Raw genomic sequence first — 144,179 nt, forward strand, 5'->3', positions numbered from 1 at the left:
TTTATGGTCTTGATCATACATTTATTATGTATGATACCTCTGACTCACAACTATTAAATTTTCCCTGTGTTCTTTTACTCTATTCAGGCAGTATTAAATATTACTTTCAATTAGTAATGGTCAACGTTGTGGATATATCTGCTGAAGGTCCAGAAGAAATTAATTCTGAGGATGTTCGTGTTACGCCATCTACAGTATTAGGTGGAGAGAGTTCTAGTACTAGACGGAAAAGAAAACTAACCTCTAATGTTTGGAAAGTATTTAAGCAACTTCCAATTGGAGAAGATGGGATAAAGAGAGCTGTATGTAAATTATGTAACAAACCCTACCTATCAGATAGCAAGAAATGAGATAGAAAATTTAAAGCATCATATGCTTGCATGTCCAAAATTGAAAACTAAAGACATAGATCAATTATTCCTTGCAAAATCAGAGGAAACTATGTCTTTACAAGTTTCTAAGTTTGATCAACAAAAGCATCAAGAATTGGTAACAACGATGATTCTTAAGCATGAATTGCCTTTCCAATTTGTTAATTATGATGGATTTTGTTCATTGACTACCTATATATGTGATGAATCCAAACACATTAGCAGAAACACAACTAAGACATATGTTTTAAAGATGTATAAAAAAGAGAAACACAAACTCAAAGATTGGTTGCAATCTATTCCATGAAGGATATGTTTAACATTTAATTTGTGGACATCTATAACTAGTGATGGGTATATATGTCTCACTGCACACTTTGTTGATGAAAATTCAACATTGCAAAAGAAAATTCTATTTTTTTCTGCAGTGCCAACTCCACACACTGGAATAGCTATATTTGAGAAAATTCATACATTGTTGATTGAATGGGGTATAGAGAAAAAAATATTTTTGATTACACTGGACAATGCTTCTGCAAAATGATGTATCTGTTGAGTTGTTGAAGAGACAACTTACATTGAAGGATGTATTATTATGTGATCGTGAATTCTTCCATATTCGTTGTTGTGCTTGTATCCTGAATTTGATAGTTCAAGAAGGACTAAAAGAGATGGATGATTATGTTAAAAAAGTCTCAGAGAGCATAAAATATGTGAATGGGTCACAAGGTAGAAAACAAAAGTTTTTTGAGTATGTTAAGCAAGTTTCCTTGAATAATAGTAAAGGATTGAGACAAGATGTCCCTACAAGATGGAATTCAACTTATTTAATGCTTGAAGGTGCTATTATATATCGCCGTGCATTTCTTCATTTACAGTTGAGTGATTCAAATTACAAGCATTGTCCGTCCATAGAAGAATGGGACAAAGTTGAAAAGATTTGTGACTTCTTGAAGTTGTTTTATTGTGTGACATGCTTATTTTCTGGATCTACATATTCCACATCAAATTTATATTTTGAATAAGTGTTTATAATCCACTTAAGCATAGTCAAGGGTATGCGAAGCTCGAATAGTTTTATTAAATGCATGGAAACATAGATGAATCTCAAATTTGAGAAGTATTGAAAATATCACAGTCTGATCTTAGCTATGGCTACTATTTTGGATCCACAATACAACCTAAAGTTTGTGGAGTTCTTATATAATAAAGCAGGAGCCTCTTCTGAGGCGATACAAGTTCATGAGAAGATATTTGCTCTTTTTGATATTTATATGCAGAACAATCCTAAAGCTTCAAATGTCGAATCTTCAATTCCTATGGACAATGGTTTAGAACGTGGTTCAAATGATATTTCACTTTTTATGGTAATTACTTCTAATACATATATTTTCATTACTATATTTGTCAATATTTTTTTTTTTAATAAAATTTCTTTTTTTGTGTAGGAGTTTACTTTATTTGAGAACTCTAGGAGTGTGAATAAAGCACAAAAGTCATAATTAGAATTATATCTAGAAGAGCCTCAAATTGATTGGAATTCTAAATTGAATATTCTTGATTATTGGAGAACAAATAAATTTTGATATCCTGATCTTGCTCTCATGGCGTGTGATGTATTGAGTATTCCTATCTCCACAGTTGCTTCAGAATCTACTTTTAGCATTGGTGGTAGAGTACTTGATCAATATAGAAGCTCTTTGAAACCTGATACAGTAGGAGCATTAATTTGCACTCAAGATTGGTTGTTTTATGCTAATGGTAATCCATAATCTTATGTTTTTCTCCTTATATAAAGTATCGAATAATTTGTGGAGTTTGATTAGTGAGTTCTATGTTACTAACTATTTTATGATATGTTACTAACTATTTTATGATATAACAGAAAATTTAGTATTATTGAAGGAGCTGACAGAGGATATTATTGATTTGAACCCAACTGTGACCGCGAGTGAAGTTGTAGAATATGTTGAATGCTCAAATTAAAATACCAATATTTTGTAAGGTACTTGTAAAAATCTTGATACTTATGTTTTTTTTGTTTCATATGTTGTATCTTAATAATTTAACTTACTCTTTAAATTTTTGTGTGTAGGGTCATGATCTTTGAAGGATTGAAACAATTGATGATTTGATCTTAATGTTGATTGTTGACAGAATGTATCTGATGATTAATGTTTAATTGTTATTGTGATGTAGAAGTTTAATTATTTATGTTTATCTTGATGATTGTAAGACAACTTGGTGGATATGTTTGTAGTATGGTTGTAACTTGTAAGACAATTATGTTGATGTTGTCTTTATGTTTATGACTTTATGTTGAAGTTTTATGTTAATGTTGGTAGTACAATTTCATATTGAGATTTGCAGGAAAAAGTATAATATGTATTTTTTTTTGTGTTTCTAATTGTGTTATTCGGGTTAGACAGGTTATTCGGGTTACTCGGGTCGGTTATCGTGTCTATGTTATCGGGTTGACCCGTTTAACCAAATAGGATGGGAAAAAAGTTGCTCGAGGGTAAACTTGCATCTGATTAGCTAGTTAATGAGGTAATAGGTCATCAAAGAAATTATCAGTAGCTGGTCTACTGTAAGCCCCCAACTTGTAAGTGTGCAAAGAAGAGTCGTGCAGCATGGGTGGCTGCAGGCTGTGCACTTAGGTGTTGTATGGACCAACACCTGCGGAAGAGACCCATCATCAGCTGTGGAAGAGTGGAACCTTTGTGATGCGTATTGAGGAGCAACACTGTGGATAATGATGAGTGATCCCTTATGCAGAAAGTGGCATGACCCTTGTGTTGGGTCCAGCCTTATCCATCTATTAATGATGTGGGGAAGTGGAATAGCCACCTACTGCTTCCCATTAACTCAGAAGAAGTTAAAGGGTCAGTCCTATCTCTCCATTAATGATGTGGGAAAGTGAAATAGCCACCCACTGCTTCCCATTAATGCAGAAGAAGTTGAAGGGACAAAACTCCTTCGGTTTCTAGAATGAGACTAGAAGGCTCACATCTAGAAGGCTCTATGTTATCTATAAAAGGGGGTGCAGTGGCTGAGTGTTTTGAGCAGAGTGTCAGTGTGCAACGTGCAGAGAGAGAAGAAGTAAGAGAGAGAGAGGAGAGAAGAAGAGGAGGGAAGAAGGTTCGTCACAACGTATTAATCCTCAGAGAGAGGTGTTGGTTGTGGTGTGGGTTTTGACCCGGGTTCTACACCCGAGAGGTAATCTTGTATCCCTCTCTTCCTGTGATTCTCTTGTTGTTGTTCTCTTTAGCTTTTGGCAAGCTATTGAACGTTGTACTCTCTACTCTTATTATAGTGGATTATTCTCCCTGTTCCCCATGGATGTAAGTCATGTTGATCGAATCACGTAAACCCTTGTGTTGTGATTTGATTGTGTCTTTGTTAGATCTTGTATTGCTTCCACAAATATTTTTTGTTATATTCATTTCTTTACAAGTGGTATCAGAGCTGGTTTATAGAAAATCATGTCTTCTAAGTCCGTTAGCTCCAAGTTTGAGGTGGAGATGTTTGATGGCAAAAGAAACTTCTTCTTATGGCAAAGAAGGATGAAGGCTCTACTTGCACAACAAGGGTTGCACAAGGCCCTTATCGGGGAGGCGAATAAGCCAGAAACCATGACCGATGATGAATGAGATGATCTTGACTTGAGAGTCGCTGGTGTGATTGAGTTGTGTCTATCAAATAAAGTCATGTGTAGCGTGATGGAAGAGAGGACAACAACATGATTATGGTTGTGGCTAGAGAGTCTCTATATGACCAAGAAATTGTCCAACAAGTTACACCTCAAGAAACAGTTTTATAGTCTTCGTATGACGAAAGATACTCTCATTCTTGACCATCTCAGTGTGTTTAATAAGATTATTGCTAGTCTGTTTAGTTTGGATGTTAAACTTGAAGATAAGGATAAAGTTTTGTTGTTACTAACCTCATTGTCCTCATCCTATGAGCATTTTGTGACGACCATAATTTATGAAAAAGAAATATTAGATATGTAAGAGGTCACATGTACGCTCATTTCAAATAAAATTAGGAGAAAACCATCACCGAATAAGGATTATGGTGAATGATTGATGGTGAGTTCATCCAAAGGCAGGGGTCGATCAAACGACAGGAAAAATGACCGCAGATATAGGAGCAAGTCTAGGTCAAATAAGGATATCACTTGCTATAATTATGGAAAGAAATGACACTTTCAGAACCAGTGCAAAGAGCCAAAGAAAAATTAGAAAAAAGAGAAAGAGACAAAATCATCAGAAACCAAAGAAGATACCACAACCACAGTTGAAGGTGAGCTTGTGATTTTGTTTACTACTAATGATCCATGTATTTTTGTATACTAGGATACAGATTGGGTCATAGACACAGGAGCCTCGTACCATGCCACACCACAGAAAGAGTATTTCAATACATACAAGACCGGTAATTTTGGTATTGTCCGAATGAGAAATACAGGAATATCAGAAATTGTAAGGATTAGAGATATTCATCTCCAGACCAATCTTGGGTACATGTTGGTGCATAAGGATGTCAGACATGTTTCAGACTTAAGGTTGAATTTGCTTTTAGTAGAAAAGCTTGATAAAGAGGGCTGAAGCAGTGTTTTCAGCCAAGAACAACGGAAACTCAACAGCGGGTCATTGGTTCAGGCCAGAAAAAAGAGGTAGTGTACTCTTTATAAGATGCAAGGCAAGGTATGCAAGGGACAATTGAATATAGTTGATGACTATTCTATTGATTTGTGGCATAGTCGATTAGGCCACATGAATGAGAAGAGCTTGCAGATTCTTGCTAAGGGGGAGCAACTTTCAGAGTTAAAAGGTACACATCTAAACATGTGTGTTCATTACTTAGCTGGTAAGCAACATGGAATATCTTTTGTTAGAAATGTCTTTCATAGAAAATCTTTCATTCTGGATCAAGTTTATATTGATGTTTGTGGTCCTCTGAGAACAAAAATTGTTAATGGTTTTACTGATGTAAAAACTTTCAGTAGTGCACTTTTTTTGTTACTTTTATAGATGACTTCTCCATAAAGGTTAGGGCATACCCTCTGAAAACCAAGGATCAGGTTCTTGATGTATTCAAGCAATTCCATGCTATGGTTGAGAGAAAAATAGGAAAACAACTGAAATACATCAGGTCAGATAATGATGGCGAGTACACAGGTCCATTCCTCAATGATACAGAAAAGAGGGTTGTGTTGTCGTCAATGTTGAAGGGAGGTGCTTGGTGGAGATGGTTGTCAAGGTGAGAGAGGAGCTGCTGGAGAGAACTAACGAGAGGCTAAAGAGGAAGTTAGGCATGAGAGGGAATGTTCGGACTGAAACGAAGGTCAGTAATACTGAGATGAACTAAAATTGAAGCTCGAACACTAGCTCAACTGTCTGGACTTAGCTCAATTTCAGCTAAATGAGCTGAGATGGGCTTCTAGATACTTGAAAATGATTTTGAACTGAAATTGAAGCACTTTAACTTCTGGTGAGTTCAAGCTAGACTCAGAGAAATACGATTGACTGAGAATGACTGAATAAGAGATAATTGGCTTGGATTTGAGTGAAAAATAAGCTCATTTATGAAGAAATGATCCCATTTTGACATGAATAGTCAAAAATAAAAATGGTTTGTTCATTGTGAGTTCAGATGAGCTTGAAATGACTGATATTCTAACTGTACTGAGCTTGAGAACGAGCTTGGTTGACTCTAACTGACACGAGTTTAGGATGACCTAGGGGTAAAATAGTATTTTTTTTGATGAAAGTGGTTAAAATGGTAGTTTCCTAAAGCAGACTCAGGGTTGGACTTCTATACTGACCTACCAGAGTTGACATTCACACGAGGAGTGTGTCTGAAAATGGATGAGAAAAATTTGAGGTGTTTACACCAACCCGTCAACCTGACCTGATTGCCACCCCTAAGAAGAATATCTAAAATTATAGAGTTATCTAAAATTATAGAGTTTTTAAGAAAACGCATCAAATTAATCATACAATACGACCATTTTCCGTTATAACTATATTGCTTGTAGTCTAGTTAGATTTTGTTTTATGAACTATGATAGGATTTGGAAGAATAAACCACCGCCATCTCGTATCCGACTTGTAGAGCTGATGATTTCTTGTGCCTCTGGCAATCCCTTTTATGGCAATCTTTCCCATTCAAAATATGAAATACATGTACAAACTCCATAGGATCATTCACTGAGACAAGTGATTCTTTGATAGGATCTTAAAGGGATATTTTAATCCATTTATGATGCTATAGGTATCCGTGATAGTGGAATTATGCCAATCAGACCAACTAGGGATAATGTTGTTAGCTTCTTTGGCTCAGTTGCACTTTATTGTTTGCCATTAGGCTATGATGCTGCATAGGGATGATCACGTAAGGATTATTTTGTGCTTGACCAAGTATTGTTGCTTCATTCATGGCCATGTGGAGCACCTGGCTCCCTTATTCCGTAATTTGAGATCCAAGTCAGCACTGGTAAAAATCACTCCCTCAACTTCGGTTATGCTTTTCATTCAAAATGAAATAAAAGTTTGTCCCTTAAGGTTTCACTTCTGGAAAATGATAGTATTGTATTATAAAAATAAAAGTTTGTCACTTAAGGTTTCACTTTCTTCCTTGTGGCCCTCGACTTCGTGATAAGGATCTGCTTGCCATTCAAAAATGAAATAAAAGTTTGTCCCTTAAGGTTTCACTTTTATAAAATGATCATATTGTATAAAAAATAATGAAAAAACCCTATAATTTTTTAAAATATGCCAGATGTCTAAAACCATAAATGTTTGGTATTAAAATGAATATTTTTAACATTCACATGAACGAATTTCCTCGAATATGCAAATTTTTTCTCAAATATGTGTTCAAGTATTGCATCCAAAATTTTGAACTAAAAAATTAAGAATTTTCAGAAAAAATTATAAAAAAAAATATCGAAACTTTTCAACAACATCTGATTCGCTAGAAAATGATGAACCATGTTAAAATACAGCTTCGACAATGTTCGAAACATCGGATAAATTAAAAAAATTGTTGAGCATTTAGGAAAACACATTCATTTTTCCGTTCCACTTTTAAGTGCGTCTACCTTTTTTTATAATGGCTTGGTAAGTAGGCTTGCTTTCACCTGTTGAATATATTTTTTAACCCAAACCAGAAATCATGTAATAGGTAGAGAGGATGGAGGTGGATTCATCGGGAGACGAGGGAGGAATTGCCTCGAAGTCGAAGGTGGATATTCTGAAAGCCGAGGGAGGTATCGCCTTGAAGGTGGACTCGTTGGGAGGCGAGGGAGTATCTGCCTCAAGGGTATAAGGTGAAGGTCAACAACCACCATGGGCTCCCATGATAGAAGATTTAGATGCTCCTCAGAGCTCGACTGGGGTCCCTGACTCCCCTCAGAGAAGCGCCTCTGGTACAAGCCAATCTAGCATCCCAAGCCCACATTCCAGAGGTAGTGGAAGGGTCGATGCATTCATCATGGGCACAAGTAGTTGGAGGTTCTTTAATGCATGAGAAAAAGCCTTTCAAAAGAATCTGTCCCAAGGTGCGCATTCCTTCTAAGAGGTATGAACAATTGTTGGCATCAATGGAGTTGCATTAACTACAGTTAGTGATGAGGAGAGGTGCTTCTTAAACTGTACTTCATGTTCTTTGAAGGTCCTATCACATCAATGACATATGGTAACCAAGGGTCACAAAAAAGCAATGAAATTCATCTTGAGTCTCTCCCCTCTTTTGGTTGAGTTCCAACCAGGGACTTGCAGAATTTGAATCAGGCTGGGCTGGATCAACTTCCAGGGTTCACATTCATTGCAACATGATCCCCATAGCTACTTATCAAGGGTCTAGTAAAGGAAAACATAATAGGGATGGGGCAGGCCAAGGAGTCCTGTTGTCGCCGGCGCTATGGAGTTTTTTGTGCCTTGCAGAAAAGCTGCACGCAGAAGCAGGGAGCATCAAAGAAAGTGGACGATCAAATGGAGGAATCTATACAGTCAAGGACCCTGTGGTGGATGGAACAAAAGGAATTCCCATAGCTGCGTATGGTATATAATTTTGATGTATCATCCAAAAGTCATATTATTTGTGTGAAACCTGACCACAGTTTCAGTAGATATTGATATATCCTGGGAGCAGATGATGTTGGTTATTGTAGAGCAAGGCAACGAGGTCATTGTGACATTACATGCACAATGACCCATGGAGATGTTGGCAGCTTTGGGATATTATCAAGAAGCATCCACAAGAGAGGTTCCATGGGTCCTCTTGTGGGACTAGGAGTTCGGAGGAGCGTCGAGGATCCTTGGAGGCGCACCAGGACAGTGATGGCAAGGAAAAACCCTAATCAATCTAAATTTGAAAAGCCCCAATATAAAAAATTCGATTAAAGCCCTAATTCAAACCATGATAAAAGAAAAATCAAAGAAAAATAACCCTAAACAAATACAACAAAAGCCCTAACCAAATCTGACTATAAAAATTTCTAACTAAAAGAATTGGTTCAAAGCCCTAACCAAATAAAAAAAACCCTAATCAAAACAAATCAAAGAGAGACAAAAAGAGAGAGAGAATCGGGGGTAGACCCCCCTCCCCCAATGTTTTTTTCGTAATATGAGTTCCCCCCGTTCCCATTCTCAGCGTAATGGGGGAGGTTGGAACGATAAATCACCGTTCCATGGATGCAGCAGCAGATGCGCGTTGCGCGTGTCCGCCACGTCCAGTGTTTGATGAGCGCTGCATCCACCCCGATGCACCATCAAACACATCCTTAGATATAAATATGTAATCGGACGGACTCTGGTTTGGTTTAGAAGTTTATGCACCAGACATGAATCCGACTCATGATCCAAACTGGATCCGTTATTTTTACATGCAAACTATTTTGAAAATCATAAAATTTTCAGGCTTGGCTATGCTACCCGGACAATAACAAGGTTTTATCCTGCCTAAACCTGGTCCAGCAGGATCTATTCAGTCCATTGGGTCCGGTCTGAATCAGGTCCAATAGGATCCCGGTTTGGGCTTGATGAAATCGATTCAGATAGATAATCGGCTCAGACACATCAGATTCTGGTTAACTAATTTCCAAACCCGACTTAGGCTGGACCTGAATTCTGTTTTAGTTTTGCTGATTTTAAATAAAAAAAAAAGAATCGAGGACTTGCCGGGTCTGGTTTATGCCATCGGTATTAGAGCCCATGCTTATTCTGCCTAGACCATCTCGGGTCCTATTATGGCTGCAAACAGATCTGATCCAGTCACATATCAATCTGAATCTGGCGAGTTACTTTCGGGTTTGAATTGTCAGAATAAGATCCGCGTCCGATTAGTATTTTAGGTCACATCTAGTTTGAAATTGGATCAGACTCCGATCCAGTTGTTTTTTTTTCTTGACATGTAAATAGCCTTTTTGTAATTATTTTTATCAAATCCATTATTACCGCATATATTTTGTATATGAATTCAATCCTACCATACCGGAACTAATCTGGATTCGAATCTACTGTTTGTATATTGGTTTTAGATTCACATATTGCCATATCCAATCCATTCGAACTTGGAACCAACAGGAAGGGGTGGACATTGGGCTGGGTACCCGGCCCATTATGAGGTGGGCTCGGTCTGCAGTTTGCAGCCTAGGCTGGAATAGACTCAGGGGAGGCCGACCCGATAATGTAATCGGACCCGTTTGTGACCCTACCCATTTACAAGGTAAATAGGCCCCACAGGCCCAGCCCTATTAACTGGGTTGGGCCTAAATGGCTCAACCTTAACCCGATTATAACCAGGTTGGGCTGAGCTCATGTTAGGATATGGGTTAGGCCTGTCAACATTTTGTTGGGCCCTAATTGGGTCAGTCGGGCTGGCCCGATGTCCAATAGTCCACAGGTTCTGTCGCAGGTCTAACCCTTTTCTGCCTACATGAGTGTCAATTGGTTGGGTTGACTCGACCTGTACCAAATCCTATAGGGTCAGGGTTTGGTGATAAAGGAGGTTTTATTAGAATCCAGGTTCGACTTAAAGGGTCTGATGAATATATAGAGCTGGGTAAGTTTTACGAAATTTTATACCAGACCCAGGCCTGACCCGAGTTTCAATTAAGACCTTCAAAATTTCAATGTAAAAAAGTAAAAAGATATTATTTTAACGGGTATGGTTCATGTAATCCTGATAGGATCCGGGTATGATTTTTTCTTACGTAGGTCCGGACCGATTAGACCCGGTACTAGCACTTTAAATAAGATCCGGGTTTGATTTTACATGGGTCCGAACTAGATCCGCCCCGTTGATAATGGCACTGAAATAGTTTAAACTCTCTCTCTCTCTCTGAACCAGAAGAGGGGGAAGAGGAAAGGATGGAGGGGACGGAGTTCATCTACGAAACCCTAGGGACGCTCTTTCCCTCCTCAGCCTTCTCGGGGGGCGACGGCGACTCCGCCGACGTCTCCTTCTCGTACACCGTCCTGAGGAACGAGATTCCCATGAGAGGAGGCGTCGCCGGCGACGGAGACGATGGCCCCTCGGCGGCCGATGACGATGGCGCCGTCGACTACTTGCCCCTTCAATTGAACTCCCCTGAGACCCCTCCGAGGCTAATTATTCCCATAGATGACGAAGAGGATGAAGGGGGAGGAGGACCAGAAGGAAGAGCGGGGACAGACGAAGAGAAACGGGAGCAGTTAGGGTCGGGTCTGGATTCCGTCGTCGGAACCTCTCGTCGCTTCAAAAGCCCCATGCTCCATCTTCATAAAGGTGCTTGGCGGTGATCTTCTCAATTTTTTTTCCTGTCGGAATTTCGCGTTGTCTTCGTGTGAATGTTTTTGGTTTTAGTTGTTAGTTGCCGAATTGGTGGATGAGGAGTTTGGTAGTTTACATTGCTTTGTGAAATTTCCACATTTCTAATTGATTTGTATGACTTTTGCATTGTATGTTGATGGATTATTTGATGGTATTGATCTTTTTTTCTGATACAACCTATGTATTTTGTTATTCGGATTGACTGGCTGTGAAGAAAGTTGTTCCTTGATGGATTATTTGTTAAATTAAGCAGTTCTGTCATCAATGTTTTTTTTTGTTTGCCTCTTTCTTTTCGGTTTCTGTACATTTTATATGATGGATTGTGAAGAATACAGTTTTTGAGCTCTGAATAATGCTGTAAAAGATGAGGCATGTTGGTGATGTAGAAGTCTCATTATGATGCGGCGGCATGGCCTTGTTCAAACAAAATAAGTTGGAGGTGGGAATTCAGTGATGTCGCAAGGATACTAGACACACCATTCTTGCGTACTTTTACATTGAAAATAATATATAAGCGGTCATGTCATGAGAGTAAAAGTGCAGTATCCCAATGACATAGGAATTCATGTCATAAAGGAGAAGTAACTGATTTTTGGTTCGGATATCGGCTGGTGTTCTATGATTACACATATATAGTGATCATATGCAGTCGAAGAACATGCTTAGGAGGTTGTATCATGAGCTGGGTTCTAGCAACCTAGTAGCTGGATTTTAGGGTCATCACTCAGAGGAAGATGGTGTGTGTGTGTGTGTGTGTGTGTGTGTGTGTGTGTGTGTGTGTGTGTGTGTGTGTGTGTGTGTGTTGGAGACAAGAATAGAGGAGTACTTCTTAAAACAGGTACCAGTATCACAACAAGCCAAATCTTAAACTATATACCTTACTAGATAGCTCCTACAGGGAATGTGGGTAGTCCTATGTGTTGGCCAGTTCAAGTTTGCTTGATGATTAATTGTCTTTTTCCCTTTCCTTTTTTCGATCATAAGTCAAGGGAAAGTGGTTTTTTGTCTGAAAAGAGGCAGATACTAAAAAATTACTGAACTCTGATGATGAGTAGTAACTGGGCAGCAAGAAAAAAGTTAATTATATGTATAGGAAGACATTGATAGAGAATACCAATTCCGTATACATTGTAGCTTACATTAATCCATCATAAGGTCGTCCTGGGCAAGATATTGTTGCATGAGGTTTTAAATCATGAAGCAAATGAACATGAATGTGACTCCTTTTGTGGATTGTGCATCTTCTATTCCAGCTATTAAGATTATTTGAAAAACCGAATGGTAGGAGGAACTTTGTAGCTTTTGTTGTTTTCTTTATGCCGTGGGTGATCACTTGTGGACAACCTAAACCACCACACACTATTTTCTCCGGCTGTTCTTCTTTTACTTCTCTAAAACAGCTTACTGTGTCATTAAAGAGTAATGGCAGATTTCATAGCCAGAAAGCGATCGGTATGTCATGAGCAAGGTTATCAGGCTAGGAAGCGGAAGTAGGAAACAAAATGAGAAGTGGAAGCGAGAAGCGGGGTATTTTAAAATTCATAAGAAGCGGGCAGCGATGAATCATTTTTAAAAGTGAAATATGAATAAAAAATGAAGTGATATGGGATCAAATGAAGAGTGAATACTAATAGAATGAGAAGGGAATAAAAACTAAAATAAAAATGACTCCTTAAATTTCATGCTTTTGTAGTGTAAGAATTAATTTTTTCTCAAAATCTAAGAATGATGGTTACCAATTTAGAGAATGTACATAGGAAGTGAGTGAGAAGTGTGAAAGAAAACACATGAAAAACATGAAAAGAAGCGTGAGAGAAGCACATAGGAAGCATGTAGGGAAGCAGGGAAGAAACATGTGGGAAGTATAGAAGAAGCGTGTCAAAATCGAGATTCCCGCCAAGTTTTCGGAAGTGAGTATCATGCTTCCAAAGCAAGTTTCTAGGAAGCACCCTTCCCGCCTATCTATGAAGCTTTTGGTAATCCTGGTCATGAGTCAGTGGATATTTGCTATAACAAACTGAATTGAGCTGCATTTGTGGCATTGACGTTGGGGAATGAAATTTATATTGCATGTTCTGCCATTTGGCCATAGAAAAAAGCGGAACTGTCTATATGAAGGTTAATCTTGCTCTATTGATTGTTTGTCATGTTATCATTGTTTAGCCCTGAAGCGGAAACTTTTCTTGATGTGTGAATTGAATCCTAAGTTGGATCCATCCTAAATTACATGCATTTCTCTTATTTATTGAATTTGTGGCTATTTATAGACTCATTGTTTCTTGTAATTGTAGAGATAGTAGATTTCTGTGACTTTGTTGCTCCAACACAAGAAGAACAAGTATCTCGTGCGGCTGCATTCCATCGTGTTTTTGAAGTTATCAAATATATATGGCCACATTGCGAGGTATCTTGCTATCAAGTAATTCCAATAGTGGGTTGTTTATGGATCCTGAATTGATTAAATGGTATCTTAATTTTACTATGTTTCTGAGTATTAGCTCTTATATAGGTTGAAGTGTTTGGGTCGTTTAAGACTGGCCTTTATTTGCCTACCAGTGATATTGATGTAAGTGTGCTGCCCATTCCCAATCTTGCTTGTGATTCTTTATATGTGGGATATGATATTATGTTTCTTTCTTTATAACACCCACATTTGCCTTTTATTTGTTTTTGGAAATTTCTATTTATAAAAGTAGACTGTAGTTATGTATATTTCTTTTTCAGTGAATGATGCTGAATGGGCAGCCTGCCTTGAGAAATGGCTCTCTTGTGTGGATCACCTTATAAAAAGTGTAAACATGCTTTTCTTTTGTTGGAATGTGGCCCACATTGAATGTGTTTGAAAACGTAGTATTGTAGGGGAAGGGGATGAATGGGTGAGAGACTAGTTGTCTTCTATGGTAAAGGCTGGAGGGAGTTGGTCCTGAAACTTGTACTCTTTTAATCTTGGACTTGGACCTTCTTTACTAAACATGAATTTAATTATATTTCACTTCTCGCCATCTAGGCTTGCATATCTAAATTTATCTAATTGAAGAGAGGGAGAAGAGGAACATGGTAGGTACTTGGACTGCTTAAATGTTCTTGCTATTTCATGATCGATGGCCACATGGCCCATGTAATTAGAATAAGGCAGAGTTTTGGTTCTTTTATGATCTCATGTTTATGAGTCAGTGAATACAAATCAGGCAGGACAGCCTTTGCTCTCTGCTTCTTCATAATCAAGATTATGTATCATGATCATTATCAAACATTTTTTAATGTAGTTTTCAATAGCTTCTTCTGTTTAAGGATGAATGGAGGAAGTCTTTTTGAATTTTCTGATTTGGGTAATGTAGATGTACCTGAAAGTTCATTAAGCAGATGATTTTTGGTGACACGTAAATGTGTATATGAGCAATGCGAACAATCGATTAAGCAAGGCCTTCATAGAAATATCACACCTATGCAAAATCTTGTTGAATTTATGTATGCATTCTGTGTAGAAATCTGATGATGCATTAGTCAGAAGAGAAGCATGTCCTGGATTTGAGTTGTGATCAAGTTCAGATAAATTTCTCTTTGACAGTGACTTGCCTAGAAAGGGAATTCTGATTGACAAGTTTTTCATTGAGGGAAGCAACTAGCAAGACCAGGGTACCACTTTGTGTTGAATTTTCCATGTTGAACTTTCCTCGTATCAACTGTAATTAGTGCATTTTGTTATTTTTATGCTTTAATTTTATCCTTGCCATTTTTTGCTTTTTGTTCTTAGAGGAGCTACTTCAAACCTATTTAATGTTTAATAACTTTGTAGTGTCATCATAAGCCACTTATTTTATTTGTTCTTTTGTTGAATAATACTTGAATAAGGGGATACTTACCATCCTAATGGTTGCTAACAACAATAACAGGTGGTGATTTTGAATTCAAACATTAAAACTCCACAAATCGGATTGCTAGCACTTTCTAGGGCATTATCGCAAAAGAATTTGGCAAAAAACATACAGGTTAGACATTTTTCCTTCAAATGGTTTCATTCTGAATCAGTATGTCTTTTTTTAAAGCAGTCCTTTTTAGGTAATTGGAAAAGCACGTGTGCCCATCATCAAGTTTGTGGAGAAACAAAGTGATGTTGCTTTTGATATAAGGTTAGACAATTTATTTGTTTCTTTTTATTTATTCAAGAAAATCATCATCTTGTCTTTGGTTTTGTTGCTTTTAGTTTAGACTGCTTTCTTATTGCTTCCTTTTCATAAGTCACAAAATTTCTTTATACTTGGATTTGTTGATATGCAATGGTCATATATGGTGATTGGAAGCAACTAATTAAAGAGTGTTTTAACTTTTTTCTATAAGCTAAAAAATAAATATGAACAAAGTAGTAAAATAATCCATTTTTTGTTAGTTTGACATGATACTGTTCTAGATCCATGTACTTTGACCTATATCCCCACCTAGTGTAATTTTAACCGAGAAATAGGGTTGGTTCAAGCTACACAAATAATATATATATATATATATATATATATATATATATGGAAAAAGGGGTCCGTGCTAAACCCATTTGGTGCTAAACCGCATGCTAAATGGGTTGTTCGGGCCTCTCCGGTGCTTTTTATGCGGTTTCGGCCCCATAAATGTGTTGGGCATGGTCGATTTACTAAGAATCCACACCTGGATCATGTGTTTTTGATGAAAAAAATGATGTTTGAAGCCTAAAAAAATTACAAAGATTTTGGACCATTGTTTTTTTGAACTTTATAAAAACCCACCCATGTGTTGGAATCAAATACTTCAAGAGCTGATCCCTATAAAATGAATTACATAGATCACATTTGTACGGTCAAAATTTAAAAATAAAATGAAAAAGCCCGAAAAACCCATTTAGCATGCGGTTTATCACCAAATGGGTTTAACACGGACCCATTAGTCTATATATATATATATATGTGTGTGTGTGTGTGTGTGTGTATATATATATGTATTTTTGTATGCATACACACATATGCTATGTAGTCAAAAGCGCTAGGCAGGGCCTAGTCGGTGGACCCCTAAAAAGACTAGTCGGAGACTAGGCGGACTAGACGGTACCTTAACTAAAAAAAAATGCATATGAACTGCTAAAATTAGCAACAAACATGTATGCAACATAAAACCAATCAACAATAAACAATAGACCAAGAAAAACATGTTGAACATTACAAAACCTGCCCAAATATTAAAAACAATTGAATAAGCAAAGCGAACAACTACAAATGTCAACAAATGCCAAATAATTAAAAAATAATCTAAATTCTTAAAATAAAGTGCTAAAACTAATAGCAAACATGCATCCAACATAAAATTAATCAACAACAAATGCATGAAGCATAAGATATTGCTATCATTAAGTATATTAAACATGTTATATTACAAAACCTGCCCAAATATTATTAAGACTAACAACAAAGATGTATCCAACATAAAATTAATTGATAAATGCCCAAAGTACAAAATACCACCATCGTTAAGCATAATAAATCTGTTATATTACAAGACCTGCTAAAACATTAAGAATAATTGAATAAACAAGCAAACAATTGCCAATATCAACAAAAGCTATGCAATTTAAATATAATTTGAATCCTTAAAATAAAATTAATCAATAAATGCTTAAGTATAAGATATGACTATCATCAAGCATAGTAAACCTGATATATTACAAAATCAGCCCAAATAATAACAATTGAATAAACCAAGGTTGTAAGTATCGTATCGTTACATGTATCGGTTGGGCCCATAGTAACATCGTATCACATCACATTGTAAACGTATCGTAAATTTGTAATAATTTTTTTTAAAAAAAATCCAAAAAATCAAGAAAAATAAAAAATTTTAGCAAAAATTAAAAAAATTTGTATCACATGAAATGATGATGAATTGTACAAAATACAACCATAAAATCACATATGAAACATTTATGTCTCTACGAGTTGCATAAGACATCATCAAACATCAACTAACATAGAATCATAGATAATATTGCTTGCATATCTCACAAGAACAATGCAAAATATTAAATATCTTGCAATTAAGAACATGTCACAAGACTCATATTTTCATATTGTATAAAAAAACAAAGTAACCAAGTTTATGAACAATTAAGTGTTAAATAACCAAGTTTTTTTTAAAACATATTACATAAAACTTCAATAATCATAATCATCTTCTTCATCATCATTATCTTCTTCTTCTTCTTCTTCTTCTTCTTCTCCTCCTTCGATATCCATATCGTCTCCAAGATATGTCGGGTCTTTATCATATACCTCTTCTGCTCCATTGAATGTCCTCTTCATTCAAAAGAGTCCTTTTTTCTTTTTCAACTTATGCATCCAGTTCATCAAATTGTTCTAAACTGATGGGATCAAGTTGCTCTTTGTGCCTCTTTGACGATAACTTTTCGATTTGCCTAAAAGGATGACATAAAAAAAATTAAACTTAGTTGAGTTTTAAATGATATAAAAAACTTTAAATAAACACATTAAAATGACAAATAAACTTTATAATTTTATATACTTCTGCCTCAGTCATAAGTTGTAGCGAGTGTAGGCGAGGTCATTGAGCTTTTTGTGCTCCATCCTATTTCTTCTTTTTGTATGAATTTGCTCAAAGACACTCAAGTTTCTCTCGCATCCACTTGTACTATATGTTTGACTAAGAATGCGAATGACAAAAGCTCTCAAATTTGGAACATCACTTCCAAACCTGGTGTAACGCCCCAAAATTTAACCCAAATTTTTAGGGATTTTTTTTTCCAAGCGGAAACAACTAATAATTCCCGGGTTAAGCATTTCAGAACGATACAGGAAGGTAAAAGCAAACCACACCATTTATTTCCACTTCAATAATAATAAAATCCAACATCAGAGTTTTCACATTTAGTCTCAAAACAAAAATCTCAATCTGAAAGTAAGCAGAACCGCCAGGGAACAAATGGATCAAGTCTCGGTCAGCACCTCATCCCGCATCGCTCATAGAACTACTCTTCTCCTGAAATTAATAGAAATTATAGGAATTAGACTACCACGTCTAAGTAGGAAAACTGTAATTATTCTTGCAAGTAGATCATGTGTCAGGTGTGTGATGTGGGTGTCGTATTTAAATTTTAGTCTAAACATAAACACCTAAGGAATTCGAAGCAACAACAATAACAGACATATGTCTAAATAGAAAGGTAGATTATGTAACAGTTATACTTAAGCACAAAGAAACAGTTTATGCGACTACAACAATTAAGCAGGTAAGGTATTAAGCAATTAAAGCAGAACTTACACTAACATGAATAACATCAACATAACATCCTTAATATGAATTCAATTAACTAATCTATGCACAGTTTAGGATGTCGCTTCATTATAAATACCGAGTATAAAGCATGATGAAAGAGTATGCAAATGTCTCTTTAATGACTCCAACATAGTGATACCTAACTGTTCTAATTAATGTTTATCTTTTCTTATCCCGCGGGTACACACGGGCCAAGGCAACCATCACAGAAGAGAATGTCCGGGGGTATATTATTCAGGGTTGTATTATTTACCCGAACATTCTAACTGTGACTGAAATTCCAAGGGAGCGGCCAGTGACCGAGAGAAACTCCCAAAGGCCAAAACCAAAACAGGATGCATCCCGAACTTCTGCAGAAGAACATGGAACTACCGCCTAGGACACAATTGGTAGTCCGGGTCCCCCGACTCTGAGGACTGGGACCAACGAGTCGCTTTACGCTCGAAACTAACCACATGTCCCCAGAGTTTTGTACCACCTACCCTCTCCAAGGTAAGCCTGAAACTGAGTGGGTTACTCTTTTTATTTAAATTTATTTCCCGAAGTACAGGGCATTTCCCCAACTTCCTTCTACTACCACGACAGTAGAATTCCCATCCTTAGTTTATTTACCCGGGTATAAAACCATCACAATCCTTTGTTATATTTATTGCATAACCCACCCAAAGTGCTCTGGTGCCTCTAAACCAGTCAAGCATGGATGTTAAAATTTATGTGGTTATTAACCCTTTTTAACTTGAGTACCAAGGTAAAGCCTTCCAGTACCTGGTGATTCACATGCCAGCCTTAAACCATAACAACCACACATAAATGAAAATTTATTCTTATTTATCAATCACTACCATGGTTTTCTTAAACTAAAAGAGTGGTTACAACTCTCTTTGACTGGAATCGTCATTAACTTAGCTCGGCCCTTTATAAGGATCCATGGTGATAAAATTTACTAAAATGATAATTTGCACATTCACAAACCCACTATTGATAGTTCCTTAATAGGAACGTGAGATTTCTATGCATACCATTTACAACATGTCAAAGGGAAAATAGGCATCTCCTAAAGATCTCGAACTAATTACAATTGTCGAAACTAACATATGCAGTGTCTACAGCCAATATACCAAAACAAATCCTTTTGATGTGCATCACAATACATGCCGAAAATAATAGAGCATGTAACTTATTCTACCTATTTCAGTTATACAACACAGGAATTCAAAAATAAAAATCCAATATGAATCACTCAGCCATTCTACTATATCCCACAGATTAACTAAGTGAAGTACAGTACGGTGTGTTACACAGAAAATAAAGGAAAGAACCAATAATTTATTTAGCCGCATGAACTAAACACCCCTATTTTTTTCAGTTCAGCCCTCATACCGCATATACATCCAACAATGGTTTCAGCCATTCTACTGCATTTTACAGGATTATTAAGTATTAAACAACATGTTGTAATATGCAGAACCAACAAAAACAAAAGAACAACTACTGGACATATACAAGACTCAAACATGGGCAGCACCTGGGTTTATCATAAGTAATTCAAACTAAAAACATAGGATTTAAACATGCATTTACATTGGTTAATCATATGAGAACAAATGTCCAGATCCTTACGGTATTCAAGCATGGTCATACGTGTACAGACTGTTTGTCAGTCTACCCGAATGCATCATTTCTGTTACTGATAATTTTCCAGAACATAGTACACCAACCCTCATGATCCCCATTCCTCTAACATAGACAGCTCATAGAGGCTGCATATTACAGGTCATATTCTGATGTAAAAAACCTAAAACTTCCTACTTGTTAATCCAGTTACACATAACCAAAAGAACTTGTAACAATTTAATAGGATACAAATGAACATTCAAAATTATCATACCAAGGGCGTGGCTAACCTCTTTATGTATATTTTCTTTTGTGAGAAAAGCAAAACTTAATTTCTCTTACCCAACTACAGACTGAATCATACTAGGGGATTAATTTACAACTTTTCCCTATTATAACCCATTCTGCCCCATTTCGACAGGTTACACGTATGCCGACCATAATTTAGTTCAAAGAATAATCATGTAACAAGGATTTCCAGAATTTTTTTCTTTTTACTTTTTAGCATAATCGAAGTTACATCATACAATAAAAAAACTATTTGCATAACACTGAATACAGGTTCCATAACTTTATACAATATAACGATCTGGGAAGATAAACCCCAGATTCCTAGTTTAGATTTGGGGTTCTATTTTTTTATTTATTTAAATTATTTTTTTTCTCTAAACAACCGAGATCCCCCAAATTAGTTGATTTGGGGATAATCGGACAACCCTTCATACTTGACCCCAAACTCCCAAGAAACAATCAGGGAGATCTACTCATGGACATTGCGTTTGTAGAAATCCCCAACTGTCACCACACCACTCGTGATTTGGGGATGTTCTTTTCCCCCACTCACTCATACCCCGAGCACGCGAGCTACCTACACAGAATAAAAAAAACAGTAACCTACCATTATCCGGCGAGGTTGTTGCGGCATCCACAAGAGGGTCGGTCGGCCTGGACAGCACCACCACCGGCGAGGTTGGCTCCTCACTGCAAGGCCTCGAGCTGCAGCCCGAGATCGGAGGTTGATTCGAAGTTTAGAGAGGTAGAAGAGAGTGAGAGAGAGAAAGAGAGGTTCGGGGTCCCCCTATTGTAGGTGGGTGGTCTCCCGAAAAGGAAGGAGCTCCTCCTCCTCCCGGCGGCTGCGGTGCGCTCCCCCAACTCGCATCTCCTTATGTGTTAGGGTTCGGCTGAACCCTAACACCCGATAACTCAGGGGAGAGGGTTTTCCCCTCTCAAAACTTTTTATCGGGCAACCCATATCGGGTTGCCCCCCCCCCCCCCCCCCCCTTATTAACCCCTCTTAAATTTTAACAGTGGGGGTGGATCGGGTCCGGGTCCGAACCACGACCCGAAATGCTGGACCCAAATTTGATTTGGGTCCGGGTCGCTTAAACAGCAGTGGACCCAAAGGTTGGATCCACTTGGGTCTGAACCGAGTATTTCTTTAAATATTTAATTATATAATATTACTAAAATATTCTAATATCCGAAATTTTCTTTTGGGTCCAATAACGGATCCTAGGCCCAAATCCACATAATTCTTAAGTTTTTTGTGTAAAATTTGTGGTTCTTACACCTGGTCTACCACATGTTTGAAAAAAAAACAAAAAAATGAGAAATCAATAAGACTAACAGATAAGAGGCAAAGGCAAATCAATAAGATAATAACAATATGAAATTAAAATGTAAATAGACAAAATAAATTACCTGAACGCATCGTGGCACGGTTTCACACTGTTGTAGGTCTCCCCATATCATACAATGCATTGTCATAAGTTTTCATTTCCTTATGAATTTGATCTTGAACCCTATAATCAGAGTTTAACCTTTCGATGCAATCCAAAAGTCCCTTGTTGACTTTTCTGTCCATTTTAAACGTAGGGGAGTTTCTAAATGCAGTATTTAAATAATATGCCGCAATATGAAGATATTGATAAAGTTTCCCCATCTACCTATGGTTAATGATGTTCCATATAGGTATGCACACTTTTTTCTTCCCTTTCAAATTATCTCTAATGACCTCTTTTGCCTTATCCATTCTTCATAGAGATAATTCATAGTTGATATGTTTTCACTGTCAACCAATCAAAGCAGCTTCTCCAAAGGTACAATTATTCTCAACAACTTCATACATGAATCCCAAAATTCACTTCTAAACACAATATCTGCAATTTCTTTGGGCTTTCTTTTTTGCGCATGGGGTTATGCATTTCACTCGTATGATGAAAGCATTTTTTTTAGTGCAACTCTATTCTTTACTAGATTTTGCACTGTCAAAAAATTCATAGCAAATCTAGTAACTGTATTGCGAATCAACTCAACACCACCAATGTACTTTCTCATTAGGTTCAAAACCTATGTATGATTGTAAATAAATTCTGTAATTTCTTGGCAACATTCAACTGTTTGCTGTATTTTATCCATGCTGCCGATGTCTTCAAGCATGAGGTCTATGCAATGGGCAACACACGATGTCCAAAAGAATGACTTAAAATATTTTGCCAATTTTTTACTTGTTGCCCTATAAATTGCTACTATTAGTAATAAATTGTACAATATTTTGAGATTTAACCTCTTGTACAACTTGATAAAAAACTTTAAGTAATACATCTGTTGTCTTAGGCGTATCAGACACATCAATTGACTTCAAAAACATAGTTTCTTTGGGGCAATAGACAAAGAAATTTATCAAGGTACTTGACTTTCTGTCTATCCACCCATCTGCTATGATGCTACACCCAGTTTCTCTCAATGACTGCCTCATCTCATCACAATATGCCTTCACTTCTTTCATATTAACATTTAAAACTTTTTCTCTCAAAGCATAATATGAAGGAATTTTGTATCCAGGCCTGATACTGATTATGACATATGCCATGCCTGAAAATGAAAGAAATTTGCCGCATTGAAAGAAATGCAGGCATCACAGAACCATCTCCCAACCGTGACATCTGTCAATTCGACTAAAAGCTGAGGAGTAATACTGTGAATATCGGGCTGCCCCCAGGGACATTCATAGGAGAAAACAAACTCCTAATAGCGCCTCTAACTCTACTTCCTATCGAAAAACTCTCTCATTTTTTTTTGTGCCCGCAACAATACTACTAGTGACACCAACAACACATTTTTTCTTTGCTGCAGAATTTTCTACTTCTGATCCTATGCTATGGGCTCTAGGATCAGTAGCGAGCTCATCTTTGTAATACACATCTTCCAAGGGCTTCACATACCCCATATCTGCCTTATGCATATCTCTTTCTTGTCTTTTTTCTCTCAGATCATCAAGTAATTGCTGATATTGCCATTTCACGACATCCAACAATTTTCTTGACGTGCATGCTTGCACATTATGACGTGTCCTTGCTAAATGATGCTTCAATATATCACCTGAAAAAGAAATTTGACAATAGTTAAACTTGATTTTTAATCGGGTTTCACTTATTACTTGAGCGTCTTATTGCCATGCCGGATCTTCTGATGCCATCTTTCCCCAAAAACACTCTATAATAAGCAAATTTCTTGAGTGAATGGGTGAAAATACACTCTTGAGAAAATCGCAAAAGCCCTCTCCCTTCTGCACAAATCGGCCCTCAAATCAATCTCATGGCTCCTAGGGTGCGTGAGTTCCCTTCTAACAACTTCTAGAATAATTGAGTAGTCGGCCCTCAAAAGGCCTTTAAAACCCAAAATAAAAAAGAAAACTTTGGGGTCTTTTTAAGTGTGTCGATACCATATAGTACGTACGCTATGTATCATATGATACAACACAATACAATGGTGTATCGTGCGATACACCTGATATGGGTACGATACACACTCGTATCACAATACGAGTACGAGTGTGTATTGTATCACAAAACCAAAAAGTAACAATACGTATCGTACGATTCAACATGATATATACAACACTGAAATAAACAAAGCAAACAACTGCCAATATCAACAAAGTTATATAATTTAAACATAATATCAAGTCTTAAAGATATTAAAATAACATCCACGTCGTTGATGCTCCATCAATAAATCTAAAATAAGAGACAACCAATTAACCTTCAAATAAAATATACATATGTATATTCTTTCAATATCACATCCTATGTAGTTAAAGAGGGACAAAGACAATAAGAGGCGGAGCAAGGGATTGAGAAGAAGAGGCGGAGCAAGGGGTAGAGAAGAAGAGGCGGAGGTCAGCGGGCTAGGGTGGTCCATGCTATAGAGAGAGAGAGAGAGAGAGAGAGAGAGAGAGAGAGAGAGATTTATATCCCCAAGCCCTTTTATTGTAATATAAAAAAAATAAATGTAACTGCCCTTGCGCCTAGCCGAGGATAGTTTAAGAGCCGACTCGACACCTAGTCGGAAAAGTCGGTACCTCTTTTTGGGGTAGACTAGAAATCATACTGACTGATGCCTAGTCAGCGCCTAGTCAGCACCTGTTTTCCATTTCTTAATTACTAAAAACCATGTTTTGGTTCAAATTGATTTAATGAAAAACTTGAATATTTTATCGTCAAGTTTAGTGCGATATGAGCGGTTGATTTTTATCTCTATAAAAATCCCATTTGAGCATGAAAAATTACCTCATCTAGTACGTGTTTTCTACTGAGAAAACTGTGACAAATATATCTACTGGTTCAGTAAGCAAAGAACACCTGCAACCATGTTTTCTTTTCAGGGCTAAAATGGGTCCTAATGCACACAATACTCATATATATAAAATATAATATATATATATATTTATAGAGAGAGAGAGAGAGAGAGAGAGAGAGAGAGAGAGAGAGAGAGAGAGAGAGAGAGAGAGAGAGAGAGAGAGAGAGAGAGAGATGGTGTTTCCCAAGTTTTGATCTCCCTCTATTTGCCATGGGGTCAAGAACATCTCTTTCACTCAATCTAACCCTATGGATGAGTTAAGCATCATTTGTTTGTACCTTGGATCATGTTTTGTGAAATAAATTCATTTTTTGAGTTATGATATCTTGGTGCATTGTGAACCATTGATTTTTTATGCCTTAAAAATCCTTCTTACACGTTGCATGATTACAATGATATGATCTAAAACATGTTCCTTTATTAAACAAACTATGCGGATCACATTTGTAGGGCTTTTTGAGTCATCTGATTGGACAATTTAGGGTGGGGGCACTAGACTCACACCAAATCTTGGGTCATACAATCCAACTCTTTCGCTCTTCCCCCTCTATATTTGTATATTTATATATTTATATATAAAAGGTGCATCTGTGTGAACTGGGGTCTGTGTGGATGGGCATGCATGCAAAAAAATGAGCTTTAGTGGCAATTGTAACCACCAAAAATTCATTTTTGTGGTTTTTCTGATCTGACGGCCTGCATCGGTTTGCATGGATGGGGTTTGCAGCACTGATGCAAGATTCTATCTATCCATCTGTGTATGTGTGCTTGTTGGGGGGGGGGGGATGGGGGAGCAAATATTCTTGTACACTTGAGGGCAGTGTTATTTAAAACGCACCTCTGCTCCTCAAGGCGCCAGCCTGAGGCGCGAAGAAGAAGAATGAAAGAAAGAAAGAAAGAAAGAAAGAAGATATATTTAATTAATTTCTTAGTTACTTTTTATATGTTAATCTCATATTTTTTAGTACTTATTTGGGATTTTCTAAGTTTCTTAGTTTTTATATGTTAATCTCATTTTTTTAGTACTTATTTGAGATTTTCTATTGCTTATTGGTTGTTGCTTTATAGGACATTATATTTTTCAATTATGTAATTAGTTTTCCAGTTATGTAATCAGTTTCTTAGTTACTTTTATATGTTAATCTCATATTTTTTAGTACTTATTTGAGATTTTCTATTTCTTATTGGTTGTTACTTCATCAATAAAGCATTTTTTATTTATTTGTATTTTTAGATATTTTTTTATAATTTTTTTAAAGTTTTCAAAAAAATATTTTGAGGCTTATGCCTCGCCTCAGTTTTTGGTGGAGCGCCTCACTACGCTTCAACGCTTTTCACAACACTGCTTGAGGGTATCATGCAAGTGATAAGCTCTACCATTCTCGAGTTCTTTCTTACTACCATTTCTTCGCCATGGAAATGTCAGATATTGGTAATATGGCATAGTGCCCTTCCATGGGGGTTACCAACCCCTCCAGTTTCCAGTATCACTGTTGCTGGGAAATCTTAGTATATAGGCGTTTCTGTATAGTATATACTCAAGTGCACAGAATCAATTCTTCTGTGTGTGTGTGTGTGTGCACGCAGGTTGAATAAGATAGCTGGATTAGGTAGAGTCGTGCCATAGTAATCAAGATATCTTGGTTAGAATCACAATTGGGCGCTATCCCTTATTTTGGATATGAAGGCAAAAGATTTGAAAAGATGAGCTGATATTATGCTTGTTTTCTTGTTGTGAATGGTCACCCTGGCGGGATAGGCTGGCATGTTGTTTAAGGGTTTTATTCTTGTCAGTGGGACGTCCATGGTTAAGATCTAGGTTATGGTAAATGTCTATTGGAGAAGGTGCTCCATAGCACAACAGCTATCTGCAGCTTGATGCATGCATGTTGAGACCTGTCTGGAATTCCTCTGTCCTTGAACTCTTCTAAATTGTTCAGCTTGTTAGGTTAAGGCACACTACAATTCTGTACAGCTAATTTGAAATAACCCTGGTCCTTAGATCAGTCTTTGACTATGTAACCGGGACACGCCAAACCTGTCGGCGTACCCGTGTCGACACACGTCGACATGGGTGTGGGTACTGGATGCAGCACGGGTAAGTGCTGGTCCGGATCGGGTCCAATCCTGACCCAACCCAATTTTTGTTCCCTCCGGCGAAAGGCAGGGAGGAAGAAGAAAAAGGAGGAGGAAGAGGAAGAAAAAGAAAGAGAAGGAAGAAGAGAGAGAGAGAGAGAGAGAGAGAGAGAGAGAGAGAGAGAGAGAGAGAGGTTTCATGCCCACCCACCTTTTTATTAAAAAAGGTGGGTTTGGATCTAGTGTGGACACTAATATATATCCAAACTTGATCTAGACCCAAACACACACACACACACACACAGAGAGAGAGGGGCTGAAAGGGGGCTTTCCTGCCCTCTAAGACAAAACCCACCCCCCTTTTTATTACAAAAGTGGGTCTGGACTATGTGTGGACCCTAATATAGATCCACACTTGATCTAGATCCAAACTCTCTCTCTCTCTCTCTCTCTATATATATATATATATATAGCCGTGTCCCCATACCCACATTTTTTGGAATTGTCGTCGTGCCCTCCATACCGTACCCGCACCCAGGTGACATAGGTCTTTGGCTTTATTTTCTGGGTTGACATTCTTGATGCTGGACTTGGTCAGAAATCTTGGTTGAACTGCTGATTACTAGGATGCGGACATTTAATTTCCCTAGTGATCTAAATTGATCTGTATCTCATGGAGAGAAATATAGAGTTTCTTCTTTTATTGTCTCTCCCTGGTCATTGTCAACATTGTTGACTTAGCTAATTGTAAGGCATATGCATTACTTCTTAAGTTATAACACTTCTTAGGTCAATATTTAGCATTTTGGCCTTGTCTTCTCGCATATTGACGTCATATTTTTAGGTTTTGAATTGTTGCCTTGTCCTTGTTATTGCATCTTCTTAATTAATTTCTGTTTGTCATTTGTGTTGATAAAGAGTGCTACCTCTATGTAGCTTATATCTAGAATTTGTATCAGCTAGAAAAAAAATCCTTCAATTTTTTGAAATCCTAAATCATCTATACATTGTGTACTTTGCGTGCAATGAATTATGTAATGCATCCCATTCGAAGTAGGATATTCCTACAGGAGCCCTAATACCAGTCTTTTGTTTACCAGTTTTGATATATTCAGTGGTCCAGAAGCTGCAAAGTTTATCAAGGTATCATATGTTTTGCTGTAGAATGTCAATATTCTTCGTTTGTGTTGTTTAGTACATAGATTTGCAATACTCATAGATTATTGTGTCTGCCATAGTATGTAAGCATAAAACTTGTTCATGATTGATGTATAAATGCATAATTCACATCCAGTGCAAACAAATATGAACTTATTATATTGTAACTTTCTTTTGGCAAAATAAGGCTCTCTTTGGGAGCTGGTGTGAGCGGTGATGGGAGTAGAGATGAATATGGGTGTTGGGAGTATAGTTGTCAACTACATCATTGTGAGGATGTAGTTGAATGTGGAGATAAGAGGCCATCTCCTCTCCCATCTCCCAAATAGCTGGTGGGGTAGGGGATTCAGTGAATCCCCTTCTCCCCTCCTATCTCTCTCTCAAATCTGGCTTCCAAGCAAACATTGTTTCAACATAACAAAAATTTGCAAATACGTTTTGTAGCACAAAGAATAGGTCAAAAACAATTTTCAGAAAAATGACAAAATATACATTTGTAATTCTTGCAAATGAAAGACTTTTTTTTTTAACTTGAAAGTAACTATATATTTTTCAAAAATGCCTTTCTTTTGAGGGTGTTCTGGTTATTTCAAGTTCTAATTTTCTTGTAATCAAGTTCTAATTTTCATGTAATCAAGTTCTAATTTTCATGTAGAGCTTTGTACTAGTTTAATAGGTGGATAAACTTTCACTTTCACAGCTGAGATCATTTTAATCTAAACACTGTGCGAGTCCTTGCAGAAATTCCTAGAAAGCTTTTAATTGCATCACATAAATGTCTGATGTTTCAAGCTTTTATTTCTTTTTATATTTATTGTTTAACATAGATATTGCTTTTATTCACTATTTTATGGAATTCAGTAGCAAATAATTGCCATTTGCAATTATGAAGCTGAAAGTTAGTTTTGTTTCTTTTGGTTATCTAGGAGCTGGATTCCTTTTAGAAATGGGGTTGAGTGGGGATCACCCTTGTGATCTTCTGACCCTTTGTGCTGTATGGTGGTTATATGAAAGCTTAAACTTCATCTTTGTGTCTATTTGACTATTTCTAGTTCACATTAAATTGATTGAGGGTTCATGAACGAATGTAGTTTTAGTTGGATCAAACTCTTGTTTGTGAATCTGCGTCCCTGCAACTCGAGAAAGAAAAGAGGGAAACAAAAGATGGGAGAACTAATGAGGGCGATACCCAATCTAGGGGCGTCCCTTCTTTTAATATAAAATGTGAATGTTAGAAATTACAACACTGTCCTTAGACAATAATAAAATACAGCACTGAACATGAAAAGACAAAAGTACCCTGATATTATATTACATCTTCTAACAGCTCCCTCCCCCCTCAAACTGCCTCAAACCTATGTCACATGGGTGCGGGTGCGGGGGTGCGGCACTTTAAAAAACCTTGGGTGCGGGGGTGCGGCAGGGCAAAAATGTAAAAAATTATATATATATATATTATATAATTTTGAAGTTTTAACAGTTAACATTTGTCATAATTTAACATTTAACATTGTCATAATATCATTTATCATGCATGAAATATATCAACCTAAATATCAATCAAATAAGTAAAGCAATTACATAAATCAACCTAAATATCAATCAAATAAGTAAAGCAGAAAAGAACTAAATTATATTACCAAAAGTGGTGCCGCAGCAGGACCATGAATAATTAATAAATAACGATGAAGTAATGGATCTTAATAATTTTCTTCTTCATCATCAAATGCATCATTAGAAGGAATACTGAGCTCAGCTAAATCCATGTTTGTGATGTTGAAATCATGCTCTCCCTCGAAGTCACACTCTTCTGGGTTTACATCCCAAAATTTGGATGTTCCTTGTCTGCGTTACAAACCCAATTTGAAAATGTTAAATACAATACAAGTATATTTAAATGAAAAATTAAGAAATAATCAAATAACTAAGAGAGCAAATTAGTACCTGTATTCATCATTGGTTCACGAAGTCAAAGATTTGAATGAACATATACTAAATCCTCTGCACGCTTGCTGGTGAGTTTATTTTTCTTAATGTTGTGGATTTGAGAATATGTGCTCTAATTTCTTTCACAACAAGATGAACTAGCAGGCTGCTATAACAATCTTAATGCAAGACGTTGGAAAATGGGTGTTTCTGATCCAAATGTTGACCACCATGTGATAGGATTTATATTATCCTCCTCTCTCGCGAATAATGTCGGTCCATATAATCTCGAAGATGAAAATTTTTCAAACTCTTGTGTGACTTGATTTATAAGATATGCTTCTGGAAAAAGTCTTATCATACACATATTTCTATGCCTTGATAGCTGTGGGTCGAAATTTGGAGGTTCACGACCAATACCACCTGCCCGCCACTTATTTACATAATATTTTGGATTAAGAGAATGTGCCATGCAATGCAAAGGAGTGTTGCTCTTATCCCATCTTCTGACTAAAATTGAATGAATATGGTTAAAAAATTCTGAATCATCTAATGCAGAATTTTTTTCTTCATGCTTGAAAACTACAACTTGTATTTTTTCAATCATATTATCTCACATTTCATAAACTCTTCGAAGAATGGGCTCATCCTTATCAACTTCTTAAATTTCCCAAATACGTTCCGTAAATTGAAGGAAGTATACCACTCTATCCCAAAACTCATCATCAAGAATGAATTTCTTAATTTCTTGAGCTTTGATATCATCATCAACACGATAAAAATTTCAATTTTCATCAGTCACCATGCTAACCAAAGTATTCTTCACTTTTTTAATCCTCTCCACCATCACAATGATGGATGGAAAACGTGTTTTAGCAACCTTCAACAATTTCAGGTCAGAATGTCTATTAAATATAGCATTAGCACGATGGTGCTTAACAACAAAATTCCTAATGCTTTTGACATTTCTTTCTAAATCTTCAATCCATGAACATAAAGCATATGCTTGTGAATTTTCTTCTTTAGGGTTGCAGATGCTCTTTAGGGTCAGATTTAAGTTGTGTGCTACACAGGGAGTCCAAAAAATATGAGGGTACTCAATCTCCAAACTCAACGTTCCACTTTTACAAATTGGAGCGTTGTCTGTAATGATTTGTACCACTTTCTGATCACTCACTTCTTTTATAATTTCTATAAACAACCCCTTCAAGTACGCTGCATTTTTATATTTCTCAGATACATCAACTGCTTTCAAGAATATTGGGCCACTAAGCGAACAAGTAATGAAATTGATCATTGGATGCCTTTGAATATCTGTCCATCCATCAGAAACAATAGAAACTCCATTTTGCTCTCATGAATATTTTTTAATCTTCAGCAACCTCTCCACATTTGCCCTCTCTTCTGCAAGAAGTGTGGTTCATAATTTTTCTGAGCTTGAAGGCAAATAGCTATTCAAATTACAATTTGCCAAAGATGTTACTAAATCCTTCCAATAAGGATTTCTAGCCGCATTAAATAGGAGTGAGCTAAAATAAAAATACCTCTCTACTTTTCTATCCATATCCTCCCTTCCATATGTATTGAATGCTGCATGTATCGTTTCTCTACCTCCTACATTGATTTTTTTTTTCAGCATCTTCTTGGTGACTTTCAAATGACACACTAATTGCACAAGAATCACTCATTGTCTTTCTCTTCTCATATTCTTCTTGTATTGTCTTCGTATTGTCTCATCAACTTTTGTACATCCTGAAATATCATGTCCTGATATCTTCAACAAATGAGCCTTCGCTCTTGTGTAAGACCCAACAAAATCCTTTTCACAGGGCTTGCATCAAAATCTATTATTTTCACCACCTCCTTTTCAAGTTTTTGCAAGCTTATCTACATGTACCCATAGTGGCCCCACATCATCACTCCCACTACAACTATCAACAAAACTAGCAGCAGAACTCATATGTGGGGATGAGGATGACGCAAGTCCTTTCCCTTTATCCGTCAATTTTATTTTGAAAACACAAAAAAAATTATCTTAAAATCAATTATGCAGACAATCAAGATTTATAATATCGACTCCAATTGTAATGCTCCAAATGTTTAACTCAAAAATTTTTGGAATAATTTTTTTTCTAAACAACAGTGAAAATGTTTTATTAAATCCTCAGTCAATTTATTTGGGCGGATTACAAGTAATAGCATAAACTCAATAACATTAGGCGGATTAAACTCTTGTATTGAAATCTTACAAGTCATAAATTATAAACTTAATGAATTTATTAAAGTCAGAGTTCCTCATGACATTCGCAGAAGATATAGTCTTATGGCATTGTCCACAACGACGATCACAATTGCCCATCTTTGTCTTTTTTCTGAAAATATTAATTCAGAAAGGGGTTAAACTACCCCGTTTGAGTAAGAAGCATACTATCTATATGAGTGTGCTCAATGTCATGTGTACAAGTATATGCACTGCACATTTATATAAGAAATAACAAACATTTAAACAAGGGTTGAATGCACAATTCACTAAATTCAAGCATTTCATGATCTATTACATAAAAGAAAGACATCAATGAACGACACATCATATGAATGAATCACATTTAGGTTATCATATTTTGCATGTAAAGGAAAACATTTCTAGACTATGCATCACATGAGTGAATCACAATCATATTCTAACAATTGCAACACCAAGCATTGTGCAAATACTTGAAGACTTTCAGAAATGTACTAACTTTATGTTTTCTCTTGTTAATTACCCTGTGGGTACACACAAACATTCGACATCATAGCGGACCGAGATCACACGGAGGTTTGTTATGCTTTTCCAATTAATACCCCATATGACTAGCCGTGCGGAGGTCCAAAGGGGACGTTAGAGTACTCCCCAATGGCTAGAACTAGAATTCTAATTGGGTTTCAGATCCATCCAGGATCCGAATCCATTCGTCGTATCCGAATCCAAATACTGGATCTATTTGATCCTGTTTGGATTCAAGATCCATTTGGAATTAGAGTAAGTTTTTCTGTAACGAGCTGACTCAAGAAATTTGCAGAGGGACCAGAGGACAAGGTGGATGACGAAGAGTAATTCATATCAATGGGACAACGAATAAACGAACAAGACGAATGAAAAGAAAGAAAAAGAAAGTTGGAGATCACTTAATCAATCAATAGAACTTCAATAAGGGATGCACCCGTGCTACCAATAGACGTAAACTGTTTTGCCTTTTTTTTAGATTCAGAATCGAGATTGTAGACTGTTATAACCTGCCTATAGGCGTCGCACAGAAAACACTAAACAGTAATAAAAAAGAAACTTTTGTCATCAAAGAGGAATCAAAGAGGAAATAAATCAAAAAATACTTAAAAATTGCAGTAGATTTGTTTGTAATCAAAGAGGAGACTGCAATCAAAGAGGGAAAACACGAATCAAAGGGATTGCAATCAAAGAAACTGCAATCAAAGAGGAGAAAACTGCAGTCATTGATTTCCAAGAAGGATGTTAATGGTGAAAAGGAAAACTGCAGACGTTAATGATGCTGCAGACGCTAATGATGAAGAAGAGAGACAAATGGTGATGATAATGAGTACTATGAAGAAGAAGAATGAACGAGAATCAGAAAAATGAACGAGTAGCAGAAGTTACCAGGAAAGAAGAAGAATAGATGAAGAAATATATCAAAAACTGTTCCTTCAGAGATCTTCAGATCTCGCTGAACACACTTATGGTAGGGTTCCACAACCTCTGCTCTGATACCATATAAGATTCCTTGTGGGGTTCAACCTTCACTGTAGAAAATAAAGAAAAGAGAGAGAGGAGGGAGATACACAATGGCGGGGGCGGCGCACGTTAACCCGACCTCCAAGCCCTAAGCTTTATAAATAAGCAAATATACAATGTCTGAGATTACAAAAATATTACAGGATTGCCATTAATGAAACAACATTGAGCATGTGTTAGAATATTTAACGTGTATGGATTTGGATCCAGATCCAGATCCATACACATACTATATTTTAACACTCCCGACTCTCCTGCCGAAAACAGGGAGGGGCTCGGCCTCTCCCTTGAAATCAAAGGGGAGCAGGGTGGGGGGCTCGACCACTCCCCTGCTGACCCAACAAGAGAGTGAGAGGGAGCATGGGGGGCTCGGCCCCTCCCCTGCTGACCCAACAAGAGAGCGAGAGGGTACTTGTGACGAGGGAGAGGAGGAGGTGGCGTCGGGCTCCCCTGCGCGACGTCGGGAGGAGAGGAGGTGAGCGAGAGAGCGGAGCTGCGTGGGAGAGGAGAGGATTAGGGCAAATTTTTTTTGCCCTAATCCTCTTTCGCAGACCCTTTTGATCGGGCAACAGTATTTTTTTACGTTCGAAAATTTGGATGAAAACAACCTTGGGTGTGTTGACCGCACCCAGGGTCGTGTTGACCGCACCGGGTGTCGCACCCGCACCTGCATCGCGTCGATGCCGGTGCGGCACCTGCTTTGCCCCTGTGACTTAGCCTCAAACTGTGCATGGACCTTGGACAATTTGCCTTTTAAGAACCAATGTCTCAATGAGGACAACAATTTGGTAAAAAGGTCTGCCACTTGATCTTCGCTTCTAAGGAATAATGGATAAATCTCTTGACTTGCAACCCTTTCTCTAACAAAATGTTGATCCATCTTCACATGCTTCATTTTTTTGTGCTATACTAGGTTAGTGACAATGACCACTGCACTTCTGTTTTCACAGAATAAAAGTGATTTTATAATATTTTGATGAAGAGTGACCAACAAATGTCTAGTCCATAATACTTCAGCTGCCGCTATTGCCATTGGCCTTTATTCGGCTTCTGTGCTTGAGCGGACTACAGTCTTTTGCTTTCTGCTAGCCCAAGACAACAAATGTGGCCCCAAAAAAACTACATACCCCGTGATTGATCTCCTAGTGGATGGATCGCTGGCTCAATCTACGTCTGAGTATGCAAGCACAACCAGCACCATGCTGATAGAATTTCTTGGAGAATTCTTTCTATAGACAAGCCCATATCTCACGGTGCCTTTAATATATCGAAGAATTCTTTTAGCGGCTTCCATGTGGCTAACTCTAGGCGTGTGCATAAATCGAGATATTGTTAAAATGTATTCTATATATATATATATATAAATTTTTTGTAATACCCTTTAAGGGTAAACCTGTCATTTCTACATTTTACGCATATTCCCCTTGGAATATGATTATATTTTTTCTTCCTTTATTTTTTATTCTGTGTTTTCTTTCTTTTTTTTTCTTTTTATCTTTTTCCTTTTTCTAGCCTTGGGGGATCCACATAGAGACGTTGGGCCCCTCTAACGTCTATATGGAGCCCCTCCAAGGTCTCCTTTTGAGCATTATAAATAGGGTCTTCCCCTTTGTAACTTTCAAGCTTTTGATCAAAAACTCTTCCATTATTCAATAAAGATTGCTTATTTTTATGCCTTTGTGCATTGGTGATTTAGTATGTGCATTTGAGCACACTTGTTCAAGTGTTCTTCTTGTGCCTTTGTGCACATCACTTTTTGACGAGTTGCCACTTTTTGTGCACGTTGTCTCTTTGAAGACATTTTCACATAGTATTAGAGCTTGGTCTAGAGAAAAAGAGCTCGGGTATTGAGTCATTTTGGCGGTCTCTTTGAAAAACGTGTCAATTTCTCATTCTTTTGGCACAAAAAGCTCTTACAAATTATTTCAAGTAAAGCTCAATACATCAAGTAAGCTCAAACAAGACCCGTTGTGGTAAGATTTCAACTCTTGAAGACTCTTTCTTTCTCGTAAAGGCATATCTATGAGAGAAAAGGATTCTCATTTTTTCTTAGGTTTTAAACTCAATGGGTCCAATTATCATGTTTGGGCCGGCAATATGGAAGCCCATATTAAGGGAAAAGGCCTTTGGAGCTATGTCAAAGGCACTATTCCCGAACCCGAACAAAAAATCACTACTATTGAAAAAGGTTAAATTAAGGTTCTTGATGAGGAAGAAAGAGAAAAGACTTTTGAAGAATATAATAAGAAGCATGAGGAGTGGAAAATAAAGAATTACAAAATCTTTTTATGGATTTTCTCTTCGGTTGAGACTCGAATCAATGCAAATATTTTGAAATTTAAGAAGGCGCCTCAAGTATGGGAATATCTTGAGAGGATGTATACTTCAAGGGATTTGTCATACAAGTATTATCTTCAAAAAAGGACTTTGACCCTTCAACAAGGCGAATTAACTATTAGAGAATATTTCGTCGAATTATCCTCTATTTGGGATAAGCTTACTATGCTTGAACCAAAATGGAGTGGAGAAACCATTGAGCTTCGATACAAGCAATTGGAAGAAGATCGATTTTTTAATTTTTTGAATGGACTTAGACCCGAGTTTGAACAAATAAGGTCTTCTCTTCTATCTTCTTTCACTTCCCCACCACTTGAAGATGTTCTTACTAAGTTAAGTGGAGAAGAAACTCGTATCAGAATGAGCAAGACCAATCCAAGTGTTCTTGCAATACCTTCAAACCAAGAGGAAAAAGAATGAACATATGTTGTTTCTAGACTGGGGAACAACTTAAAAATATACAAACCCCCTCATTAAAAAAATCAAAATCGTGGAGCGAGAAAAAATGGTGGTCAAAATGGAAGGTACTAAGGAAGAGATTATAGCAAAATTATGTCATTTTTGTAAAGAGCCGGGACACATCAAACCGGTGTGTCCAAAATAGAAGAAAATGATGGCTATGTCTACCACATTTCAACCACATATTGGAAGAGGGGCCATCTACTTTCACCAATGAAGTTCTATCTCTAAGTCAAATCGTAGAAGCTCTTCAACCACTTCTCAAGGGATCAACTTTTGGGGCCGCCATGTCAACGTTCTCCCCTCCCTATAAGACTTTTTGGCTTTTAGATTCGGGTGCCTCCTTTCATATGACTCCAATTTTTTTTTCTCTTTCTAAATATTAAAAAAATTACCGCCCTCTTTTGTTTTAACCGCAGTTGACACTTCTCTTGAAATCAAAAGAATTGAAAATTTCGAAAATCAAGGATTTTTTATTCTCAAAATTAGATTTATATAATAACTAAATTTAAATTTACTTTCGGTCTCTCAACTCTCGGACCATGGGTGTGATATAAAATTTTCATTTAACAAATGTTAGATACATGATTGCCCGTTCAGGGAGTTGATTAGGGAAGGCTCTAGGAAGAGAGATCTATAATATGTGGATTTTCTTCAAATACCTAAGAACCCTTTTTGTAATATTGTCCAACATAAATATATAAACGTTTGGCACAAAAGACTTGGGCATCCCAATGTCATCAAGCTTTCTTATTTACATTTTGTTAAAGATCTTTGTAAATGTGATTTCACTTGTAATAATTGTATTCTTGAAAAAATGAGAAGTATGCCTTTTGAACAAAGATCTATATTTACAACCAAATTATTTGAACTTGTTCATTCGGATGTACAGGGACCGACACTCGTTATATCAAAATGAGGGTTTGCTTACTATGTTATTTTTGTTGATGATTATTCTAGATATTTTTGGATATACTTTCTTAAACATAAACATGAGGTTTTTGCTTTATTTAGAGCATATCACATGATGATTAACAATCAATTTAATGGAAACTTAAAGTTTCCTAGAATAGACTCCAGAGGTGAGTATCTTTCAAATGAGTTAAAAAATTATCTTGAAAATTACAGAATTGTTCATCAAAAGTCTTGTCCAAAAACACTTCAACAAAATGGTTTAACTCAAAGAAAACATAGACATATTATAGAAACCACTAGAACCTTACTTATTTATCAAAACTTTCAAAAAGATTTTGGGTCGAGGGGGCCCTTTCATCCGTTTATCTTATAAATCGTCTTTCATCAAAAAATTTAAATAAAATTTTATCTTTTGAAATATTATATATAAAAGAACCCGACTAGAATAGATTGAGAACTTTTGTATGCAAATGTTTTGTTCTTACGGATAAAAATGACAAACTCTCACCAAAAGCCATTCCTTGTGCATTTCTTGGATATTTCGAAACTCAAAAAAGGTTTTTGATGTTATGATATTAAGAATGACAAATTATATGTGTCTAGAAATGTAGCCTTCTTGGAAAACATTAGTGGTTTTGAAAAGTGTGAATCTCATGAAGAGAATATTGACTATTATTTCTTGTTTGAATTATTATCTAGAAATGATGATGTTTCTAGTGATGATGAGTTCACATATAATTATCTTAGTGATAATGAAGTAGAAGAAAATAAGAACTCTTTTCATCAATCTACCGATCATCATATTGAAGAAAGAGTATCTAGTGATCCTATCACTTATATATATAAAGATAAAAGCATTTTTAGAAGTGCAATTGAAAAATATAGTGAACCTAGTAAATCTACCTCTTCGCAAGAGATAAGTCTTCGAAGAACCGAAAGAACTAGAAAAGTTTATTCTAGGTTTATATCCTATGATTCATTTTCACCTAGATATAGAGCTTGTGTTAGTGCCATTCACTTAGACGTGAAACCTAAAAACTTTGAAGAAGTTAAAAAGAGTATTCAATGGAGAAAAGTTATGGATAATGAACTTAGAGCTCTTAGGAAAGTTAAGACACGGGGATTTCAAAATCTTTCAAGAGGAAAGGAAACTATAGGGTGTAGATGGGTTTTCAAAGTCAAGACCAAGAGTGATAAATCTCTTGAAAGATACAAAGCACGCTTAGTTGTCAAAGGGTATGGAATAGACTATGATGAGACATTTGCTCCCGTTGCGCATATGGTTAGAGTTAAATGTCTCATTACTATTGCTTAAATTAACAAATGAAACGTCTATCAAATGGATGTCAAAAATGCTTTTTTGAATGATGATCTTAACAAAGAAGTGTATATAGATTTTCCTCCAAGTATGAAGATTCTTAAAGATAAAGTGCTTCGCCTACAAAAATCTCTTTATGGTTTGAAACAAGCTCCCAAGGCTTGGTATGATCGATTTACTAGCATAATGGTAGAAAATGGTTTTGTCTCATGCTACACCGACACTGCTTTATTTGTCAAGAACTCTGATGCAGGTATTGTAATTTTGTTATTATATGTTGATCAAAGGTGATGATGCAGTAGGAATCAAGAGGATCAAGTCTACTCTAACAAAAAAATTTGAAATGTCGGACTTAGGTTTTTTAACATATTTTTTGGGCATTGAAGTTGCCTATTCTCACAGGGGTTATTTGTTGTCCCAAACTAAGCTTGCTTTGAGGCTATTGACAGGTCATATATTTCAGATGACAAAACTTGTGAAACTACTGAAGTAGTAGGGACAAAGATGAATATTGATGATGGGATTCCTTACAGGCAACTGGTTGGTTCATTGATGTATTATGCATGTTGTAAGCCAATTTCAACATGCACTTATATCAGTTCATATGAGTGATGTTCTTCGGATTATCCGATATGTGAAAAGGTCCATAAATAAAGGAGTATTTATATCCTCATCTTTTGAATTAAATTTAATTGCCTATACTGGCTCTGATTGGGGAGGTGACCCAAATAATCATCGCTCCTCCACTGATTTTTATATTTTTTTAGGGGAATCTTTGGTTTCATGGAGATGTAAGAAACAACAGAAGGTGTCCCTATCTTCTACGGAGGCCGAGTATCCAGCCATGACAACTACAACTATGAAAATTGTTTGGATTCGGTGGTTATTGGAAGATATGGGAGTTCGTGTTCAAGGGCCTACCAAGTTATGCTGTGACAACAAAAGTGCAATATATATTGCAAAGAATCACACTTTTTATGAATGCACAAAGCATATCGAGATGGACTGCTACTATGTTAGAGAGGAATATCTAAAGAATGTTATTGATCTACCTTATGTGATATCAGAATACCAACTGACAGACTTTTTCACTAAGGCGATTTGTTCCCCTAGATTCAATTTTCTTTTTGGCAAACTTTCGGTCATTACACCGTAAGTTTGAGGGGGATATTAAAATGTGTTATATATATATATATAAAATTTTTGTAATACCCTTTAAGGGTAAAACTGTTATTTCTACATTTTACGCATATTTTCCTTGGAATATGATTTTATTTATTTTTTCTTTCTTTTCTTTCTTTTTTTATTTTCTTTTTATCCTTTTCCTTTTTCTATCCTTGAGGGGCCCACATAGAGACGTTGGGTTGTGACCGTTGGAGGGGCTCCAATGTCTATATGGAGCCCCTCCAAGGTCTCCTTTTGAGCATTATAAATAGGGGTCTTCCCCTTTTGTAACTTTCAAGCGTTTGAGCAAAAGCTCTTCCATTATTCAATAAAGATTTCTTATTTTTATGCCTTTGTGCATTGGTGATTTATTATGTGCCTTTGAGCACACTTGTTCAAGTGTTCTTCTTATGCCTTTGTGCACATCACTCTTTGAGGAGTTGACGCTTTTTGTGCACGTTGTCTCTTTGAAGACATTTTCATGGATACTTGGTTTACTGCAAACACTAAGTCAGATCTAGTGAAAGTTAGATACTGAAGGGCTCAAACTAGACTTCTGAACTTTTTTGTATTCTCTAGAAGGAGGTCTCCTTGGTCATCATTTGTTAGCCTCATGTTTACTGCAATGTGTGTTTGTACTGTTCACAGCATATTTACCTTGAGTCAAAACTAGAGAACTGTTTGTTTGATCAACCTCTCCTCCAAAGAAGTATCTCAGAGATCCCAAGTCTTTCATATGAAATTTTCTACTGAGCATGGATTTCAACCTAGAAATTCTCTCAGGATTGCTGTTCGTGATCACTAAATCATCTATCGTGATCACTAAATCATCTACACACAAGTATAATAGTAATGTAAAAACCATCAAAGTGGACAAACAATGAATAATCACACTAACTTCTGATAAAACCCATGGACCAAACTGCTGCACTGAAAGTCTTGAACCATGCACGCGACACTTGTCTTAATCCATAGATAGCTTTCTTCAAACGAAGAATTGTGATTCGAACATCCGCTTCAGGATACCTAGGTGGTTGCTCCATATGAACTTCTTCATGCAAGCTTTCACAAAGAAATGCATTCTTAACATCCATTTGACTAAGATCCCAACCATAGGCAAGAGAAAGAACAATTCTTATTGTACCCATTTTTACAACTGGGCTAAACGTCTCATTAAAGTCCAATCCATGTTATTAAGTATATCCTTTTGCAACTAATCTCCCCTTATACCTCTCAATGCTACCATATGCCCTGTATTTTATTTTATAAACCCATTTGCATCCGATTATATTCTTATTCATAGGTCTAGGCATGACTTCCCAAGTGTCACACATGTAACACAAAAATCTCTTCATTCATAGCATCAACCCACATGGGATTATTTCTTGCTTCATTATAGAACTTAGGTTCTTGACCCGAATCAATAGATGCAACAAAAATCTGAAATTCAGCTGAGAAGGTTTCATAACTTGCCTATAACCGGAGAGTATGTTTGACTCGGTGTGACCTTCTAAGCTGATCTGACTGGGCAATGCCATATGTTGCATCCATGTTTTGTTAGGGAGATTCCATAGGAACAAAAAATGGTCATCACCGATCTTTGGTGCAACTGCTAGGGGCTGCTTGCGTCTATGATAAACCTTTGGATAAAACTCAAAATGACCGTTTGCCTGCTCCTGATCAGCAGCTAAATCTGATTTGCAAGAAGTGCTGTGTTCCTGATTGTTGTCAGCCCACTCACTTTCAGTGTTCTTGGGTTGATATTTCATGGTATTTGCGTCATGTTTGGCAGCTTGACTAGATGGCCAAAAGGACAGCAACATCTTCATGTTTATGGTGCTGCTAGCGTCACTATGGTCATCAAACTCATTCTCATAGAATGTAACATGCCTCGATATGACCAGCTTTCCTGTTGCCGAATTGTAACGACAATATCCTTTGTAAATGTCATCATATCCCACAAATTTACATACTTGAGCCTTGGGTGAGAATTTATCATGCATAAAATCATGAACATGCACAAAACATTTGCTTCCAAAGGTTTTTAGGAGTGCATAATCAGGTTGTTGACCGTATAGCATGAAATAAGGAGAATCCCCATTAAGAGATGTGAGTGGCATATGGTTAATCAAGTGTACGACAATATGAAATGCTTCGGACCACAAACCCATTCGTATTTTGGACTCTTTGTTAAGAGTAAGGGTTGTCTTAGAAATGTGCCTCTGTTTCTTCTCTGCAACTCCATTTTGCTAAGAGGTCATTGGACAAGACAACTCACGTTTAATCCCATGATCGTTTAAGTAACTCGAAAAAGCCACTGAAACATATTTACTACTGCCATCACTATGAAAACACAATATTTTGCGAGAGAATTGGGTTTCAACAAGCACTTTGAATTTATGAACATTTGGTAGCACATAATCTTTAGATTTTAAGAAATAAATCCAGGCGTACCATGCCAAATCATCAACAAAGAGTACATAATATCTGGATTTGAACAAGGACAAGACAGTGGCAGGACCCCAAACATTAGAATGAATTAATTCCAAAGGAAACGAAGTTCTTTTATTAGAAATACCAAAAGGGAGCTCATGATTCTTACAAACTCGACACCGAGAACATGACATGGAAATCTTTGTGACTTATTATTTAATGGAATAAGTCTTCTATTACATAGGATTTCAATAAAACCAGAATTAGAGTGACCCAGTCATTTGTGCCATAACACTACATCATTATTAGAGGAGACCATATCAGAGACCAGAATTTGGGGACAACCAATAGGAGATTCATTGATGACATAAGCCTCCGCATTGTTTCTCTTCAACGAGATTCCGCTTCGTGTGAATATCCTTCATAAAAACGGATAAAGAAGAGAAAAAAATGCAGAAATTAGATTGATTTGCAAATTGAGATACAAAAACTAAGTTACATTTAATAGGAACAAGAAACGTGTTAGAAAGATAAAAAATACCATTGAAAGTGTGAATAGTGGCAGTTCCAATGTCAGTGAACAGATGAGTTTTTCTATCACCTTTGACGATTTTCCCGTTACCACAATATGAAATTAGATCCGTGAGTTTACCTGCATCACCTGTGACATGATGGGCAACACAAGAGTCCAAGAACCAAGGGTTTTGACATGACAACTGTGAAGAGGTAGATACTGTCTAGGCTGGCTGATTAGGATTCAATGGCCAACGAGACCTAACTCACATCATTTGCTACTGATTTTTCTCTGTTGTCCAAGGGGTATTATGAAAACTGCTACCACTTTGCATACCAATTTGAGAAAATGAAGCACTCAACATATCAATATCCTGACTCTGAGCTGACATGGATGGTGACCCAACAACTGAAGGAACATAACCAAGATTAAAACCACCATTGAAAGTTCCTTGTCGAGGTCCTCTAACACCATTCACGTTGCTGCCTGGTGGTGCAAATTGACGAAAATGAGCACGGTATGTGACAGTTGGAGGTCGATACGATGGAGCATACCTCCAGTAACAATTCGAGCATGAGTGGCCTTGTTTCCCACACATCTGGCATGTCACATTTTGTCGATTCCCATTATTGCTTGACGTGTTAGGATTAAGAAGTATATCAACATCCTTGTTGTCATAGGTGCTTTTGCCTCTACCACGTCCACGGGTGGAGTTGAACGCTACCATCACTTCCTGCTGGGGGGAAGGATCCTCTTTTGGTAGATATACCAAATTTAGACTCGAATTCTAATAGCATGGACCTGAGCTGATCAAAATTTCCTCTTTTTTCACGTCCCATGTACATTGCCTTGAACATGTACTCATCTCCTAATCCCTGAAGTGTCTAACTGCATACATCCTCATCTTCCACAGGACTTTCAATGGCTGCTAGTCTATGTCACCTGTGTACGGGGTATAGGTGCGGGTATGAGTACAGAGGGTATGACACAACAATTTCAAAAAATGTGGGTACGGGGACACGGCTATATATATATTAAATATCACATAAATTTAAAATAAACTGAATATAATCTAAATATGTATGCTATATCTAAAATATATATTATAAATTGAATACATAATTGTATGTATGGAAGGTAAAATGGCGTGTCCGGGTGTTGACGTGTGTCGACACGGGTACAGAGGGAAAATGGAGTGTCCGGGTACCATAGCTGGTAGCTAGTCAAAAACGTATTTCACCTTATCAAGGAAGTCACCAACGCTAGTATTTCCTCTCTTCAAGGCACCAAACTCAGACTTGAGGTGGTACATCTTGGGAGTGTATATTTGCTCATTCTGCCTATGCAAAACTTCCCATAACTCACGGACAGTTACCCCAGTTGGGGTATGGAGAAGAACCTGTCTCGAAAGAGTGACCATGATGAAAGCCACTATGATCTGATCGTTCTTGAACTAGATAACATAATTTGGGTTTTTGACATAAATCATGGATTCAAAGATAACTTCTTTGGTTGTCTCCTCCTTTTCTTTTATTTCTTCTGGAGTCACTGACACAAATTCCGGTGGTTCTGATTTGGATCCATTGAGATGTCCCATTAGTTCATGACAGGCAGATGAAGGAATTATCTGCTTTTTCCAGGTTATGAAGTTTGTTTCATCCATCTTTTCAGTAACAAGTTGGCTAAGAAAAGAAGAGGTAAGTGTGTTTGAGGAAGCCATGGATAAGAAAGAACAAATATAAATCCAATGAATTTAAAACAATCACCAGAACAGTATATATCTGCTAATCTTCTGAAAGAACAAATCTGGCTGTAGGCCTGCTAACGTCAGTTTTTTCTAGGGATTGGCAGTACCTTTTGAAGGAAAAAATGTAAATGTTTCTCGGTGATGTTTTAACGAACTAGATGAAAAAAATGGTTCAGAGATACAAAAGAGAGATAAAGATTTGATTATAAAAGGTTCAGATCTGATAGAAAGGAATTTACACAGATCTTGGGTCAAGAAGAAAGAAAGAAAGAAGAAGAAAAAGATTCAGATTTGACCCAAGATGGGTTTCATGCAGACCTGAATAAACAGAAGGAGAGAAGATTCAGATATGACCCAAAATGGGTTTCACGCAGATCTGAATGAAATAGGAGAGAGAAATAAAGAAACCCAACGAAAACAGCAAAGGAGGAGAGAAGAAAGATCTTTAGAGAAGGAGGCGGTGGGAAGAGTCACGATCTAATGAGACTTACTCGAAACCCGCTCTGATACCGTGTGAATCTGCGTCCCTCGGAATGCATGCACTGCAACTCGAGAAAGAAAACAGAGAAAGAAAAGAATATGGGAGAACTGATGATGGCAATACCCTATCTAGGGACATCCCTTCTTTTAATATAAAAGGTCAATGGAAGAAATTACAACACTGCACTTAGACAATAATAAAATACAACACTGAACATGAATAGAGAAAAATACTCTTATATTACATTACGACTTCTAACATTGTTAACCTTAAATAACTTATATCTTTTGTAGTCTTTTTAGGGATAGATTTTTCAACTTTCTTTTTTGTTACTTACTGGATGTGATTTGTGCACTTTTTGCATGCTGAAAAGATGTTTACATTGTCTGTGAGGTCTTTTTCTTTGAGGGTGCTCTCATAATAAATTTTCACTCTTTTTGAGTTTAAGGATTTAATTTGACTTTTGTGTTTGATAATGTTAATTTACACTGTTCTGCTTTCTCTTCATTCTATCTCAATCTTATTTTCCATGCGATAATCATTTCAGGATGCTGTCGCAAAGTTATGTCCATTGAGGCCTTTATCCATGATTTTGAAGTTGTTTTTACAACAAAGGGGACTTAATGAGGTCATATTTTCAGTTCATTTACAGACCTTTTTGGTCATCTTTTCCTTGTAGTTCTGTGGCTTTAGGATGGATTCACTTATTCCCTTCACTATCAGAAACTGTATCTGTGTGTCACCACATTTGTCTTGAAAATGCAGGTCTATTCAGGGGGACTTGGTTCTTATGCACTGCTTGTCATGCTTATAGCATATATTCAGGTATCATTAATTTGCTTTTGTAATTATAAGTGAAACTCAGTGAGTGGAAGGACCTAACACTTTGAAGAGTTCATATGCAGCTGCAAAATTATTGAAATTTTTTACATTTTACAAGATTGGTTGAACTCCATAGTCTTCAGTGCAAGGTATAATAGTATGAGCCAGCCAATTACTTGGAATTTCAAAGAGAACTTGCATTCTCAGGCTATAGGGATAATCTTTGTACTTTTTTAAAGAAAAAGGAGCAATAGATTGAGAGATATAGATGTGCAATATTTATTCTTTCTGGTTTCATACTGTCTTGGTTAATGAGTTAGTGCTTTAGCTGCATGTGCAGCTTTCTGTTCATCTGCTAGTTGCTACTTGGATCAACACCAGGCTAGGTACCTGGCTTACATCAAAGGATTGAGTGAGCCTTTTAGGCCTAAACACTATAAAATCTGGGCCTAAGACAAGTCATCAACTAACTAGGCTGTGCTGAGGTTTTGGTTGGTACCTGATTTGGCCCAATTCACCCAATGATGCTGATGCTGATTATCTCTTTCGGAAAAGAATCAAAACATAGGTTTTTTCTTTTTATTCCTCCTCACCTGAATCACTTCCCACCCCTTTGAGACCTTATTCCCTCAGCTTCAGAATCAAGGCATTTCGTGCAACAGCAAGATTTTCTGGAAAAGAAAACTGTGATTTCACGGCTGATCTCTCTCTCTCTCTCTCTCTCTTTCTCTCTCTCTCTCTCTTGTTAAAATATGGTTGTTTGTATACTATGTCACACAGACTCTTCTAACAGGGCACCGCACCCGCACCCGCACCCAGGCGGGTGCAACACTTGGACACAACTTCCTTTATGTTAGGTGAAGTCAACCACACCGAGGTCCATTTCTATTCAAAAGTAGATTCCGTTAACCCTAATCAAGTCTATTTTTATCTATATTATATATATAAATACATAAATGCACACAAATACACATAGTGTTAACTTAAAACTGTTAATATATATATATATATATATCCTCCCCGCACCAAAGTTTTTTTAAAGTGCCACATCGCCGCATCGGCACCTGTACCCGCACCCGCACCTATGTGACATAGTTTATATATATATATACATATATATATCAGCGGTATTTTAGTCATTTCCTGTTTTGTAATAGGATCAGCCTAGTAGGGGCTGTTTTGTAATTTCTGTTTTTTTATTATTATTATTTTCAGAATATGACTGTTGGGACAGCCCAACTAGTTATTGGGCTGCCCCTCAACAGTCATATTTATGACCGTTGGGGTCCAGTTCTCTCTCTTGTGCTTATAAATAGGGATCTTCCATATTGTGTAAAGTATGCTTTTCTAAGCATTTTGATGGTTCAATACATATTGTATTTTTTACATTGTGATTCTCTTGTGATTTGTGTTTGGTGATTATCTCCATTGTGAGATTGTGGTTGGTTTATATGTATACATTGTGTTGTGCTGCTTGTTGTTGTAGATTGAAAGCCATAGTGTAATGACCTTGTTTTGGCATCAGAGGAGAATGTTTGGTTGCTTAGCATCCTCAGTCTGCCTTATCATTCCCTCAGTAGTCTTTTGCTAAGTGTTTCTTCTCCCACTCTTAAATAACATTTTAATTGGTAATTGGAGATGGATGTGTGCACCTGTGAATCAAGGGGTCTTGGATACCCTAGAAAAATGTGTTCCATGATTTGCTAGGGGATTGTTGTCCAGTTTTGTGTTGCCAAGTAATTAATAAAAGCAAGGCAATGTAAAAAGATGAAGAATTATAAAAAAATGTTGGAACATTGGAGGGTTAGTATCTCATCAATACTGGGTTCTCAGGTTCTCTTATCACTTGAATAAATATTGAGCTTTTTTTTTTATATTTACATGAAGAAACCACCCTCAGGATCAGAGACCTAGCCGCGCTGGCTTTGCGTGCCATACTCTTATGGTCGCTGTCCTGACAGTGTAAAACTCTGTGGGCTTACCCCTTGTCCGCAAGGAGTCACCGTGCTTTGGCTTGCACAAGGGGTGACACCCATGAGATTTGAACCTAGACCACCTGCCTAGTGGCCTAGGTTCCATCCCACTATGCCAAACCCCTTTGGGACGAATAAATATTGGGCTTGTTGTATCATAGTTGACAAACCCAGCGAGTCAACTCCGGAATCGCCTGAGTTGACCATGATAGAACACCAAACGGGTCACCAATTCAAGATCACTGATCCGGATCCCTCTTATGTATTTTTGTCATGAATTTTATGGTTTTAATGCACAATGCTTATGGAAAAGTAGTTGGTATAAAGAATCAAATGTTGTTAAATCATAAAGTTAATTATGTATAGTTGTAGACTTGTATGACTTAGTTATTGATGTCATGTGCTAAATGTCGTGTTTATGCAACTTGATCTTATTTGTGTATCAACACTAAAAAATGTAGAGCCCTAACCTGTCCAAGTTACTGAGTCAGCCTTCTAACTCGCAAAAAGGGCGATCTGAATCCGAGTCACGTATTTTGCAACTATGTGTTGTATGCTGTAGTAAAAAATGTTTTTTTTTTTGGGGGGGGGGGAGGGGTGTTCCTACATGATACCCTCCATGGGCACCTAAGTGAATTGCAGACAACACCTGAAAGCCCAAAGAAAATATTACTTTTGAATGAAAATTTAAATGTCTAAAAATGAAAAATCTGATATTAATTACCATGATTTTATGTTTTGTTATTGTTATGTGTAAAAGGCTCAATATTTTCTTGTTAGCTGCTCCCATTCTCCGCCCATCACCTAGGTACTAAGCCAACACCTTGGTTGCCTAGGTCACTTAGGCTGGGCCAATATAGCATTAAAAGCAAGATGTGTGGGCTGGTCGTCTCATCAAGTTCCTAATGAAATAGGATCTACACATTTATTACATGCCACTGGTGATGGTAATAATGGAACGATTCTGTTCTGTTCGTATGTATGCATAGGCACACTTTCAATGACGTGAATTATGTATTGTGCAAGCTTTCAATGTATGCATTGTATTTCATTTTTTTTTTAAATTTATTTTATCATTGTTAGATGCAATGGCGTGGACAGGGCTCTCATGGTAGTCAGACATTTGTTGAACATAACCTGGGAATTCTTCTGGTAAGTGCTTTTTTAGTTCTTAAGTTCTGGTGGATGTCTTTAAAGATACTCATGATTATCATATTTGAAGAGGAATATTTTTCTGTTTTGTGCTTCTTTTTTTACAGTCTTTTCATGTTTCTCCATGCTGTTCTTATTTCTACTGAATTTCACTATGCCTCATGCTTAGCTCATGCTATCAGAAGTCACCATTTTTCTCAAGTAAGGCCAATCTTTTTTATATATCTTCATTTTCTGAAATGTTGATTGCTGCTTGATGCAAATGAGGAGAGAAGGATAAATAGCAAATTAATAAAAAATGAAACTAAAGAGAAACATGGTTTTCTTAGTATGTGGTTTTAGGATTTCATTCACCTATTTTCTATAACTAAAACCAAGTTGTTGACTGATATTTTTTAGGTGTTTTTCTTTGTTGTGAATTGTTATCCACAAATTATCATCTACATCCTCCCAAATAATCTACATAGCATTGCAACTTGCAAGTTAAAAATAAACCTCATTGTTTGCTATCTATCATCTTTGAACCATCTTTTATAGGTTCTAAATATTCAATCTGTGCAAATACAAAGCTTTTAACTTTTCAATGTCCAAATTACCGGAAGCTTCATAGGTAGGTGGGAAGCGCATTTTCCCTAAACTCGCTTTAGGAGCGCGAAACTCCTTGCATTCGAAACTTGTTAGGAATCTCGATTCTTCCATACTTCTCATATACTTTTCACACATTTCTTTCTTGCTTCTCTACATGATTTCTATACGCTTCTTTTTATGTTTTTCATGTGCTTCCTTTCACGCTTTCTGCTCGTTTCTCATGTACTTTCTTTAAATTGGTAACCATCATTTTTAGATTTTGATAAGAATTTAATTCTTACTCTACAAAATCACAAAATTTAAGAATAATCATTTTTATTTTAGTTTTTATCATAGTTTGAAAATTCGCCCGGTCAACTCGGTTGACTCGGCCCTGATCGTTCAAGTATTGGGTCAAAAACCAATACAACTCGCCCATGTGCAGAACTCAACCGAGTCATGGGCTGACTCGGTCGAGTCAGCTGAGTTTTAGCATGACTCGACTGAGATTGCCCATGACTCAGTCGAGTCACACATATATATACATATACATATATGATATATTATATGAAATATAATATAGATATTATGTATATTACATATAAAAATATAGTTATACATGCGTTAATAATATTATACATTAAAATATTATAAACAATATCATATAATGCAAATTATATATAATATATTAATAACATACTATAAAATATACATGGTATATATATTTATTTATAGATTTATATATTTATATATTATATATAAAATATAAACTTAACATGATTTGGCCGAGTCACGAGTCACTCAAGGACGAGTCGAGTGACGAGTCGCTGGGTTTTAAAACCATGGTTTTATTTCTTTCTCCTTTGATTTGTATTTTGCTTCCCATTTGATCCCATATCACTTCTTTTATTCTTATTTCGCTTTTAAATTGATTCCTCGCTTCCCACTTCTTATAAATTTTAAAATATCTCACTTCTCGCTTTCACTTCTCATTTCGTTTCCCACTTCCACTTCCTAATATGGTAACCTTGGTCCAAATCACAGATAAATGAAATGATTATGCATAGCTTTATAAATGAAGGATTTGGAATTAAATCAAATGGATGAAGTGTTTTTTGGGTTAAGGCATGTGGTCAAATCATCAAAATGATTAATGTTTCGACTGCATGACATTTGTTTAAAGATGTATGAATTAGTTGATCATGACGTCTATGAATGACTTAGTGGCTTTGGTTATAAACCATTGCTAGACTTTGTTTCTCTTTACTTTGATTGGTGGAACAAAGTCGGTTAATGAAACCTCACTCAAGATCACTCCTCCTGAGGTATAGATTATTAGTGGCTAGTGAAGTAGTCTTTTCTATTGGAAATCACAAACTCTGACTTGAGTTGGATGGCCGAGCGGATTGTGACAGGGGTGGTGAGAGAGGCACAGGAGAGTGAGATGCTTTGACGATCAAAGAATGAACATGGGTGTCCGGTAGTAAGCCTCCTGGAGCTCGGTTTTGAATCTAGAGCTTGCCGGCAGCATGTCGTTAAAATATATGCAATTCATATATATATATATATATATGTAATATCCCATCATACCCAATAAAGGGTATTTCTGTAATTCTTCCCAATAGGGGCATTTTAGTCTTTTCTATCTTTATATTCATTTTCTTTTTCTCTTTATTATTTTTATTTTTTCTGTTTTTTTTTATTGTACATGCATTAAATGCATGTTGGATTGGGGGTCCCAACCAAAGAGTCGTTGGACCCCCAACAGTCACAAATGTGACCGTTGGGGAGCCCAACGACTCCTTGTTGGGCCCCTCAATGCCCACTCCTTCTCCCTTTTCCTCCCACTCTCTTGCCTATAAATAAAGGGGTAGACCCCTTTGTAATGTAAGGCTTCTTGAAGCCCATTTCTTGCTTTTATAAGATTTTTATGTTTCCAAGCCATTGTTGGTTTTTGTGTATGTCCATTGTGGACTTGCTCTTTGCATTCTATGTGTGAATGTCCATTATAGGACATTGTGTTTATTTTCGCGTATTTCATTACATGGTATCAGAGCAAGGTTTATGCTCTTGATTATTGCTATAGCTAGTTGATTAGTTGTAGTTTGCATATTGTATTTCTCATTCTTGGTTTGTCATCCTTTCTTGAGTTATAATGGAAGGAGAACAAAAGATCGATCTCTCCTTCAAACTTAATAGTACCAACTACATGATGTGGGCTGCCGCCATGGAGAACAACTTTAATGGTAAAAAGCTTTTGGGATATGTTATGGACACTATTCTGAAACCCCAAATCCAACTCACAAAGATGGACAGTGATAAAGAAAAAGCACTTGAAGGAAATGCTCGCATGAAGGCCATTGAAGATCACCAATCTAAAGTTGAAGATTGGGAAAACAAACATGCAAAGATTCTTGCATGGTTCATGGTGGAGCTCAAAATTTGTGCCAACATTGCAAAATTTTGAATGGCAAAAGAAGCATGGTTCTTTATGAAATGTATGTATACTCAAAAGGACCTTGCTAGACAATTCTTCCTCCAAGAAAAAATTCGTACCATTAAGCAAGGGAAAATGCGTTTAAGAGATTACTTTAGCACCCTTGGACCCCTATGGGATGAGCTATCTCTACTAGAACCAAAATGGGTTTCTAGTGAAGATGTTGAACTACGGAGAGAACAAATGAAAAATAACACTTTTTTCAATTTTTACATGGGCTTAGGCCCGAATATGAACAAGTTAGATCTTCTCTACTTCATAGATTTAAGCCTCTTCCGTTGAAAGATGCCATAGCTGAAATATGACGGGAAGAAACTCGTCTTGGCATGATTAAAGGAGGAGATGAAGTTTTGGTCGTATCTAAACCCGGCAATCATGTGAAAACTTACAAGCCTCCACACTTTGGAAGGCAAAATAACTATAATGGCAACTATAGAAAAGCTATTTGCCATCATTGCCAAGAACCGGGTCACATAAGACCTAATTGCCCTAAGCTAAATGAAGCTCCAAAAGTAAGGTTGCTTCCGCTGAAGAAACTACTCAAAAGAAAGAGGAGCCCATCAAAGGCAAGGATTCCTTCTCCCTTGCTCAACTATCGGAGGCACTTCAAATTCTACTCAAATCACCATCAACTTCGGGTGCCGCCATCGCTTTCTCTTATCTTCCAGGTATGTCCTCTTGGATCCTTGATTCCAGAGCTTTCTTTCATATGACACCTCTTGAGAATGGGCTATCAGACTAATGTAATAACTCAAAAACCTCTTATGTTTCAACCGCTGATGGTACATCTTTACAAGTCAAAAGTTTTGGAACGTTAAGTTTTTCCAAAGATTTCTTTGTGCCAAATATGAGGGTGGTACCTCAACTTAATTTAATCATTCTTTCTGTTTTTCAAATATGTGATCATGGATGTGAAATCTCCTTCTCAACTAAGGGTTGCTCTATACAGGATCTCCGGTCCGGGAAGCAGATTGGGCAAGGCCATAGGAGAGGAGATATCTATTACATGAGCAACTTTAAAATTTCAATTAACTCTTTTTGTAACCATGTCAAAGATAAAAATATGGAAACTTGGCACCAAAGACTTGGACTTCCAAGTTTCTCAAAAATGTACACCTATCCTTTTTGGAAAGAAATTTTGTAATGAGAAACATTTTGTTTGCAAGACTTGCATTTTTGGGAAAATGAAATCTACTCATTTTCTAAATAGAACCTTTGTGTCCAAAAGGCCATTTGAGTTGGTTCATTCGGACGTGTGGGGCCCTTCTTCGATCATATCGAAAGGAGGATACTCCTATTATGTTACATTCATTGATGACTACACTAGATATGTGTGGACTTATTTTCTCAACCTAAAATCCAATGGCTTTGCCTTTTTTAAGAAATTTCATATGATAGTCAAAAATCAATTTTCAAGTAATATCTCTACTCTTAGATCTGATTCGGGTGGAGAGTACCTATCAAATGAATTTCAAAATTATTTAGAATCAAATGAAATTTGTCATAAAAAATCTTGTCCCAGAATTCTTCAACAAAATGGTCTAGCCGAAAGAAAGCATAAACACATTTTGGAAACTACTAGGACACTTCTTATTTTCAAAGAAATTTTCAAAAGCTATTGGGCCGAAGCCGCTTTAACATCAACTTGATAAACAGAATGATATCTTCATCTTTACAAAATACATCTCCATATGAAAAACTATTTGAAAGAACACCCGATTTTCATAGATTAAGAATTTTTGGGTGCAAATGCTTTGTTCTTTCACATAAAAGAGATAAATTATCTTCTAAAGCTATTGAATGTGTTTTCTTAGGATATGGAGAAAATAAAAAAAGGTTTTAGATGCTTCGACCTCAAAAACAACAAACTATATGTTTCTAAAGATGTAACCTTCCTAGAAAATGAAAATGGTTTTGAGAAAACAAAAGATATTGATGAAAGCGAATATGCTTTCTTGTTTGATCTTCTTCCTCAAGAAGATGTGACTCCTCAAGAAGAGAAAATTTCTAATGATTTGTTGAATGATCAAGAGGATATTCCTCTTAACAATGTTGAAAATGAAAGTGATGTCATTGAAAGTAGACCGATTCAAACCTATGTTAGGCGTGGTCAACAAGTACCCATAAGTGCCTTAGAAAAATACTCTCAAGGTTCCAACATAGAAGAAACCTCTTTCAGAAGATCCGGTCGAATCTCCAATCCTCCTAATAGGTTTGTTTCATATGAGCCTCTAGCACCAAAATATAGGGCGTGTCTAATTGCGTTATACTCTTTTCATGAACCATCTCATTACAATGAAGCCAAAAATATTCTCCAGTGGGTTGAAGCCATGAACTTAGAACTTAGTGCCTTTGAAAAGGCAAAAACTTGGGAAATAACTTCATTACCCATTGGAAAGAAATCTATTGGATGTAGATGAGTCTTCAAAATCAAAACTAAAAGTGATGGGTCATTAGAACGCTATAAAGCTCGGTTGGTAGCCAAAGGATACGCCCAAGAATACGACATTGACTATGAAGAAACTTTCGCTCCCATAGCTAGAATGACTAGTGTTAGGACTCTTATTGCGATTGCTTCAGTTAAAAAATGGTCATTAGATGTATTGGTAAATATAAAATTCTCAAACTTAACAAAACATTATATGGATTAAAACAAGCTCCAAAGGCTTGACATGATAGATTTAGCAATGTAATGACAAGTTTAAACTTCTGTTCATGTTACACTGACACTGCTTTGTTTGTGAAAAGTGCAGGGTCCTCAGTAGTTATTCTACTGCTTTATGTTGATGATATGATCATCACTGGAAGTGATGAGCAAGGAATTAATGATATTAAGAAAGTTTTAAAAGAAAATTTTGACATGTCTGATCTTGGTTTCTTAAGATATTTTTTAGGTATTGAAGTAGCATACTCTCCTCGAGGGTACACTCTCTCAGATGAAACTTGCTGCTGACATTTGTTTAAAGTCTGGCATTTCAGATGACAAGAAAATAGAAACCTCTGAAATTATCATGCAAAGTTGAGGTTGGAAGATGAAACTCTTCTCGAAGGGCCCACTCTCTACCGCCAACTCGTTGGGTCTCTGACATACTTATCCATCACTCGGCCAGGCATAGCTCATGCAGTTCACTCAGTCGGTCAGTTTCAACATAAACCTACAACCGTGCACATGAGTGCAATCTTAAGAATAGTCAGATACATTAAAAATACCATAACTAAGGGAGTTTTTCTTTTCTCTTCTTCATTACTTGATTTAATTGCTTATACTGATGTTGATTGGAGAAGAAATCCCAATGACAGATTCTCAACTACTGGTTTTTGTGTATTCTTAGGTGACTATGATTTCCTGGAGATGCAAGAAGCAACATAAAATATCATTGTCTTCAACAGAAGCAGAGTATCGTGCAATGTCCACTACAACCATGGAGCTTGTGTGCCTTAGAAGTCTCCTCAGTGATATGGGCATAGTCATCTCTACACCTTCGAAGATATGTTGTAACAATAAAAGCACAATTTATATCGCAAGCAACTACACCTTTCATGAGCGTACTAAACACATTGAGATGAACTGCCACTTCTTACCTAAGAGGAACCATAGCTTTGCCGTATGTTACATCCGAGTACCAGTTGGCGGACTTCTTCGCCAAAGCTCTTGTTGCTCCTCGTTTTATGTTTCTTCTCAACAAGCTTTCGGTCATATCTCCGTAAAGCTTGAGGGAGGGTCTTAAAATATATGTAATATATATATATATATATATATATATATATATATATATATATATATATATATATACCCGGAAAAGGGTATTTCTGTAATTCTGCCTAATAGGGGCATTTTAGTCTTTTTTATCTTTTTATTCTTTTTCTTTTTCTCTATATTATTTTTATTTTTTCTGTTTTGTTTTTATTGTACATGCATTAAATGCATGTTGCATTGAGGGTCCCAACCAAAGAGTCGTTGGACCCCCAACGGCCACAAATGTGACTGTTGGGGGCCCAACGACTCCTTGTTGGCCCTCCCAATGCCCACTCCTTCTCCTTTTCTCTCCCATTCTCTCTCTCACTCTCTTGCCTATAAATAAAGGGGTAGACCCCTTTGTAATGTAAGGCTTCTTGAAGCCCATTTCTTGCTTTTATAAGATTTTTATGTTTGCAAGCCATTGTTGGTTTTTGTTTATGTCCATTGTGGACTTGCTCTTTGCATTCTATGTGTGAATGTCTATTATAGGACATTGTGTTTATTTCCGCGTATTTCATTACAGTCGAGGACCCCTCTGGACACCAACACTGGGTTCGTTGGGTACCAATGGAACATGACATTATCAAGGTGCAACTATCCACCATTGATGTAGATGCGAAGGCTCGTGGGGAACAGAATCGTAGAACCTACATTGACGTTGTGAAGACAGGAAAAGGATCGGAATAGAGGGTAAGGCAAGCAACAAATATCTTTGTTCGCGAAGGCGACACAAGAAAAGTTTGGTGGACGAAGACCAGGGGTAAGAGGATGCAGCTCTGGCTCTTTCATGAAGAAACCACATATGACATCAAAGTGAAATGTGGGGGGATTCCACTGGCGGCAAACCAGAGGTCAATCAGCTTGCCATTAAGGATTTTATGACCATTATCCCACAAATAAATTCCAATGAATTCATGAAGATATGGGTTTCGGTGCTTGTTCGTTGTGTTCAAGTTGGAGGCCTCGAGTGGCTGGATGTACAACACATCTTCACCAGGATGGGCGTCAACTATATCTATCAACAAAGACATCATGATGATATCCAGGAAGGGGATGCTATGTTGAGACTAATAAAGATGGCGCAAACCCTGGGTCCTGCGACTCAAGGTTGATGGTGCCAGGATTGTGTGACCCTCAACGGGCTGCAATCAAAATCATGTCTGAGATGTGGGATCGACAGGGATCGCTGCCACCCCCATCTCTTCTCAAGCACTGGAGAAGGGACGACTGCTGCCCAACAAGACGAGGGTTGGACTCAATACAAATCACGTTGGTCTCGTCGAAAGGAAAGGAAGAATATGTCTTCCACACTTCCAATGTATCCGAACGTGCCAAAAGCCTAAGGTGACTGGTTATGCGAGTAGTGTCAATACAACAACTTTTGAAGGCGTTCATGTTGTTGAATCTGCAATAGACGAAGGATACTAATCATTATGCCCTCTGATCCTGCCATGTCTGCTGTTCGAAACAAAGCAACTGCAGCAAAGCCACAGAGGGGTCAAGGCAACTTCACCGCCTGGGACTTGGCTGTGATGTCAGGACATGGTCATCTATTTCGGCTGGATATGATGCTTCATGTTGTAGCAAAAGGTTGCGGACTGGGGATGTATGCCAGACAGAGACACATACAGGTCAATTTCTTCTTCCCCGCAGCTTTGTTGTGATTTGATGGTTGACCTGAGCCCCACCGGCCAAAAAACCGAATAGGTCGTCGGTCTGGCTGGCCTCTCTCTCATGGTGGGGGATACGAGGACCCATCATTGGGAGGTACAACTCATTTTTCTCAATAACCAGCAATTGGTTATCTCTCTGCATGGGAAAGACGTTCCCATAATATTTCCTTTTTTGCGGACCAATCGGGCTGGAGATCCCTTAAAACATGGAAATCTTATTTGGAAGGCTTGGGATTGTAATTGTATCTCCATCATTGACGATCTGTGGGGACCAACCACATCCCTTCTTTTAGGAGGCATATGGGACCGCTGGCTGCCCACTAATCCTCATCCACAATGGTTGTTACATCTTCCCAATTGTAACGGCTTCCCCTACGTTGACAGATGGAGCCCCTTCAGATCTAGAACCAGAAGACCCAGATCTGGGACCAATGACGGTCCAGTATGTGGACCCGGTACAATGATGTGGATCATACCCTACCCGATCTAGTGAGGCAACCACTAACCTAGTACAGAATGATGGACATGATATCAACAAAGGCAAATCACCCACCTTGTTGGAGGCGGCCAGTCACCGGGATCTTTTTGATGTTGAATGCACGCCCAAGGAGATTTTGGATGCTATCAAGCTGAAGCTGGTGTCCTCTTCGTGTTTCTCGATCATAGCGGAAATGAGGACGTGTAGGTGTGTACTTTTGAGATTGACCATAGCTTAAGGGGGTCCTTTGTCGACATGATATGCAAGGGTGGATTGTTTCCAATGAAGATCATGACATGGAATGCTCGTGGGCTGTGGGCGAGAAAAACAACTTTATATTTCGAGTTACTCAAAATAAACTGGATGTCATATTCATCCAAGAAACGAAGATGCAGGAATTAGATAATGGACGACCTTTGGAGGTGCTGCTCCTATGCCATATGCTCGGTGGTGGGGCGATCGTGGGGCCTCTTGATGGCTTGGAGGGAAGGTTTGGATGGTACTATAGCTCATTTCAGGAACTTCTCCATATCTGTCCTTTTTTCTCAAGGGAGTGCAAATGTGGCAATTCTACTCACTATGGTCTATGGGCCATGCACAAGTATACTAAAAAAAGTTTTTTTGACAGAATTGCGGAAAATTACTGAAGACTTGGGCCCATTTATGACGAACAATTGGTGCTTGGTGCATTGGTGATTACTTTAACTCGATTCTTCGCATCGAAGACTTGAACCGCACCCAAACGCATACTAGGAACATGCACTGATTTGCTGCCTTTCTGGGCGTGGCCAATTTATCGGACCTCCCCATGCAAGGGTCGCGTTTTACGTGGTCGAACAAGAGCGCCACCAGTGATGAGGAAGCTTGATAGATTTTTGGTTTCTTTGCACATGATACAACAATTTCATGACATGAGGGCAACAACTGACCCCATCTCGGTGTCGGACCACTCTATGATTTGGATATCATGGGGAGAGGTAGGAGAGCACAAAAATAGAGGCTTTGAAATGGAGCTTTGAGACCTAGGTCTCTTGGAGCTTTTATGTGATTGATGGAATTCAGCTCCTTGTGCGGGCAAGTGGGCTGCTCAAAGGATGAATGCAAAACTCGGGTTTGTGAGAGGCAAGCTCATAGAATGGAGCAAAACAAATTACTCCGCAAAGGTCAAGGTTTTTGATAAATGGGAAGCGCAATTGAAGGTCCTTCAACAACGTGAGAAAGAAACCACGAATGTCACAGAAGCTTCAAACCTAAAAATTGCTCGAACAACTTGTTAATTCTATTGGCTAATGGAGAATGCGTGAATGCATATTGTAGAAGCAAAGAGCGAAGGTACATTGGCTCAAATCGGAAGGGGTGAATGCTCACTTCTTTCACTTGTGCGCCTCCACAAGATGAAGGGTGAATGACATTTCATCCTTGGCGGTTGACCGGCAAAAAAAGGAGGGCCCACATATTTTGCCTAGTGCCATAGAATTTTTTAAAACGTTCTTTTCCAACGCAGTAAAAGCAAGGTATGATATTTATCACATGACATTTAAATCCCTAAGTGAGGATGTTCGACTGGGCATCACTAGTGCCTTCACCACGGAGGAAATTAAGAAAGCAATATGGTCTCTATCGAATGGCAAGACTGGATGGATTCCCTATAGTGTTTTATAAACACACTTGTGAGTGTGTTAAAGGTGACTTACTACAATTGATGGAGGAATTTCACCCCAATGCGAGAATACTCGAGATTATGTGTAAATTGATGCTTGTCCTTATCCCCAAGGATCTTAAGACATAGGACATTGGTATATTCATGCCCATCTCTTTGGTGGGCACAATATTTAAAATAATCTCTAAGATATTGGCAACAAGGGTCAAGAAAGTAATCAGGTCTCTCATCTCTGAATCACAAAGCACATTCATACTTGGCCAGTGGCTTCACGAAATGTGCGTTATTGCCCATGAGGCAATTCAGCCCATCAAGCTCTCAGGTACAAAATCTTTTGTTTTGAAAAATGACCTTGAAGAATCTTTTGATTCTTGATTGGAGATTTTTGTTGTGTTGTGTGCAAAATATGGGGTTTGGAGAAAAGTGGCGACAATGGATTGAGGGGTTGTTGTCCGCAACCTCGATTGCAGTGTCCCTTAATGGGGAGAAATGTGACTTTTTTAAGCCAAAGAGGGGTTTGCGTTAGGGCGACCCCCTCTCGCCTCTACTATTCATTATGGCTATGAAAGCGCTATCAGTGAGGATATCCAATGTGGAAGTGAAGGACATATTCCAAGGCTGCAAGGTGTCGGATTAGATCACGATATCCCACCTTTTCGCAGTGGTGTTCAAGAAAGCTTTGAAAAAAAACACGCGGGTCTTATTGGTGTTTCTTAAATGCTTTTTGAAAATTTCAGGTCTACACATGAACGCTGTGAAGAGCCAAATCATGTTGTTGAATGATCCTACTGGTGACTCCCAAAGGTTGGCCTCGAGTATCTTTAATTGCGAAGTGGGGTCACTACCAATGAAGTATGTGGGCCTATTGCTCCATTTAAGGGTCTCCCGGGAGTCACATTGGAGCATGGTGGAGGATAAATTTTGCCAAAAGATCCAGTCATGTGCATCCCGTATGCTCTCTAGGGCGGGTAGAATAAATCTGGTACGTTTCAACGTCTCTTGCTCGATTCTTTATTTCTTATAACTCTTCAAGATACCTAAGAAGATTGAAAACCACCTCACCACCTTATTCCAAAAGTTCATTTGGAATGGGTCAAAATAAGATAAGTCAAAAGCACCAATCAATTGGTCGGTCATTTCCCAACCATTCGATATTGGGGGATTGATGTTGCATAATTTGAGCAAATTCAACATCGCTCTCTTGGCTAAATGGTGATGGAGGATTTGTAGGAAGGGAAGGCAAACTTAATCTAATCTTCTCGAGAAAATATGACTTGGTAGGTTGGTTTTGGAGATGGTCGGAACATAAAAAATGGAAAAGAGGCTCCAGGATTTGGATAGGATGGGTTACGACTTTGGAGGCCTTCAATATAGTAGTTTGGGTGGATGTAGGAAATGAAAATGGTACTTTGTTTGACAAGATTTTTGGTATGGGGCAGTGTTGTGGAAAGCATTGAGGCGTAGCGAGGCGCTCCACCAAAAACTGAGGCCAGGCGTAAAGCGTAAGCCTCAAATTTTTTTTTTAAAACTTGAAAAAATTATAAAATATCTAAAAATACAAATAAAAAAAATGCTTTATTGATGAAGTAACAACCAATAAGAAATAGAAAATCTCAAATCAGTACTAAAAAATATAAGATTAACATATAAAAGTAACTAAGAAACTTATTACATAACTGAAAAATTAATTATATAATTGAAAAATCTAATGTCCTATAAAGCAACAACCAATAAGCAATAGAAAATCTCAAATGAGTACTAAAAAACATGAGATTAACATATAAAAAGCAAAATAAACTAATTAAAAGCTTACTAATTAAAAATAAAAGTAAAATAATACTTAAAACTTGAGGCTGGCGCCTCACGCTGGCGCCTTGAGGCACAACGGGCCTCTCCTCAAGGCGAGGCACACCTTTTTTTTTTTATCCTCACGCCTCAGGCTGTTGCATTGAGGCACCGAGGGTCTCACCTCAAGGCACGTTTTTGGTAACACTAGTGTGGGGACAACAAGCTAAGGGATTTATACCCTAGCTTGTATGACGCAACAAGAACAGAGTATGGTAGAGTGAGTGACTTTTGGTCGAATAGGGATGAGGCGTGGGATATTGTGTTGAGAAGGGTGTTAAATAATGTGTTGTGTATATATATAAATTAAAATACCCATCAGTCATTTAACTCATGTAATAGGTATCAGTCTAGTAGAGTTTTTTTCTTTTCTTTTATTTTTATTTTTTGTTTAACATGTAATATGGCTGTTGGGGAAGCCCAACTAGTCATTGGGCTGCTCCCAACGGTCATAAATATGATCGTTGAGCTAGCCCAATGACTAATTGTGTTTCCTTCACTCTCCCTTCTTTGTATTTATAAATAGTGGTCTTCCCTTTGTATTCTGCTTTCTAAGCATTATATTAAGAGAACTTATATTTTTTATGCTTTGTGTTGGCCCTTAGTGGCGCTTGTGCTTTTGAGTTTGTTCTCTTTTGGTGATTGTATTATCCTTTGGTTGATTAGTGCTTGTTTTGTATTCTTGTTAACCCTTATTGGGTTCTCTATTGTATTTTCGCTTCTCGCTTCTTTCATTATATGGTATCAGAGCCAACGACTCTTGGGTTTGTTTAAAACTTTTTTAAAGTTCGTGATTGCAAAGAAAGGATCTTCCACAAGCTTTGTTTCTCTCTATCAAGATGGGCGAAAAAGAATCCATGACAGTGATCACATTCAAGCTAAATGACTCCAACTATTTGTTAAAATATATGTAATTCATAAATATGTATATGTTTATATACATATATATATGTATTATCTAAAATACCCGATAGGGGTATTTTAGTCATTTCACAAGTACCCGATAGGGGTAGTTGTTTCTTTTCTTTATTTTTTGTATATTCTTTTTTCTTTTTTTACTTTTTATTTTTTATATTTTTGCCCACCTAAAAGGGGCCCCACCATGGAGTCGATGGGGCCCCCAACGGTCACATTTGTGTCCGTTGGGGGCTCCCAATGACTCCATGGGAGCCCCTAGGTGGCTCTTCTTTTAAGGCCATAAGGCCACTCCTCCTCTCCTTCTTTTTGTGTATAAATAGGGGTGAACCCCTCTTGTATTTTTCACTCTTGAGATTTCTCTCTCTTTTTAATAAGAGACATTTATATTTTTATGTTGTGTTGTCTCTTGTGGGTTTGGGTGTTAGCCCTTTTGTTTGTTCATTAGTGGATGTTGTAAGTGCTTAATGCACTCTTTGCTTTTCCGCATATTTCATTACATAGTATCAGAGCCTTGTGTATGCTCTTCTTCTTAATATAGCTAGTTGTGTAGCTATATTTTTTTCTTGTTGTATCTCTCTTCATTTATCCTCTTGTGAGTGATTAAAATGGAAGGAGAACAAAAGATTGATCTCTCCTTCAAGCTCAATGGCTCCAACTACATGATGTGGGCCGCCGCCATGGAGAACAACCTCAAAGGTAAAAAACTTTGGGGATACGTTATAGGCACCATTCTGGAACCACAACTCCAACCAGTGTTGTTAAAAGCGTTGAGGCGTAGCGAGGCGCTCCACCAAAATCCGAGGCGAGGCGTAAGCCTCGAGGCGCAAAGCGTAAGCCTCAAAATTTTTTTTTTTAACTTAAAAAAAACTATAAAAATGATCTAAAATTATAAATAAATAAGAAATGCTTTATTGATGAAGCGCCAACCAACACGAAATAAAAAATCTCAAATAAATACGAAAAAAATATGAGATTAACATGTAAAAGTAGCATTAATGCAACAACTTGATCTATATAAGTATCTAATTGCATAAATATGAGCATTCATTCAATAAAAAACTAACATTAACAACAAAATGCATATTAGCACTAACAACATCATGTCATAATTAAAAAATGCATGTTAACATTAACAACCAAATGTTAATGTATTTGTCCAGAATTCTTCAAAATGAGAGTGTTAACATTCACAATTACAACTGAAAGTCCCAAAAAACATATAAATGGCCAATAGCTCAAGGGAGTGCTTATTAATTGGTCAAAAAACACGCTCCATGTGCACCATGGGAGTCTATATCCATCTTATTCATCACACCCCTATTACACGATCTCATCTAGCCAAGTATGTTGAAATCATGAATGATTTTGGTTGCTGCAGGTATTCTATTTTCGTATATACTGTGTTCGTGCAATGGACACCCTGACTATGACCCTTGTGCTAGTGTTTTCTGTTTACATGTTCTTTCACTCAGTTTTGCATATAATGTAGATGGAACTTGCAATGCCTGGTTTTATGCACATATGCACTAAGATATTACATTTTTGCATTTGTTTTTACTAATAACATGGCTGCTATAAGCTTAAAGGACATGTCTGTTTAACATTCCTAAAATCCATTGCAATAATTTGGTTTTTCCATTGTAATTTCAAAATCCCTTGTAAGCGTACATTTATCTGTATCCTTAGTGGAGTAAACCATTATAATGTTTGATGCTATTCGATATTGTGGCAAACCCTGTTGGAACTTTTAGTTCACAATATTGAGTGCGCGCTACGTTTTCTCCCATCTTTGGCTAATCCTAGTTAGTAACCTTCAATAGCTTAATTATTGTGATGATAGTGGTATTCTCCTTTGTGCTTCAAAGAATCTTGGTATCGTGATTCTTTCCATTTTGAGTTTTCCTGCTAATTTGGGAGCACTGCTTGCAAGATTTGTTTGTCTTTTGAAAGGATCACTTTTCCCCCGAGGATGTGCTACCCCTACTTTTCACTTTGCTTTCACAATGCATTTGAATAGACAGACCTTACCACACATAGATCTTACCTGTCACCGGAATGCGCAGAGGTCGCCGAAATGGACGGCGGTGGTGGTGAGTCGCTGGCCGATGGCGAGTGGTGTCCGGCGGATCGCCGATGGCTTCTCAGCAGAGGAAAGAAGAAGGTGGAAGAGTGGTGGCTGGCGGCGAGTGGTGGCCGGCGGGTCGCCGATGGCTTCTCAGCAAAGGAAAGAAGAAGGTGGAAGAGTGGTGGCCGGCGGCGAGTGGTGGCCGGCGGGTCGCCGATGGCTTCTCAGCAAAGGAAAGAAGAAGGTGGAAGAGTGGTGGCCGGCGGCGAGTGGTGGCCGGCGGCGAGCGGTGGCCGGCGGCGAGCAGTGGCGGGGGACGAGAGGGGACGGAGTGGAGAGAGAAGGGGCGAGGGAAAGCGTCTGTCTTTCTTAAAGACATGTTCTCGATCTTTCGAGAATACGGGCCCGGATCCGGGTCGATCTCGGGTCCGGGCCATCCGATTTCTTAATGCGCGCCTCAGTTTGAGGCGCGCCTCGCCTCAAGGCCTACGCCTCAAGGCGCATGAGGCGTACGCCTTGAGGCTGTTGCGCTTTTTAAGTGCGCCTCAAGGCGAAAAGGGCCTCGCCTCGAGGCGAGGCGCGCTTTTTGCGCCTTGAGGCGCGTTTTTAACAACACTGACTCCAACTAACTAAGATGGATGGTGATCAAGAAAAAGCTCTTGAAGGAAATGCCCGCATGAAGGCCATTGAAGATCAACAATCTAAAGTGGAAAATTGGGAAAGTAAGCATGCCAAGATTCTTGCTTGGTTCATGAACAATGTGGAGCTCAAGATTTGCGCCAACATTGCCAAGTTTCGGATGGCTAATGAAGCATGGTTCTTTATGAAAGGTATGTTTACTCAAAAAGACCTTGCTCGTCAATTCTTTCTTCAAGAAAAAATCCGAACTATCAAGCAAGGAGAAATGAGTGTAAGGGATTACTTTAGCACTCTTGGTTCCTCAAAAGAAAGTTCGTATTATTAAACAAGGAGATAAGAGTATGAAAGATTACTATGATGCCCTCTCACCTCTTTGGGATGAATTAACATTGCTTGAGCCTAAGTGGGATGGTTCCGCTATTGAAATGAGACAAAAAAAACTTGCGGAGGAACAATTGTTTTCTTTCTTTTTCGGGTTGAGGCCCGAGTTTGAGCAAGTTAGGTCCAATATCTTGCATAGAACTCCCACCACCTCTCTTGATGATGCTCTTGGAGAGGTGTACCAAGCCGAGACCCGGCTTGGCATGACTAAAGGAACTGAAGAGGTTTTCGCCGTGTCTATATCTGACAATAATGTTAAAACGCATAAACCTCCTCATTTTTTGAAAAATAACAATGGTTGAACATATAATGATGGAGGGAGAAAAATTATTTGCCAAATTTGCCATTTTTGCTAAGAATCAGGACACATCAAACCAGAGTATGCTAAGATCAAAAGGAAGGCAACAACCGTTGAAGAAACACCACCCCAAAAAGGGTGATGAAGCCATCATGAAAGGAGTAGATATTAAAGATTCTATTCAACATATAACTAAAGCATTGCAACTATTCCTTAAGACTTCCTCAACATCTACTTTCGGTGTTGCCATATCTACTTCCTCTTCTCTAGGTATGCTTTCTTGTATTCTGGACTTCGATGGCTTTTTTCACATGACTCCTTTAGAATCCCTCTTATCCAAATACACAAAATGTCTTTATAATTCTTGTATTTCTACAATTGATAAAACTAATTTAGAAATTAAAAGTATTGGAACATTTTCAAATATTTCAAAGAAGTTTGGCCATAATTTTATGAGATATTTTCAAACATTTTAAAGAATTTTTCAAGTACCTTCAGTTATATGTTGATGATATAATCATCACAGGGAGTGACAAAAAAGGAATTGATGAAATTAAAAATATTCTTAAAAAACATTTTGATATGTCTCACTTTGGTTTTCTAAGATATTTTCTAGGTATTGAAGTGGCTTATTTACCTAGAGGATATATATTGTCTCAAACGAAGCTATCTATACATGCTATTGCCAAATTTGAAATTTCTGATGATAAAAAGGTTGACATGCCGGAAGTTGTAAATACAAAATTAAGATTGGAGGATGAAACTCTTCTTGAAGATCCAACTCCATATAGATAACTGATTGGATCTTTGACCTACTTATCCATCACCAGACCAGACATTTCTTATGTGGTTCAATCAACCAGTCAGTTTAAGCATGCACCATCTGTTAAAATGTGTCACTCTTATATATATATATATATTTACATATTTCTATTTTGTAAGCCCTAGGGGCATTTTGGTCATTTCAGCATTCTCCCTTTTTACGCATCTTCACAATTATGAACATGCATGTAATTTTTATTATTTTTCTTTTTCTATTTCTTTCTTTTTTATTTCTTATTTTTTTTATTATTGCTTTGACTAAGTCAAAGTGGGAGGGGGTAGACCTTGGACCCCCTCCAACGTCTAGTAGGAGCCCCTCCCACTTGGTCTCCTTTTGTATTATAAATAAGGGGCTCCCCCCCCCCCCCCCCCCCCCCCCCTTAAGATGTATTCTTGTGAGAGCCTTTAGTGCTCACCCTCTCTTATTGGATTCAACTTATGCATTTGTGGGTGTCCCCTTTGTACCTTTTTGGTACTTTTGTTCAAGTGTTATTGGTTTGTGTTTGACACATATTCTTTTACGGTGTTGGTGCTTATAGTGCACATCTTCAAAGGTATTTTTACATGGTATCAGAGCAAGGTTCAAAAGAAAAGAAGATCGTGCATCTTTTCTCTTTGTTGGAGCACCTCGAAAAGCGTGCCATCAAGGTGTGGTGGTTGGAGTGAAGACTCGGTCCTTCATTCAATATTTTAGAAGCATCCTACATCAAGTAGGAATTCATTTCATATTGTGATACATATTTACCTCTCTTTCTATTATCTCTAATGGGTGAAAAGGATTCACACTTCTCCCTTGGCTTCAAATTAAATGAAGTTAATTATCAAGTTTGGGTCGGGAATATGGAGACCCATATCAAAGGGAAGGGTCTTTGAGGATATGTTTAAGGAACTATTCCCGAATCCGAACCTAAAGTTACTATTGTTGAGGAAGGGGAGATTAAGGTCCTTGAAGGGGAAGAAAGAGAGAGAGCTTTTGAAGAATATAATAAGAAGCATGAAGAATGAGAAATTAAAAACTACGAAATTCTTTCGTGGTTCTTTTCTTCCGTTGAAACTAAAATCAATGCCAATATTTTGAAGTTTAAAAAGGCATATCAAGTATGAGAATATCTTGAACGAATGTATACGTCAAGAGATTTATCCCATAAATATTATCTTCAAAAGAAGGCTTTGACTCTTCAACAAGGAGAATTGACCGTAAGGGAATATTTTGCTGAGTTATCGGCTATATGGGATGAGTCTGCCCTCCTCGAACCAAAGTGGAGTGGAGAGGCGATTGAGCTAAGGTAAAAACAACTTCAAGATGATCATTTCTTTAATTTTTTAAATGGGCTTAGACCTGAGTTTGAGCAATCTAGATCCTCTCTTTTATCTTCCTTCTCTTTCCCTCCTTTGAAAGATGTTTTAACTAAATTGAGTGGAGCGGAAACTAGATTGGGAATGAATAGAACCAATCAAAATGTGTTGGTCGTCCATTCTAAGAATGAAGATGAAGGAGCTTATCCGGTGTCAAGACCGGGCGAATAATGGAAAAACCTACAAACCTCTTCATTTCACGAATCAATATCGAGGAAATGGGCAATATGGTAAGAGAGACTATAGCAAGCTTCATTATCATTTTTGTAAAGAACCGAGGCATATAAAACCTATTTGCCCTAAATGAAAAAAATTACTTGCAATGGCTACCACCTCTCAACCGGAAGAACGGCCATCCTCATCAAATGGATCTCTTTCTCTCCAACAAATTGTTGAAGCCCTTCAACCATTGATTAAATGATCTATCTCCGGAGCCGCTACGTCCTCTTCACCTCCAGGTAAAATTCTTTGGCTCTTAGATTCAGGAGCATCCTTTCACATGACTCTGAATGCACTTGCTTTGTCCAATTATTCTAAAAATATTTTACCATCCTTTGTATCTACTGCGGATGGGGCTTCTCTTGAAATCAAAGGAATCAGTGATTTTGAAAGACAAAAATTTTCTATTCCTAAAGTTAGATTTATCCCAAAATTGAATTTAAATTTACTTTCTGTCTCTCAACTTTCGGATTATGGGTGTGATATCAAATTCTCATCACATAAATGTTGGATACAGGATCGCCAGTTTGGGAAGTTGATTGGGGAAGGCTCTAGAAAGGGTGATCTCTACTTTATGGAATTTCTTCAAATTCCGAAAATATCTTTTTGTAACATTGCCCAATATAAAGATATAAATGTTTGGCATAAACGTCTTAGGCATCCAAATATTGACAAACTTTCTCATATTCAGTTTACTAAAACTCTATGTAAGGAGAACTTCAATTGTAATGATTGCATTTTGGGAAAAATGAGAAGCTTGCCTTTTGGATCAAGATCAACGTTTTCAACCAAGCCTTTTGAAATTGTGCATTCGGATGTATGGGGACCCACACCCGTTGTCTCTAAGGGAGGTTTTTCGTATTATGTTATGTATTATGTTATTTATGTTGATGATTATTCAAGATATAGTTGGATATATTTTCTTCGACATAAACATGAGGTTTTCTCCACCTTTAAGAATTTTCATGCTATGATTTAAACTCAATTCAATGGAAAATTACTAGTCTTTAAAACCGATTCCGGAGGAGAGTATCTCTCAAATGATTTTATAAGATATATTAAGGAAAATGAGATTATACATCAAAGGTCTTGTCCCAAAACCCCTCAACAGAACGGTTTAGCCAAAAGAAAACACATGCGTGTCATTGAAACTACAAGAACCTTACTAATCTCTCAAAGAATTTCAAAAAGATTTTGGGCCGAAGCTGCTTTGGCCTCTGTCTATTTAATAAATCGTCTTCTATCCAAAACCTTAAGCCAAAAGTCTCCTTTTGAAGTCTTATTCCAAAAAGAACCTGATTATAACAGATTACGAATTTTTGGTTGTAAATGTTTCGTTCTTACCGATAAAAATGACAAGTTATCCCCCAAAGCCATTCCCTGCGCTTTCCTTGGCTATTCAGAAACCCAAAAAGGATTTAGATGTTCTGATTTTCAAAATGATAAGCTTTATGTGTCAAGAAATGTAACTTTCTTGGAAAATGAAAGTGGTTTTGAGAAAGACAAAACTCCTCCTGATGATGCTGATTATTCATTTTTATTTGAATTATTAGATAAGAACGATGATTTCAATGACGATGAGACAAACTTGAAATGCCTGTGTCTGTTGAACAAACAAATGATAGAATTCCTGTGTCTGTTCAACCTATTGAAGAAATAGTAAGTGAACCAATTACCTATTCCCACAGGGATAGGGATTCCTTTAGAAGTGCGATGGAAAGATATAGTGATCTTAGTGAGTCTATCCAATCTAGCAACTTATGAAGAATAGAGAGACCCCGAAGGAACCCATCTAGATTTATATCTTACGAATCTTGTTATCTAAAACATAGAGCTTGTCTTAGTGCCATACATTCATATGAAGAACCTAGGAGCTTCGAAGAAGCTCAAGAGAAATTAGAATGGAGAGTTGCTATGGAAACTGAGCTTAGTGCACTTAACCGAGCCAAAACTTGGGAATTTCAATGTCTTTCTGAAGGAAAGAAGACAATTGGATGTAGATGGGTTTTCAAAGTTAAAACCAAGAGCGATGAGACTCTTGAAAGATACAAAGTTAGACTTGTTGCAAAAGGGTACAATCAAGAGTATGGTATTGATTACGATGAAACATTTGCTCATGTGGCTAGAATGGTCACTGTGAGATGTTTAATTACTATTGCATCTATTAGAAAATGAAATATATATCAAATGGATGTTAAGAATGCGTTTTTGAATGAAGACCTAAACGAAGAAGTCTACATGGAAGCTCCTCCTAGCATGAATGTTCCTAAGGGAAAAGTCCTCTGCCTTAGAAAAGCCTTATATGGCTTAAAGCAAGCTCCAAAAGCTTGGTACGATCGATTTAACGAAATAATGATTGAAACAAGATTCATTTCTTGTTATTACTGACACAACCCTTTTTATCAAAAGATCTAATGATAGAATTGTGATTTTGTTGTTATATGTTGATGACATGCTTATCACAGGTAGTGATGTTTAAGGCATCAGAAATATCAAATCCACACTGAAGGAAAAGTTTGAGATGTCAGATCTGGGATATCTGACATATTTTTGGGGTATTGAAGTTGCCTTTTTTCGTAGAGTTTATTTTTTGTTTCAATCTAAGTTGGCCTGTGAGATTCTTGACAGATCCGACATTTCAGATGAAAAAAATTTGTGAGACCCCTGAAGTTGTGGGCTCTAAAATGAAGATTGATGATGGGGTTCCTCTGGATAACCCTATTCCTTATCAGCAACTTGTGGGGTCTCTTATGTATCTTAGTATTACAAGGCCCGACATATCTCTCGCCGTTCATACTGTAAGTCAATTCCAGCATGCCCCTACCTTTGTTCATATGAGTGTTGTCCTTCGTATTATCAGATACATAAAAAGCACAATAAACAAGAGAGTATTTCTTTCCTCGTCTTCTAATTTAGAATTGATTGCATATGCTGACTCTGATTGGGGAGGTGACCCAAATAACCGTCACTCCACCACTGGTTTTTGTATCTTTTTAGGTGAATCTCTAATCTCGTGGAGGTGCAAAAAACAATAGAAAATGTCTCTTTCCTCAACAGAAGCAGAATATCGGGCCATGACTTCTACAACTATGGAGATCGTGTGGATTCATCAACTATTAAAGGACATGGGGGTGCAAATTCAGGGACCTACAAGATTGTGTTGTGACAATAAAAGTGCAATTTATATTGCTAAAAATCACACGTTTCATGAACGTACCAAGCATATTGAGATGGACTGTCATTATGTCAGAGAAGCTTACTTGCAAAAAGTCATAGAGCTTCCTTACGTGACTTCAGAATACCAGTTAACAGACTTCTTCACAAAGGCGTTATGTTCCCCCAGATTTCATTTTCTTCTTGGCAAACTTTCGGTCATCACACCCTAAGTTTGAGTGGGGGTGTTAAAATGTGTCACTCATATATATATTTACATATTTCTATTTTGTAAGCCCTAGGGGCATTTCGGTCATTTCAACATTCTCCCTTTTTACGCATCTTCACAATTGTGAACATGCATGTAATTTTTTTTATTTTTCTTTTTCTATTTCTTTCTTTTTTATTTTTTATTTTTTTATTATTGCTTTGACTAAGTCAAAGTGGGAGGGGGTAGACCTTGGACCCCCTCCAACGGCTAGAATTCTAGCCGTTGGAGGGGCTCCAACGTCTAGTAGGAGCCCCTCCCACTTGGTCTTCTAGCCGTTGGAGGGGCTCCAACGTCTAGTAGGAGCCCCTCCCACTTGGTCTCCTTTTGTATTATAAATAGGGGGCTTCCCCCCCTTTAAGATGTATTCTTGTGAGAGCCTTTAGTGCTCACCCTCTTTTATTGGATTCAACTTATGCATTTGTGGGTGTCCCCTTTGTACCTTTTTAGTACTTTTGTTCAAGTGTTCTTGGTGTGTGTTTGACACATTCTTTTACGGTGTTGGTGCTTATAGTACACATCTTCGAAGGTATTTTTACACCATCTACGGAGTATACGAGTGTTGTTTTACGAATTGTCAAATATATAAAAAATTCTATAACTAAAGGGCTATTTATATCCTCCTCTTATTCTTTAGATTTAAAGCAATAGAAGGATTCTCTATCATCTACCAAAGTTGAATACCCAGCCATGACAATACCTACTCTGGAGATTATCTGGTTGATGAGTCTTTTCAAAGATATGAGCTTAGTCATCTCTAGTCCTTCAAAGATATATTGTAACAATAAGAGTGCTATCTATATTACAAGCAACGACACCTTTCACGAAAGAACCAAACATATAGACATGAACTGCCACTGTATTTGAGAGGAATGTTTGCGAGAGACTATAAAATTGCTTTATTAGACTTCAAAATGTCAGCTGGCAGATTTTTTTACTAAGGCCTTGCCTTCACCTCGTTTTTTTATCTCTTCTAGTCCAACTTTCGGTGATTACACCGTAAGTTTGAGGGGAAATGATAAATAATGTGTTGTATATATATATATTCTGCTATATGTAAGCTAAAATACCCCCGTCATTTCACTCCTGTAATAGGTGTTAGGCTGATTTTTCTTTTCTTTTATTTTTTCTTTCTTTTTTGTTTAACATGTAATATGGCTGTTGGGGCATCCCAACTAGTTGCCGTTGGGGGCTAGCCCAATGACTAGTTGAGCTGCCCCCACACTCTCTTCTTTGTATTATAAATAGGGGTCTTCCCCTTTGTATTCTTTATCGTTTTCTAAGCATTTTATTAAGAGAACTTCTATTTTTTATGCTTTGCGTTGGCCTTGTACTTTTGAGTTTGTACTCTTTTGGTGATTGTATTATCCTTTGGTGGATTAGTGCTTGTGCACTTCTTTTGTATTCATGTTAACCCTTATTGGGTTTTCTATTGTATTTCCACTTGTTTTATTTCAAAGGGAGCCATCGGAGTTGGCCTTTAAGCAATGGACAACACTCATGACCCTGATGTCGGGTTGCTTTCAACAGGAAGATGTAGTCAGCTGGCCACTCTCCAGCAATGGGAATTTTAAAGCCTCAACCATGTACCGTTTTATTGGCCAGCCATCACTCTCATGGCTACCCAAACAGGCCTTGTGGAGTAGAGGCCTCCCGCTTAGAGGCTCTCTTATGGGTTTGACAATCTTACATGAGGCGTTAAACACAGAGCTTAGGCTCAAGCACTGGGGGTTTTACCTCGCCAGCTGGTTCACATTATGTTTTTGCGAGGAGTCAACACCTCACCGTTTTTGGAAATGTACCTTCATGTGCACCTTGCTGAATCGAGCCTGGACTGATCAATTTGTTAATATGAATTGGGACAGCATACCCTTCTTGAGGGGGGGTGTTGATTGCATCTCACATGGACTAAAGGGATCACCGTTGGAGATTTATGTGGTGGGTTTGGATTCTTTCAGCTTGGAGGTTAATATGGCTTGAGAGAAATCAACCCATTTTCAAGGATAAGGCTTAATGATTTGGAAGGGATTCACAGTCAGCCTTGATGGGAAGACAAGGAGAGGGTGCACTGCAAATGGCCAGATCGTTCCACATAATGGATAGGGAAAAACAAGGCTGCGATTTAGCTACTGTATCGCTGAGAAGCCCTCTCCCCTTCCCCTTGGTGGTGGACTGAGCTAGCTCGGTCCTGTCCCAGTTTGGGACCAGGCACAGCTCGCCCTGACTGCCGAGCCATCACCCCGTCCCCTTGTGCTCGAGCTGGGCCGAACCGAGCTGGGTCCGGCTATGGCTGAGCTCAGCGCGATTCGGTCCAGCACCCCTGATCGGCTCGGCATGACTGCCGAGCCATCTCTCCTTGTTGCGCTCGAGCAGCAGCAGAGCAGCTTCTTCTGCTGCTGTCTCGAGTCGGGCTGAATCAAGTTGGGCCCGGTTAAGGTGGAGCTCAGCCCGATTCGGTCCAGCACCCCGGGCCGGCTCGGGTGCGCCTAGTCTGACTCGGGGTGGAGACAGCTCGATCGGACCCTGTCAGCCCTCCTTCTGCCTGCTGTGTTAGGCACAATCGAGCTGTTAAAAATTATTTTATATAATGTTACTGTTAAAAATTATATATATATATACACACACACCCTCACTAGTTATACACTGCCGGTCCCAAGCCCGGATAAAGGAGGAGGGTTGCGGTAGGCCTGTGACAGCCAGCATAAAAACTTTGTCATATCCTATGAAAATGAACCAATATGAGAATTTCGTTGGGGCGTTCCCTACTGAGCGACGCGCTGTACTCTCTAGGCCCGGAGGCAGTGATAAATGTGCAAGGGTTGCTAGGTCGTCGCCCAGAAGCGACGCGTCACACCGGCGCCCGGGTGTGGTGTCAAATAGGCAAGGGTTCCCTCACTTTGTTGGACGGGTGGGGGTAAAGAAGTTAGTCCAAGACCATAAAATTAGGTTAGCCACTTGGAACATAGGGTCTTTAACTGGTAAGTTGGTAGAGTTAGTAGATGTTATGTGTAGGAGAAAGATTGATATTTTATGTCTTCAAGAGACCAAATGGGTAGGTGAGAAAGCTAAAGTGATAAAACCTTGGGGATATAAGATTTGGTATACAGGAATAAATAGGAATAGGAATGGAGTAGGGATTGTTATGAGTCGTCAGTTTATAGATAATGTAGTTGAGGTCCGTAGGAAGGGTGATAGAATTTTACTTATTAAATTAGTATTAGGTACGGATATTATTAATATTATTAGTGTTTATGCACCTCAAGTAGGTTTAGATGATTCCATTAAGCATCAATTTTGGGAAGATTTAGATGGAGTAGTACAAGAGACATCTTATGGAGAAAAGCTTTTCATCGGCGGTGACCTTAATGGACATGTAGGCATTAGTAGGGATGGATTTGAGAATATCCATGGAGGCTATGGTATAGGAGAAAGAAATGAAAGTGGAGAAAGGATTTTAGATTTTTGTTTGTCCTATGATATGATCTTAGCAAACACTTGGTTTAGGAAGAGGGAGTCTCACCTAGTAACATTTAAAAGTGGGGTTAATACGAGTCAAATAGATTTTTTCCTACTTAGAAAGAGAGATAGGGGTTGTTGCATCGATTGTAAGGTTATACCAGGAGAAAGTGTAGCTACACAACATAGAGTCTTAATTTTAGATCTTAGAATTAGACAATGCCGCAAAAGGGATAGACATAGGATAGATCCTAGAATTAAGTGGTGGGCACTGAAAGGAGCTAAACAAGGAATGTTTGTAGAGCAGGTAGTTAAGGAAGTTGATTGGTGTCTCGAGGAGGATTCAGAATCAATGTGGAATAAGATAGCGGGTGGTATGAGAAAAGTAGCTAAGGAGGTATTGGGTGAGTCTAAAGGCGGTGCACCACTAGGTAAGGATACATCATGGTGGAACGAGGATGTCAAATTAGCTATTAAGGTTAAAAGAGAGTGTTATAGAAATCTAAGTAAGAGTCGTGATAATGAGAATTTGGAGAAGTATATGATAGCAAAGAAGGATGCTAAAAAAGTTGTTCGAAACGCGAGGGCTAAGGTATATAAGGAGGTTTATGACAAGTTGGATACCAAAGAAGGCGAGAAGGATATTTATAGGCTTGCAAAGATGAGAGATAGGAAATCGAAGGATTTGGGTATGGTTAGATGTATCAAAGATGAAACGCAAAGGGTTTTAGTCAAAGATGAGGAGATTAAGGAGAGATGTTAAGATTATTTTGATAAGCTATTTAATGATAGTCATGCTCAAGATCTTGGAGACTTCTCCATTCCTTTTCATGAGATAAATCGTGACTTCATGCGCAAGATTCAAAAGAAAGAAATTGCAGAGGCTTTGAAGAAAATGAAATCAAGAAGGGCAGTTGGCCCAGATGGTATACCTATCGAGGCTTGGAAATGCTTGGGAGAGAAAGGTTTAGAATGGTTGACAAATCTTTTTAACTTGATTTGGCGAACAAATAAGATGCCTAATGAGTGGAGGAAGAGTACTTTGGTGCCTTTATATAAGAATAAGGGTGATATACAAGATTGCACAAACTATCGTGGTATAAAACTCATGAGTCATACTATGAAACTTTGGGAGAGGGTGATTGAGTCTAGGTTGAGGAAGGTTGTCATGATATCGGAGAATCAATTTGGTTTTATGCCTGGAAGATCAACTATGGAAGCTATACATCTTCTTAGACAACTTATTGAAAGATATAGAGAGATGAACAAAGATTTGCATATGGTTTTTATTGTTTTAGAGAAGGCATACGATAGAGTACCTAGGGACGTTCTCTGGTGGACAATGATGAAGAAAGGTGTTTCTCTCAAGTACATTAGTATAATTAAAGATATGTATGAAGGAGTAGTAACCAATGTCCGCACTTGTGGAGGGGTGACAACCAATTTTCCGATAACGGTTGGGTTACATCAAGGATCTGCTTTAAGCCCTTTCCTATTTGCGATAGTGATGGATGAACTTACGAGATCAATTCAAGAAAATGTACCGTGGTGTATGTTGTTTGCTGATGATATTGTTTTGATTGATGAGTCTAGAGCTGGGGTTAATGCTAAGTTAGAATTATGGAGACAGACATTGGAAGCTAGAGGTTTTAAGTTGAGTAAGAGTAAGACTGAATATATGGAATGTCGGTTTAGTAAGCAACGAAGTAGTGATGGGAGTGTAGTGAAGCTTGGTGAGCAAGATATACCGGTGAATGATTATTTCAAATATTTGGGATCCATCATTCAAAAGTATGGAGAAATTGATGGAGATGTAAATCATAGGATAAAGGTTGGGTGGATGAAATGGAAAAGTGCTACTGGAGTGCTGTGCGATCGTAGAATGCCATTGCGGTTGAAGGGAAAGTTTTATAGGACGACTATTAGACCCGCTTTACTATATGGTACGGAATGTTGGGCTGCCAAGAGACATCATATTCAAAAAATGAGTGTAGCTGAGATGCGGATGCTTAGATGGATGTGTGGAAATACAATAAAAGATAAGATTCGGAACGAAGAGATACGTAAGAAGGTAGGTGTTGCACCCATTGAAAATAAGATGCGAGAGAATCGTTTACGGTGGTTTGGACATATTCGGCGAAGGCCTAATGATGCTCCAGTTAGAAGGTTGGAGAAATGGGAAAATATATTAGTTAAAAGAGGTCGGGGTAGGCCTAGGAAGACTTGGATGGAGATGATAGGAAAGGATATGAATGCTTTGAACCTCACCGAGGACATGGCGTTGGATAGAAATGATTGGAGGAAAAGGATTCATGTGGAAGACCCAAAATGAATTTCTTTTTGGTTCATATCGCTGACCCCAATTGTTTTGGGATGAAGGCGTAGTTGTTGTTGTTGTTGTTGTGTTGTTGTATATACACACACACCCTCCCGCACCCAAGATTTTTTAAAGTACCGCATCGCCGCACCCGCACCTATGTAACATAGTAGGTACTCCTGTATGATGAAGGGCCGATTTGGTCCCTTCAAATTCGGGTCTTAGCCCATTAACAAATTGGTAGAAATGCTCCGTTCTAATTTATTTTTCACAGAGTTCTACATCTTGAGGATAATGCCACTTAGGCTCTAGAAGAGTCAATTCATTCCAAAGAAGAAATAGAGCATTATAGTATTTCTTGATGCTCCTTTCTCTTTGAGTCATGGTTCTAATAGTGTTTTGCACATTATATATATATATATATATATATATATATATATATATATATATATATATATATATATATATATATATATATATGCTATGTCTTTTAGACTATACACATCCTTGAGATATTTTCATGCATCACTTGCAAATTCAAATTTTGAAAAACTTGAGCAGTTTTTGATGTCACGCTATTGATGAGCCATCCAATGATTTTGGAGTGACCTGTTTTGTATTCTTTTCATTTTTCTTTTATTCCGACTTTAGACTTCTCTTCTCCTTTGAGAGTTACTTCCTTTCCATCTTAAAGTTTGGTAAGGATACACTTTGGTTCTCTTTCAGTGCCATCAACCAACCCCCATAGACTATTTTCCCATATTTTATGTTTAACTATGGATGCCTACATCACATAGTTCGTATCATTGACTCTCACAGGAATGGAGACAACTCTTCTTTCATCTTTCATTTTTACAAATAAGAGTGTGTGTGTGTGTGTATATATATATATATATATATATATATATATATATATATATATATATATATATATAGAGAGAGAGAGAGAGAGAGAGAGAGAGAGAGAGAGTACTCTTTTGACACCATGAGCTCACGAACATACGATCCACGCTCTCATGTCCACACGAACAAGATCTTCAACCAATGACTTTGATACCATATAATGAATCAAGAACAAGATGGTGCCTCTTATGGGCTTACAAGATCACAATATTCAAATCACAAGGAGCACTTATGGTCAATCACATAAGCACATACACATAGGCCACTTATGAACCAAAAACACAAAATAAAATATAACAATAACAACAACAACAACAACTACGCCTTCATCCCAAAACAATTGGGGTCGTCGATATGAACCAAAAAAGAGAATCATTCTGGGTCTTCCACATGAATCCTTCTCCTCCAATCATAAAATAAAATATAACAAGAGAGCCATGGAGCCCTTGAGACTCTCCCCAACGACTCTATGTGGCTTTGTCTTTTATGCCCTCAGCTACAAACTAAATCTCTAGTTTGTACATAAAATAAAACGTCTATTGTTTCCCTTTTGGGCACAACCTATTACATGTTTAGTGAAAAGATAAAAATACCTTGGTGGCTATGTCACATGGGTGCAGGTGCGGGTGTGGCATTTTAAAAAAACTTGGGTGTGGGGGTGCGGGAGGGCGAAAATATAAAAATTTATATATATATATATATATATATACAATTTTGAAGTTTTAACAGTTAACAACAGTAACACTAATGAAATAAAAAACAATTATCATGAGTACATTTTAAGAAACAAAAATTATATATATGCTAAACTTCATCATTATAAGATTTCATTAACCAAGCTTAATCGAGTTTCAAAGCTTTATTAAGCTCTACTGGTCTGAGCTGAGTTTAGTAGTTTAATCGAGCGCTGCTAGATGCATATATGGTTTTAATTTTTTGCTATTGAATCAGACAAATATCAAGATTTGATGGATATCTGATTACATGTAAAAGAACCAAATAAGGTACGAACATCGGTCCAAACGGGGCGAGACCCCATTTTCCCCCTAGCCAGGACACATATGCTTGGTTTCCCATCCGTCTCTTTTAGTTATTCTCTCCTAGTTACGTAACTGAGCTACTTTTGAATGGTAACCAAGCTGGTCACCCCTGAACAAAGGTCGTATTGTCCATGATCATTACATCCTGCCCCAAAATCTCGCGGCTCATTTGCTTTAGATATTTTGTATTAATTTTTGTAGTACGTAACCTCCAGCCTAGCGCATATCTCAGAAGGAAATCAAAATCTGATTTAATATTTGCAGGCAGGTACAATGGACTGCAATCTGTACGGGCCAACATGGGCATCATTACCCTTTCGCCTTCCTGAACCCTCTATTTTAACAGAATCATTTGTGCTCTCTTCAATTTTCAGGGTACAATATGGTTGTTCTTTGAGACCATCCAAATTTTCATGAAAAGTTAAGCTCTCATCAACTACGAGAGGTGTCAGATCTTCAGTAAAAGGTGAGAATGATGAAGAAAGCCACCAGGTGCAGTATCAATGCATTGCCTGATTCACTCCCCATCAAAGTTGCGGTGAGGACCAGCATCCTGTCCAGGAGATGGAGGTATCTCCCGACCGCAATCCCTTCCGCATAATTCGATGATGATCATTTCCCTTCGACCACGAAGCAACTCAAGAGACAGAAGAAGCTCGGCGAGTCGCACTCGCCGCTAAAAGGAACCGATCTCTTCACCGCTGTCAATCGATTCTTGTTGAACCAGGCACCTTCGCAGGTTTAGCCTGCGCTTGACCCTGAGAAACGATTCAGAGAAGAGACTCCATGGTAGTTGGCTACGACATGTGGTTGCCGTAAAGAAAGTTGAAGAGTTGTGTCTCGAAACTCACCATGTTGACAAACCAGTTCCTAAGTTTTCTGGCTGTCATGCCCATTTCAGCAGGCCTCTTTTTTTTTCAAGTCCAAAAGTTGGACATAAATGACCTTAGGTGCGTTGACCGCACCCAGGGTCGGGTTGACTGCACCGGGTGCTGCACCCGCATCGCGTCGACGCGGGTGCGGCACCTGGCTGGCCGAATCCCTGTGACATAGCCTGGTGGGTATTTATCTATTAAAATGAATAAAATACCTATATATATGCTATGTCACTTGGGTGCGGGTACGGGTACGGAGGGTATGACACGACAATTCCCAAAAATGTGGGTACCATGATATGGCTAAATATATACTGAAAAATATATATTATATATTTAAAATATATGTTATATATCTAAAGTATATATTATATATTGAATATATAATATAAGACACGCGAAGTGTCGTGTCTGATACCAGTACCCGTGTTGACACGGGTACGACACCCAAAGTGCCGTGTCACGGTATCATAATATATATGATATATGTATATCATATATATGTACAACTAGATATGCATATATGCATATCTTAACAATAGCCCTATTTCCCTTCTTCCTCTTCTTCGTCTTCTCCTTTTTCTTTTCATTCTTTCTATTACTTCCTCATTGATCTTCTTCCTCTTGTTTATCTTGGATTTGCACATATAATGCATTAGAAATGTAGCTGTTATAGATTTAAGTTGGTATCAGCACCATCATTGAACTCTGGAACTGCATTTCAAAGAGTTGAGTAACTTATGCCACATACACGGCTAGGGGGTCGACGCACCCGCGTCGACACGCCCCGACACGAGTGCGGACACGGGTGCGGCTTTGGACATGGGGCGGACACGGTCAACCAAGTGTCAGACTCTGTCAACGCACCGGGGCCAAGTCCGTCCACATTTTGGACTCAGTCAACTTTCGCCGAGTCTATTTTTGTCCATTTTTAGGACAAAAAACTAAAAAAAATCAATTATATATATATATATATATATATATATATATATATATATACATACATATATATAGCCGAGTCCCCGTGTCCAAAAATTTTGAAATTGCACCGCACCCGCACCCATGTGACATAGTGAGTACCAATTCAGTGGCATTACAAACTCCTTCAACTACTGGGGCAAGGAAACAACTTTACCTTTTGGGTCCTTTTGCATCAGCTAGGAGCTATGCAGTCAAAAGCGCTAGGCGGTGCCTAGTCGGTAGATCCCTAAAAAGACTAGTCGAGGACCAGGCGGGACTATTCGGTACCCCAATTAAATATAAAAAAAGAACACAAAATATACATAAAAATATGTTTAGTTCTTTTACTAATAAGATGATTTCATTACACAAGTACAAAATTACACATGCTTTCACAAAATATATTAATATACATAACCGGAATATACATATATACAATTGTACACACACAAATATATATATATATATTTAGTATAATCAACAAAATATGCTTTCAACCTTTCACTGAAGCACAATAACACAAATAAATGAAAGAACTCCTATGTTTATCAAGAAACCTGGGAGAGAGAGAGAGAGAGGAGAGAGAGAAAAGAGGGAACTCGTATTTGGGAATTGGCAACTCCTCAGTCTTCACACAGGCTGCGCTAATACTCCATTAGCCTGTTAAATTATGTATATATAAATATATATATACATATACTTATATATATATATATATATATATACATTAGTATATATATATAAGTATATATACGTATATATGTATATATACATAATTATTTTTTCTTTTTCTGTTTTGTATAAACCAAAAACCCGATAGGGGTATTTTGGTAAATCCCAAATGTACTTTTTTATTTTTCACTTTTTTCTCTTTTTCCTTTTTTTCTTTTTTCTTTTTTATTTCTTCTTTTTACTTTTTGGGATCATAAAGGGGCCCCACCCATCTAGTCGTTGGGGCCCCAACAGTCATATTTATGACCGTTGGGGCTCCCAACGACTAGAAGGGAGCCCCCTTTATGGGTCCTCTTTAGTGCTTCCCTCCTCTATTTAAAGAGGAGGTTCCCCCTTGTAAATGTATGGGTTTTTACACCTTTCTCTTCCTTTCTTCAATAAATCCAACTTATGACTTTAAGTCATTTCCTATATTTGTGAGTTTTGTGTGTGCACATTTGGTGTTTGTGTTCTTGGCTCTTGTAGTCACTCTTAAGGAGTGACTTTTGCTCTATTGGTGCTTCCGCCTCTTTTCATTACATGGTATCAGAGCTCGGTTGGTGATTGGGCTTCTCTTTTTGACATCTTGGAAAGCGTGCCTCTCAAAGTTTTGAAGAAAGGAAGTATATTTGGTGCCGATGGAACGTGACTCTTAAAGTGGAGCTCTCTTTCAAGCTAAATGGGTCCAACTATCTCATGTGGGCCTCCGCTATGGAAAATCATCTAAGAGGTAAGAAACTTTGGGGTTTTGTTATGGGGACTACTCCCGAACCCTCTCTTATTCTTACCAAAATTGAAAATGAAGTTGAAAAGGCTTTAGATGGCGATGAGCGCATCAAAGCCATTAATGAACATCAATCCAAAATCGAGGATTGGGAAAGCAACCATGCCAAAATCTTGACATGGTTTATGAACAACGTAGATCTTAAAAATTGTGCCAATATTGCCAAGTTTAGAAGAGCCAATGAGGCTTGGTTTTTTCTTAAGGGTATGTATACCCAAAAGGATCTTGCTCGGCAATTCTTTTGCCAAGAAAAAATTCGTTCCACCAAACAAATGGATATGAGTGTCCGGGACTATTTTAGCTCTCTAACTCCTCTTTGGGATGAGCTTGTCCTTCTTGAGCCCAAATGGGTTGCTCCACAAGACATTGAACTAAGAAGGGAACAAATTGAAAAGGAGCACTTTTTTCAATTCCTTCATGGACTTCGCCCGGAATTCGAACAAGTGAGGGCATCTCTTCTCCATAGAAGCAAAGCCCTACCTATTGAAGATGCTCTTGCCGAGGTATGTCAAGAAGAAACTCGACTTGGCTTGAGCATTAGGAATGATGAAGTTTTGGCCGTTAATAGGCCCGGTTCTAATGTTAAAGCATATAGGCCTCCCCACTTTAACAAAAATATCAATGGGCCTAGAAAGGGGATCATATGCCACTATTGTAATGAACCGGGACACATTAGACCGGTTTTTCCTAAGCTTAAAGGAAAGGTTGCCGCGGTTGGAGAAAATTCTCCAAAGAAGGAAGAAAGTACCAAAGAAGGAGATATCAAAGAAACTCTTAATCATATCTCCGAAATTCTCCAACACCTTCTCAAGTCTTCTCCTTCAACATCCGGAGCCGCCATCGCCTACTCTTCATCACCTCCAGGTATGTGGATACTAGACTCTGGTGCTTCTTTCCATATGACATCTCATAAAAACTCCCTTTCCAATGTTTTTTCCGAACCTATGTCCTCCTATGTCTCAACGGCCGATGGAACGTCCTTAAAAATTGACAGTATTAGAACACTTGACTTCAAAAATTCTCAAAATTTCTTTGTTCCTAAAGTAAGAGTTGTTCCAAAAATTAATTTAAATCTTTTTTCCGTTTCCCAAATCACCGACCATGGATGTCAAGTCTCTTTCTCACCTAAAGATTGCATCGTGCAGGATCTCCAGTCAGGGAAGCTGATTGGGCAAGGCCATAGAAGGGGTGATCTCTATTTTATGGACTTTTTGACGCTTCCATCTAAGTCATCTTGCAATCTTGTTAAAGATAAAAGTATTGGAATTTGGCATGAGAGACTTGGTCATCCAAATTTTGTAAAAATGTCTCTTTTCCCTTTTTTGAACAATACTTGTAAAGACAATCACATGACTTGTAAAGATTGCATTTTTGGGAAATCTAAAGCTATTCCGTTTCCTCAAAGAAGTTATTTTGCCACTCGGCCATTTGAACTTGTTCATTCCGATGTGTGGGGACCTTCCCCTATTTTATCTAAAGGAGGCTTTTCGTATTATGTGGTATTTATTGATGACTTCACTAGATTTACATGGATATACTTCTTAAGTCGCAAATCTGATGTCTTCTCGTTCTTTAAAGAATTTCATGCTATGGTTAAAAATCAATTTTTGGGAAATCTATCTATTCTTAGGTCCGATTCGGGAAGTGAATATATGTCTAATGATTTTCAAACTTACTTAAAAGAAAATGGAATTTGTCATCAACGTTCTTGTCCCAACACTCCGCAACAAAATGGTCTTGCGGAAAGAAAGCATAGGCACATAATAGAAACTACAAGAACATTATTGATTTCAAAAAATATCCCAAAATCCTTTTGGGCCGAAGCGGTTCTAACTTCAACATATCTCATCAATAGAATCCCTTCATCCTCTTTGAAAAATCTTTCTCCATTTGAAAAACTTTACAATATGTCTCCCGATTATAAAAGATTAAGAATTTTTGGATGTAAATGCTTTGTTTTAACTCGCAAAAATGATAAACTTTCTCCTAGAGCTATTGAATGTATTTTTTTGGGATATGGCGAAAAACAAAAAGGATATCAATGTTTTGACATCCTTAATAATAAACTTTATATCTCAAAAGATGTCACATTCCTCGAAGAAGAAAATGGTTTTTCGCATCAACCAAATGAAAATATTGACTATTCCTTTTTATTTGACTTGTTACCTCAAGAAAACATCATAGATGATCATATTGATCTTAATGAACCTCTTGAAGATCTTGTTGAACATCCAAATAATGATCAAAACTTAGAAGAGAATGCTTCAAGACAAATACAAGTCTACTCTAGAAGGAATGAAAGAAATCCTCCATGTGCCCTTGAAAGATTTTCTCAAAATGAGTCGATAGAAGAAACCTCTCAAAGAAGATCAAATCGCATTCCTAAGATTCCAAATAGATTTGTTTCTTATGACTCTTTTTCTCCTAATTATCGAGCATGTCTTCTTGCTCTTCACTCATTTCATGAACCATCACATTACAATGATGCTAAACAATATGATCATTGGAATGAAGCTATGGAGCTTGAACTTAATGCCCTTAAAAAGGCACAAACTTGGGAAGTCATTGATCCTCCCAATGGCAAGAAACCCATTGGATGTAGATGGGTGTTTAAAGTAAAAACTAAGAGTGATGGTTCATTAGAAAGATATAAGGCTAGGTTGGTAGCCAAAGGTTATGCCCAAGAGTATGGGGTAGACTATGATGAAACTTTTGCCCCGGTTGCTCGAATGACTAGTGTTCGAGCCCTTATTGCTATAGCTTCTGTCAAAAAATGACCCATCTTTCAACTTGATGTTAAAAATGCTTTCTTGAATGGTAATTTAAATGAAGAAGTTTTTATGGAACCACCTCCAGGTATGAATTTAAATGGAAAAGTTTTAAAATTAAAAAAGGCTTTATATGGACTTAAGCAAGCTCCTAAAGCTTGGTATGACAGGTTTAGTACTGTATTAATCAATTTAGGTTTTTCTTCTTGTTATACTGACACTGCTCTTTTTGTCAAAAGAACAGGTGACTCCATTATTATGCTTCTACTGTATGTTGATGATATGATCATCACTGGGAATGACAAAAAGGGAGTAAATGATGTTAAGTCTATATTAAAAGATACTTTTGATATGTCTGACCTTGGTTATTTGAGATATTTTTTAGGAATTGAAGTGGCCTATTCAGCACGAGGGTACATCTTATCTCAAATGAAGTTAGCTGCGGAAATTTGTACCAAGTCAGGAATATCTGATGAAAAGAAAGTGGAGACCCCTGAAGTTATCAATGCGAAACTAAGACTTGAAGATGGTGTTCCTCTTGTAGATCCAACTCCCTACCGCCAATTAATTGGATCCCTCACCTATCTATCCATCACACGTCCAGATATAGAACATGCGGTTCATGCAGCGAGCCAATTTCAGCACGCTCCTACTACGGTCCATATGGCGGCCGTAATGAGAATTGTGCGATATATCAAAAATACCATCTCCAAGGGACTCTTCTTATCATCTTTCTCATCTCTTGAATTAACTGCTTTTACTGATGCTGACTTGGGAGGAAATCCCAATGATCGGATCTCAATTACGGGTCTTTGCATTTTTTTAGGTGAATCTCTCGTCTCGTGGAGATGCAAGAAGCAGCAGAAGGTCTCTTTATAATCTACTGAAGCTGAATATCGAGCTATGGCAATGACAACTATGGAGATTGTGTGGCTCAGAAGTCTTCTTAGTGACATGGGCGTCAACATTTCCACTCCCACCAAGCTCTGTTGTGATAACAAGAGTGCGATATACATTGCCAGCAATCACGCTTTTCATGAGCGGACCAAGCATATCGAAATGGATTGTCATTATGTTCGAGACGAATATCTCAAAGGAACCATCACATTGCCATATGTCACTTCAGAGTATCAACTAGCTTACTTCTTCACCAAGGCGCTCCCAACTCCACGATTCATGTTTCTTCTTGGCAAACTTTCGGTCTTCTCCCCGTAAAGTTTGAGGGGGCGTGTTAAATTATGTATGTATAAATATATATATACATATACTTATATATATATATATAAGTATATATACGTATATATGTATATATATGTATATATGTATATATACATAATTATTTTTTCTTTTTCTGTTTTGTATAAACCAAAAACCCGATAGGGGTATTTTGGTAAATCCCAAATGTACTTTTTTATTTTTCACTTTTTTCTCTTTTTCCCTTTTTTCTTTTTTATTTCTTCTTTTTACTTTTTGGAATCATAAAGGGGCCCCACCCATCTAGTCGTTGGGGCCCCAACAGTCATATTTATGACCGTTGGGGCTCCCAACGACTAGAAGGGAGCCCCCTTTATGGGTCCTCTTTAGTGCTTCCCTCCTCTATTTAAAGAGGAGGTTCCCCTTTGTAAATGTATGGGTTTTTACACCCTTCTCTTCCTTTCTTCAATAAATCCAACTTATGACTTTAAGTCATTTCCTATATTTGTGAGTTTTGTGTGTGCACATTTGGTGTTTGTGTTCTTGGCTCTTGTAGTCACTCTTAAGGAGTGACTTTTGCTCTATTGGTGCTTCCGCCTCTTTTCATTACATAGCCTTAATAGGGTTACAATAATTAACACATGGACAAAAGTGCCCCTGTATTAGTAACTCATATTACATTAATATATAAAACCTGGGAATGTATATGGATCCTTTATTGAATGAATCCATATCCAGCCCATATTCTAATATATTCTAATACCCTCCCTCAAGTTGTGCATGGGAGTGAACCATGTGCAACTTGTTCTTTAGATACCAGAAACGTTGACTTGTAAGACCTTTTGTAAACATATCAGCAATTTGGTCTTCTGAAGGCACATATACTGGTTCAATCTCTTTGTCTGCTATCTTTTGTCTGATGAAATGTTGATCAATCTCGATATGCCTAGTTCGACTGTGATGAATGAGATTGAATGAAATTTGTATAGCACTTTTATTATCACACATAAGTGTCGAATTTGAGATTCCTCTCCTATCTCTGTAAGTAGATGCCTAATGCTGGTCACTTCTGCAGTGGTGTCTGCCATAGATCTATACTCTGCCTCTGTGCTAGACCTTGCCACAACCTTCTGTTTTCTGCTACTCCATGAGACAAGATTTCTTCCAATGAAAACACAGTATCCTGAAACCTATGTCACATGGGTGCGGGTGTGGGTGCGGGTGCGAGGATTCAACACTTCCAAAAAACCCGGGTGCGGGGGTGCGGCAGGGGCAAAAATGTATATATATATATATATATATATATATATATATATATATATATATATATATACAAGGGAGAGAGAAAATCCTTTACGAAAAAAGGATTTGAAAAGCAGCTGTCAGCAGAGAAAACCCTTTACGAAAAAAAGGAGTTGACAACAGCAAAAAGGAGCTGTTAGCAGATTTTTCTTTTTTTAAAATTTCGCAGCTCAGCTGACAGGAGCTGACAGCTCCTGTAAGCAGAGAAAACCCTTTACGAAAAAAAGGAGCTGACAGCAGCAAAAAGGAGCTGTCAGCAGATTTTTTTTTTTAAAAAATTTCGCAGCTCAGCAGCTGTCAGCAGATTTTTTTTTTTTAATTTTGCAGCCCATTTGATAGGGCAAATTTTTTTTTTTTAAAAAAATCCGAAAAAGAAAATGGACCTAAATGATCCTGGGTGCGATCAACGCACCCAGGATCGGGTTGACTGCACCCGGTGCCGCACCCGCTCCCGCGTCGACGCGGGTGCGGCACCCTGCTAGCCGAATCCCTGTGACATAGCCTGAAACAGACCTCCTCTCATCTGAATCCCCTGTCGAGTCTGCATCTGTATAGGCCAGTATGTTATGTTTTGGTGACTTCCATGAAGATTAAACATATGTAAGTCCATCGCCTACCGTTCCTTTTAGATAGCGAAAGATGCGTTTGACAACATCCATGTGACCAGTCTTTGGTTCATGCATGAACTGAGATACTTGATTAACAGAATATACAATGTCTGGTCTAGTAAAAGTAAGATATTGCAACATACCCACTAAACTGCGATACTTGATTGCATCAGGATATAACTCACCATCACAAATACTGAGCTTTTGGTTGACAACACTGGGTGTAGGTAGAGGTTTACAATCTGTCATTCCTGCTTTAGCTAGAAGATCAAGAGTGTATTTGTGTTGAGTTAATGACATTTTGTTATCTTGTCTGTCCACCTCTACACCAAGAAAGTATCTCAGTTCCCCAATGTCTTTCATTTTGAACTGCATACTCAATAAAACTTTAATTCGTTGAATGTGGTCTGGAGCATTACCAGTGATCACAATAGCATTAACATATATGAGTAAGAAAACCAGGGTGGTATCATTCCTGTATATAAACAGAGAATGATCTAGTTGGGAACGAAAGAAACCATGCTTCTTAATCTCTAAGGAGAAGCTTTCGAACCATGACCTGGAAGCTTGCTTCAAACCATACAAGGCTATGGTTAATTTGCATACATACTCTTTTGGGTCTCCCTCTGTATAACCTTGAGGCTGCTCCATGTAGACCTCTTCCTTTAAATTTTCATGAAGGAATGCATTTTTAACATCAAGCTAACTAAGGATCCACCTATGTTCAATTGCCAAGCCAAGTATAATGCGAATAGTTCCCATTTTCACCACTGGGCTGAATGTCTCATCGTAATCCTGACTATATTCTTGAGTGAAACCCTTGGCTACAACACGTGCCTTGTACCGTTCAATGCTACCATCCAGTTTTTATTTAATTTTATATACCCATTTGGAACCAACAACATTCTTATCTGGAGGACGGCCAACTATCTCCCATGTTTGACACTCATGAAGTGCCTCGATCTCCTCATTCATCGCTTCAATCCATTTGTTGGATTGGACAGCTTGATGAAAACCAAGTGGTTCATCATGTTTTTCAATCTTGGATAGAAAAATTTGAAGTCCATAGAAAAGTTGTCATAACTAACCCATTTTTCAATAGGATGTCTTATCCTGCCTGATCTTCTTGGTGCTTTTCTGTTATCAGGCAATGCAATGTGTTCTTCAGCAGGTACATTTGTTTGCTCTCTGGGTCTCCTGGTATACACATTACCTTTGTATCTCAGACATGTTGTTTGTGCTGCATCATCTGAAACCGTCTCACCATGTATGCCTTCAGGGGTCAAAATAGTATCTTCGGCAATATGTGAAATAAGTTCAGCACTAAGCCATGGATCATACCAATTACCAACTGTGTCACCATGTTCTCGATTGTGATTTGTTTTACTTTCCAGAAAACTATTTTCATCAAAAACAACATTTTTGGAAATTCTAATCTTCTTATTGGCAGGGTCATAGCACCTGTGACCTTTATGTTCATCTGCATAACCAACAAATTGGCATATGGAGGCTTTGTCCTGAAATTTAGTTCTCATGGATTTGTCAATGTGTACATAACATGTGCATCCAAAAACTTGTAACTCATCATAATCAGGATGTGCACCAAAGAGAACATAATAGGGAGACGGATTTTCAAGGATAGGCATAGGAAGACGATTTATCACATGAGTGGCAGTGTGAAAAGCTTCTGTCCAAAGACTAACGGGCAAGTTACAACCATGCATCATACTCATTGCACTTTCCACAATATGTCTATGTTTAGGTTCAGCAATTCCATTTTGTTGTGGAGTGTACGGGCAAGAAACTCTACGATGTATCCCATTATCTTGGAGAAAATCTAAAAATTCTTTAGAGGAATACTCACCACCTCCATCACATTGGAGAATTTGAATGTTTTGGGAGAATTGAGTTTTAACATAGGCACGAAAGTGACGAAAGATGGGAAAAACCTCTTATTTGTGTTTCATAAAGAATATCCAGGTAAAACGAGAGAAACTGTCAATAAAAAATATATAATATTTGCTTCTAGAAGAGGAAGGATTGGGGGTTGGGCCCCAAACATTAGAACATATTATTTCAAAGGGCATGGAGGCTGTTTTATTTATTTGATGAAAAGGAAGTACATGACTTTTGCAGACCTGACAACTGGGACACATTTTATCCTTCAATGAAGGTGAAACAGACTCTAAAAGAAAACCATTGGACACTAACTTTTCAATAAAGACTTGACTACAATGACCAAGATGAGAATGCCAGAGATCTGACTTATTACATTTGGATATACTTAAAACGCTTTTGGAGACATGATCAGACTTGGGCTTCAGGACACTGGAGGTTGAATATTCATTGAAGACATACATGTTTCCACGTCGCTCTCCTTTAGCGAACATTTCCTTCGTTTGAAGATCCTTGACAAAGACGGAAGTAAGAATAAATTCCACAGATGAATTGGTAGAGTCAACAAGCTTAGAAACAAAGATAATATTTTTCTTTATATTTGGCGCATGAACAACATCAGATAAAGGAATAGATGACTCGGACAGAGAAATGAGGACATTGCCTATGTTTGAAATAGGGTGGTGAGTCCCATCTCCAGTTACAATATTAGATTTACCAAAATAAGGAGTCAAAGTAGAGAACTTACCTGCATTGCCAGTGACATGAGCTGCTGCCCCAGAGTCAACATACCATATTCCATCATCACTCTGTTTTAGATTCAAGTTGACCATCGCAGATAAGAGAAGATCCTTAGCATCATCACTGATTCGAAATGTACCTGCAGTTCCTGATGTAGCCGCATTTCTATTATTTTGTGTTCTATTCCGATTTTGTGGATTGAACCAACAGTTGGCTTTGATGTGACCACGTTTGTTACACTGGTAGCATGTGAGAATATTCTTTGAAAAACTGACATTGGAACTTGGTGTAGGTAGTAACCCACGTCCACCCTGGATTGGAGTTTCCCTACTTCTGCCACGTCCTCCTCGTGAACGATCAACTATTATCCATGTGGCAAGAACCTCATGCGTAGATGATTGTCCTGCTAAAGCATCAGACATGCTTTTCAGAGTCATCTCGTATTGAAAGAGTTTGGCACGTAATTCTTCAAAACTGAGTAGCGTAGGTAGGCACAATAAAGACGTCACAAGAACATGATATTCTGATCCCAGAGCATTCAGTGTTTGCTGCACCTTTTCTTTATCTGACACTGGATATCCAACCATGGCTAACTGATCTGTGATGCTTTTGACTTGATTTAAGAATTCAATAATGCTCATTGCACCCTTTCTTAACATCTGAAATTCGCGTTTAAGAAACAACACTTTAGCCTCTGATATCTGAGAGTAGGGCTGAGCTAAGTTCTCCCACAAAACTTTAGATGTGCAATCATCAAGAATGGAAATCAATACTTTTTGCGACAATGTGGAAGTAATGTACGCGACGAGGGGCTGATCACGCTTCATCCAAGTATAAAATGCAGCATTGCGAACAATATTCGGCAATCCTTCATCCTCTTTGGCTTCGGTGGCGATAAATTCTGGAGGTATGGGAGTGGAGCCATCCAAGTGGCCTGAAAGATCTTGACTTCGAATAAAAGGAGCAATTTGCCGTTTCCAAGTCAGATAATTGTTGGTAGTGAGCTTTTCCGAGACAAGCTGTCCCAGGAAGTTGGAAGAAAGACCCGAATTACCTGAAGTGTCCATCGATAGACTGTTTGACAACCGAAAGACACTGGTGGCTGAAACTGAAAGGAATTAAATAAGTGTGGCTGAGACAGAATTGAAAGACTGACAGAGTATTAATATAAGATAAATGAGAATATGTGGACTGGACAGACATATTTCAGACTACGGTATGGACAGACAAATTTCAGACTAGCACTCGGTCTTATGAGGTTAAAAGGGCTGATAGCAGATCTGAAAAAGGATTTCAGATCTGCGATAGACAAAATTTCTAAAAGCAATGACAAAGAGACGATAGCAGTTCTGAAAATATTTCAGAACTGCGACAGAACTGCAATAAAGAGTATAGAATAGCAGATCTGAAGAGATTTCAGATCTGCGAGAGGATGGAATACTTCCCTATGTTCCAGATCTGAGAAAATATTTCAGGGAATGAAAGAAAGGCGATAGCAGATCTGAAAGGGTTTCAGATCTGCGACAGAGAGAATAGAGTAGCAGATCTGAGAAAAAAAAACTTTCAGATCTGCGATAAAGAGAAAATAATAATAGCAGATCTGAAAAACTTTCAAATCTGCGATAGAGAGAAAATAATAGCAGATCTGAAAGTCTTTCAGATCTGCGACAGAGAGAATCTTAAAAGAAAATAGAATTAGAAATAGAAGTGACAGAAACAACAGAAAGGAAAGGAAAATAAGAATGAGGATCACGTGACCTGTCGTTTTTCACGTTGATGGAGCACGGGCTTGACAGATCTTCTTCACGCACTAGATCACGAGAGATTAGTGCATCTGTTCACGATCCTGATGAAGGGCTTGCTTCCAGGTACGTCGCTGCTCTGATACCATGAAAGAACTCCTATGTTTATCAAGAAACCTGGGAGAGAGAGAGAGGAGAGAGAGAAAAGAGGGAACTCGTATTTGGGAATCGGCAGCTCCTCAGTCTTCACGCAGGCTGCGCTAATACTCCATTAGCCTTAATAGGGTTACAATAATTAACACATGGACAAAAGTGCCCCTGTATTAGTAACTCATATTATATTAATATACAAAACCTGGGAATGGATATGGATCCTTTATTGAATGGATCCATATCCAGCCCATATTCTAATAATAAATACCATATTACATAATTCATAATGCTAAAGATGCTTTCAGGCTTTTATAGAAAAATTCATCAGAAACAAAGTAACACACATATATAAAAAACATAATCAATTAAAATTAATTGTGCATGCTTTCAATGTTTCATAGAAAAAATCCCAAAGGCAAAGTAGCTCATACACACATATATAAATATAATAACTAAGCATGTTTTCATGATTTCACAAAACAAATCACACAAACACATGCACATACATATAATTATATATATACAAAAAAATAACAATATATATATATATATATAATAACTAAATTGCCCTCGTGCCTAGACGGCGGCAGCTTAATTGCCGACTAGGCGCCTTAGTCGGTGCTTAGTCAGCAAAATTGGTACCTTTTAAGGTACCCACCTAGGAATTGCAATGCCTAGGTGTTTTACTTAGCCTAGACCGCCTAGGCGGAATAGTGGATGCCTAGGCGGGGCTTTTGACTACATAGGCTAGGCAGAATTGTGGGACAAAAAAATCAGTGTTTGGCAAACATATCAAATTATGTTGCAGACACAGATATGAGTACGGTCCACAATGTGGACGTGCTTGGTGCAACACCAAGTTTGTACAATAAAGACATAGGACACAACATACAGTAGATAAATAAATGTGTATATGATTATATACATTCAAAATTATTATTCTAAGGCGATAAAGCATGAATATCATTTTAAGTACAAATTAAGGTGACAAAGAACTATAGAATGAACTAACTCATTACCAACATAACATGATAGATTAAAAGCAACATTCTTCATCCCATTCATTTTCTGAGGCACATTTTATTTATACTGAACGGGGTTTTGCCCAAACTTCTATAACGAAAGAAAGACTATCAATGGATGCTGCCTCGGATTGACCAATGAAGATCCATGGAGGAATGAAACTTATTGACCTTAGTCAGCCAAGTGGAAGATCGGTGGAACCTGTGCACACTCTGCCTGTGGACATGATGAGGGGACTTCTTGCTACATTGCTTCCTAATTGGATCCTTTTCTTGTAATTACCATGCCATCTTTCACAAGAATGGTCAGTTCAGTTCATTTGGTTACTTGATTGCAAGGATTGATTATTGAGCAAGTTGATTGTGAATCTGTTGCCGAGATGCTAAGTTTTCCACTCCCATTGTTTGGGTCCCTGTAGTTCCATCCTATGGAACTGAACCAAGGAAAGGTCATCTAAAAGGCACTACTAAAAGAGAGTTGATCATAGGAAAGAGTCTGCCATCCTCATTGTAGTCCACCTGTAAGCCATAGCATTTTGTTGGTATACATCCTGCCTTTGGACTGTTGTAGCCCTATGTCTAATTGGTACTGCAACCTCAATCATGTTTTTATTCTTTTGTTTTAATTGATACATTTTTTGCTTTTCTGTGTTCAGAATAAAAAAATTGTCTTTAACACATCAGCCTGCTCTTTGTTAATATTCATGTTTGTAATGCTTCCCATGAATTGTTTTCCATTTTAATTTGCTTCAGTCCTAACATGTGCCTGCCCATGCACTTTTCATTGTGGCATTGTCACAAGCTATGTTACATGGGGTGCGGGTTGTAACGCCCCAAAAATCCCGGACTTGTAACTTTTTAGAATAGTTTAGAAAGCTTTGAAATCATACAATTATCAGAGTTTAAATAATACTTCAGCGGAAAATGATATTTTTAAAACCACAAGTCAATGGACCTTGAGCGCGTTACAGCGTAAACTTTCCTTTTGTCAAATCCCGCACAACCATTGAAATCAAATGGTTTAGAAACAGAGTTTCAATAATTGAGAATTCATTTGTTGAAACCAAGAAGAAGCTTACTAAAACAGTTTTATTAACTCACGGTTTAATAAAAGAGAAATTTTGAAACACACTTTATACCAAATTTACCAACATGTCCTTAGGAGCGAAACGTCAGGGAAAGAGCTCTATCTTGATCTCATCACGCCATCATGCCATTGCGACAGTATTACCTATCCATTACCTGCCCATAAAATGGGTCAGTTTCACTAAAAACTGGTAGGTGCACAGACAGGACAATATTGAACATAATTAAGCAGAATAATTTAATATGTCAAGTAGACAGACAATTATATAGCAATTTAATTTCAACAGATTCACAGAGCAACTATCATGAACACAATGTTAAAATTATTACACGCATTTTACTGGCACCAGTAGGCTAACTATTACAAGCAAAGCACTGCACAAGAAAGTTAACTAGCAAAATACAATGCTTCATCAACCATACACACAATTCCATAAGTATTGAACCTGTTGTACCCTATAACTTTCATACGTGCATAACTGAACACATTGTGTGATCGGATTTAAATTATGTTTCGATATTAACTGGCCAAGCGGGTACGCACAAGGCACGACTCTAGAAACAGCCTAGACTGATCCGGGGGTTTATTATGCTATGTATATTATGATAACCCGGATAGCTGACTGAGTCCGCACCTAAGGGGACGGTCAGTGACCAAGAGAGAAATCCCCGAAGCAGCATAAACAATGGATGCATCCCAAACATGGAGAGCTACCACCTAGGATAATTATGGTAGTCTCATTCCCCTAACTCCGATGACTGGGGAAGCCGAGTCTTTTGCTCGTAACTGCCATTAATGGCCTGTCCATCGAAGTTTTGTACCCTCCTGTCCTCTCTCCTGACAAGAGTCAGCGATTCGAATGAGTACATCAGGGGTAGTTAACTGAAGACCCATTCTACATACTCTAGTCTTTCGACCCACTCGAGTATCTTGCCGGTGAAGGCGAAAACATCACTTATTTAGGTGATCATAACATTTTGTTATTTGCACTCATCGAGGTTGCCACAACCTACTCATCCAATCATCGCAACGTAAGAAGACATACTTGTCAAAAAGTACGGTCGTACATGTCATAAGTACGACTACGATGAAAGGGATATGGTTCCACAAAAGAAACCCCAACAGATATTATCTGCAAAAGAATTAATACAACACAGCCTGGCAAGATAAGTTTTGAATTCACTTTAACAACATTTTTCATATTTCATGATGCAAGGTCATCTCGGATCTCTCGTATGATCAACAAAGTACTTAACATGTTGTGCATGTCTAAAAGTACGCTATATTGAACAAGGGAGGACTGTGGTTTCTCAAACGGAATACCCAACACCCAACTTCATAACCATTCAAAGAATATAGGAGTGCTCATTTGGCACGATTAATCCTTAAAAGCTATAATGCCACATTAAGTCATTCACACAAGACACAACACTATCAATCTTACATTCAAAATTTATCTTGGTATCGACATGTGACACTAGATTGATACATAAAGAATGGGTCCTTCAACAGAACCCCACTCATTCATATGCTCATGCCCCTAATCGGGGTTATTCGAATTGAGCCGCAACTTGAATCAAGGTTATAAAACATTTCTCCCAAGTGTGTGGACTTGGGAGGGCCAAACGTGACTTCGCCATCCTGCGAGACTTAAACATACTTTGCAAAAGTTATGCATTTTGAAGAGCACCAGGTTCGCAGAAGGAAACTCGTTTTTAGAGAACTGAAATGCACAAGCACAACTTCTAGTGTTTTGAAAACAAGTGAAATGAGGATGGGCACAAGACTACATTTATGTAGGTACATATTTACCATAAGTGTCAACATATGCAGGTTATGACATGACGACAAACAGCTCTCGGCTTGCGATGCCGCACATCGAGGGAAAAGCACATAAGTAATACACGAGGTACCAAAACCATACATTGACCACTTAGACAGGCAAACACATAAGGTCATAAGTAATACACGAGACACAAAATCGTACCTCACTCAAAGGAAACGTGCAGGCAAAAATGGATGCAAGCAAACAAGGGCATATGTATTTCAAGAAATACGAAACCACACCTCATCTCATAATCAACTTATGCAAAATAATGATCGAAGAAGGAAATTGTACATCGATCCATAGGAACGAACAGGCAAGCATATATGCAAGCAATTAAGGGCATAAGTATTGCAAAAAGTACGAAACCACCTTCAACCACATAAGCAAATATGCAAATTAATACTCAAAGAGTAAAATCATACATCGACTCATAAATATGCAGTCAAGAAAATATGCAACGCAGAAGCAATATAAATCTAAGCATATCTAGCATGGGCATCTTAATTGTTTCAACTTAAATACGTTCATCAATTGCCCTTTTGTGCGACTTTACCCTACCTTGGGATGTCGTGCAGCTGCGTACGCCTACGCGTGAGGATAATACGAGGGTTGAGCCGCAGAGCACGATCGAGACCTGTTGCGTAAATCTGCAAGAGTGCGAAACATTTAATTAAGCTAATCTAATTAATGGTGCGATGAGGACATGGGTAGGTTTAGGCGACAGGGACGAGCCACTGCCGAAAACAGCAAGGCGGCAGGGGCCCTCGGCTCCTTCCGACAGAACAATAAAATAGCAGGGGCTTCGGCCCCTGCCTGACGAGGAAGCGAAGGGCAGGGGCCTCTGCCCCTGCCAAACAAGGTCACGCATGAAAGGGGCATCGGCACCTACCTGACAAAACAGCTGACAGGGGCCTCGGCCCCTGCCTCACGAAGGTAACAAGTGGCAGGGACACTGGTCCCTGCGTGCCAGCTCAGAATGGCAGGGGTTTCGGCCCCTGCCAGACAGAATAATGAAGGGCAGGGGTATCGACCCCTACCCCGCAGAACAGAGAACGGCAGGGGCCTCGGCCCCCTTGCCTGAAGAACATAATATGGCAGGGGCCTTGGCCCCTGCCTGACAAAAATAGGGAATGGTAGGGGCCCCATCCCCTGCCTGACGAATCAAGGGACAACAAGGGCCTCGGCCCCTGCCTGCAGAACCAAACAAATGGCAGGGGCCTCGACCCCTGCCTGATAAAACCACGGAGCCGCAGGGGTGACAAGCCCCCTGCGTGTCGAGAAACAAGAGGCAGCAGGGGGGATATCCCCTGCCCTCCCAGAAGCCAAGAGGCGGCAGGGGCGAGCCCCTGCCAGCCCAGCAAAACAAAGGGCGACAGGGGCATCGCCCCTGCCAGTCGGAAAAACAGGAAACGGCAGGGGCATTGCCCCTGCTCACCGGAGATTGAGAGGAGGCAGGGGGCTAACCCCTGCCAGAGAGAGAGCTCGAGACGGGGGTGACAGGGGGCAACCGACCTCTCGTCGGTTTCCCTATCACCCACAGGGGTGAGGAGGTGCCGCAGGGGCCATTGGCCCCCCTGCCGGCACTCCGGCGAACCCCCACAAGAGAGAAGGGGACGACAGGGGCCCTGTAGGCCCCCTGTCGGGTTTCCAATGGGCAAAGAGGGAGGTCGGAGGGCGCGGCAGAGGTCGTGCGCCGCCTGCCGGCGTCCTGGCGAGGTGACAGAGAGAGATGGGAGGGGGAGGAGGAGAAGGAGAAGGTGGAGGCTGCATACCTGGAAGGAGAGGAGGCGAGGTGGCTGGCGGTCGGCGGCGTGCGCAGGGAAGGAGGAGGCGTCGGTCGGGGTTGCCGGCGAGGTTGCCGCCTGCAGGGAACGAGAAGGGGGGCGGGGCATCGTTCCTCCCCTCCCGCAATGCTCTTAAAGAGCTCGGGGAGGGGCGACAAAAGGGGAAACCCCGATGGGTTTCCCAATCGGGCCGAAGGCGCGGTGGGGGGATGCGGCGCACAAGGGGGTTTTGTTTTAAACAAAACCTCTCCTGCGTCGGGTTATGAAACCCTATCGCAGGCGGGCCCAGGTCGGGTCCGGACCCGACCCGGCCCGGGTCCGATAATTTTTTTTTTTGTTTTTTGAAAAAACGTGGGTTTTACACGGGTACAGAGGGTACGGCAGGGCAAGTTCAAAAATGTGGGTACGAGGACACAACTATATATGTGCATGTGTGTGTGTGTGTGTGTGGTGGGATGTTTGTTTCATTTTAAAATGTCCAAAAGGGGTTTTTTCTTTTTTACAAGGGGTAAAATTTTTTTTTTTTGAAAAAATAGGGGGGTGTTTGGAATTTTTTCTTTTTATTTTTAAGGGAAGGGGTTTCTTTGTAATCCTCTTCTCCCCCCCCGCCTCTCTCTCTCTCTCTCTATGTGAAGAAGAAGAACGAGGAGGAGCTTCAGCTGCTGCTATTGCTCTCTCTCTCTCAATGTGAAGAACGAGGAGTCGTTGCTGCTCTCTCCAGATGTGAAGAAGAAGAACAAGGAGGGGGACACCATTGTTAAAGTATATATATATATATATATATATATATATATATATATATATATATATATATATATATATATATATATATATATATATATATATATATATATAATTCTTCAGTTGTAATAAGTAATGCCAAACAGGGGCATTTTGGTCATTTCACCTCTTGTAACTAGGTCGGTTCAATATGGACAGTTTAGTTAGTATTATTTTTTAGTTTCTTAAAAATATAATTAGTTCAGCACTTGAGGGCTCTATGAGAAACAACCATAGAGTCGTTGGGATAGCTCCCAATGGCTATAAATATAGCCGTTGGGAGCTCCCAAGGGCCCTTGCCTCTTGTGTTGTTACGTATAAATAGGGACACATTGTCCCCATTCATGTTATGCTTTTTGCTAAGCATATTATCAATAAAATCCTATTTTTTATATTTGTTGTAAGCCCTTGGTGGCTCTTTGTATTGTCCCTTGTGGACTTGTGATTGTGCACATTGAGTTATGATCTTGTATGCTCATAGTAGGCTCGTATTTATCTTCCGCTCATTACACTACACCGATACCCACTACCTTTCTCTCTCTGCATGCAAAGAAGAAGAACGATGTGGTACCCACTCTCTCTCTCTCTTGTTGCTTCCTCGTCTTCTTCTTCTCCTACTGGTTAGGGTGGATCTCTCTCTCTCTCTCTCCTTGCTTCTTCGTCTTCTCCTACCCTCATTCTTCTTCTTCTCTCATTGGTTAGGGTGGAGACCTCTCTCTCTCGTTGTTTTGTCTTCTCCTCCCGTCGTTCTTCTTCTTTTCCTGTGGGTTAGGGTGAAGGGGAAAAATAGCAAGAGCGAGAGAGAGAGAGAGAGAGAGAGAGAGAGAGAGAGAGAGAGAGAGAGAGAGAGAGAGAGAGAGAGTTGGGGTTCGGGTTGGGTCTCAGTTGGACCCGACCTTGGCTAAGCATGTACCTGTGATGCTCCTGGTACCGGTACTCGAGCCGCTCCTGGTACCGGTACCCGTGTCGACACGGGTATGTGGGCCTTTTGCCGTGTCTATGTGACATAGATCACTAGCCTCAAAAGCTAAGTTGCAGGTTGTTATAGACCTATGCTGGGTTAGGTTCATTTGGACAATGGGTACCACAGTGAATTGGGTTTGTGTTTTACTGGCTGTGAGTAGAGAACCTGATGTACCTACCTATATGGGACACAACATTAGAAATTGACTACAAATTTAGCCATTTTAGCTTTCTTGAAGAACTGTCATATCTTTCTGTTAATATCAGCCAACTTGTTAACCTCTCTCTCTCTCTCAGGAGTTAAAGCATGTGATGTTTTTGTTAAATTGTATTAATAATTCCTATATATATCTAGATATATATAGAGAGAGACACACATATACATTTATATTAAATATATGTCTATATATATATTTTGTAATACCCACTAGGGGTAAAATAGTCATTTCACATGTAACACGTATCCATTTGAAATATACCTTTTCCTTTTTTTTTGCTTTATTGCATCATAGGAGGGGTCCACCATAGAGTCGTTGGACCCCTCCAATGATCATAAATGACCGTTGGAGGGGCTCCAACAACTCTATGGGAGCCCCTCCTTGGGTCCCATTTGTGTATAAATAAGGGGCTTTGCCCCATGTATTTATTGAGCTTCTTGAAGCTTTTCTCTATAAAATATCTTATAGTTTTTAGCTGTCTTTCTCATTTTATGTTTGTTAATTGCCACTTTGTGGCTTATTGCATTCTTGCCCATTAGTGGCCTATTGCTTGTGTGCTTGTGCATTTCCTAATCACTTTGTGACATTGTCTTTTCTCTTTAGTATTTTGTGACAGTTTTGTGCCTTGTATTTTAAGTCATGTATGATCTATTTCAAGGCTTGGTTATAGGATGTGAGTTTTATAGTGCAACATGAAAACAGCTGTGTCTTCCATCCAGCATATGACCATGGCAGTTGTAAACTCTCAAAAAGTTGTCCCTGTTAATTTGAAACAGATTAAGTTTTTTGATTTTTATGGACGAAAGTTGAACACAAATGATGTTGGCATTTCCTGCAACGCATCAGGAACCTTTTTCTTGAAGAGTAGCAAAGGGTATGTGGCTCATCTTTTTTTTGCTTTGCCTACATTAGTGTTATTTTCGTGATTGAATTTTTTATTTAAATATTTTCTGAGTTTCATTTATTCATATTCTTGGATTCTGCACAAAAAATGTTATCTTCAGTTTTATGAAGTTTGAACGGCCACACCTTATCTCCATCGAGGATCCACAGGTGATTGTTCTCAACTATGTTGAATTTGGGTATTCTTTCATTGATTGAACTGTTTTATTCTAATGGCTCAACTGCAAGTCCTAATATGTGTGAACTAGGAACCAGAGAATGACATTGGGAAGAACTCCTTCAACTATTCTCAGGTGAAGTTATATTTGGTCTGACCTTGCCCTGATCACATAAAATTCATGCATGATGTTAATGTAATGAAACAGATTGTGTTTACTTGACGGCTTTATTTGTGTGGTATTATATATTATTTGCATCTATTTCATTTGAGTAGTTTCGGGATATCTCACAAGATAATGTTCAATATGGTTGACAATAAAAGGTGGTTTCTAAGCAATTGAGGAAGAAACATGATTGTGGTTTTGACATTTAAAACAGCCTTTTATGTAGTATGGTACCTAAAGTCTTAGACACTCCATTTTGCCCTTGTGTTAACACCTGTACATGCCATTGTACCCTCCGCACATACAAGTTTGTGTTCAATTTATAATTTTTAATTATATTTTCAGTTTATAACTTTATATTTTCAGTATATAATATATATTTTCAATATAGCATATATATTTAGATTATATTCAGTTTATTTTGAATTTATTTTTTATTTATGTGATACATATATATATATATATATATATATATATAGTTGTCTCCCCGTACCCACATTTTTTGAAATTGTTGTGTCGTACTCTCCGTACCCGTACCCACACCCAGGTGACATAGATGTAGTAATGTCACACCCCATAAATCAGATGCACCGCTGCCCAAAAATCAAGCAATTTTGAGCTTATCTATAGCCTCTTTTTTCCAATATAAACATCTCCTTTAATATGTAACTATTTTTCAAATATTTTTTTTGTTTCAAAGAACTGCTATATCTATTTTTTATATTGGTGCTATTAGAAATCAGGCAAGAGACATGGTCGATATGCATTTTTGTTTTTTGTGTATTTATTTCCCTCAACCGACTAGCCATTTGTTCTGTACTGCAGGTCAGATCAGCATTTTCAATGGCTTATTCCACACTTACTGATGCAAGGACCTTGGCTGCCTTGGGGCCTAAAAGAAGCATTTTGGGGCTCATCATAAGGCCAGATCCAACACTATTACAACGAAAGGCTGGGATGAACGGCAAACTCACTTTTGATGCCTTGCTTCCAGGAGCGGGCGATCCAGTAATAAGGGATAGAGTTGGTGGTGACATGCTGTTTAATTGGCAATCAGACGACAGTGACACTGCATTTCCTAGAAATAAGAAAGGAGACTACTTGCAGCAGTCTCAACAGAAGTCGATCAAAAAGGGGAAACATAAGAGAAGAAAGGGAGATGATTATAATTGGCAATCACACAACAATGATGAGGAATCTCCTAAATCGAAACACAGGAGAAGAAAAGGAGAGAATTTTATGAAGGAGAGGCAGAAAAAGATCAGGCATTCTAATAGTGAAATTGAAGACAGTGTGAAGAACAAGAAGAAGCAGATGAAGGGTTCTGGAAGTGTTCATAAGGATGGTTCAAGGGATAAGCCCAGTGGTGGAGCTCGTTCGTGGGCTCCTTACTAGATTTTTGTTCTTCTTTTACTTGGTTACTGTAAAATTATGTACTTTTAGTTACATGGGGTCAAAAAATTCATCTTAGAATTTGTTGGTTCTTATTTATGGAATACGTAAATGAGTGTAGCGGGTACTTGTCAGTCTTTGTTTTTTTCCTGTTCTTTTTCTTGACAATCGGCCTTGTAGCATAAATTATTGAGCAAGTTGATGTATTCGTTTCCAATTCTTTTACTTGTAAACCAAGTTAAATGATGTGAATTCACGTTCACAGAACAAGCCTTGGATCCATGGTACAGTTTGGTGTGCAAGGATACGTACAGCCACACGAGCACATGCACACAAATGGGTAAATGTCAGCCTCAACTGGTTGGTGTCCATAAGGTTAACCTGGCTTGTGGGAAAGCAGTTTTATCAATGAATTTCGGATCCATTCTAAGTTTAACCGATGTAAACTTCTTGCAGAAGGCCCTGATTAATCAAAAGTATTATTAGTAAGACACTTGGAAAACCTAAGTCATGTCTTGTACGTTTCATGAGATTCAGACCCATGCAAATGAGAGAATGAATCTCATTAGCATTGGCTAAGCAAATATCGGAAAATGAGTTGTAAGAAACCGACTTCCTTTTCTCATTTATGTGAGAATCAGACTCACAAGGGGCCTCGTGATTCTGCTTCATATGACTCCTGAACAAATTTGATTTGGACATGTGGCCCAGCACTTACCTCCAATGTTTTAAATACCAAGCAAATTTAATCACTAGATGTAGACACGCATCAAACTTGATCACAGTAGGATTTAGTTACATTTCTTGACAATGATCATTCACCCACCGCAAGTGGCATGTAGGAATAATGCCTTAGAACCAGTAACTTAAAAAAAAGGCCTTTTTGTTATTCCTCTTTGATGAAAGTGTAATCTTCAAATGATTGTTGTTGCATACAGATCCCTTTGACCATGAGTATGCCATCCATAAAATAAGGAGTAATGTGTAGGTTTCAGACCATTTATCACCCAAATCATCTTAGAACTCTTTAAAAAACATACTTGCATGTGTTTTTTTGTTTAATCTAAACCTGTAGATGCGTTTTTCATGCTTTATTTAGTAGAAAACATGTATTAGTTTAAACATTTCTCATGTTTAAATGTGTTTTTAGCTCAACAAAAAAAATTAGTACATATTACAGAAAATCTTTGATTAACTAAAAATAAAAAAATCCTTACTAAATTTATTTGATCCAAAGCATAGTTTTTAGTAAATAAGCAATGATAACTGCATCTACAGGTTTAGATTAAGCAAAAAACTCATGCAAATATATTTTTTAAAGGGGTTTGAAACTGTATGAGAGATAAATGATCCGTAACCTACACATTACTCCAAAATAAGTTTCTAATAGATTCTAAAGTCACATTGCATGACCAATACCTGACAAGAACTGGATTAGTAGGTCCTAAAGTTGGTCAAGCTAAACACCTAAACCTTAACAAATTCAATTGTTTGGGATGGTTACTGTTGTAGCTTCTATGGTGAATTGCATGAATCACTGTGAAACACACGCCTGCCAGTCAAGTACAGGTTAGGTGGTGAAAATGGGATGTTGCCATCAATAGTGTTGAGTAGCACTGAACCAGTGTGTACTCCATCACATTATCTGTAGTACTTAAATAATGCAAACTCTGGTCGGAGTTAAATACCAACGTGTCAGATAGAGTCTGAACATTGGGGGTGCAGGAGATTCCTTTCACCAGCACAATGGGTCCCACATATTTGGTCTAAGCATGTGTTCATGCCTTGTATGATGTACCCTCCAGAAACTCCAGCCCACGTTGGCACATCGTACGGCTTCATGACCGTTTAGCCAATGTTTTCAAATCCCCAAACCCCCCTCTCTCCTATTAACATGTACGGTTCAAAACCGTAAAAAGTATCAAAATACTGAAAAGCAAATCCCCAAATCCTGCATTTCAAAAACGATCAAAGCGGAGGAAAAGGGGAGAGGGAAACGATCACGACAAATTCCCCCCCTTGATGATTTTGAAATTCTTCTCTACTTCTTCCATTATAGAGAGAGAAAGTATCCATCTCTAGTACTCAAATTCTTTTATGTTTTCGAGAGAGAGAGAGATCACCCATCTCTTGTACTCAAATTCTTTTCTGTTTTCTAGAGAGAGAGTCCATCTCTTGTACTCCAAAATTTCTGTGTATCCTATTCCTAGGTAGAGAGAGAGAGAGAGAGAGTTGCCCCCTCTATTCACAAATCATTCTCTGTATTCTACTGTCCCGTTGAGAGAAAGAGAGAGAGGTTTCCCCGCATGGATACTGTTACAGCGGCAGCGCAGACGAGCTGCGAGGTGGTGCTGAAGGCCGAGGGAGCAGAGGGTGAAGCTCCATTGGCGATGGGGGAGATGAAGATGAGCTTCCTTCACCGCCATCAACACGACGACGACGACCACCACCAACACGAATTGTTAAAAGTGTTGAAGAAGAGCAGGAGGGCGAGGGGCTCCACGGCCAAAGAGCGAATCAGCAGGATGCCTCCTTGTGCCGCCGGGAAGCGGAGCTCAATTTATAGAGGAGTCACCAGGTTTTCTACATTTCACGCAACAATCATCATCGTTTCTTCCTTTCTTACTGTATTGGCTCTTTAAACTCTAGAATCGCGCGCAATTGATTTGCTTCTAACTCAACTTGATGTTGGCATTCACTTAATTTGCGGATTACCAATATAAACCGGAAATCATCTATTATTATTGTTGGCATATTTCATGAAGGTGGTGATCAAATGATAAGTGTTCTGTTTCTTATTCTATGGTAATTGGTCTGCTTGCTTCCTAGTTTCAGCATGATCCATTATCAATGTTGTCAAGTTCATCATATACCCTTTCTTTTTTGTTTCTTGACTGGCATGATGAAGCTTGGGAAGGGCGACCCTTTTATGAGTGAGAAATTGTGTTAAGATCACATAAGAAATTAGCTCATAAGTGCCGAAGGTTGATAGCGACTCATTTATGTGCGTGTGGTTAGTTGCTGGACTGGAGTTAAAAGATCTTTAAATAATGACTAGATTCATGGAAGTTAAGCAGGATCTTTGGTACCCCAATAAGCCATATAGCATGCCACGTTTATTTTCTTCTGTACATACCACGTCTACATCTTCCTTGTGAGTCAGTACCCATATTTTCTTGCTCTAAAAGAAGAAAAAAATGTGTTCTAGTTTCTTTGTGATAAGATAAATGAGTCAATTGTTAACATCAACTTCGATTACCAGCATATATCTTTGTTCTTCATCTCATTTTGCAATCAGAGTGGTCGTCATAATGAAATGCCTTCTTCCTTTGTGTGTGTGTGGATATTCAATGTCAAATGCCTTGAAAGAAGTCTTGTGCTTTGGTGTTTGCAAGATAGTGGAACAATGATATGTCACATAAAAAGGAAGTGGACTTTGTTCCCAGTGACATAAAATGAAAATGAACAGAAAAAAGTTCTGTTTAGAATCATTATTAGGCTCAGCATAGGGCACATCATTTCATCGGGAGAAGTAGAACAAGAAGTTATAGTTAAAATAGCTGGCATAAGTTTCATGAACATTTTCTGCATCTATAAAAGGCCTTTGTTTATATGTGACTTCTTTTTTATGCTATTTACAGATTTCTCAGCCTCTTCTGCTTTGTCTTATGTGTCTTTCTTCAGTTCCTTATAGTTTCCCTCTCGACTTAAGTGGCTTCTGCATTCTCATCATGATCAAAGATTTGATCCTTATGCAACTGCATGTTGAATTGTTTTTTCCCCCTGCAGATGTCTTTTCTCTTTTCTCATTCTCATTTTGTAAATTCCAGTTGGTACCTATTATCAGTTTCTTCCATGAAAAATGGCTGTTCTTCATTTATTTATTTATTTATTATTATTTTTTGTGGGGAGGGGGAGGTAAGGGGGAATTAATTTGGTTTTATCCTGTTTATGGGTTCTAACTTCTAATTTGTGTTTCTAAAACATAAGGTGTTCCCAGGCTCTATTTTGATGAACATATTGAATTTATGTTATTCTGTTTGTGGATTCTAACTCATGTTTCTGGATCATTGGGTGTTCCCAGGCTTCATTTTGATTAATGTATTATTTCCTGTTTTTACAATTTTCATAAGTGCCTTTACTTTTTCATTGCATTTGCTATTTCCCATCAATCAGTATGCCTGTCTATGATCACCTTTCTGGTATTCTTTGCTATGGTCTGGAAATGACTTCTCCATTGTCATATTTCAGTCATTTACTTATATTGTGTACTAAAGCTTCTTTTCTGAATGTAGACACAGATGGACAGGGCGTTATGAAGCTCATCTTTGGGATAAATCTTCATGGAACCAAAACCAGAATAAGAAGGGGAAGCAAGGTTTGACTTATTTTTTATTACTAGCTACTCATGATTGCTATTTTATAGTAATCATTCTTGTTTATGTCCATTGCTATTAGTTCACTCTGACTTTTCATGTGTAATTGTTTAATTTCTTTCCATTCTTCAATCAATTGAGTTTAATTCTTTTATACACAGTTTGTCTTTTGAATTTTCTTACGTTATTGATATATGGTGAGTGAGTTTCCTAAACTAATCACTGAGTTTGTCAGATTTCTCTATTTTTCACTGGCAGTTCTATTAGAAACTTTTGGCTTACAAATAGTTCTAGATGATTTGTCAACAATTTGAATGGTTTTCATAGGAAGCATTCTGTTACTACACATGAATTCCTTTCTTGAATTCCAAATGAATTCTGGATAGTTGAGGAAAGTGCCAGCCTTGCAGACAAAATCTTTGGTTTTTTTGCTTTTAGAAGATAGATTCCGACATGGCCTTTTTTGTTGTAACATGTGGCATGATGAGCAATCTATTGAAAGCCTATATAATACTGTGTATCATAAAGATGTGTAAAGTAACTTATTAGGCTACTATGTATGTACCCTATAGAGGAGGGGTATACTAGTCTTTTCATTCTTTTCCTTTTTGATGTCTTAAGGGGGTCGACCCTTTAGTTGTATAAAGACCTCATTCACGACAAGTAAAGAGGTGAACTTGTGTTCCCTCCTTTTGATATTGAGCTTCCTCTAACCCTAACATCTTTTCCTCTTGTTTCTTTGTTTCACTAACATGGTATCAGAGCCATATTGAAGACAAGAGATTGTTGATTGAAGATATGCATGTGAAGGAGGAGGCTTCAATCTGTTGGGACCAGACTCACCTCGACTTGCATGATCCTTTGCTGACTTCAGCATTGATTGTGAGTTTTCTATCGATTGAGGTGGGGTTTCGGTAGAGCATTATTTTAGAAGATGAATGAACCTAAAATCATGTTATTTGGTTAAGATTTGAAATTTTGGAGAAATTTTCTTTAATTTTCTGACAGTAACTGGATCTTGAAAAATCCTTGGATATCTGATTGTCGGTGGTTTCAATACCCCAAATAGGTTGTACTCAGGTTGTTTTTTAGTATAGAACCTGTTGATACTGGTCTTGGGTTCTATTTGGTAGATTTGGCTGAGTTCTTTTGATTTTTTGGGCATCTAAAATAGGCGGGGACTGTTCTTTTCAGTTCTTTGGTATCAACTGTTTGTTGTTACACGATATAGCAGAACATCGTGTTATTTGGGGTTCTTTTTGTGGATCGTGTTACCTTGGTTGGTTTTCGTGTTTCTTTGGAAAACCTTGATATCATTTGTTGAGATTTTGGGTATCGTGAGGCTTGTTTGTGAAAGGTTCTTCACCGTGTTGTTGTATTTTGAGTATCCTCTTATTGCAATAGTAATACAAATTGCCCTTAGATAGTTGGTTTGTTGTGCATTGTGTGTTTGTGTAGCTTTTTGGTATTGTAGTTGAGGGTTGGTGAGTTATGGAGAAGGAAGGGATTCAAATTATCCCAGTCAAGTTAACGGGGACAAACTATGCATATTAGGCTGATTTTTTTAAAGTGGTGGTTGTTGGAAAAGGATTGGAAGGCTATTTGGATGGTTCAAAAGCAAAACTTAAAGCCTTTGATAAGGGCTTTGATAAGTGTATAGAGGAATGGGTTATGAACAATGTGAGAGTCAAGGCCTCAATTCTTGGGTCCGTAGAACTAAGAATTGCTATGAATATTTCAAAATTCTTTGAGACAAAAGAAGCTTGGACATATCTCACGCAAGTCTATAAACAAAAAACTGGGTAAGACATTATCAACTCACTCAAGAGTTGAGAAGTATGCAACAAGAATGCAAGTCAATTAAAGAATTCTACTCTAATATGCAAAGAATTTGGGGTGCTCTTGCACTGGTGGAGGGGCAAAAGAAATGTGAGAAGTGTACGAAATGTGTGTTTTACACTTCATGTCAAACTTATTTGGGGATTCTTGATTAGCACAGGGAGACTGATAGAGTTATTGAGTTTCTCATGGCTCTTGACCAGAATTTAATGGGACAAAGAGTGCCATCTTGCATCGTTCTCACTCATAATCTGTGACCCAAGTCATTGCTCAGTTAATTGTAAAAGAGACTAACATAAAGTCTCTTGGATCATTCTCTTCTGGGGATAATGTCATGGTTGTATCTAGGCAAATGAGTGGCAGAATGGGTGAAAAAGGTGGTGGTAGGACTGGAGGACGAGGGGAGATGGGATTTTGTGGAAGATGTGACATTAGTTATGTTCAGTGTCACTATTGCAAGGTCTTTGATCATATAAATAATTATTATCCCATTCTTAAGAAAAAGAAGGGTAATGCATATGTAGCCTCTGCTGAGGGTGAGGGTGTCATGCCCAAGGAGGAGCGGTCTGGTGGTTCTTCATCAGTTGGTGTTGAAGTGATTAGTGGGCAACTTCCGAGATTAGAGCAGGTTCAACAAAAAATTTAGCATAAGATTTAGCAATTGCAGCTTCTTGCTCAGTCAGTCATTGGCTTTTCTTCCTTTGTCATTATTGCCTCCTCCACTGGTACTGCTTTCTCAGGTATCTTAGGTTTATCTTCTGTTTAGCTAATAGACTCTGGGGCTTCATGTCATATGATACCTCATGTATAACGCCCCAAAATTTTAAACTTGCGACCCTTTCAGAAAACAAGCAAGAGACTAGAAGAAAATCTCTTTCCTTTCGGAGTTTGTTTATGTAATCAGCGAAAGGTAATTCTTTTGTTGAATTTAGAAAGGCAAGCTGACAACTTTGGGCACGTTAGCTAAAAGAACCAAAACTCACCACACATGATACTTATAAAACACTTGAAAAAAACCACTTTCATTTAAGAAGTTCCCAAATAGTACGAAATTCGGATATCCCAAGGAAAATTCGTTATAAAACCCAAAAACATCCAGGACACGAGCTAAGAGCAGGAAAAAGAAGTCTTGAAGTCATCTTGCAATCGCGCCATCGTCCGTGGTGTACCTAATCATCACCTGTACCCATAAAATGTGTTAGTTTCGCGAAAAACTAGTAGGTTCACAAGAGAGACTAAAAAAAACTGAATTAAGGGCATTTAATTCAGCATGCTAAGTAGTTTAAAGCAGATATGCAGTTAAACAGGTAAGTCATTTCAAACAAGTAAGGAGTTCAAAGCAAGTAAGCAGTGCAACTGTCAAACACAGCATGACGATTATTTGATCGTAAGTTGTGAACTACCACGCAACAAGCAAGTCTCATGACCCATCAACTATTGTGAACAAACTTTATGTTTCGATATTACTGGCCTGCGGGTACACGCAAACAAATCGTAGAAACAACTGAGACTAGTTCGGGCATCTGTTATTCTATGTATTTTCAATAACCCGAATAGCTAGTTGAGTCCGCTCCTAAGGGGACGACTTTAGCAAATAGAGGATTTTCCAAAGGCAGGTACTTGGCAACAGATACATCCAACTTCTGCAGAAGTTCATGAGATCTACTACCTAGGATAATATCTGGTAGTCCCTTCCCCTAACTCCAATGACTGGGGAGGCCGGATCTTTGCCCGTGGGGTGGTTGTTAACAATCTGTCCATTGGAGTGTGTACGACTATGTCCTCTCCCTTGACAAACTACAAGAAGCGAATGAGTGCGACATGAGTAAGTTAACTGACGACTCATTCTATATGCTCTGGTCTTTTGACCAAATGAGCATCTTACCTATGAAGGCGATCATATTTTTATGTGTTTACAACATTGTGCATTTAGCACTGTTTGAGGTCGCACGACCGTCTCATCCGATCATCGCAGTACTAGCGTGTAGTGCACGACTATAAGTACTCTAGGATGAAAGAGGTATAGTTTCTCAATAGGAGCCTCAACAAAAGTGTTTCATAAAGATGTAATGTTTCTCAAACTTTACTTTTAACATTCTTTATCCTTTGAAACAACTAACAACTTGTGCCAACATTTGGCATGCGATTTTCAAGAATCTCATCCGCTATCGTGGTATCTACCTGCCTCGCATGACTCGAACTGGTCTCGATAAACGGGATACATGTTTCTCAACAGAACCTCTGCTAAGAAGTTCGCTCAAACCCCAATTCGGGGTTACCCGAGATATATCGAATAGACGAACAAAACTAGCCAATCTCATCCTTTCAAATACTTTGATTTGGGCAGTCTTTGATGCTTTTGTGCAGCTCCCTAAATTGTCAAGTCTACCTTGCAGGATTGCTCACTCAAAAAGTTAGGATCCCTCTCCTTAGACGAGGATGTATCGTTAAGCTCCCGACTCAAATCTTGTCGCAAGAGGAAGAGTGGTAAATGCCTCTTGCATCCTCTACGGGGATGCCTTTAATAGAACATGCAATGAGCGAAAACTTGAGCGTCATCTGCAATAGCAAGGCAGTAACGAAACATTTGCAAAAGCAGAAGCCTGGGCACAAAGCACAACAACAAAGTAAAGCCATGACAAAAAGTAAATAACAAGGATCGCGAAACCTCGTCCTTGAGATAAATGCGTACTCCTATAAATATATATATATATATGCATATATATTTATTTAATTATCCTTTTTAATTAATTGAACTCAATTCAATTGTCCAAGTCCTTCGTGCAATCTTCTCCTACCTTAGGGAGTTGCGCGCTTGTTGGCGTCTGCGGGTATAAACGATTAACGGCTCAGGTCGCGTAGCGCGAGCGAGATCTGTCGTACGAGCTGCAAAAGCGACAGTCTTAGCAAGCTAACACCAAAAGTAGAAGGTCAGGGGCACTACCGCTGACCTGACGTGAAGGAAGCAGAGGCAAGGGCAGCGTGTCCTTGCGAACCTGCTGAACGCAAAAGAAGCAGGGGCAGGGGCTGCGAGTCCCTGCTGACCTGTTGTCAGCAACCACGGGGGGGCAGGGGGCTGCACCCCTGCCTGATGAAGGCAACGAGGGAGGCCGGGGCTTCGCCTTGTCTGCCGGAAGAGCAAAGAGGCAGGAGCGAGGCCCTTACCCACTTGACACAAAGGGGGAGGCAGGATGCTTCGCCCCTGTCTGTCGAATACGCAAAGAGGCAGGGGCTTGGCCCCTGCCTGTCGAACAAGCAAACAAGCAGGGGGCGAAGCCCCTGCCTGATGCCAAATAAGAGGGAGCAAGGAGGAGGCTCGACCCCTCCCCTGAACAACGGCAATGCAGGGAGAGGCTCAACCCCCTCCCCTGTCGTAACAGGGAGGGGATCGATCCCTCCCCTACTGTTCGAGGTACCGAGGAACAGGGAGGAGGCTCGACCCTCCTTGTGGAAAATGGAAGCAAAGGCAAGGGGCGGAGCCCCCTGCCTGTCAAAGGAGTAGCAAAGCGAGAGAGAGGTAGGGGAAGGCACGACAGGGGCCACTGGCTTCCTGTCGGCCTTCCGGCGAACGTAGAGAAAGAGGGAGAGAGAAGAAAAATAAAAGAATGAGGAAAAGGGTGCGTACCTGAAGGTCGCCAAAGGGAGGGTCGCCAGCGTGCGTGTGTCGCCGAAGGCCGTTGCTCGGCAAAAGTAAGGAGAGTGGGAGAGGCGGTGGGTTGTCGGGGGATCTCCGACGAGCCGATGAGAGAGAGAAAGAGTCTGGGGGCGAGAGAGAGTGCAGAGAGAAACAAGAGAGCGAGAGGGGAAAGGGGGTTTCTATTTGAAACCCCTCCTCTGCCTTGCTGTCTTTAGAAGGCGCGAGGGAGGCGGTGCCTCCGTTGGGTCCTGATCCGGATCTGACCCGAATCCAAGTTTTTTTTTTCCGGGTTTTACATCATGAATCTGTCTTAACCAATTGTCTTCCCTGCAGTGACATCTTTCACACTGCAAATGGCTCTTCTATGTATGTCTCTAAAGTAAGATCTATTACTTATGACTTTTATCTTGTTAGTAAATTCAATCTTTCTCAAGTTTATCATGTTCCATCTCTTGTTATGAACCTTATTTTTGTGGGTCAGATTACCAAACTTAACTGTAATGTTATCTTCTCCTCTGTTGGTTGTGTTGTGTATGATCAATTGTCAGGGATGAAGATTGAGATTGGCTATATAAAAAGAGATTTGTATTATTTGGATTAGATTGATATGAGGGAGCAGAAGGAAGTTCGAACCAGATATGGAGCTTCAATTTTGGATGAGTATGTTTTGTGGCACCAGACACTGGGGCATATTTCCAACTCTAGGTTGCAAAGTTTAGTGTCTTCGGAAAGTTTTGGAAAATCCAAGCTAGTTATGTCAAATCATGTTAAAGATTGTGTGAGTTGTAGATTGGCCAAGAGTCATGCTTTACCATTCAAGTCTAGTGATACAGAATCAGAAAGTCCTTTTGATTTGGTACATTCAGATGTATGGGGACCTTCTTATTGTGTCAAAAGGAGGATCATCTTATTTTGTGACTTTCATAAATGATTATACAAGGTTTATATATATTTTATGAAAAATAAAAGTGATTTTTTTAAAATCTTTAAGAGCTTTTGTGCCATGGTTAAGAGTCAATTTGCAGTTAAGATCAAATCTCTGCGTACTGACTCTGGTGGTGAATACATTAGCTATGTGTTTGAAAAATTCCTGCAAGAGAGAAATGTGGTTCATCAAAAGTCATGTCCTTATACTCCTAAGAAAAATGATGTAGTTGCGAGAAAAAACATGCGTATCTTGAAAACAACAAAAACTCTTATGTAGGAGAGGTACCCAAAGTGTTTTGGGCAAATGCAGTTCAACTGAGCATTTATCAGATAAATTATATGCCCTTTGGAGTACTTAAAGACATATCCCCTTTTCAGAAACTATATGAAAAAGTTTCAAACTATTATATGTTAAAGGTGTTTGGTTGTGTATATTTTGTTTTGCTAGTTGATAGATATAGGGACAAGTTGTCTTCTAAAGTTGTCAAATGTTGCTTTCTTGATTTTGTTGAAGGTCAAAAAGGGTATAAGTGCTATGATCTAGTTTGAAAGAGAGTGTGGGTATCCAGGCATGTTGTGTTCCAGAAGAATGTGCTATACTTTAGTCAGTATGGAGAAAAGTTGAAAAATAAGTCTGACTTTGATGTCCTAATATTTTATACCAAAGATCTAAATCCATATCTTTGACATTATTACAAAAAGAGTTTTTGGGCAGACATAAAAAGTCCATATAATAAAGATCTCTTCTATGGCCTTGCCCAATCAGCTTCCCTAACTGGAAATCCTGCACCCAACAAGCCTTAGATAAGAAGAAGACTTTACACCCAACAACAACAACAACAACTACGCCTTCATCCCAAAACAATTGGGGTCGGCGATATGAACCAAAAAAGAAAATCATTCTGGGTCTTCCACATGAATCCTTCTCCTCCAATCATTTCTATCCAATGCTATGTCCTCAGTGAGGTTCAAAGCATTCATATCCTTTCCTATCACCTCCATCCATGTCTTCCTAGGCCTACCCCGACCTCTTTTAACTAATATATTTTTCCATTTCTCCATCCTTCTATCTGGAGCATCATTAGGCCTTCGCCGAATACGTCCAAACCACCGTAAACGATTCTCTCTCATCTTATTTTTAATGGCTGCAACGCCTACCTTCTTACGTATCTCCTCGTTCTGAATCTTATCTTTTATTGTATTTCCACACATCCATCTCATCATACGCATCTCAGCTACACTCATTTTTTGAATATGACGTCTCTTGGCAGCCCAACATTCTGTACCATATAGTAAAGCGGGCCTAATAGTCGTCCTATAAAACTTTCCCTTCAACCGCAATGGCATTCTACGATCGCATAACACTCCAGTTGCACTTTTCCATTTCATCCACCCAACATTTATCCTATGATTTACATCTCCATCAATTTCTCCATACTTTTGAATGATAAATCCCAAATATTTGAAACAATCATCCACTGGTATTTCTTGCTCACCAAGCTTCACTACACTCCCATCACTACTTCGTTGCTTACTAAACCGACATTCCATGTATTCTGTCTTACTCTTATTCAATTACACCCATTATCAAAAATTTGAGAAACGGAAAAAAGGTTTAAATCTAATTTTGAAAAACCCTTACGTTTGAAACAAAAAAAATTTTGAAGTGTCTTTAAGATTTCCTATACTTTTGACTTTAAAGAAGTGTCATCAGCAGTTGACACACATGAAAAGTATGACTTGGTGCAATCGGATAGTAAGGATTCATTATATGTCATGAAAAGACGCTCTTGGATCCAAAATCCAAGTGGACTTACCTAGAGGAGAGGAGGAAGAGATGGCAACACCGGATGTAGGAGTATCCTTAAGGATGTGTGAAACGACCTCCGCTAATTGAGCAATTGTCAAATCATTGAAATTGCCTTCTTTCTTGATATCTTGAGTTTCTTTACTTAGAGCGGCTACCTTCTTGAATTTTGGGCAATCCGGTCTTATGTGTCCCTGTAAAACCCACGTTTTAAAAAAAAAAAAAATTATCGGACCCGGGCCGGGTCGGGTCCGGACCCGACCCGGGTCCGCCTGCGATAGGGTTTTAATAAGCCGACTCAGGAAGAGGATTTTAAATCCTCTTCCCGAGCGCCGCCCCCCTTCCACCTTCGTTTTCGGAAGATTAGGGAAACCCATCGGGGTTTCCCCATTCGTCGCCCCCCTGAGGCTTTTAAAAGCACTGCAGGGGGCGGGGGAAGGCACACAACCCTTCGGCCCCCCTGTGCGTCTCCTCCTTCCCTGCGCACGCTGTCGATCGCCAGCCACCTTGCCTCCCAGGTACGCCCTCTATCTCAGTCTCCTCCCTCTTCTCCCCCTCCCATCTCCTTCTCTGACACCTCGTCGGGATGCCGGCAAGCAGCGCACGGCCCCTGCCGCGCCCTCCCACCTTCCTCCTTGCCTTTGGAGACCCGACAGGGGGCCTACAGGGCCCCTGTCGTCCCCTTCCCTCTTTTGGGGGTTCGCCGGAGTGCCGGCAGGGGGCCAAGGGCCCCTGCGACACCCCTTCGCCCCGATCTCTCTCTCTCTCTCTTCGGCAGGGGTTTGTTCCCCTGCCATTGTCCTTTCGTCGGACGGCAGGGGCTCGACCCCTGCCGATTCGCTATCGTCGGCAGGGGTGCGACCCCCTGTCGTCTCCGTGTTGTCGGCAGGGGAGCGACCCTTGCCGATTCGTGGCTGTCGGCAGGGGCTAGCCCCCTGCCGATTCGCAGTCGTCGGCAGGGGTGCGACCCCCTGCCGTTTCAGTGTGGTCGGCAGGGGAGCGACCCCTGCCGATTCATTTCTGTCAGCAGGGGCTAGCCCCCTGCCGATTCGCAGTCGTCGGCAGGGGTGCGACCCCCTGCCGTTTCAGTGTGGTCGGCAGGGGAGCGACCCCTGCCGATTCGTTGCTGTCGGCAGGGGCTAGCCCCCTGCCGATTCGCTATCGTCGGCAGGGGTGCGACCCCCTGCCGTTTCAGTGTTGTCGGCAGGGGAGCGACCCCTGCCGATTCGTTGCTGTCGGCAGGGGCTAGCCCCCTGCCGATTCGCTATCGTCGGCAGGGGTGCGACCCCATGCCGTTTCAGTGTGGTCGGCAGGGGAGCGACCCCTGCCGATTCGTTGCTGTCGGCAGCGGCTAGCCCCCCTGCCGCTTCGCTGCCGTCGGCAGGGGTGCGACCCCTGCCGCTTTAGTATGGTCGGTAGGGGCTAGCCCCCTGCCGATTCGTTGTTGTCGGCAGTGGCTAGCCCCTGCCACTTCGCTGCTGTCGGCAAGGGTGCGACCCCTGCCACTTCAGTGCTGTCTGCAGGGGCTGACCCCCTGCCGCCTCGCTGTTTTTTTTTACAGTGGCTCATTCCCTGTCGCTCCGTTGTCGTCGGTGCCGCCTTTGCCTAATTCTACCCTTGCCCCGTTGCACCATTAATTATATTAACATAATTGAATATTTAACACTCTTGCCTATTTACGCAACAGGTTCCGATCGTGCTCCACGGCTCAACCCTCGTATTATCCTCTCGCGTAGGCGTACGCAGCTGCACGACATCCCAAGGTAGGGTAAAGTCGCACAAGGGGCAATAAGATCTAATTAAGTTGAAATAATTAAAATGTCTATGCTAGTTGTACTTAGATTTATACTGCTTTTGCGTGACTTATTATTCTTGTCTCCATGTTTATGAGTCGAGGTACGGTTTTACTCTTCGAGTATTAATTTGTGTATTTGCTTACGTGTTGAAGGTGGTTTCGCACTTTTTGCAATACTTATGCCCTAAATTGCTTGCATGTATACTTGCCTGTACCTTTCTATGGGTGGATGTACAATTTCATTATTCGATTATTATTTTGCGTAGTGTTTATGAATTTGAGGTGTGGTTTCGTATTTCTTGAAATACATATGCCCTTGTTTGCTTGCATCCATTTTTGGCCTGCATGTTTCCTTTGAGTGAGGTACGACCTTGTGTCTCGTGTACTACTTATGACCTTATGTGTTTGTCTGTCTAAGTGGTCAATGTATGGTGTTGGTACCTCATGTATTACTTATGTGCTTTTCCCTCGATGTGCGGCATCGCAAGTCGAGAGTTGTTTGTTGACATGTTATAACCTGCATATGCTCACACTCATGGTAAATATGTACTTACATAAATGTAGTCTTGTGCCTATCCTGTTATCACCTGTTTTCAAAACACCAGAAGTTGCACTTGTGCACTATAGTTCTTTTAAAGAGGATTTCCTTCTGCAAACCCAGGGCTCTTCAAAATGCACAACTTTTGCAAAGTATGATTAAATCTTGCAGGATTGCGAAGTCACATTTGGCCCCTCCCAAGTCCACACACTTGGGAGAAATGTTTTATAACCTTGACTCAAGTTGCGGCTCATTTTGAATAACCCTGATCATGGGCATGAGCATATGAATGAGTGGGGTTCTGTTGAAGGACCCATTCCTTATGTATCAATCTAGTGTAACATGTCGATACTAAGATAAATTTTGGATGTAAGATTGATAGTGTTGTGTCTTGTGTGAATGACTTAATGTGGCATTATGGCTTTTAAGGATAAATCGTGCCAAATGAGCACTCCTATATTCTTTGAATTGTTTTGAAGTTGGGTGTTGGGTATTCCTTTTGAGAAGCCCACAGACCTCCCTGATTCAGTATGGCGTACTTTTAGACATGCACAACATGTTAAGTACTTTGTTGATCGGACGAGAGATCCGAGATGACCTTGCATCATGAAATATGAAAAATGTTGTTGAAGTGAATTCAAGATTTATCTTGCCAGGCTGTGTTGTATTAATTCTTTTGCAGATAACATCTGTTGGGGTTTCTTTTGTGGAACCATATCCCTTTCATCGTAGTCGTACTTATGACATGTACGACCGTACTTTTTGACAAGTACGTCTTCTTACGTTGCGATGATTGGATGAGTAGGTTGTGGCAACCTCGATGAGCGCAAATAACAAAATGTTGTGATCATTTAAATAAGTGATGTTTTCGCCTTCACCGGCAAGATACTCGAGTGGGTCGAAAGACCAGAGTATGTAGAATGAGTCTTCAGTTAACTACCCCTGATGTACTCATTCGAATCGCTGACTCCTGTCAGGAGAGAGGACAGGAAGGTACAAAACTTCGATGGACATGCCATTAATGGCAGTTACGAGCAAAAGACTCGGCTTCCCCAGTCATCGGAGTTAGGGGAATGGGACTACCATAATTATCCTAGGTGGTAGCTCTCCATGTTTGGGATGCATCCATTGTTTATGCTGCTTTGGGGATTTCTCTCTTGGTCACCGACCGTCCCCTTAGGTGCGGACTCAGTCAGCTATCCGAGTTATCATAAAATACATAGCATAATAAACCCCCGGATCAGTCTAGGCTGTTTCTAGAGTCGTGCCTTGTGCGTACCCGCTTGGCCAGTTAATATCGAAACATAAGTTAAATCTGATCGCAATGTGTTCAGTTATGCACGTATGAAAGTTATAGGGTACAACAGGTTCAATACTTATGGAATTGTGTGTATGGTTGATGAAGCATTGTATTTTGCTAGTTAACTTTCTTGTGCAGTGCTTTGCTTGTAATAGTTAGCCTACTGGTGCCAGTAAAATGCGTGTAATAATTTTAACATTGTGTTCATGATAGTTGCTCTGTGAATCTGTTGAAATTAAATTGCTATATAATTGTCTGTCTACTTGACATATTAAATTATTCTGCTTAATTATGTTCAATATTGTCATGTCTGTGCACCTACCAGTTTTTAGTGAAACTGACCCATTTTATGGGCAGGTTTTGGATAGGTAATACAGTCTGCGATGGCACGATGGCGTGATGAGAGCAAGATAGAGCTTTTTCCCTGACGTTCCGCTCCTGAGGACATGTTGGTAAATTGGGTATGAAGGGTATTCCAAAATTTCTCTTTTTATTAAACCTTGAGTTACTAAAGCTGTTTTAGTAAACTTCTTTTCGGTTTCAACAAACAAATTCTCCATCATTGAAATTGCATTTCAAAACCATTTGATTTCAATAGTTGTGCCAGATTTGACAAAGGAAAGTTTATACTGTAATGCGCTCAAGGTCCATTGACTTGTGGTTTTAAAAATATTATTTTCCGCTGAAGTATTATTTAAACTCTGATAATTGTATGATTTCAAAGCTTTCTAAACTATTCTAAAAGTTACAAGTCCTGGATTTTTGGGGCGTTACAGTCCCGGTTCCTTTGATTTTGCCCTTGTATCCTCCATGATGTCCTCCATTATTTTTTTTTCAAAATGAGGGGGTTTATATGTTTTTACAAAGATTCTGGATCTTACCATGGCAAAAACCTTGTCATTTGACTTGTGCATGCCAAGTCTTGTTTCTTCTTGGCAAATTTGCGCATGAGCATCACTTATAGATAAAATTAAGGTCCTATGAAGTAAAGAGGACCTAACTTTTTCAAATTTCGGCCGGAGGCCATAAAGGAAAGAGAAAAGATTTTATCTTTCTATTTGAGCTTTTCTCATTTCAATAGCTGAACCTTCCCATTTAGGTTCTAACATAGCTAATTCGTCCCAAGTAAGAGACAAAATACCATAGAAATCTCTCATACTTTTGTCTCCTTGTTTAGCATTACATACCTTGTCTTAGAGGTAATATATGTTAAAATACATGTAATCAATATATTTATATATATATATATATATATATATATATATATATTTATCCACCTACCCGATAAGGGGTATTTCTGTAAACTCGCCCAATAGGGGCATTGTAGTCTTTTTCCCTTTTCTTCTTTTTTCTTTTCTTTTTTCTTTTTCTCTTATTTCTTTTTTTTGTTTTATTTTTGTCTTTTTTGTGCATTAAATGCACACCCATTGGGGGTCCCAACAAAGAGTCGTTGGGCCCCCCAACGGTCACAATTGTGACCGTTGGGAGCCCAACGACACCTTGTTGGGACTCCCAATGGTGCCTCTCTCTCTCTTTTCTCTAACTCTCTCTCACTCCTCTCTTCCCTATAAATAAGTGGGGTCTCCCCCTTTGTAATGTGTGGCTTCTTCAAGCCTCTTTGTTCCTTTATAAGATTTTATGCTTTCAAGCCATTATTGGCTTTTGTGTGTGTCCTCTTTTGGACTTGTTCTTTGCTTTCTATGTGTGAATGTCCATTGTAGGACATATATTTCTTTTCCGCATATTTCGTTACATGGTATCAGAGCCTTGGTTATGCTCTTGATTCATATAGCTAGTTGACTAGTTATACCTCTTTTTTGTTTGTCCTCCATTCCTTAGTCTATGATGGAAGGAGAACAAAAGATTGATCTCTCCTTCAACCTTAATGGTACCAACTACATGATGTGGGCCGCCGCCTTGGAGAACAATCTCAAAGGTAAAAAGCTTTGGGGATATGTTATGGGCACCATTAGGGAACCTCAACTTCAACTTACAAAAATGGATGGTGATCAAGAAAAAGCTCTAGAAGGAAATGCTCGCATGAAGGCTATTGAAGATCAACAATCTAAAGTTGAAGATTGGGAAAGTAAACATGCAAAAATTCTTGTATGGTTCATGAACAACGTGGAGCTCAAAATTTGCGCCAACATTGCTAAATTCCGCCTAGCAAATGAAGCATGGTTCTTTATGAAAGGTATGTATACTCAAAAAGACCTTGCTCGTCAATTCTTTCTCCAAGAAAAAATCAGTACCATTAAGCAAGGTGAAATGAGTGTAAGAGATTACTATAGCACTCTTGGACCTTTATGGGATGAGTTATCCCTTCTAGAACCAAAATGGGTTTCTAGTGAAGATATGGAAATGAGAAGAGAACAAATTGAAAAAGAACACTTTTTCCAATTTTTACATGGGCTTAAGCTCGAATATGAACAAGTTAGATCCTCTCTTCTTCATAGATCTAAACCTCTTCCATTGGAAGATGTCATAGCCGAAATATGCCAAGAAGAAACACGTCTTGGCATGGTTAAAAGAGGAGATGAAGTTCTAGCCGTGTCTAAACCCGGCAATCATATGAAAGCCTATAAGCCTCCATACTTTGGGAGACAAAATAACTATAATGGCAATTATAGAAAAGTCATTTGTCATCATTGCCAAGAACCGGATCATATAAGACCTAATTGTCCTAAGATAAATGAACCTCCAAAAGGTAAGGTTGCAATTATTGAAGAAACCTCACAAAAGAAGGAGGAGCCAATGAAAGGGAAGGAGTCGTTTTCCCTTGCTCAACTATCCGAAGCACTTCAAATTCTACTCAAATCGCCATCAACTTTGGGAGCCGCCATTGCCTCTTCTTCTCCTCTCGGTATGTCTTCTTGGATTCTTGATTCTGGAGCATCCTTTCATATGACCCCTATTGAAAATGGACTATCCAATTTATGTAACAACTCCAAAAATTCTTTTGTTTCCACCGCCGATGGTACCTCTTTACAAGTTAAAAGTTTTGGAACTTTAGACTTTTCGAAAGATTTCTTTGTGCCAAACGTAAGGGTGGTACCTCAACTTAATTTAAATCTTTTGTCTGTCTCTCAAATATGTGATCATAGATGTGAAATCTCCTTCTCAACCAAGGATTGCTCTATACAGGATCTCCAGTCCGGGAAGCGGATTGGGCAAGGTCATAGGAGGGGAGATCTCTACTGCATGAACAATTTGAAACTTCCCACTAACCTATGTCACACGGACTCGGCTCCAAGGTCGCCGCACCCGCGTCGACACGCACCGACACGGGTGCGGACATGGGTGCGGCTCGGACTCGGTCAACCCGACCCTGGGTGTGGTCAACGCACCCAGGGTCATTTTGGTCCATTTTTTTGGAATTTTTTTTTTTGAATTTTTTTTTTTAAATTTTCTGGGCTACAGCTGTAAGGAAAAAAACCCATCACAACTAAAAAACCTGTACACTTTCAAGTTTTAAGTACAGAATGGGCACAACTTAAGTTTTTGTGGTTTTTTCCTGTAGGAAGAAAGTGAATTATTACAGTGTATGAAGAAAGTGCCCAAAAGTGAATTATTCCTGTATGAAGAAAGTGTACAGAATGCCTTCACAACTCATCACCTGTCCCCTAATGGGCACAACTTTGACCGAGTCTTATATATATATATATATATTTTAATATATATATATAGCCGAGTCCCCGTGTCCAAAATTTTTGAAATTGCGCCGCACCCGTGTCGCACCCGCACCCATGTGACATAGCCACTAACTTATTCTGTAATCATGTCCAAGATAAAAATATTGAAACTTGGCATCAAAGACTTGGACATCTAAGCTTCTAAAAAATGTACTCCTTTCCCTTTGGAAATAAATTTTGTAATGAGAAACATTTTGTTTGCAAGAATTGTATTTTTGGAAAAATGAAATCCACTCATTTTCCAAATAGAACATTTGTGTCCAAAAGACCTTTTGAATTAGTCCATTTGGATGTTTGGGGTCCTTCTCCGGTCATATCAAAAGGAGGATAATCCTATTATGTTACTTTCATTGATGACTACACTCGATATGTGTGGATCTATTTTCTCAATCTAAAATCCGAAGTCTTTAATTTCTTTAAAAAAAATCATATGATTGTCAAAAATCAATTTTCAAGTAATATCTCCATTCTTCGATCCGATTCCGGTGGAGAATATCTATCAAATGAATTTCAAGAATACTTGGAAACAAATGGCATTTGTCATCAAAGGTCATGTCCTAGGACTCCTCAACAAAACGGTCTAGCTGAAAGAAAGCATAGACACATTTTGGAAACCACTAGGACTCTTCTTATTTCCAAAAAAATTCCAAAGTGCTATTGGGCCGAAGTTGCCTTAACTTCCACTTATTTGATAAATAGAATGATATCCTCATCCCTACAAAATATATCTCCATATGAAAAACTATTTGAAAGAACACCCGATTTTAATAGATTAAGAATTTTTGGGTGTAAATGTTTTGTCCTTACACATAAAAGAGATAAGTTATCTCCAAAAGCTATTGAATGTGTATTCTTAGGATACAGAGAAAATAAAAAAGGTTTTAGATGCTTCAACCTCAAAAGCAACAAACTATATGTATCCAAAGATGTTACTTTTTTAGAAAATGAAAACGGCTTTGAGAAAAATAAAGATATTGATGAAAGCGAATATGCTTTCTTATTTGATCTTCTCTCTCAAGAAGATGTGACTCCTCACGAAGAGGAAGTTTCTAATGATTTAGAGGATATTCCTCTTAGTAATGTTGAAAATGAAAGTAATAATTTTGAAAATAGGTCAATTCAAACCTATGCTAGGCGTGGTCAACAAGTTCCCATAAGTGCTTTGGAAAAATATTCTCAAGACTCCAACATAGAAGAAACCTTTTTAAGGAGATCCATCCGAATCTCCAATCCTCCTAATAGGTTTGTTTCTTATAAGTCCCTAACACCTAAGTATAGGGCATGCCTAATTGCATTACACTCTTATCATGAACCATCACACTATAATATTCCTCAGTGGGTTGAAGCCATGAAACTAGAACTTAGTGCCCTTGAAAATGCTAAAACTTGGGAAATAACCTCATTACCCACTGGGAAGAAATCTATTTGATGTAGATGGGTCTTCAAAATTAAAACTAAAAGTGATGGGTCATTAGAACGTTATAAAGCTAGGTTGATAACCAAAGGATATGCTCAAGAATACAGTATAGACTATGAAGAAACCTTTGCTCCCGTAGTTAGAATGACTAGTGTTAGGACTCTTATTGCAGTTGCATCTGTTAAAAAATGGCCTATCATTAGAGGTTAAGAACGCATTTCTTAATGGTGAATTAAGTGAAGAGGTTTATATGGATCCTCCACCAGGAGTATCTATTGGTGAAAATAAAATTCTTAAACTTAAAAAGACACTGTATGGTTTAAAGCAAGCTCCAAAGGCTTGGCATGATAGGTTTAACAATGTAATGACTAGCTTAAATTTTCGTTCATGTTATACTGACACTGCGTTGTTTGTAAAAAGTGCAGGGTCCTCAGTAGTTATTCTACTACTATATGTTGATGATATGATCATCACTGGAAGTGATGAGCAAGGAATCCATGATATTAAGAAAATTTTAAAAGAAAATTTTGACATGTCTGACCTTGGGTTCTTAAGATATTTTTTAGGTATTGAGGTAGCATATTCTCCCCGAGGGTATATTCTCTCTCAGATGAAACTTGTCGCCGACATTTGTTCCAAGTCTGGAATTTCGGATGATAAAAAGACAGAAACCCCCGAGGTTATCAATGCAAAGTTAAGGCTGGAAGATAGAACACTTCTCGAGAATCCTACTCCCTACCGTCAACTTGTTGGGTCTCTGACATACTTATCCATCACTCGGCCAAACATAGCTCATGCAGTTCACTCTGTCAGTCAGTTTCAACATGCACCTACAACTGTGCACATGAGTGCAGTCTTAAGAATAGTCAGATATATTAAAGACATCATAACTAAGGGAGTTTTTCTTTCTTCTTCATCATCTCTTGATTTAATTGCTTATACTGATGCTGATTGGGGAGGAAATCCCAATGATAGAGTCTCAACTACTGGTTTTTGTGTTTTTTTAGGTGACTATGATTTCTTAGAGATGCAAGAAGCAGCACAAAGTGTCATTGTCCTCAACAAAAGCGGAGTATCGTGCAATAGCCACTACAACCATGGAGCTTGTGTGGCTTAGAAGTCTCCTCAGTGATATGGGCATAATCATCTCAACTCCTTCGAAGATGTGTTGCGACAACAAGAGCGCTATTTATATTGCAAGCAATCACACCTTCCATGAGCGTACTAAATACATAGAGATGGACTGCCACTATGTTTGAGATGAATACCTAAAAGGAACCATAGCACTGCCCTACGTCACATCCGAGTACCAGTTGGCGGACTTCTTCACTAAAGCCCTTGTTGCTCCTCGTTTCATGTTTCTTCTCAACAAGCTTTCGGTTGTATCCCCGTAAAGCTTGAGGGAGGGTGTTAAAATCAGAGTTGCCAGTCGAGGAAGAGGGAGCGGGAAGCGATACGGGAAGCGGAAGCAGGAAGCGAGGCACTTCTAAAATTTTAGGAAGCGGGAAGCGCGAGACGACTTAGGAGCGAACCAGGAAGCGTCTCGGAAGCGACCTAGGGAGCGAACCGGAAGCGACCTAAGAAGCGAAGAAGGAAGCGATATAGGATTCGAGTGAGAAGCGAAAGGGAAGCGAAAATGTAATTATATATTTTTATTTTATCAAAAACTAAGATTTATGTCATCATTGACAAAATAAAACATGTATATAGACAATAAATAATATAAGTTGTAATTATCTAACAAATGCATCATATTGCAACTGTCAAGCATTTAAAAAATTATACATCAAAAGAAGATCATAATTCACATTCTTGTTGCAACCATTTAACAAATGCATGCAAACACTAAATAATGCATTAAAAAAACAAATAAATTTGATTAAAAAGCGTACCTTTTTCAACGAAAGAATCAAATGACTTGTTATTTGATGTTGTAAATCTTGTCATCTCTGCAACATAGAAAATGAGAAATCAATAAACTCAAAGATTACATAGAGATATGGTTAAATTTTTAAGCTATAAATTTCTAAATTGTAAATTATAAGCTACAAAGTTCTAAACTCTAAACTTAAAATTAACATAATCCACTACTTCACTTCATTATACAAGATTCAAAATAAAAGTATACCAAAAAAAAATTACAAGACCATGACAAAAAAGTAATATAAAAGTTTTTAAGTTGGACTACTCCAACTACATCATAAAAAAAATAATAATAATTCAAGAGTTCATTAATCTGTCATCTTTCGCTTCCCCTTCAAGTCAGCAATAGATCGCGAACTTTTTGCATCATCACGTGCTTCTTGTCCTCCACGACCATGTCTTCTCCTCCTTCCTTCATTTTCTATAATGAATACGTTAAAAAATTAAAATGTTCAAAAACCATAATTTAAAATATAAAAAACACAATATCAACATACCTTGCCTAGGTCTCCGGCTAAAGAAACGATCAATCCGACCATGAGGAACTGATGGTCGCTCTTGTATATCTGCAGTTCTACTAGCTCTGATGGATTGATTTGTATCCTCTTCAACTTCATTTGTACGTATAATTATTGGAGGTAATGGAGCTCTTGGTTGTGCATCTTTATGTTTGGATTTGGAAATAGTGCTTGATTGTTGTGCACTATCATCCAAATCTCTCCATCGCATATCCTCTAATCTCAACGTATTTTCTTCTACAATAGGAAGTTCTGGATTGATATCCCATTTTCGACTAGGCCCTTCTTTATAGCGATTGTTGCACCTTTTATAACAAGAATATAAAATATGAATGCTAATAAACAATCAATAATAAAAAAAGAAAAAAAAAATACCAAAACAAAAGTACAACACAGTTTAATTATACATGTCAATCAATCGAAGATTGGAATGAATATACACTAAGGTATCAGCACGATCTTCATTGAGCCTATTTCTTTTAACATTGTGAATGTAACTATAGGTGCTCCACACTCTTTCTGCAGAAGATGTGATAATAGGTTGAGATAAAACCTTAATGGCTAATGCTCTCAACTCCGGTGTATCACCACCATAAAAACGCCACCAATTAAGCACTGACATTGTAGGATTCAGTGCATCTATTTGTGCTGCATTTCGGCTAAATCTTTCACTTCTTGATGCAAAAGCCACAAGTTGTGCCCTATAAAGTGTAGATAACTCTTCATTTTCAGAAGATATGACTTCAAGCGCGAGCATTGCACCGTCTAAGATATCAGTATCCTTTTCTGCAAAAAAAATGTTTAGTAACTATAACAAGAAAATGCAAATGAAATAATAAAATAATTAAATCATTTAACTTTAAACTTTATTAAATAGATAGAATTAAATTTTTACCAAGAGAAACTCGTTTGACCCCTGCTGGGATTTTGAGATACTCCGACTCGTAATATTTTGGAGTAAGCATGTGGGCTAGACTATGGAGAGGCACATTCATTCTATCCCATCTATTTGAGACAATCTTATTAATCTTTTCATATAAATCTGGTTGTCCTTTTAGATTGTCTTTGATTTCCCCTAACATGTTGTCCATGCCTTCATACACTTCACCAATTATAGGGCCTTCCTGATCACAAAATTTAATCATCTTATAGATGGGTTTTGTAATCAATAATGCTAAACGTACAGAATCCCAATATTCTTCATCAAGAATAGTTGTTTCTGTTGTAACAACCCTTTTTTCATAATTTCATCCGTGCATGATTGCTTCCAATCGCTCTATCTATCTGAAATTACTGTGAGCCTTAAGCTCTCCCTCACATCAAGCAAGCGTTTCAAAGTAGTATAATGTGAAGCAAACCTTGTTTTTGCAATCTTTATTAATTCTAATTTTTCATTGCTTCTAAAGATTGCTAGTGCTTTTGAATGATTTGTGATATACTTCACAATTTCTTTACTCTGCAAATATGTTTCTCCCAACCAATGAAACTCATGTGCCAAATCCTTGAAGATCAAATTAAGTGTGTGCACAAGACAAGGTGACCAAAAAATATACTTGTACGTTTGTTTTAATTCTTCACCTGCTAACTTGCAATTTGCTGCATTGTCTATAATCACTTGCACTACATTAGAAGGCCCCACAAGTTTAAATCACGTCTTCAAAAACTCGGCAATGTTTGCAACTGATTGTTGCACATTAGAAAAATCACTTGCATATAAGAACATTGAGCCAAAACAGTTTGAGGAAAGTATATTTATCAAGTGTTTGTTCTTGATATTTGTCCAACCGTCTGTGACAATGGAAACTCCAAACTCCTCAAACTTTTCTCGAAATTCATTTAACTTCCTGTGAACACACTCTTTCTCACTGTCAAACAACATTGTTTGCGCTTTTTCATATGATGGGGGTTTATATCCGGGCACTTTACTAACTGCAGATATCATCTCTTTCCAATATGGTGATCGAAGCACATTGAAAGGTATGCCATTTGCACACAAAAATCTGATAATTTTGTGATCTACATCATCTCTTTCTACCTTTTTAAAGGTATCACGAATATCAACTGTTTTTCGGCTTCCACTAGATGATGTAGTCATACTAATAGGCTTCTTCGGAGTATCAATTCTTGATCTCCTCAACTCAAATGCACTTGATGAAACCTCCACTAGACGAACTTGCCTCTTAATTTTTTTTGCCAATTCTGCATTTTTTGCAACTACAAGGCAAAAGGCAATCCCAACACTTTGTCCCTTTGGAGATCCCATGAGATGTGCAAAAACTCGAGTATATGACCCATGATAAATATTTTTGCAGTGCCTGCACATAAAAACTTGGGTTCCACCTTGCTTTCCTTGCTCACTCTTCTTTTGTTTCAATACATGGCGCCATAGCACTGTTGTTTTATGCATGCTAGGTGGTTCATCATCTTGGTCATCTTCATAATAGTAGTCATCCAAGTCATATTCTTCTTCATCTTCCTCATCAAAACAATTTTCGTTTCTGTCCTCAAACTGATATAGACAAGAAAAAGACCTCTTCTTGCCCTTCCCAACACCACTAGATGATTCATGCTCCAAATTGTACAAAGAATCATCATCGTCATCAGAATTATCGTGATCATAGCTTGAGGTCATTAATGAAGCAAAGAACATGCAAATATATTTGCATCATAAAGGTATAAGAATCAGCCTAAAACACTTTAAAAAAGCTATTATTAACAGTAAATGACGGAGAGTGAAGAACACAAATCATTACTCATAATTTACCAATTACTAAAACAAATAAATAAACATCATTTAAGGAGGTGAAAGATCTATGATTCTATAATATACTATGATAAACATCCCTAATTGATATTGCAAAGAATCAAGAGTTTCATGAGCGCACTAAGCACATTGAAATAGATTGCCATTATACAAGAATGGCTTATGAAGAGGGGATTATAGCTTTGGAACATGCCAGCTCGAAGAATCAAATTACAGATGTGTTTACAAAAAGTCTTTCTCTTTTGCATTTCAGTTCTTTCCTTTTCAAACTTGGAATGATTCCTTTACATCTTTCCAAGTTTGAAGGGGAGTATTGAAAGTCTATATAATAGAGTGTAGTGTATCATAAAGATGTATAAAGTAACTTATTAGGCTACTATGTACATACCCTATAAAGGAGGGGTATACTAGTCATTTCATTCTTTTTCTTTTTGATGTCTCAAGGGGGTCGACCCTTTAGTTGTATAAAACCTCATTCACGAGAATCACGACAAGTAAAGAAGTGAACTTGTGTTCCCTCCTTTTGATGTTGAGCTTCCTCTAACCTTAACATCTTTTCCTCTTGTTTCTTTGTTTCACTAACACAATCATCTCATTCACCACATATTATGGAAAAAGTTCATGCATTTAGTAGTTGATATCAGTGTTGTAAGTATCGTACCATATTATTACTTTGGGCCTAATCAATACGATACATACCCATATCGAGATACAGGTTTATCATACAATATACTCCTTGTATCATACGATACATCCTGATAAAGGTGTATCGTACAATACACAATTTGTGCATTTTATGTTGCACTCAATTTGTTTTCTTTTTTTTTTTGAAATATATAAGAAGACACCTTAAGGTGAGTTTGTGTTCACTCCTAAAGAACTTGAGAGTGATTTAGGGCTTGTTTTCTTGCAAAGAAGTCTTCATTTTTGTTTGAACTTAAAAAAAAATGGTTATGTAAAATTTTTAGTATTGAGAAACACTTGGGGATTTTGTTTTTGTTTATGTAAACATGCACTGGTATGGATCTTATGACTTGTTAGCTTAGTGTTGTTTATTATTTCACAATTTACATTTTTCTTATGAGATATGCCATTCATAGCAGCTCATGGAGACATAAATGCTTCATATGTGATTTTATGGTTGTATTTTGTGCAATTCATCATTGTTTCATGTGATATGATTTTTTTAGATTATTTGCTATTTTTTCTGATTTTCTTGCTTTTATGGAAAAAATTTATTAAAAATTTATAATATTTTATGATACGATACGATACACCATTAATTTGGGCCTGACAGGTATGGGTAACGATACCATACTTACAACCTTGGTTGATATAAGACACAATGATGAATCTTATCCATGAATGAATTTTGGTTGTTGATTTGCCGATTGATAGCACAGATCCAATAATTGGACATCTGCTATCCATTAATTAATGTGGAATTCACCGTTGACTGATTTGGTGTTGGAATTATCAAAATCCTGCAAGCATTTTGCAACAAATTTTTCAAGTGGAAGATTGCATAGTCATGGAACTGTTGATTTCAAGATTGATGCTGGCGGATATGTGCACATCCTGTTAGCATCATTTTCATAAGGGAAATTAATGGGTTCATCTCATCCCTGTGATCGCTGGTAGTTTATATTGGCATTAGCTGCTCATTGAGATCATTGGTGATGATGGTCAGTTTAGGTCCTATTCAACAACTTCTCATCCAACTTTGTGGGCCAAGACATGAATCTTCAGAAGCCGTTTAATGGATTTTGTGTTACATTTTTTAGAATGGTCAAGTTTAACACTGGAGTTCAGTTTAGTCCTACAAATGTTTTTTTTGCTGGCAGTTTATGAGAAATGAACTCATTATTGCGATAACCAGTCAAGAGGATCAATTTAACTCCTATTTAACAAAGTTTTATCCAGATTTCTAGGTCAAAATGAAACTTCATTAGCTTTTCAGTGTCTTTTGTCTTGACATTTGTGATAAATAGCAGGGGACCAGTTTTGATCCTGCTGGCAGCATATCCACTGAAAATAAGCGCGTCACCTACTTGTCAGGTTAGATTGTAAAGGACCAGTTCTGATCCTTCAACAGCATTTGATCCAACCATTTCCTTGGTTGAGAATTGGTGAACGCTTTTCTGTTGTTCATCTAAGGTTGGTACCAAGGGATCTATTTTCAGTCTGTTAGCAAGATATAGTTGTCATTTTTAAATGGTATCACAGTCTACATTGAGAACTTTTCTAGCAAGGAATGGTTGTGAATCAGCCTTAGATGGATGATTGTAATTGTAGAAATGACATTTTTACTGGAGTCTCGAGAAGTTTTGTACAGTATCTCTTTTATGGCCTTTGAGCTCGTTTTCTTTTAGATCACATGGTTATGGCTTTCAGCTGTACTGCCACAGACAATTTGGTTTGACAGAAACTAAACATATTAGAAAATCACCTTCTTTCTTCTTCTTCTTTTCGTTTTGGCTGTCTTCTCTCTCCACTATCAAGTCCTCCAACTCACGTACCATGCCCATACATGCAGACATGCTAACACTACAGACATGCACATGACACATGAAGTTTTGCATGTTAAATTGGTGAAACTTTTAAGTTGTAAAATTTCTTTCTACTTGATGTATGTAGTCTCTCATGTTACTTGATGAGATTATACCTTTGGATAATATTTCTCCTTAGTTAAAATTTATTAATCTTTTTTATTTCAATTGTATTGGTCAAAAACTGATGCACTATCTTTCTTCTTCTGGAATGATGGCTTCTGATATCTTCTCCAGTCTACCTAGGTAAGCTCTTGGACCAAGAAAAGATTTCTCTGTGATTAAGACAGGTATGTCTTGCTCAAAACCCGTGAACATGGCTCTTGTGACTGATCTAATATGTAGGTGCATATGATGAGGAAGAAGCTGCTGCTAGGGCTTACGATCTTGCTGCACTCAAATACTGGGGCCCTGGAACGCTCATTAATTTTCCTGTGAGAAACTTTTTAACTTAAGATTAAATATCCTGTGAAAAATGACATGTCAATTTATTGATTCTATTCCATTGTGTGCTTTGTTGTAATAAATCCGTAGCACCGTGGATCTGAAGAGGGCAGTTGAAAACTTTAAGAATTTGAGCTTTCATTTAGAAACTATGAATTCACAGGTTTTCTACTGATATCCTTTAAATAGCTGGTGCTAACAAATTAACATCGTTCTGACACGGTAATTCATCCATTAAGATGTCATCTTTTCATGCTTTTGAACTGTGTTATCCTGTCATAATATTGCAGATAAGTGACTATGCAAGAGATATTGAAGAGATGCAAAAGGTATCAAGAGAGGACTACCTTGCTTCTCTCAGAAGGTAAGGTGTTAGATATGGTTTCTGTCGCTAAGTACAAATGCCTGACCATATTGGTTACATTCTTCAGAAAAAGTAGCAGTTGCTCGAGGGCAAGCTCAAAGTACCGTTGTGCATCTAGGTATGCTGAAGTGAAATAAACATTGTTGATATTATCATTTATTGCATTATGAAGCTTCTTTTCTCATTAACTTGCTGCCAGTCTATTGTATTTGAAAACAGTGTTACATGGATATGAGCATGGTATGTGTATGACTATGATGCAAGATTTATCCAAAAGAAGGGTACAACTTTTGCATGTACACATATGGAGCAGGATCCTGTACATACATTCAGGTGTATAAGAAGACTGATATACTCTATTAGCTTCTGCCTATGGTGCTGCTGAAAACCAAAGTTACTAGACTAGGAAGCGGAAGTGGGAAGCAAGGTATTTTAAAATTCATAAGAAGCGGGAAGCGAGGAATCAATTTACAAGCGAATAAGAAATAAACAATGAAGTGATATGGGATGCGAATATTAATTGAACGGGAAGGAAATAAAAACTAAAACAAAAATGACTTTTGTTAAATTTCATGATTTTGTGGAGTTAGAATTAAATTCTTCTCAAAATCTAAAAATAATTGTTACCAATTTAGAGAAAGTACATGGAGAGTGAGAAGCGTAAAAGGAAGCACATGAAAAACATGAAAACCAAGGTTGCCAAACTAGGAAGCAGAAGTGGGAAACGATACGGAAAGCGGAAGCGAGAAGCGATGCATTTTAAAATGAATAGGAAGTGGGAAGCGAGGAATAAAAAAACAATATAAGAATTGAATGAAAATCAAAATTGAACACAAATAAAAACTAAAATAAAAGTGACTCTTCTTAAATTTCATGATTTTTAGTGTAAGAATTTAATTTTTTAACAAAATCTAAAAATGATGATCGTCAATTTAGAGAAGACACATGGAAGTGAGTGAGAAGCGTGAGAGCAAACACATAAGAAACAAGAAAAGTAGAGTTAGAAAACATATAAGAAGAATAGATGAAGTGTTTGGAAAGCATAGGAGAATCGTGGGAGAATCGAGATTCCCATAAAGTTTCGAAAGCGAGGAGTATCTCGCTTCCAAAGCAAGTTTCCTGGAAACGGGCTTCCCACCCATTTAAGAAGCTTCTGGTAACTCTGAGAAGCACATAGGAAGCAAGGAAGCAAAAAAGAAACATGTGAGAAACATAGGAAGAGCGTGAGAGAATCGAGATTCTCATCAAGTTTCGGAAGCGAGGAGTATAGCTCTTCCGAAGCGAGTTTCTGGGAAGCGTGCTTCCCACCTATCTATAAAGCTTCTGGTAACCCTGCTGAAAACCAATGGGTCCAGTGCTATGCTCGAAAAATGGTTTCCTTTGTACTAATATCAAACCTTTCAATGACCAGAATTGACATGAGCTTGTCCTTTTTTTGATGAATCCCCAAAATATAGGTGCCGGGGAGTTTTGGACTCAGTTTTGACTGCTCATCAGTTCATCCTGACCTCTTTGATTGACATTATTCCAACACCCACTTGATGGAAGGTGTATGGAACCTTCTATTCAGGATAGTCCCAGTTCCACTAACTACTGACCAAGTGAATGGTGGACAGTGCTGGAAACACAGATCTCCAACTTAATATACTCAATCAGAAAAAAAAAATTATAAATAAATTTTAACTTGAAGAAAGATATAGCTAAAATATAAAGGAAATGTACTGATTTGTGCGTGCATGTGTATGTATATGTCAGAATGTATTCTTCCTCATTCATAATAGATATGTGGCTAAACGTATAAAGACAGGAACCTATGTGGACCTTTATCACTCTTCTTATCACATACATCTTTCTCTTACCAACTCATGGCACTGCCTTTCTAATATGCCGGAGCCAGCATCTTTTTTTACTACGTAGCCTGATTAATGTGATAGAAAATTGATGAGTTACTGATTACCTGATATGAAGTAAGGATATTTTCCTGCTTAAAATGTGAAACTGCTTTTTCTTTTCTTTCTTGTGTTGCCTGTCACACATTTTCATCACATAAATTTCATTTTCCACATTGTTTTTTTTATTTCTTTTTTCTTTTGGCTGTTGACCAAATTTATGCATTTTTCTTTCATTAGTCATGTCAGTTTTGTTATATTTATCACTGATGTTGGTTGATTATTTTCATATGATGAGTTTCTACTGATGGGATTTTGTATTTCAATTTTAGACAATCACAAAATAGCCAATGGGAGATGAACCTTGGCCAGATATTTGACAACAAATATTTCAGCAGTGGGATCTGTAGTAAGTTCAACATGAATAAGCTCTGACACTGATATTGCTTACTTTTGTCATCTTTGTACCTCTATTTTGTCTATTGGGTTGATGACCTAGTATTTTTCTCAAAGGCACAAGTGCCGATCCAGCAACCGGATGTGAGTATGGCAATAATTTTGGCTTGGGAAGGAGGATTGATTTAACAAGCTATATCAGATGGTGGAAACCATGCAAATCTCAAGTGGTGCCTGTATTGAAAGGCAGCCTTTCATCCAAAGGACACAAAACATTAGGATGGACCAATCAGCGTACTGAACCTTACCAGCTTCCCTCCCTAGGTGTTTCCTTTAGAGGAAAGTCTCACACAGCGGTCACTGCTTGTGGTATCTTATCACAGTCTACTGCTTTTAAGTATATGATGGAGAAAGTGAAGGCAAATAAAGATGGCATGGCAAGTGGCTATAAAATGACAGATCCAAAGCTTAATAGCATAGGAAAGAATGAGACGCCATTAGAAACTCCTGTGTTGAACACATTCAATCTTCAAAGAAATCCATATTCAGTTTTCTCCCTTCCATCTACTCAAATAATGGGTGAGTGCAGCTCTATTGATCCCTTGGCGGACTCTGTTCTTTGGAGCAGCATCCTTCCACCTGCAGGTCTCTCTCTCACAACTACAGTAAGCATCTTTGTACCATCTTTGCAACATTCTGTTCTTAACACACATACATATTCTTGGCTAATGCATGAATAAAATCTGCCATGTTGATTTTTGCAGCTTCAGCAAAGTGATCCTAACTCTGCATGTACATTCTACAACCAGGATTAAGCCACTCTTCAGCATTGTTAAATTGTGATATTTCTCACACTTCTTTTACAGTTTAAACATGTAGCTATTATATGACCTTAGTTTTGGTTTGATGTAAATTACAACTAGCCCCACAAACATGGCATAGTCCGTTATTTGGAATAGCTTCATGCCTGTACCTATTGTCATAGTTGGCATTTATGATGACTTCCAATAAAGCTATGAATGTTTTCTTCTATATTCCATGAGCAGATAAACTGGCAATTAATCTTTCTCTAATGGTACCTTGAGTCACTTGATACCAAATAGCACTAAGAATGTAATGCCCCAAAAACCCAAACTTAACTTTTTAGGAAAAGTTTAAAGTTTTTGCACTCAATCCTTTTTCAGAGTTTAAAATGGCAATTCATCGGAAAAATAGTATTTGAAATAACAAGTCACCGGACCTTGGGCGCATTACAGGCGAACTTTCCTTTACGTAATGGATTTGTATTTTCATATAAGCATTGAAACCATATAGATTTAAAACGAGGTTTTTAATAATTAAAGTTTACCCAAAAAGATGAATTTCAAAGAAACCCTTATACAAAGTTACAAAACGTCCTCAGGAGCGACACAACAAAGAAAGAGAGAGATCTTGATATCATCACGTTATCACATCATCGCATGCTATATCGACCTAATTATCACTTGTACCCCATAAAACATGTCAGACTTATAAAAATCTGGTAGGTGTATCAATATCAAAATTAAGAACAAGACTAACATATGCATTGTTCCTTTTGTGATGTGCAGTTCAGAATAAGCAAAATGAGCATGATAATCTTGTTTTGATAATTACCTATCTTGAGGGTACACAAAGAAAAAACATAAAAACAACTGAGACTAGCTGAGTCTACTCCTAAGAGGACGACCAATGATCGAGAGAGAATTCTCTAGATGCATATATGGCAAGGGATGCATCTGAACTTCTGTACAAGCCAATGAGACTGACCACCTAGGATAATTTTTTGATAGCCCCATTTCTTAACTCCGATGACTGGGAACACTGAGTCATTGCTACTTGTAGAGCATAGTTGTTAACAACTTGTCCATTAAAGTTTTTGTATCATCCTATCCTCTCCCTTGACAGAACCAAAGAGATGAATGGGTATGTCAGGTTCTATTTTAACTGACGACCCATTCTACATGCTCTGATCTTTTAAACCAAATTGAGCATCTTGCTTGTGAAGGCGATCATCACCATTTATGTGATTGTCTTTTAATCATTGTGCATTTTCACGCTACGAGGTTACCATAAACCTCTAGTCCAATTATCGTAGTACTAACATCCATACATGTCTGATAGTACTACTATGATAAAAAAGATATCAGTTTCTCGAAAAGAAGCCTGACATTATTTAGAAATTCTAAAGTCTCGTGCTTAAGGATAGAGAATATATGCGGCATTTTAGATACTAAAAAGAAGGATCAGACGTACGTACCACCTATGGTTACGTAGTCGAAGCCTTTCTGTTATGTTGGTTCGAGGAGAAAACTTAGTTGCGAATACACAAATGCTCAATACTTGTGTTGCTTTTCGACAACGAATAATACGAGCTTGAAATCTTGCATTGGAAATCCTTTTAAAAATAAACTTGGCGAGGATGTGCAAATTTGTATATTTAAATACATACACATGTAATCTAAAGTAGGCAGGAGTACGCAAATCTGCATACTTTATAAAGTTATATATGTATATATATAATACATATATAGTAAAGCATAAGCTTATGCACATTGCAGTGCGATGACAAAGTAAATAACATAAAGCAAGGCCCGATGTGTGAAACCACACATTGAGCTAAATAAATTGTGTAAGCGATGCACGATATACAAAATCGTACATCGGCTAAATAAATTATGTAAGCATAAACTTATGCACATTACAACAAGGCAACAAAATAAATGACAAAATTTTAATGGACAAGAATATGCAAAACTGCGTTCTTGAGTTAAAAGCATATGCATATATATAAGTTAAAAGTATTCTGTCTTTTATTCTCGTATACAACTTTTTCCTACCTCAAAGATGGTCTGAATCGCTGATGACTCCGAGCGTAGGTTCTTAAAGGCTTGTGCCTCGATAAGAGTGTCTAGTCCATTCCAAAGTGGTACGCTGCAAATGATTTTTATTGTATTGTGTTAAGTTCTTAGATTTTGACGAAAGTGGTGATGGTTGTGTCGTAGCAGTCGAACTTGAACCCAGTTTGAATCGACTGGATTGAGTTGGGCTCGATGCTAGACGATCTCAGTTTGGCGGCACCTGACCAAGTAGGCCAAAGGGGGGGGGGGGTGCAGGTAGGGCATCTTGGTGGCTCGATTAAGTTGAGCCCATCCCGAGCCCCAGGGTGCAGCCCGATTTGGGGCACCCTGGCGGAAACCGAACCTAGGCTGGCACAGCGGCACTGTCGCTACCACGGTTTGGGGCGGCAAAACAAAGGGGTGGGTGTCGAGTGGAGCTGGATCGGTCCCTCCACCCGGCCAACCCAGCGACAGGGGGAGAGGCAGACCGGGAGAGGGAGCCAGTCAGGCACAAGAGGCGCCTACTTTCCATTCAGTTAGAGAGGCAGGAGGGAGAGGCATCTCCCTTCGGCTGCCCCTTCTTAGAAAAATGTCAGCAACCAGAGACTGTTGTCGGTTTCGCCAAAGAGGAGGAAGGAGAGGGTGATCGACACCCTCTCTCCTGGTTGGGTTGCCAATGAGAGAAAAACAATAGCGGGGTAGGTTGCGGCTTCAGTCGCCCCACCTGGTCGGCAGGGGAATAAAAGAGAAGAGGTGAGGGTGCTCGACAGTGTCCCTCCTAGCGAGCCAGAGCCACCAGCATTGGTGGCTTTGGTCTGCCGTCAGCAAATAGGGAAGAGAGGAGAGGAGATGGTGCTCGACACCCTCCCTTCTGGTAGGCTAGAGCCACCAACAGTGGTGGCTCTGTCACGGGTGTCCAGCAGCACCAGGGTGTTGCTACCGACAACACATAGAAGGAAAAAAAAGGGGAGGGTGCTCGACACCCTCCCTCAGGCGAGCCAAAGCCATCACCGTAGGTGGCTATCGTATGTCGGCAGAAGCAGAGAAATTGAGTAGAGTAGAGGGTGCTCGACACCCTTCCTCTTGGTGAGCCAGAGTCATCAACAGTGGTGGATTTGGTTTGCTGGTGACAGATATTTCAAGGGTGTCAAGCACCCTCCCTCCTGGCGAAGTCCGATTTTGCCAGTGGCAAATAGGAAAGAGAGGAGAGGAGAGGAGAGGAGAGGGTGCTCAACACCCTCCCTCCTGGTAAGTCAGAGCCACCAGTAGTGGTGGCTCTGTCACGGGTGTCCAGCAGCACCAGGGTGTTGCTGCCGGCAACACATAGAAGAAAAAAAAATGGGAGGGTGCTCGACACCCTTCCGTCAGGCGAGCCAGAGCCACCAGTGGTGGCTCTAGTCTGTTGATAGAAATAGGGAAAGAGATGAGATGAGAGGGTGCTCGGCACCCTTCCTCTTGGCGAACTAGAGCCACCAGCAGTGGTGGCTCTGGTCTGCCGACGATGGATAGGTAAGAAGAGTGAGGAGACATAGATAGTGAGAGAGAGGGGGACGGATCGTACCTAAGGGAGGGAGACAGTGTCGGGGCCGAGTGTGCCGACGAGAGAAAGAAGAAGAAGAGGGGGAAAAAGGGAAACACAGAGATGGGAGGCATTGGGGGAAAGCTCAGAGGTAAGGGGGCTCTGGCGTGCCTCTGGTGAGGCAGGGTCAGGGCTTAGGTGAGCGTGCCAGGGTCCAGTGTGGTGCAGGGAGATGTCGGGGGCTCGGGGTTGGGGTCTCCAGCAAGCGGTGGCTCAGGGAAAAGTTGGGAGGGGGTTTTTGGTTAGGTAAAAGGAACACTCCCCTGTGGGGGGTTTAAATAGATCACGCGGGGAGTGGTTGTGACCTGGATTTGATCAGATTTAACGTGGAACAAAAATATTTTTTAAAGACACATTCTATCCTACTTAAAAGAATTGTGTCCTCAAAATTTTCTTCAAAGGTTATCTGCAAAGATTGTAGTCTAAGTTAATCGGGGTTAACGAGGATGCATAAACATATAAGCTCTTAAAGTGATCAAGACAACTCACAATGAATTTTTAGGAAAAGCTTTGGGCTAATCATTTGGTTAGACAAAATTTATACATAATTTCATTGATTAACTTTTACGTGGCAAAATTCATAAATTTATCGAATCACATAAAATCTTGACCTACGATTATTAGAGTATCTATTCGCTATTCTCTACTTATTCGGTCACGGTGACATAGACACGACCTGCCACTACTTTTTGTGGTTGTCGCTGCGGTTATTGCTATTGTTATTGTTTTTGTTTTTGTTGACCTTTAACTATGATTCGTCTCTGTCAATCTATCGCCTTCTTGCGACATTTTCGGATATAATGCCCCATCTTCCCGCAATATAGATAGCCTCCAGTGTCTTGAGGGCATGGTTGTCTAAGATGAACATAGTTTCACTTTGGGCATGATTGATTTGGTTGTTGTTGTGGCTCAATTCTTCTATCTTAATTTTGCTTCTTGAATGGGGTATCTGCATTTTGCCATCAGTAAGTTATCGTTTGTTGCCTCCACCATTCCTAACAGACTTTCTGTCTTGTCCACCCTTAACTCGCTCTCAATTATCATTTAAAATGGTGGTTGACACAACAATTGCAGAGAAAGTTGAGGGCATACTAGTCAGGACCCAATGATGGAGTCGTTCCTTTAGTCCTCGAATAAATTTTTTTGGCCCGCTCATAATCATATTCGAACAGGCTGGAGCAATATCGTTCCAAGTTCTGAAATCTTGTGGTGTAATCCACCATACTTAAGTTACCTTGGCATAACTCCAAAAATTTTATCTTTTTTTTGTCTCGTATATGTGGAAGAAAATAGTTTGGCAGAAAGGCACTACAGAATGCTTCCCAAAGAATAATTGTCGCTCCCAAGAAATGGATACCCTAGGTCGCATCCTGCCATTTTCGGGCATTATCCTCAAGTTAATAAGTACCAAAAATCTTCTTGTCCTTGGGTACCGACAATACCTAAAAAGCTCGCTCGGTCTCCTCAACCTAGTTTTCGGTGAGCTTTAAATCGACTTTGTCAGCGAAGGTCAAGGGATCTAGTTTCAATTTTTTTTCTATAAGTGATTATGCCTTGATGATGGTTCACCTTAGTAGTTGCAGTTTGATCTCTCTTAGCACGAACTTAACTTTGAATTGCGTTGGCTATGGTGTTGAAGGAATCCATGATGAATCCCCATTGTTCAGACCATTTGTTAGGCGATTCAACATTCGTACTTTACGTCATCCTTTATTCACAACAAAGAACGGGTAAGTCGAGACTGAAAATAATCGTGGTAAACAAGTAAAACAATATTTTTATATACTACAAAACACTTTATGAAAACCCAGCACCGCTGGTTGATTTTATAGAATGTTAATACCTACTCAATAAGAGTTTACCGGCTCTATAAAAAGCATCGAAATCCTAGCATTCCCTACTCCTCCTATGAATGGTTTGAGTACTGCTTAACACTGCTCCTCGCAATACTCATGCACCTAACCTTGTGTGGAGGAGAGGAGGGTAAGGTCGAAGTGCTAGCTATATCAAAAAAACTTCTTATGAAGGAAGCTTCATCATCAGGGCCCTGTGCGGCCAACTGCCTCTTGTCGTGACCTTATTTAAGATGACATTCTTTCACAAAATGACCCATCTCACCACAGAAAATACAATTAACAGGATACCAGGGGCACATTTGACTCGGGTGAGCTTAATGACATTCCATTTGGTTACCAGGTCGTCTTAGGTTGGTGCTTTCATAAGCCAACCTATTCACCCTATAATTCGTGTTCTGGACAATCGATTGAAGTTGTTCAACTACTTCGGTTAAGGCATTTATTGTCTCAACCATCTTTTTGTATGACATTTAAATCAAAATATATTTCTTTAATCATGATAAATACAAAAATAATTTAATCAAGAATACTTACAGTGCGATGCAGATGATCAAGAATTGTTGTATTATCTGTTGCTCTGATACCAAAGTTATAATGGCCCAAAATCCCAAACTTGTAACTTTTTAGGAAAAGTTTAAAGTTTTTGCATTCAATCTTTTTTCCGAGTTTAAAATGGCAATTTAGCGAAAAAATAGTGTTTGAAATAACAAGTTAATGGACCTTGGGCGCATTACAGACGGACTTTCCTTTACGTAATGAATTTTTATTTTCATATAAGCATTGAAACTATATAGGTTCAAAATTAGGTTTTTAATAATTAAAGTTTACCAGAAAAGTTGAATTTCAAAGAAACCCTTATACAAAGTTACAAAACGTCATCAAGAGCGACACAACAAAGAAAGAGTGAGATCTTGATATCATCACGTTATAGCGCCATCGCATGCTATATCGACCTAATTATCACTTGTACCCCATAAAATGGGTCAAACAAAAAAATTGATTGGTGCATAAATATCAAAATTCAGAACAAGACTAACATATGTGTTGTTCTTTTCATGATGTGCAGTTCAAAATAAGCAAAATGACATGATAATCTTATTTTGATAGTTACCTGTCCTAAGGGTACACAGGAAAAACATAGAAACAACTGAGACTGCCCGAGGGTTTTTTATTCTATATATTTTGATACCCCGGACAACTAGCTGAGTCTACTCCTAAGAGGACGGCCAATGATCGAGAGAGAATTTTCTAGAGGCATATATGGCAAGAGATGCATCTGAACTTCTGTACAAGCCAATGAGACTGACCACCTAGGATAATTTTTTGGTAGCCCCGTTTCTTAACTCTGATGATTGGGGACACCGAGTCATTGCTACTTGTAGAGCATAGTTGTTAACAACTTGTCCATTAAAGTTTTTGTATCATTCTATCTTGACAGAACTAAAGAGATGAATGAGTATGTCAGGTTCTATTTTAACTGACGACCCATTCTACATGCTTTGATCTTTTAAACCAAATTGAGCATCTTGCTTGTGAAGGTGATCAACACCATTTGTGTGATTGTCTTTTAATCATTGTGCATTTTTACGTTACGAGGTTACCATAAACCTTGAGTCCAATCATCACATTACTAGCATCCGTGTATGTATGATAGTACCACTATGATAAGAAAGATGTCGGTTTCTCGAAAAGAAATCCCAACATTATTTAGAAATTCTAAAGTTTCATGCTTTAAGCCGGAGAATATTTTGAGTCGTTTCGGATACCAAAAAGAAGGAATGGACATACATACCACCTAGGACTACGTAGTCGAAGCCTTTCTGTTATGCTGGTTTGAGGAGAAAAATTAGTTATGAATATGCGAATGCCAAATACTTGCTTTGCTTTTCGAGACAGCGAATAATACGAGATTGAAATCTCACATGTGAAATCCTTTTAAAAATAGAGACTTGGCAAAGATGCACAAATCTGCATCTTTAAATACATGCATGTGTAATCTAAAGTAGGCAGGAGTACGTGAAACTGCATACCTAAGGGTGTAGCTAGGATTCATGTGTGGTGGGGAGGGGGGCAAATAGGGGTGTAGAAAAAAAAATGGTGTGATAGCCAGGGGTTCGAGGGTAGTGCCCCCCAATTTTTTTTTTGAGATAAAATAAAAAATGGCTACAATTATTAATAAAAATCTATTTCATATGGACAAATCAAACTATTTGCTGCAGTCTTTCTCAACCTCAACGGAAAGTTCTTAAACATTATCTAATGGCAATTTATAACTCCGGTGCGATAATTTGAAGTTCATAACAATGCTTAAATTTTATTTATGACAAAATAAATCAAAATACAAAAGTACCAACTAAAAT

The 144,179-nt window shown here is 38.4% G+C and overlaps 1 protein-coding gene across 2 annotated transcripts; it reads left to right on the forward strand.

The window, feature by feature from the left end:
* The first annotated feature begins 10,727 nt into the window (after positions 1–10,727).
* Positions 10,728–103,584, forward strand: LOC149843394 (Nucleotidyltransferase family protein). 2 transcript variants are annotated; one of them, XM_089999761.1, is made up of 13 exons: positions 10,728–11,150; positions 13,487–13,599; positions 13,705–13,761; positions 15,089–15,184; positions 15,255–15,325; positions 27,935–27,977; positions 45,624–45,704; positions 45,842–45,901; positions 48,955–49,023; positions 101,510–101,607; positions 101,738–101,786; positions 101,885–101,929; positions 102,785–103,584. In XM_089999761.1, exons 1-13 carry the CDS (start codon positions 10,754–10,756, stop codon positions 103,352–103,354), a joined length of 1,749 nt encoding a protein of 582 aa, XP_089855887.1. In that variant the 5' UTR covers positions 10,728–10,753; the 3' UTR covers positions 103,355–103,584. The 2 variants fall into 2 exon arrangements, with proteins under 2 accessions (XP_089855887.1, XP_089855888.1); XM_089999762.1 differs by lacking the exon at positions 101,885–101,929 and having other exon boundaries at positions 10,729–11,150.
* Positions 103,585–144,179: the final 40,595 nt, after the last annotated feature.

This window comes from Nuphar pumila, chromosome 3 (assembly GCF_984573655.1).
Source record: "Nuphar pumila chromosome 3, dmNupPumi1.hap1.1, whole genome shotgun sequence".
Classification (NCBI taxonomy): domain Eukaryota; kingdom Viridiplantae; phylum Streptophyta; class Magnoliopsida; order Nymphaeales; family Nymphaeaceae; genus Nuphar; species Nuphar pumila.

Bases quoted from the DNA above. Each gene is read 5' to 3' on its own strand.
- LOC149843394 (XM_089999761.1), top strand. From the start codon at position 10,754: ATGGAGGGGACGGAGTTCATCTACGAAACCCTAGGGACGCTCTTTCCC. The intron at 11,151-13,486 runs GTGCTTGGCGGT...TTGTAATTGTAG, and splicing joins CATGCTCCATCTTCATAAAG to AGATAGTAGATTTCTGTGAC. The intron at 101,608-101,737 runs GTATGTGGCTCA...TGTTATCTTCAG, and splicing joins TTCTTGAAGAGTAGCAAAGG to TTTTATGAAGTTTGAACGGC.